The 144179-nt window shown below is 43.0% G+C and overlaps 5 protein-coding genes across 12 annotated transcripts; 2 read left to right on the forward strand and 3 right to left on the reverse strand.

The window, feature by feature from the left end:
• Nucleotides 1-350: 350 nt before the first annotated feature.
• LOC124122717 lies at nt 351-48526 on the reverse strand. 6 transcript variants are annotated; one of them, XM_046485830.2, is made up of 10 exons: nt 47843-48002; nt 46569-46735; nt 32389-32525; nt 19235-19338; nt 17311-17432; nt 12137-12450; nt 11185-11327; nt 10994-11079; nt 5562-6063; nt 351-5509 (listed from the first exon to the last, which is right to left on the reverse strand). In XM_046485830.2, exons 2-10 carry the CDS (start codon nt 46696-46698, stop codon nt 5506-5508), a joined length of 1542 nt encoding a protein of 513 aa, XP_046341786.1. In that variant the 5' UTR covers nt 46699-46735; nt 47843-48002; the 3' UTR covers nt 351-5505. The 6 variants fall into 6 exon arrangements, with proteins under 6 accessions (XP_046341786.1, XP_048240524.1, XP_048240523.1 ...); XM_048384567.1 differs by lacking the exon at nt 47843-48002 and adding an exon at nt 48507-48526 and having other exon boundaries at nt 351-6063; XM_048384566.1 differs by having other exon boundaries at nt 351-6063.
• A 2860-nt stretch (nt 48527-51386) lies between these two features.
• On the forward strand, nt 51387-70487 carry LOC124122724 (dual specificity protein phosphatase 14-like). 3 transcript variants are annotated; one of them, XM_046485836.2, is made up of 2 exons: nt 51387-51498; nt 62965-70487. In XM_046485836.2, the coding sequence occupies exon 2, from the start codon at nt 62983-62985 to the stop codon at nt 63679-63681; it is 699 nt and encodes a 232-aa protein (XP_046341792.1). In that variant the 5' UTR covers nt 51387-51498; nt 62965-62982; the 3' UTR covers nt 63682-70487. The 3 variants fall into 3 exon arrangements, with proteins under 3 accessions (XP_046341792.1, XP_046341794.1, XP_046341793.1); XM_046485838.2 differs by lacking the exon at nt 51387-51498 and adding an exon at nt 57148-57193; XM_046485837.2 differs by lacking the exon at nt 51387-51498 and adding an exon at nt 57296-57477.
• LOC124122713 (sperm acrosomal protein FSA-ACR.1-like) lies at nt 68633-69356 on the reverse strand. Its single transcript, XM_046485823.2, has 2 exons — nt 69248-69356; nt 68633-69111 (listed from the first exon to the last, which is right to left on the reverse strand). Exons 1-2 carry the CDS (start codon nt 69354-69356, stop codon nt 68633-68635), a joined length of 588 nt encoding a protein of 195 aa, XP_046341779.2.
• Nucleotides 70488-89261: 18774 nt separating the features above from the next.
• LOC124122716 lies at nt 89262-99421 on the forward strand. The gene is made up of 2 exons (XM_046485825.2): nt 89262-89327; nt 97808-99421. Exons 1-2 carry the CDS (start codon nt 89320-89322, stop codon nt 99102-99104), a joined length of 1305 nt encoding a protein of 434 aa, XP_046341781.1. The 5' UTR covers nt 89262-89319; the 3' UTR covers nt 99105-99421.
• A 2157-nt stretch (nt 99422-101578) lies between these two features.
• LOC124122715 (uncharacterized protein K02A2.6-like) lies at nt 101579-102625 on the reverse strand. Its single transcript, XM_046485824.1, has one exon. The coding sequence runs from the start codon at nt 102623-102625 to the stop codon at nt 101579-101581; it is 1047 nt and encodes a 348-aa protein (XP_046341780.1).
• Nucleotides 102626-144179: the final 41554 nt, after the last annotated feature.

A 144179-nucleotide genomic window follows, 5' to 3' on the forward strand; every position in this document is an offset into this window, starting at 1 on the left:
CAGTGGAAGTGGTCCAGAACCCCTATTACCTATACTACTACAGCAATTCCTTACTGTCCAGTCACATATCCTTGGCAATCATGGAATTGCTGCTGGTGAAAATCTGTCCTTATACACGATTGTTGCAAATGATATAGCAGTATGAACCAGTCCCCCCCCATCTATCTATGTGCAATGCTATACATTTGAATGTACAAGTATTAGAAATCCTTGTGATGATTTGGGACTGATATATCCCCCCTCATCGATTAATAGATGGGCTCAGGATAAGTCCACCCACAATGAAATTCCTTCCTACAGGCGTGACCTGCATTGTTTCCATGTACCTTGGGCAATGATTTAACACATGATCAAAAGAACCATTTTGTTTTATTCAGTTGTAGAGTGTAAATAGCCTGCATACATCATGTACATACAAAAGAATAAATAATAAAATAATCACACATTAACAATCATAAGACAATTATGCAATGTAGTCATTCCAGCAAGCATACACTATATATACACAACAGGTAGGCTCAGATTGAAGAAAAGATTCATCACTGGCTAACTAATCCACACCAAGAGCACACAGTAATTTCAGAATCAAGGGAATGTATATTTAAGTAAAAACCTCAGATCAAACACATCAATTTAATTCTCCCTCAAATGTTTAGTCAGCAACAGGCCTGAAAACTATATGCAAACCTTAATCTTGTGGAAACAAGCATCATTTGGCACTGTGTTCTGGGTGTTATTGTGAGGTCATGTGCATATTGTAGTGTCGTCTATTGAAGTGTTTGTGTTGTCGTGTATTGTAGTGTCATGTATTGTGGTGCCGTGTATTGTAGTGTCATGTATTGTGGTGTTGTGTATTGTAGTGTCATGTATTGTGGTGTTGTGTATTGTAGTGTCATGTATTGTGGTGTCGTGTATTGTAGTGTCATGTATTGTGGTGCCAAGTATTGTAGTGTCATGTATTGTGGTGCCGTGTATTGTAGTGTCATGTATTACGGTGTTGTGTATTGTAGTGTCATGTATTGTGGTGCCGTGTATTGTAGTGTCATGTATTGTGATGTCGTGTATTGTAGTGTCATGTATTGTGGTGTTGGGTGTATCATGTCATGTGCAAGTGACATCTATATGTTGGGGTGTCATGTATTGTAGTGTCATGTATTGTGGTGTCGTGTATTGTAGTGTCATGTATTGTGGTGTTGGGTGTAAGTTGTGATCAATGCTTCAAGGGGACACAAGCAATGGAACTAACTGACTACAACCTATAAGTGGGGTAATTAACTAATCTGGAATATAGTATATAAATGTTCACATACATATGTTATATTCAATAAAATTCTGTTTACTTCTTACCAAACGTGGATGACAAATGTTACCACTATCACACATTCATGTACCTCTATGAATGCAAACTTCTATTTCTTGTGTTTCCCCATAAGGCCAACTGTGATTGTCTACACTAACCACCCAGTTATACCATGTTATACTGAGGCTGATATGTAACATACAGGTGTACGTGGTAGTAACAATGACAGCAGACCAGGGCATAGGCTCCCTATGATATAACACCTTCATATGAATGTATACATTAGTCTGTGAACAGTACATCTTCCTGTCCCTCATCAAACATATAGCCTATCAACAACAATCTACACTTAAATGTCACAATACTGAAACACTGGGGGACAGTACATATAATATTACTGTGTATGAAGTGTATAAAAATCAGTTGTACCTCGATATCATACATATCAAAATATGCAGTTTACAACATAATACATGCCTCAACATTGCAACATAGTTACCGGTACTCATATTTCAAATATCAGGTCAATTCTAGAAATACTGATACTCTTGTTCAAACTTTTCATATTGATACAAGAATAGAAATCTAAATGAACCTACTGATACCCTGAAAAAAACTTAGTGTGCCACATCTCATTACACTTCCATATGCACCAAATCTTACAAATGTCTTTGAAATATCAAGTGTGACATAATAGGCTCACGAACAGGGTGTATGGATACTGGGGTGAATCGTAGCATGGCATTACGAACAGGGTGTATTGATACTGGGGTGAATTGTAGCATGGCATTACAAACAGTGTGTATTGATACTGGGGTGAATCGTAGCATGGCATTACGAACAGGGTGTATGGATACTGGGGTGAATCGTAGCATGGCATTACGAACAGTGTGTACTGATACTGGGGTGAATCGTAGCATGGCATTACGAACAGGGTGTATTGATACTAGGGTGAATCAGAGAATGGCCTTATGGATACTGGACTAAATCATAATATGGCCTCAAGTACTGGGTGTATCAATACTGGGATGAACTGTAGGATAGCCTCAAGTACTGGGTGTATGGTGATGAATTGTGACACCTAGTAAACATGTGTCAGGACACTGTTCATCCCTTCAACAAATCCAAGAAAACAGGAACAATGATGTAAGTTTGGAACTTTAACAGTATGGTCCAATATAGAAAAAACAACCAACTATACCAGAACATCTCGGTATGACCCACTTGTAAACAACGTGGCATGCACTACACTCATGTGCTCACATTCATTGTGGAAAAACAGGAAATATAAGATGCCACAGAATAACCAACCACATATGACACACATAAACAGATGCAGTAAAACACAGAAATAGAACATATCAACAATCACCTTTCCAGAAGATCACCCCGACCTAGGTACATAAAGTTGAGTGAAGAGCATAACATCACAATGACAACCTTCTCAATGATGACCCTCCTGATCAAGATACATAGAGTTGACTGAAGAGCAAGACATCACAATGACAACCTTTTCAATGATGACCGGCCTGATCCAGATACATAGAGTTGACTGAAGAGCATGACATCACAATGACAACCTTCTCAATGATGACCCTCCTGATCCAGATACATAGAGTTGACTGAAGAGCAAGACATCACAATGACAACCTTCTCAATGATGACCGGCCTGATCCAGATACATAGAGTTGACTGAAGAGCATGACATCCCAATGACAACCTTCTCAATGATGACCCTCCTGATCCAGATACATAGAGTAGACTGAAGAGCATGACATCACAATGACAACCTTCACAATGATGACCCTCCTGATCCAGATACATAGAGTAGACTGAAGAGCATGACATCACAATGACAACCTTCTCAATGATGACCGGCCTGATCCAGATACATAGAGTAGACTGAAGAGCATGACATCACAATGACAACCTTCTCAATGATGATTGGCCTGATCCAGATACATAGAGTAGACTGAAGAGCATGACATCACAATGACAACCTTCTCAATGATGACTGGCCTGATCCAGATACATAGAGTAGACTGAAGAGCATGACATCACAATGGCAAACTTCACAATGATGACCGGCCTGATCCAGATACATAGAGCTGACTGAAGAGCATGACATCACAATGACAACCTTCTCAATGATGACCGGCCTGATCCAGATACATAGAGTTGACTGAAGAGCATGACATCACAATGACAACCTTCTCAATGATGACCGGCCTGATCCAGATACATAGAGTAGACTGAAGAGCATGACATCACAATGACAACCTTCTCAATGATGATTGGCCTGATCCCGATACATAGAGCTGACTGAAGAGCATGACATCACAATGACAACCTTCTCAATGATGACCAGCCTGATCCAGATACATAGAGTAGACTGAAGAGCATGACATCCCAATGACAACCTTCTCAATGATGACTGGCCTGATCCAGATACATAGAGTAGACTGAAGAGCATGACATCACAATGACAACCTTCACAATGATGACCCTCCTGATCCAGATACATAGAGTAGACTGAAGAGCATGACATCACAATGACAACCTTCTCAATTATGACCGGCCTGATCCAGATACATAGAGTAGACTGAAGAGCATGACATCACAATGACAACCTTCTCAATGATGACCGGCCTGATCCAGATACATAGAGTTGACTGAAGAGCATGACATCACAATGACAACCTTCTCAATGATGACCCTCCTGATCCAGATACATAGTGTTGACTGAAGAGCATGGTCTACCAGTACTCAAGACCGGCAGTACAGCAGAACACAAGGCAAATCTAGCATTTAGGGTTTGGATGGGTAACTCGGTCAGGGTACTCGGTCCGGGTGGGTCCCAAGTAGGACCCGGGTACCCACAGGACTATCCTGACCCTGACCCAATATATACATTGTTTAATGACAATAACAATAAAACTTCATGGTTACAAAAAAAGTCGTTCACATTTCTTTCTTTTCCTTCTAACTTGTATATGAGTAAAGATAAAGCTTCACTCAACTTCAGTGCATGCATGAGATCGCTGTATACATGTATCAAAATAGTTTTTGACAAGACTGCAGAAAAACAATTTCCATTCAGAAATTTTGTACCCAACTGCGGAACACAAGGTTAATCTACCAGTACTCTAGATCTGCTGTACTGCAGAACACAAGGTTAATCTACCAGTACTCCAGATCTACAGTACTGCAGAACACAAGGTTAATCTTCCAGTACTCCAGATCTACAGTACTGCAGAACACAAGGTTAATCTACCAGTACTCCAGATCTGCTGTTCTGCAGAACACAACCTAATTCTCCCAGTACACCAGATCTACTGTACTGCAGAACACAAGGTTAATCTACCAGTACTCCAGATCTACTGTACTGCAGAACACAAGGTTAATCTACCAGTACTCCAGATCTACTGTACTGCAGAATACAAGGTTAATCTACCAGTACTCTAGATCTGCTGTACTGCAGAACACAAGGTTAATCTACCAGTACTCCAGATCTACAGTACTGCAGAACACAAGGTTAATCTTCCAGTACTCCAGATCTACAGTACTGCAGAACACAAGGTTAATCTACCAGTACTCCAGATCTGCTGTTCTGCAGAACACAACGTAATTCTCCCAGTACACCAGATCTACTGTACTGCAGAACACAAGGTTAATCTACCAGTACTCCAGATCTACTGTACTGCAGAACACAAGGTTAATCTACCAGTACTCCAGATCTACTGTACTGCAGAATACAAGGTTAATCTACCAGTACTCCAGATCTGCTGTTCTGCAGAACACAACGTAATTCTCCCAGTACACCAGATCTACTGTACTGAAGAACACAAGGTTAATCTACCAGTACTCCAAATCTACTGTACTGCAGAACACAAGGTTAATCTACCAGTACTCCAGATCTACTGTACTGCAGAATACAAGGTTAATCTACCAGTACTCCAGATCCACTGTACTGGCCACTGTGGAACACAAGGATCATCTACCAGTACTCCAGATCCACTGTACTGGCCACTGTGGAACACAAGGTTCATCTGCCAGTACTCCAGATCCACTGTACTGGCCACTGTGGAACACAAGGTTCATCTGCCAGTACTCCAGATCCACTGTACTGGCCACTGTGGATCACAAGGTTCATCTGCCAGTACTCCAGATCCACTGTACTGGCCACTGTGGAACACAAGGTTCATCTACCAGTACTCCAGATCCACAGTACTGGCCACTGTGGAACACAAGGTTCATCTACCAGTACTCCAGATCAGAATCCCCTTCCTCTGTATCAATGGAATCATCACTGTCGGTGTAATCTTCATCAGATAGGGCTAGGTTAGGCCTGCGTAGCTTGAACCTGGCAAAGTGTACAGCCATCTGATGCAGCAGCAGCTCCACCTCAAAGTTGAGCAATGAGTTTGTTGGCAGTCCCAACAGCTGTACCAGGCTACGCACAACCGTCCTGTTGAGGACCATAGTCACATAGTCACCATACAAGTCTAAGTTCTGCAACTCCTCGGAATCAAAGCTGTTCTGGATGGCCGCAACAGGCAGGATTCGTTGTATACATCTTGTATTAGCTAGAAGACACTGCTGGAATATGACCCTCGCTGCAGCCTGGGAAAGGGTGGAGGTCACGCCCCCAAACATCAGTGGGATGAGGCGTGCTGAGTAGGGGTACAGGTGACTGAACTGGGGGAAGTCTTCCTCTAGGTATTCCTGTAGCTCACCTGCTATCTCTGGCTTGCAGAAGTAACCTGGCAAATACACAGACATCAACTCTCATATCACTTTCAGTAACATAATTCTTCCTTAGACGTATTACTTTTATTACTTTGTTTACAATTTCACAGAAGTGGAATAAATCAGTTTCCTTCCACTAAGCCTGATAACAAATTTCAGAAACAGAAATGTGCCAAAGTTTGCTGATATACAGATTATCGTAAGGGAAATAACTTTATGTAACACTTAAACTTAATTAAAAAGCAACATGTTCATTAAAAAGCAGGGCTATTTTTATGATCAATGTTGTTTTTGCTGATGCAGAATCCAGTAATTTCCTTATCATTTACCAATGACATAAAGTGAACAAAAGCCACTAGATTTCATCCTCCTAATCATCTTTACCTGACAACATAATTTTTGTAGGACATTCTCACAAGAATCATAACAAAATCATAATAAACAGGCATACCGAATAAATCTCATTTCCTATCCATATAAAGCTACACTCCATAACTTCCCCATCCTTTCAGTCTCTTGCATCTTGAATGATATGATAGGCATTACATAGAAGTTGATGGATGACAAAGAAGAGAAACTATAGGATCTGTATTGTTTGATAGGCATTACATAGAAATTAATGGATGACAAAGAAGAGACACTATAGGATCTGTATTGTTTGATAGGCATTACATAGAAGTTGATGGATGACAAAGAAGAGACACTATAGGATCTGTATTGTTTGAAAGGCATTACATAGAAGTTGATGGGTGACAAAGTAGACACACTATAGGATCTGTATTGTTTGATAGGCATTACATAGAAATTGATGGATGACAAAGTAGAGACACTATAGGATCTGTATTGTTTGAAAGGCATTACATAGAAATTGATGGATGACAAAGAAGAGACACTATAGGATCTGTATTGTTTGATAGGCATTACATAGAAGTTGATGGATGACAAAGTAGAGAGACACTATAGGATCTGTATTGTTTGATAGGCATTAAATAGAAGTTGACAGATGACAAAGTAGAAACAATATAGGGTATGTATTGTTTGATAGGCATTACATAGAAGTTGATGGATGACAAAGTAGAGACACTATAGGATCTGTATTGTTTGATAGGCATTACATAGAAGTTGATGGATGACAAAGTAGAGACACTATAGGATCTGTATTGTTTGATAGGCATTACATAGGAGTTGATGGATGACAAAGTAGACACACTATAGGATTTGTATTGTTTGATAGGCATTACATAGAAATTGATGGATGACAAAGTAGAGACACTATAGGATCTGTATTGTTTGATAGGCATTACATAGGAGTTGATGGATGACAAAGTAGAGACACTATAGGATCTGTATTGTTTGATAGGCATTACATAGAAATTGATGGATGACAAAGAAGAGACACTATAGGATCTGTATTGTTTGATAGGCATTACATAGAAATTGATGGTTGACAAAGAAGAGACACTATAGGATCTGTATTGTTTGATAGGCATTACATAGAAGTTGATGGATGACAAAGAAGAGACACTATAGGATCTGTATTGTTTGATAGGCATTACATAGAAATTGATGGATGACAAAGTATAGACACTATAGGATCTGTATTGTTTGATAGGCATTACATAGAAGTTGTTGGATGACAAAGAAGAGACACTATAGGATCTGTATTGTTTGAAAGGCATTACATAGAAGTTGATGGATGACAAAGAAGAGACACTATAGGATCTGTATTGTTTGAAAGGCATTACATAGAAGTTGATGGATGACAAAGTAGAGAGACACTATAGGATCTGTATTGTTTGATAGGCATTAAATAGAAGTTGACAGATGACAAAGTAGAAACAATATAGGGTATGTATTGTTTGATAGGCATTACATAGAAGTTGATGGATGACAAAGAAGAGACACTACAGGATCTGTATTGTTTGAAAGGCATTACATAGAAGTTGATGGATGACAAAGTAGAGACACTATAGGATCTGTATTGTTTGATAGGCATTACATAGAAGTTGATGGATGACAAAGAAGAGACACTATAGGATCTGTATTGTTTGAAAGGCATGAAATAGAAGTTGATGGATGACAAAGTAGAGACACTATAGGATCTGTATTGTTTGAAAGGCATTACATAGAAATTGATGGATGACAAAGAAGAGACACTATAGGATCTATATTGTTTGATAGGCATTACATAGAAGTTGATGGATGACAAAGTAGAGACACTATAGGATCTGTATTGTTTGAAAGGCATTACATAGAAGTTGATGGATGACAAAGTAGACACACTATAGGATCTGTATTGTTTGATAGGCATTACATAGAAATTGATGGATGACAAAGAAGAACCACTATAGGATCTGTATTGTTTGATAGGCATTACATAGAAATTGATGGAAGACACAGAAGAGACACTATAGGATCTGTATTGTTTGATAGGCATTACATAGAAGTTGATGGATGACAAAGAAGAGACACTATAGGATCTGTATTGTTTGAAAGGCATTACATAGAAGTTGATGGATGACAAAGTAGAGAGACACTATAGGATCTGTATTGTTTGATAGGCATTAAATAGAAGTTGACAGATGACAAAGTAGAAACAATATAGGGTATGTATTGTTTGATAGGCATTACATAGAAGTTGATGGATGACAAAGTAGACACAATTTAATGATAAAAAACGTCTTCATGCAAGACTGAACGAGGAACATGGTACAGAAACTTCACGCCCCATCAACAGCAGAATCAAAGAGCACAAAATTTCATCCAACAAATCAGACAGTAAATCAGCCATCTCGGACCAAATCAGCAACTGCCCCATCCACATTTGGGAAAACGTTCAGATCCTCTCCAACAACCTCCATGACTTCATTAAAACAAAACTAACAGAAGCAGTCCACATTCGCTGCCACAAGTCGTCTATCATCCCATCCGCACACTATGAACTCATTAAGCCATATCCTGTTTAATTGGCTTCCTGTCTCATTGGCTTCCACCTTATGTGTTCTCTGTCCATCATGTTGTTACAGTATTATCCTTCTGTTATATATATATATATATATATTTATTCTGTACCTTAACAGGAGAAATGCCACTAAGTCTACGCAGGGAACAGCTAAGCTTAAATTCCTGGGCCGCGTCCCAATCAAACCCTCTCATCCAAAACTTAATAAACCAAAACATCAGCCCCAAAAACCAAGCTCTAGCTCGTAAACACCCCTTACTTACCCCAATATCCCAAAGAATAACAAACTACCTAAATGAACACCAAATTAAAAATCTTAAACAAAACTGCAAACAATCAAATATCTTCACCCCTAAACTTAAAATACCCAAAATAGACACAACACTAGCTAGCCAAATAAATAAACAAACCGACCCAAACATAGCTAAAACTACCACACTAGCATACATACACGAAAATTGGCCAAATTGGTGTCACATTTACACGGACGGATCCTCAGATCCGACCTCCAAACACACAGGTTTCGGAGTCCATACCACACAACCAACTAAAACCACACAATCCTTCCGACTCCCAAACAACCAATCAATATTCACGGCAGAACTAATGGGCATGGCCTCAGCCCTCCATAATCAAGAATCCAAAAACCACCAACAAAAATCCTAATACTTACCGACTCCCTAAGTGGACTGCAAGCCCTCCAAAACAAAAATACCAAAAACCGACCTAAATTAATAAATCAAATACTTAAAAGCTCCAACGACCTAAGGCAGGCAAACAAATAACCTTCTTGTGGATACCCGCCCACGTAGGAATATACGGTAATGAAAACGCCGATAAAGCAGCTAAACTATCCCTCAAAATCCCAGAAATAAGCTTAAACTTACCCATCTCAAAATCAGAAATTAAAAGTGTAAACAAGCAAAAAATCACCAAAAAATGGCATAACCTATATCTAAACTCAAATAGCCAAATCAAAAAAGTGCTCAGCAAACCACTAACCAAACCAAAAATTCTCCATCCATCCAAAAAAATCGACAGAGTAATCACTAAACTCCAAACAGGACACACCAACCTAAATAACCACGTAAAAAAAATTTAAAAACACACTACAGGTAACTGCCCACACTGCAAACAACAAGAAACCCCAGAACACGCATTCATCCACTGCACACACTACCTAACACATCGAAACCGCATTACAAACCACCCTCAATCTAAACAAGGCTCTAACTCTAGAAGCAATACTAAACCCACAAAATAAACTAGAAAACTTCAAGGCCTTAGGCGTATTCTTAATAAAAACGGAACTAATAAAACGCATCTAAAAACACAATAACCTACCAAATCAAAATCACATAAACAAACAAACATCCACCATACCCAGCTCCCTTAGTTCTCCTCCCCAATCCCATCGGCATCTATTCCAAATCTCAAAATTCCCAAATTCTATATAAGCAACCCCTAAAACCCCCCTCTTGGGTTGCACAGACCACTTTCGCCCCTTTCGGAAACACATTAAATGGCCTGGCCGGGCCCGTGTGCGAAATACGCATCAGTCGGAAAGCGCACGTTAAATCTCCAAAGTAAGTAAGTAAGTAAGTATTCTGTACCATGTTCCTCATTCAGATTTGCTTGACAACGGTTTAAGGATCTATACAGAAACGCCGCCTTTACAGTAATTAAAGAAGTTTGTCATCCATAAATTGTGTCTACTTTGTGAATATAGGATCTATACCGAAACGTAACCTTTACAGTAAATAAAGAAGTTGTTATCCATAACAGCTTTGTCTTGCATCTTGGTTACATCTCACATCCAACACAACCAATAAAAGTCCTCAACATGGCCAAGATGTCAAGTTCTAATCTTTAGTGTTTACCAAAAAGGAGTGAAGTGATAGCTCTGAAGTGATACCATTCTTCATCATCAATGAAGACTGTAAGCAAGATTGGTATGACGATTTACAAAGCACCAGACTGACCTTTATCCACTACATGTGCCACCTCCCGGGGCACAGCACCAGTCACCCCTGACCACAGGAAACTGGTGAACAGCGGCGAAACCAATCTGCAAATATTTTTTTTGTTAAATTGTTTCATGCTGATACACCATATTATAGTGAACAATATTTGTGTGCAGATTTCTTTAAAGGAGATACAGAGTCAGGCCTACCTCTTCTTGCGATGTGCCTCCCAGACCGTGCCTCGTATTGAGGGGTCTGCTCCCTCCGACAGCAGGGACAGACTACTTGTCATATCACCACTGGCAAAGAAGTGGAACAGTGCTGTCTGACCATGGTTATTCTGTGCATTCACCTGAAACAACACCACATCCAGATGCGAGATACATTCACCAGAAACAACACCAGGTCTGCTGTATACTGCAGAACACAAGGTTGGTCTACCAGTACTTACTGCAGAACATGAGGTAGGTCTACCAGTACTTACTGCAGAACATGAGGTAGGTCTACCAGTACTTACTGCAGAACATGAGGTAGGTCTACCAGTACTTACTGCAGAACATGAGGTAGGTCTACCAGTACTTACTGGAAGAACATGAGGTAGGTCTACCAGTACTTACTGCAGAACATGAGGTAGGTCTACCAGTACTTACTGCAGAACACAAGGTTGGTCTACCAGTACTTACTGCAGAACACAAGGTTGGTCTACCAGTACTTACTGCAGAACACAAGGTTGGTCTACCAGTACTTACTGCAGAACATGAGGTAGGTCTACCAGTACTTACTGCAGAACACAAGGTTGGTCTACCAGTACTTATTGCAGAACACAAGGTGGGTCTACCAGTACTTATTGCAGAACACAAGGTAGGTCTACCAGTACTTATTGCAGAACACAAGGTAGGTCTACCAGTACTTATTGCAGAACACAAGGTAGGTCTACCAGTACTTACTGCAGAACACAAGGTAGGTCTACCAGTACTTACTGCAGAACACAAGGTAGGTCTACCAGTACTCTAGACCTGCTGATGGTTAGCAACAAGCATGGGTAACTGGAGGTCATGTCCGAGTTGGCCTTCCCTGATGACCGGCAACATGAACTGGGGACTATAGCTGTGGTGTAGGAATCCTGTATGGGTTCAGGGAAAGAAGCCGAGATACACTGACCTGCACGTCCTCCCTGGACAAAAGATAGGTGAGGCATTCTGTCCTGTTGGGGGAGTTGCTGATGTTGCAGGTACTGGGAACATCATCCTCCTCTGTTGGGGGCAGGATGTCTTCATCAGCCGACATGTACATCTGAGACAGGCTTGTATCACACATGGCCAGAAGTGGGGTGTTGCCATGGAGATCTACAGCATTTACATTGGAGCCATTGTCACACAGAAGACGTATAAGCTGAACATCACAGGTCATGATGACTGCGCGGTGTAGAGGTGTGAGTTGGTTCTCATCCAGCAAGTTAGGGTCACCACCATTCCCTAAAACAGACAAGCTTGGATTCCCAAAGGGTGAACTTACAGCGGAATCTCGCTGTCAAAAGTGTTTGATTGGTAAAATATTTGGACCAGGATTTTCAGCTGCTGTATTTTTTTACAACAGCATAGTCTGAGCTCGAGATATTGTTGAAATACATATGATTACATCATAAAAGAGTGTTCGCCTAACACATGTACAATAACACCAGATAACATAGTAACAAATTTCTCAATGTTTTTTGTCTTTTCCATGGTCTGCCTTCCTCCTGCAGAAGTACTAGACACCCTGAATGTATCCTGGTCTGCCTTACCGGGTATGATGGAGGGGTACTAGACACCCTGAATGTACCCTGGTCTGCCTTACTGAGTATGATGGAGGTGTACTAGACACCCTGAATGTACCCTGGTCTGCCTTACCGGGTATGATGGAGGTGTACTAGACACCCTGAATGTACCCTGGTCTGCCTTCCTCCTGCAGAAGTACTAGACACCCTGAATGTACCCTGGTCTGTTTCTCTGAGTATGATGGAGGTGTCCTAGACACCCTGAATGTACCGTGATCTGCCTTACCGGGTATGATGGAGATGTACTAGACACCCTGAATGTACACTGGTCTGTTTCTCTGAGTATGATGGAGGTGTACTAGACACCCTGAATGTACCCTGGTCTGCCTTACTGAGTATGATGGAGGTGTACTAGACACCCTGAATGTACCCTGGTCTGCCTTACCGGGTATGATGGAGATGTACTAGACACCCTGAATGTACCCTGGTCTGCCTCACTGAGTATGATGGAGATGTACTAGACACCCTGAAAGTACCCTGGTCTGCCTTACCGGGTATGATGGAGATGTACTAGACACCCTGAATGTACCCTGGTCTGCCTTACTGAGTATGATGGAGATGTACTAGACACCCTGTATGTACACTGGTTTGCCTTACTGAGTATGATGGAGATGTACTAGACACCCTGAATGTACACTGGTCTGCCTTACTGAGTATGATGGAGATGTACTAGACACCCTGTATGTACACTGGTTTGCCTTACTGAGTATGATGGAGATGTACTAGACACCCTGAATGTACACTGGTCTGCCTTACTGAGTATGATGGAGGTGTACTAGACACCCTGAATGTACCCTGGTCTGCCTTACTGAGTATGATGGAGGTGAACTAGACACCCTGAATGTACCCTGGTTTGCCTTACTGAGTATGATGGAGGTGTACTAGACACCCTGAATGTACCCTGGTCTGCCTTACTGAGTATGATGGGGGTGTACTAGACACCCTGAATGTACCCTGGTCTGTCTTACTGAGTATGATGGAGGTGTACTAAACACCCTGAATGTACCCTGGTTTGCCTTACTGAGTATGATGGAGGTGTACTAAACACCCTGAATGTACACTGGTCTGTTTGTCTGAGTATGATGGAGTTGTAATGGACACACTGAATGTACACTGGTCTGCCTTACTGAGTATGATGGAGATGTACTAGACACCCTGAATGTACCCTGGTCTGCCTTACTGAGTATGATGGAGGTGTACTAGACACCCTGAATGTACCGTGGTCTGTCTTACTGAGTATGAGGGAGGTGTACTAGACACCCTGAATGTACCGTGGTCTGTTTGTCTGAGTATGATGGAGGTGTACTAGACACCCTGAATGTACACCGGTCTGTTTGTCTGAGTATGATGGAGGTGTACTCGACACCCTGAATGGACCCTGATCTGCCTTACTGAGTATGATGGAGGTGTACTAGACACCCTGAATGTACCCTGGTCTGTCTTACTGAGTATGATGGAGGTGTACTAGACACCCTGAATGTACCTTGATCTGTCTTACTGAGTATGATGGAGGTGTACTAGACACCCTGAATGTACCCTGGTCTGCCTTACTAAGCATGATGGAGATGTACTGGACACCCTGAATGTACCCTGGTCTGCCTTACTGAGTATGATGGAGGTGTACTAGACACCCTGAATGTACCCTGGTCTGCCTTACTGAGTATGATGGAGGTGTACTCGACACCCTCAATGTACCGTGGTCTGTCTTACTGAGTATGATGGAGGTGTACTAGACACCCTGAATGTACCCTGGTTTGTCTTACTGAGTATGATGGAGGTGTACTAGACACCCTGAATGTACACTGGTCTGTTTCTCTGAGTATGATGGAGGTGTACTAGACACCCTGAATGTACCCTGGTCTGCCTTACTGAGTATGATGGAGGTGTACTAGACACCCTGAATGTACCCTGGTCTGCCTTACCGGGTATGATGGAGATGTACTAGACACCCTGAATGTACCCTGGTCTGCCTCACTGAGTATGATGGAGATGTACTAGACACCCTGAATGTACCTTGATCTGTCTTACTGAGCATGATGGAGGTGTACTAAACACCCTGAATGTACCCTGGTCTGCCTTACTGAGTATGATGGAGGTGTACTAAACACCCTGAATGTACACTGGTCTGCCTTACTGAGTATGATGGAGGTGAACTAGACACCCTGAATGTACCCTGGTTTGCCTTACTGAGTATGAAGGAGGTGTACTAGACACCCTGAATGTACCCTGGTCTGCCTTACCGGGTATGATGGAGATGTACTAGACACCCTGAATGTACCCTGGTCTGCCTCACTGAGTATGATGGAGATGTACTAGACACCCTGAATGTACCTTGATCTGTCTTACTGAGCATGATGGAGGTGTACTAAACACCCTGAATGTACCCTGGTCTGCCTTACTGAGTATGATGGAGGTGTACTAAACACCCTGAATGTACACTGGTCTGCCTTACTGAGTATGATGGAGGTGAACTAGACACCCTGAATGTACCCTGGTTTGCCTTACTGAGTATGAAGGAGGTGTACTAGACACCCTGAATGTACCCTGGTCTGTCTTACTGAGCATGATGGAGGTGTACTAAACACCCTGAATGTACCCTGGTCTGCCTTACTGAGTATGATGGAGGTGTACTAAACACCCTGAATGTACACTGGTCTGTTTGTCTGAGTATGATGGAGTTGTAATGGACACACTGAATGTACACTGGTCTGCCTTACTGAGTATGATGGAGATGTACTAGACACCCTGAATGTACCCTGGTCTGCCTTACTGAGTATGATGGAGGTGTACTAGACACCCTGAATGTACCGTGGTCTGTCTTACTGAGTATGAGGGAGGTGTACTAGACACCCTGAATGTACCCTGGTCTGTTTGTCTGAGTATGATGGAGGTGTACTAGACACCTTGAATGTACACCGGTCTGTTTGTCTGAGTATGATGGAGGTGTACTCGACACCCTGAATGGACCCTGATCTGCCTTACTGAGTATGATGGAGGTGTACTAGACACCCTGAATGTACCCTGGTCTGTCTTACTGAGTATGATGGAGGTGTACTAGACACCCTGAATGTACCTTGATCTGTCTTACTGAGTATGATGGAGGTGTACTAGACACCCTGAATGTACCCTGGTCTGCCTTACTAAGCATGATGGAGATGTACTGGACACCCTGAATGTACCCTGGTCTGCCTTACTGAGTATGATGGAGGTGTACTAGACACCCTGAATGTACCCTGGTCTGCCTTACTGAGTATGATGGAGGTGTACTCGACACCCTCAATGTACCGTGGTCTGTCTTACTGAGTATGATGGAGGTGTACTAGACACCCTGAATGTACCCTGGTTTGTCTTACTGAGTATGATGGAGGTGTACTAGACACCCTGAATGTACCCTGGTCTGCCTTACTAAGTATGATGGAGGTGTACTTGACACCCTGAATGCACCGTGGTCTGTCTTACTGAGTATGATGGAGGTGTACTAGAGACCCTGAATGTACCCTGGTCTGCCTTACTGAGTATGATGGAGGTGTACTAGACACCCTGAATGTACCCTGGTCTGCCTTACTAAGTATGATGGAGGTGTACTTGACGCCCTGAATGTACCGTGGTCTGTCTTACTGAGTATGATGGAGGTGTACTAGACACCCTGAATGTACCCTGGTCTGTCTTACTGAGTATGAAGGAGGTGTACTAGACACCCTGAATGTACCCTGGTCTGTCTTACTAAGTATGATGGAGGTGTACTAGACACCCTTAATGTACCCTGGTCTGTCTTACTGAGCATGATGGAGGTGTACTAGACACCCTGAATGTACCCTGGTCTGCCTTACTGAGTATGATGGAGGTGTACTAGAGACCCTGAATGTACCCTGGTCTGCCTTACTGAGTATGATGGAGGTGTACTAGACACCCTGAATGTACCCTGGTCTGCCTTACTAAGTATGATGGAGGTGTACTTGACGCCCTGAATGTACCGTGGTCTGTCTTACTGAGTATGATGGAGGTGTACTAGACACCCTGAATGTACCCTGGTCTGTCTTACTGAGTATGAAGGAGGTGTACTAGACACCCTGAATGTACCCTGGTCTGTCTTACTAAGTATGATGGAGGTGTACTAGACACCCTTAATGTACCCTGGTCTGTCTTACTGAGCATGATGGAGGTGTACTAGACACCCTGAATGTACCCTGGTCTGCCTTACTGAGTATGATGGAGGTGTACTAAACACCCTGAATGTACCCTGGTCTGCCTTACTGAGCATGATGGAGGTGTACTAAACACCCTGAATGTACCCTGGTCTGTCTTACTGAGTATGATGGAGGTGTACTCGACACCCTGAATGTACCCTGGTCTGCCTTACTGAGTATGATGGAGATGTACTAGACACCCTGAATGTACACTGGTCTGTCTTACTGAGTATGATGGAGGTGTACTAAACACCATGAATGTACCGTGGTCTGCCTTACTGAGTATGATGGAGGTGTACTAGACACCCTGAATGTACCCTGGTCTGCCTTACTGAGTATGATGAAGATGAGATCCTGCAAGTGGTCAAGGATGTCATCAACTGTGGTCAGGTAGTGCTTCTGTAGGCCCACCACCACATCCACAGCAGGCAAACTGTGATCGTCCTCCTCTTCCCTGTAAAAGTGGACATAACAATCCAAGCTCCATATATACTCCATATTATACTGTATACTACACTCCATGCCCAGCCATCTGTACACCTATCTATATTGGTTTGCTGGCAATTTTATTTAGATGGCTTCTAGAATCACTGCCACAAATAATAGAGTTTGATAATGACAAACATTGTTAACAGGAGAGTGATCATAAAATGTACATGAAACATTATGGCCTTTAATTTTTATTGAGAAATTAATATTTTATTTGCCCTGATATTCATCATACAGTCCTTGAAACCTGAACTAAGAAGGCTTATAAATATAACTTTATGCATCAATATATATCTAAGAATACAGCCTCGTCACAGGTTTATGCATGCATATGACGACAGGGTTAAGCTTGTATATGAGGGATTACAGGGTTGTGCAGCCACAGAAGTACAGGGTTGTGTAGCTACAGGAGTACATGGCTGTGCCACTAGAAGTGTACAGGGTTGTGCAGATACAGGAGTACAGGGTTGTGCAGCTACAGGAGTACAGGGTTGTGCAGCTACAGGAGTACAGGGTTGTGCAGCTACAAGTGTACAGGGTTATGCAGATACAGGAGTACAGGGTTGTGCAGCTACAGGAGTACAGGGTTGTGCAGCTACAGGAGTACAGGGTTGTGCAGCTACAGGAGTACAGGGTTGTACAACTACAGGATCACAGGGCTGTGCAGCTACAGGAGTACAGGGTTGTACAACTACAGGAGTACAGCGCTGTGCAGCTACAGGAGTACAGGGTTGTGCAGATACAGGAGTACAGGGTTGTGCAGCTACAGGAGTACAGGGTTGTGCAGCTACAGGAGTACAGGGTTGTGCAGCTACAGGAGTACATGGCTGTGCCACTAGAAGAGTACAGGTTTATGCAGCTACAGGAGTACAGGGTTGTGCAGCTACAGGAGTACAGGCTTGTGCAGCTACAGGAGTACAGGCTTGTGCAGCTACAGGAGTACAGGGTTGTGCAGCTACAGGAGTACAGCGCTGTGCAGCTACAGGAGTACAGGGTTGTGCAGCTACAGGAGTACAGGGTTGTGCAGCTACAGGAGTACAGGGTTGTGCAGCTACAGGAGTACAGGGTTGTACAACTACAGGAGTACATGGCTGTGCCACTAGAAGAGTACAGGTTTATGCAGCTACAGGAGTACAGGGTTGTGCAGCTACAGGAGTACAGGCTTGTGCAGCTACAGGAGTACAGGCTTGTGCAGCTACAGGAGTACAGGGTTGTGCAGCTACAGGAGTACAGCGCTGTGCAGCTACAGGAGTACAGGGTTGTGCAGCTACAGGAGTACAGGGTTGTGCAGCTACAGGAGTACAGGGTTGTGCAGCTACAGGAGTACAGGGTTGTACAACTACAGGAGTACAGGGCTGTGCAGCTACAGGAGTACAGGCTTGTGCAGCTACAGGAGTACAGGCTTGTGCAGCTACAGGAGTACAGGGTTGTGCAGCTACAGGAGTACAGGGTTGTGCAGCTACAAGTGTACAGGGTTGTGCAGCTACAGGAGTACAGGGTTGTGCAGCTACAGGAGTACAGGGTTGTACAACTACAGGAGTACAGGGTTGTGCAGCTACAGGAGTAAAGGGTTGTGCAGCTACAGGAGTACAGAGTTGTGCAGCTCCAAGTGTACAGGGTTGTGCAGCTACAGGAGTACAGGGTTGTGCAGCTACAGGAGTACAGGGTTGTGCAGCTACAGGAGTACAGGTTTGTGCAGCTACAGGAGTACAGGGTTGTGCAGCTACAAGTGTACAGGGTTGTGCAGCTACAGGACTTGAGCCTCACCACATGTTCCACTGCTGCTTCTGCAGAGCCAAGTCGTTGTAATAATCAATGATGAGGTCCAGGGCAGTCTTCCCCGGGCCCATGTATTCACAACCAAAGTAAGTCTGAAATTACACAATACAGTGGTTCAACTCAATGCAGGAACCAAATAACCCCTTCTTCTTAACTGTCCATGCTCCTGAGAGGAAACCCATCACTTCCAAATATAACAGGATTTGCACAGGAATCTGAAGATTTAAAGGGAAACAACACTCCCACGTTTGAAAGCCTTGTAATATGGATGAGTACTTTCTTCGCAGATTCAAAAGTTGCTTACTATGGACTATTACTTCAACTGGTTCCAGTGTTGTATTATATGGAATTTGACCAAAAAATAAGGTTTGTTGCTGTTGAGTACATTAAATGAAATTTCTTTGTTACAAAACTAATATGTACACATATTTTCTGTATACCAAACTACAGAATTGTACATACATATTTACACACGCAGATGAATTTGCAAGGTGAAGGGTTCTGGTAAGCATCCTCAGTAGAGCATGTAACGTATACACGAGACGGGTCTCATGTACAAGTGACCACCCGAGATGGGGTCACTGGTATGCGTGACTGTCTGTCAGTGGACCATGGATATCTGCATGTTGCACAAAAATGTCTCTACAAGTGTTATTTATGAAAATAGGAAAACAAAATTAAGTAGAGTTATTGATCATTATGCCAGTTATCAAATGACATGAAAAAAATGTCATAAGGAAAATAATAAATGGTCAAATTGGAAGAAAAATGTGAATTTTTTTAGCAAAATGTTCTTTTTTTGACAGCGATTTTTCTATGTACATTTTTTTCAGAAACTTACATGTAGTATATTCTGAAAACTTATTCATCGTAGAGATACAAAATATATGTAATGTTTCACATCAGTTTGCCATCTCATTGAAACATGTTTACTTTCTTCGAAACTGCGCATACCGTCTTGAGTACAAGTGATTGGTCGACAAGCCGATAAAGGGAGGTAACAGATGCCTGTCTAAATTGTTCAGTCGGAACATCCGTCTTGTTACACAAATTGTCTGTCTGAATCAGAATGGTGCGTATAATGTACATGATATTTAGCGCGTAGTTTAGTTGTTAGAACAAGGAGGAAATGTATTTTGAATCCGTATTAGGAAAACAATTTACAATTGGGACTATACTATTAGGTGGAAGTAAAATTGTTGGAAAACACAGACTTCCGCTGATTTCCAAACGACGTGCCTCAGACCATCTACTCAAATGCGAGGATTCAAGGGGATTAACCCTCGCTGTCAACAACGTTTTCTTCTTGGCCCCTTTCTGGTCAGAAGCCCAGTTTGCTGGATCGCTGGCGCTAATTGGCTTCTGGTGATTACGCGGGCTAATTAAAATGGTGCCGGCTAGACGACTGACAGTTGTAGTGTTGTTTTCCTTTAAACAATGATAACAACTTCTTTATTATACACACAATGTTTCAGGGCAACTTTTTGCCCCATCATACAGGAACATGACATACAAACTAATGAAGTCAATTATAACTAGATATGTGTACGTGAAGCCAGCTGGGACAAGACTAGCGTTCTACAGTTAAGAGGGAGTAGATTGACATGACTGTTGTAACAGGAGAATTACTACAAGGTCATTTTATGTACAAGAGATCGAAAATGTATACAACTTATAAAACAGATTAAATGAGTTGATAGACAATGATAAGAGTTGATTATACAGTGAAAGTAAAATGATATTTATCATGCCCTGGAGCAGAAACATTAAGGGTATTTAAGTGCAAATACAGGTCAGCATTCAAACTATCATGTGTAACATATTTGTTGAGCACCACTCTAAACTACAGATATACCACATATTATTTCATTTTTTTAAATAAATATCTGAGTAATGACCTTTAACAAGTTCACCATATGGGTACAATGTTAGCCATATTGAAAATCTGATTCAAACCTTTTGGAAATATTCAGGTCCTGATTGGAGGGAACAAGCATGCCCTACAGGTTACAGACATTGCTAGTTCATGTATTGTGAGTAGTCAAAAGTCATATTGTATCGCTTCAGGTGAATGAATAAAACATAACAAACATGGTTCATGAAATATGAAATTTGTGATGAAATATCACTAGAGTAAACACACATGATTTTCCATTTCAATTGTGTTTCTTGTTATGCTAGGCATTATTTAATGTGCAGAGATTAAGATTTCTGTATGTTTTTGTCTTGTCAACTAAACCGGCAATAGCTATCAGCTGTACACATGTTCTCCCAAATCTACTGGTGATTTAGTTACAAAATACCCCAAAACATAACTTAAAAGAATTTTTATACAATGATTGGAAGAAATTATATCAGAAACTATTATTTTACCCGAAATAATACATTCAGATCTTGTTTTTTAGCAGTAATTTCAATGTTTCTGATATATATTTCTAATAATAATAATCGTACACAGTGCACTTTGTTATACATTTTCGATGGTTAAAACAATATGTTGACATATAATAGTCAACTACAAGAAATACAACATTTAACAAGTCTAAGTATGGCATTTATGCCATTCTCTGACAACTAGGTTCATTTCAAGGCATCAATAGCGGTAATCTGATTGTGGTTGCTGAAAATAACAGTTAGTGTGAACTGCCAATCTCATGGATTTCGGCAAAATCAATGTAAACGATATTGAGCATGTTGAAAGAAATTTTGAATAAATTTCATAAAATAGATTACAAGCATAAGTCCAGATGAATACATTATAGCCAGCTTGTGTAATATTTGGATTAACTGTGTGTACTTCTGTAGGTTCTACTACACCAAATCAGAACCAGTTGGGACAGTGCGGTTTTCGTAGGGAGCCCTCAGTGCAGATCGAGAGATATCTGCAGGCTGTGATTGGAGGCTATTCTGTAAGATTTTTATGTCTTTCAAATGTACATCCATCCAGTTATTAAAACTGACCATGTTTTTCTATATTTAGTACTGTCTTTTTCAACATGATAACTTATGCTGAATGTGACCACAGCTATTTTCAAGTAGGTGACATTTGGTGCGAAACTGGGGGTGGTGTGTTTAGCTTCCTGTACTCGGAAAAAGAGCTGGCTAAGCTAGTCATTTTTTTATGTTTTTATTGCTGCTCTAAGGCCAAACTGTGCACACACGTACAGGTAATAGCTGTTTAATGCTCAGTTATTTTTAAAAAAAATATAACGTTACTATAGAAGTCTATGGGAAAACATTTGGTTGTGTGTAACCTGTAGGGGAGTGCACATTTCAGTAATTCATACTTTACATGATTTCCTGTTTATATTTCACCTTGGATACACCATGGAGGCAAATTTAAAAATAATGACAGTGAAGTTGGGGACATTTTGGGTTGAATGGAGCATTTGGATGGCCTGGAAATGAATGTGGCTTTGTATTGTGGTCGAAATCAGCACGAACCCCCCAGGGTACCTCTGTCCATCAAGCCCTCCTCCTGCCTTCTGAATTTGACAACAAACTGGGATAAAGTCACCACTGCCACAACAATTTCTGCCTTGTGTCAATCGCTTGCCGGTCAAGTTACGCAATGCCATTATCTTGAGTTGGAAGCATGTACACTGCTGACAGCAGAATATGTCACAAACCCCCTTATTTATAGTCAACAATGTAGCATACCAATATATCTTTGTTAGGTGCTTTTGTGTGAATTAATGATGCTATTTTTCTATTAAGTTTCTTAAAACAGACTTATTTTTCACTCATATGACTTTCAAATTATTATTTTGTCCCCTCAAAAACTGACTCCTGGCTGTTATATCCAAACTGGTTTGCCATTTGATATTGTCTGAACACTTTTTTCAGCTTGTAGCATGCCTGATGTTGACTGGGGAGGTATATGTGTACTCATGCAGAAGAAGTAGAAGTTTTCACATCCAATTTGGCATTTGGAGAAGCTGATCTGAAGTCCGGTGTTGGCAGTGTGTGATCGACAACCCTTGTTTTGCCTCGCTGCGCTCTATTACCTTGTAGAAGTTGTGGAACTTGGACATGTAGGTACATTAAGTACATTTAAGAACCCCAGTCCACTTGAGGCCCCTCTGTTGCTCACTATCAAGTGCCATAATAAGATCACCCTCATGCACTAGAAATTTCTGACAGTGCTCCCTTAATGCCTCACTGTGCAGTTTTTCAGTTTGCAAACATGAAGTAAGGGCTATACACCAGCCCCAGAACCTGCTTAGATGAAAATAATACCCACTGGCTCTTTTGGAATGTAACATTATGGATCTGAAATCATCTGTTAAGAATGTGATAGTGTTCGACAATACTAAATTATCTCCCCTGTTTAGTAAAATGCATTGTTCTTTCATTCCCCTATAAACCCATAAATTATTTGAGAGAAACACTATTTTAAGCTGGTATTGCATGACACTGTTAATTGTGAATAAAAAGAATTACATTTATGTCAGAATAAGCTGTACATTTTCAAAATTATATGGAATTTTAACTTTGTTTCATTGAAACTGGCAAATAACTGAAATTAGCAAGTTTAGCCACCTTGAAACATTTAACAGTAAGTATGTTTGATGTCCTGTGAGTATTTTAAAGTCTTAACTAAATAAATCAATAGAGTTAAGTGTAATTTCCTTCCATGTTGTGGTTTCAAAGAGCTTTCTTCTACTTAAGGGTCCATTTCCATTTCTCGGCTTTAATAGGCGGTATGGTTCAGTAGTCAGCGTTTGAGATTGCTGGCAACAATGCACCCCTTTACTTCCTATTTTCTTGTAAAGTTCATTATCCAGCCTTACATATATGATGACTTTAAAGCTGCTTAATGTGTCCCTTGCTTATTGTTGGCCTGAATTCCATGCTCTCTGTCCAATTTTGATTTTTTTTCTGATTCCTTTCCGAGTGTACTTATGTCACCAGCCTATATCATAGGTGATTATACTTTTGATTTTTGGAGTAAATGAAAGCACAAACATTTGTGATAACCCCTCCATAGATGATTTACCAAATGCTGACAGCCATTTGAGTGTTTAATTATATAAACAATGGATGGTGTAAGTTCGAGCAATCTCAAACAATATCAATCGCATCATGTCATGAGTGTCAAAACCATATTCCATGAATGTAGCAGACTCTGCTGTGTTCTGATGATGTCAGCAAAGGAAGGCAAACAACAGACCACTACTCAATTTTAGATATGTATTGTTACTGGTTTTGAGGTTTAAAGATTTGTTCAATTTTCTTAGTTGAAAGAATATTTTAGGGTGATATGATCTATGCAGCCTTAATCATTTATAGAATTGACCCTTGACCCCCTTCTTTTATGAAATATGAATTAACTCCCATGGTCAGTGCATGAAGGTAGAAACTTCTTTATTAATACAGAAATACCTTTTGTAAAACATTGATGAAATGTACATCATTAAACTCTCACAACTCTTTCGGTGCATCAAAACTATGTATTCTGGTGCAATATAGACATGCTGGATAGGAACAAGTAGTGAAGTTTAATCCACTTTCAATTTTTTTCTGAGAAGTAACATATATATACAATACATAAATCACAGATTTGACAAGTGCAAATATATTCTGATTTGTCTACAGGTTCTACTACACCAAATCAAAACCAGTTGGGACAGTGCGGTTTTCGTAGGGAGCCCTCAGTGCAGATCGAGAGATATCTGCAGGCTATGATTGGAGGCTATTCTGTAAGATTTTTATGTCTTTCAAATGTACATCCATCCAGTTATTAAAACTGACCATGTTTTTCTATATTTAGTACTGTCTTTTTCAACATGATAACTTATGCTGAATGTGACCACAGCTATTTTCAAGTAGGTGACATTTGGTGCGAAACTGGGGGTGGTGTGTTTAGCTTCCTGTACTCGGAAAAAGAGCTGGCTAAGCTAGTCATTTTTTATGTTTTTATTGCTGCTCTAAGGCCAAACTGTGCGAACACATACAGGTAATAGCTGTTGAATGCTTAGTTATTTTAAAAAAAAATATAACGTTACTATAGAAGTCTATGGGAAAACATTTGGTTGTGTGTAACCTGTACATTTTTGTTGACATGGTATTTCTGGTGCAACATGCTCATGGTAATGTCTCTGCGCTGGGAAAAAGACATCAAAACTCATTGTAATCACGTATCATGCGCTAATACCTTGGTAAGTATACCTGTATTTTTCATTTTTTTCAAAGCGTGTACTATAGACAAGAAAATATGGTAGTTACCCCATAAATATTTAACATTTACAATTTTTCCCCCTCCATCCAACCAACATTTGTATCCGTAATATAAACATTTTTTTGTACAGTTGCATTATACCGGATACCTGTCAGTCTTATCTGTTTGCTCTTTTGTGTATTAAACAGGGGCACAGAAAAGAGCGACAATTTGAAAAATTGGGGCTTATAGCTAAAATTAATTAGGAAAATTGGCCCTGCTTGAATTTGTACTGTTTAAAATGATTAAACCACATCACTGAATATCAAAGCAATTCATAAACATAAAATATCAGTTCTCAACGTAGAAAATGAGTTGTAATGAAAACGCTCTATCCAATCAGATCGCTGTTCTTATTTCAAATTGTTTCACAATGACTACTACCATAGCAGATGACCTAGTTGATTCAAGATTTCATCCCTGACAGACAAACACAATGAGTGACTACCACAATAAAGATACTTATTACTGCTGCATTTCGCTCTTACAATAATTGAGTCCCATGGTATCACAGTCCCAAGTAACACTGCATACTGCTAACATATACGCTCAGTCATCTTCCTGAGGCAAGAGAGTTAACTGACTTTAAAAGTCAAGTTTCCTCCCTTGCCGAACTAGGCTGGAATTACTGGGCTCGATCGTAGCGCCACTGGTGGCTATTACCAGTTATGTCCCTTCTAAGCCTCTCCTAAGGACCAATCAGATTCCACCTCTCATATCACTTGCGTTTGCTTCACACAAAACGATTGCGCCCGATCAGGACGATCTGATCGATAATCAAGATCTATATTGTGATAAAACGGGTCTTACATCGCGAAATGCATCAAATCACGTGGGCACCTTGATTAAAAACATGAGAAGATTTGGAAAATATCTGTTGACAACGAGTTTATAGTGCACAGGCTTTGCAAATCGTGCAATCGACCGAAATCTGCACGACAGATTACGATCCGGATTTCAATTTCGGTGCGAGATTTTGATTGGACAATGCATAGACTCGTTAGTCCAGCCAAAACGTAACTCCATAAAACCAGCCTAGTTCGGCAAGGGTGGAAACTGGACTTTTATAGTCAGTTAACTCTCTTGCCTCGGGAAGATGACGATCAGTATGGGTTGTCTAAAAATATCACTTCATCTTAGTCACTGTGATAAGTGTTCAATCGTCTGAGTTAAAATTTAATGAGCATTGTACTCAAATATATCAAAGGCACAAAAGACTTTGAAAATATTTGACACGCGAAAATACGCCTGATAGTCAAATCCACAAGCAGTAGCGATATGGGTAGAACAGGAGGCGTCAAGAAGTTAATGACCAAGACATAACTGGCAGTGGTACCACCTTACAAATCTTTTGTCTCAAGTAAATAGACTAAGAAATCAGCTATGAATGGAGTAGAAGCCACAATAGGATCCATATTATGTTGACGACAATAAGCCGCTAAACACTTCTGGTCATACAAAGAGGCAGTAGAGGGGCTGTGTGTCTGACAAATAGCAAGAGCCACCGCCGTAGAGAAACCCCTAGTTGTCAATGCTGTCTGAAAATGGACCACACACATAGATCCTATGACTCTGGGCACAGGTGTGGTTGACAGGTGTGTGGATTTCTGAGCAGACTGGGAAATACGGGAGTTTTAAGTCTGGCTCTCTGGTGAATCGGATATGATGCGGGAACCACGTCCAACTGGGCCAAAAGAATCTGGATGTTCACTGCGGATATCAGTTTCTTGAGAACAAAGGGGAAAGAGCACCAGAGGGGGCAGAATGACTGGGGCAAGAAAGGGCGTCAGTGAGAATGTTTGAAACCCCGAAATGTGACAAGCTCTCGCGTCCAATGGGATGTCGTCTATGAGACGATAGAACCATGAACGTAAGGTCCAGGAGACTCTGTGAGTGAGTGGATCCCATCCGGTTGATGTAATGAGGGACCAAGACGTTGTCCATTGCTATCATGAGGCCATGCAAGTTCCACACAATATCATTCGCCATGTCTGACTGGCCAATATGACAGCTTGAAACTCAAGACAGTTGATGTCCCAGTGAAGAAACGGGGTGGTCCAGAACACTGAGGCCCAGAGATCTCCGAGATGGCCCCCACCCTTCTTTCGATGTGTCCACGAACACATGTGAGTGTGAACGAAGTCGGACAAAAAGACCCTGTTAGAGACTCAAGGGTCCAGGAAATGGAGGTTGGGAGAGATAAGACCTAGCTTGGCGTGTCCTGATCGAAACCACAGTTGAAGAAAAATCTGCAGAGGACGTAACTGCAGGCGTCCACAGCGGGTCAAATCTTGTGCTGATGTGAGCAAGCCATGCAGGTGTTGCCAAATTTGAATCCGGAGTACCATGGACAGGCCTGCCTGGACCAGAGCAAGTTCCAATGTGTCTGCGGAACTAGGAGGAGACCTTGACGTGTCTCATTAGTCCCCCATTAAAGTGAATGGTCTGGGAGGGATTCAACTCCGACTGCTGATGAAACAGGAGAGTCGTGAGGAGGGATGACTGGTGGCAGGGATAACCCAGTCGCCCACCTGGTTAGTCTCATCCTACGCCCCTATACCTAGCGCCCAAGGAGGAGGGCTGAGTGTGACCGCTTGTCGACCTGGCCTTAGATGACTGGGAAGACACGGCCTGTGCTAAAGGTTTAGGGTAAGGTTGAGCACGACAGAGGTGTTTAGCCTCAGGTTGATATGGCGTCCACCTGATGTACTGGATACCCAGGCGGGGAATATTCATCTGTAGTGCCTGAACAGTGGCTTCGGCCTGAGCAGTGGAGAGATTTCCTCCTGAAACCTCCTGAACCTTGTTATTGAAGAGCTTCTCGGGATGACTATTGTTGACGTAATAAGTCAAACAATAGGAATGGGCACCAACCAATCTCCTCAATATAGGCATGGCAACGCATAAGGAGGAGGGAGCCTGTGGCGAGCTAAGTCCTCCAAGACATGAAAGATTACATCCAGAAATGAGAGGAATTCTCTTAAAAAATCTGTTTTCAGCAAGCCAATTCGCTAAATGAAGCCTGGACGAAGATAGTAACAAGTGACAATGGTAGGAGGGACAAACGAATGTCAGAATCAACAGACATAAGGGATCATCTATCTTGAGGCACGGAGACGTAAAATGGCCCAAAGTTTTAGCATCATCTGCATCAAGGGGGGAAGCTGAAGTTGGAAATGAAATCCATGCAATTTGAAGCGGGACGACGTGATGGCGGGTTTGGGAAGTGAACCCTTGAGGGCTACCCGCTGCAACAGCACAGGAATACCGTCGACAAAATGATGAACCATGTAACCAGGGACCATGTAAGATGGCGTAATACTCTTGAGATCATTTCGCAGAAGGCAGTGGGATAGGCTCTTCGAGTTTAAGGACATCCATGATCAACAGGATCCAATCCTTAGAGCCGTAGAGTGGCTGCTTCTCAGCCTTAGAAGAAGCAACACTAGTCGCCGAACAATAAGGAGGAGGCCCTCGGCAAAGAACACACATGCTTGGAAACCCTGTCGGGAGACGACGAATAGGATCTGAAATGCCGAGCAGGAGAGACACAAGCACAAGCAAGGAGACGAGAATGGTTACTGTAGTACCGTACTGACATCCATGTTTGTTTGTTTGTTTGTTTTACGCTGCACTCAGCAATATTCCAGTTATATGACGGCAGTTTGTAAGTAATCGAGTCTGGACCAGACAATCCAGTGATTGACATCATGAGCGTTGATCCGTGCAATTGGGATACGATGACATGCATCAACCAAGTCAGCGAACCTGACCACACAATCCCATTAGTCGCCTCTTACGACAAGCATAGTCGCCTTTTACGGCAAGCATGGCTTGCTGAAGACCTATTCTACCCCCAGATCTTCACAGGCCTGACATCCATGTCAATACGAATATCCTGACGAGTGGTCACCAATGGTGAACCGACCCGAGGCAGAGTCTGCGATGGCTGTTCCTGAGAAGAAGTGGGAACAGGTGGCGCCTGAGGAGGCAATGGTGGTGGAAGAACTTGCGCATGCTGTGAGTATAACGGGGTAGGCCAGGTGGAGGGCACCTGGAATGGCTGTGAATAAGCAGGTGATAACCAAACATCCAAACATGACCATGTAAGAGGCGATGTAGCAATCGAGGTAGCCCCAAGGACGGATCCACCCGATGACGAGCCCGTAGGCATGACAGTCGCAGGCTTATGAGAGGATTTTGATTGTTTGGTGCTGTAGGTGAGCCATTTTCCGTAGTTTAGCTAGCTAAGTGGTTGGGGGATAAGTGGGTACATTCAGAGCATCGCGGAAGCAGGGGAGAGTCATGGCAAAGGCCGTGGGGATCATGAGCTCATTTCTTGCCATGGCAGGCCACGCACTTTCGAAAATGGCAAAGGTCATCGTCAACCCCCTACACCATCTCCGAAATGATCACAACATCCATAATATCAGTAAAAGAGAATAAAGAGGGACAATATTACAAACATTAACCCCAAATGCAGCCGTTTGCATTAAAACTAGGGAGGCATAAAAACACGGAAACCAAAACGGAGCTTTCACGTGCCGAGAGTTATAACAATGGCTGGGAAAGAAACGTGTGAGGAAAGTAAGTAGCCGTTATTTGATATACTTATTGATAAGGAACGGCTATGGACCCATAGATAACCGTACATATTCAATTCAAACTGAAATGACAAACAAATCCTATCGTAAATATGGAGTGGAAGCAAAAGCGTCCGTTCACTGCAGGGAAAATTGACGGGAAGTACAGAAACATGCTGGGAGTGAGGTGGTTGGAGGGTGTGTCCCAGAGACTGATGTTTTCACAATGGTCTACACTGTTATAAAATCGAAGCAAGAAGGAATATGTGTCACTGTGTGTCTGCCTGCCTGTCACTGTGTCTGCCTGCCTGTCACTATGTGACTGCCTGCCTGTCACTATGTGACTGCCTGCCTGTCACTATGTGTCTGCCTGCCTGTCACTGTGTGTCTGCCTGCCTGTCACTGTGTGTCTGCCTGCCTGTCAGTGTGTGCCTGTCACTGTGTGTCTGCCTGCCTGTCACTATGTGTCTGCCTGCCTGTCAAGTGTATGTCTGCCTGGTGACACTGTGTGTCTGTCTGCCTGTCAGTGTGTGTCTGCCTGCTTGTCAGTATGTGTCTGCCTGCTTGTCAGTATGTGTTTGCCTGCCTGTCAGTATGTGTCTGCCTGCCTGTCACTGTGTGTCTGCCTGCCTGTCAGTGTGTGCCTGTCACTGTGTGTCTGCCTGCCTGTCACTATGTGTCTGCCTGCCTGTCAAGTGTATGTCTGCCTGGTGACACTGTGTGTCTGTCTGCCTGTAACTGTGTGTTTGCCTGCCTGTCAGTGTGTGTCTGCCTGCCTGTCACTGTGTCTGCCTGCCTGTCACTATGTGACTGCCTGCCTGTCACTATGTGTCTGCCTGCCTGTCAGTGTGTGTCTGCCTGACTGTAACTGTGTGTCTGCCTGCCTGTCAGTGTGTGTCTGCCTGCCTGTCACTATGTGTCTGCCTGCCTGTCACTGTGTGTCTGCCTGCCTGTCACTGTGTGACTGCCTGCCTGTCAGTGTGTGCCTGTCACTGTGCGTCTGCCTGCCTGTCACTGTGTGTCTGCCTGCCTGTCACTGTGTGACTGCCTGCCTGTCAGTGTGTGCCTGTCACTGTGCGTCTGCCTGCCTGTCACTGTGTGTCTGCCTGCCTGTCACTGTGCGTCTGCCTGCCTGTCACTGTGTGACTGCCTGTCTGTCAGTGTGTGCCTGTCACTGTGTGTCTGTCTGTTTCAAACAAACTCTGAGGCCACCCCAGAATGCCAAATGGTCAGTAATCATGTTGCTAGTAACTTACTAGTATTTGAAACTAGTTACCCCAACATTTTGATCTGTTGACATCAGGGGTCCGGAAAATTTAAAATCCCAATCGGACATTTGCATTTAGGCCACGCCCCCTTCAAATAGCGTATTTTAGTACGACTTTTCACACACATTACAAGTTTACGTATTCATAATATGATGAATTATGTTTCAATTTAAATTGTTTAATTCACCGGACAATTAATAACAAATAATATCATTTTAGATTTACATGGAAAACATACGTTTGTTTCTGTTATAATAACGATCTGTTAACGTAGTGAACGGTCTAATTAATATTCATGAGTTATATTCATGAGTCTGCTCAAGTGTACGCGTTGTAACATTTGGATTGAGACTATTATCCCATATTTGGCTATCATGTGACCTCACGGGAAAAGTTTTTTTTTAAACTAAAGATTTTTTTAAAAACAATACAGATAGTTTAATCACAAATACTAAAATATCGTTGATAGCAATAGTTATTTGAATACTTTTTTCATCTGTACTTAATTATTGACCATAAAAAATTGGATATCGATCGTCCGAGAAAGCAAAATGGCGGTCAATCAAGATTCAATATACGACTAGCTACTGAAAACAATAAAATCTGCAAATCCTCATTGTATGTCAACCAAGTGAAAGTCGTTAGCCACGACTTACAAAATGATCGTCCAGACTTTGAGGGTTTTGCAGATCCGGTCGACTGGCTGTCGTCACGCTTTCGCTTCTTGTCTGAGGTTACGTATCATAGCATTGTGAGGATAATGAGGTACATCGATGATGCAAGGTATTAATGTACAGTTGTAAACACCTTTCACTCAAATCAACAAGATGTTCTCAGTAATTAATCCTCGATTAATCAGTGTCAACTCAGTTTATTGCCTATTACAGTGATTGACCGATTGGACTATCATGTAGGTACGATGTATTTACAAAGCTTGTCAGTGTAGTTAATCTTCATTGTGTTGCAACTGCAGACAGAAACTGCTCCTGGTTGACATTAATGTTATGATAAGGACCCTTGACTTTCCTATGTATTTTTTAACACTGTGGTGGTATATTATACTATACTGACAACAGGCACTCGGTAGTTGACATTGGCTCCCCGCTCAATGAGGAGTTTGGCGAGGTACAGGTTTCTGGCCATAGTGCGCTGTTCCCCTTCATCCATCCCACACAGGCAGATGAACAGAGGGATTCGCTGGTAACAACCTGCATACAAAAAAACAGACTTTTAAACATCTGGAATATAATCATTACATATTGGCTTAATTCCAACACAGCAGGTAGCACAAAATCAAACAAAAGTTATCAATGTGTACAGCTCTAAGAATACTACTTCTATTACAACATAGCCATCAATTCCAGATTTGACTACATCACACTGCATTTTTAAATTTTTAAATTAGTTATGAGGTAAACCCAGTCCTCAGGTTTAATGCAGTCACCAAGGCTGGAAAACGTCACATCTTTCCAATACTTTTCATCGAGTAGATGCAAGAAATATTGGGGAGGTGGAAGGCTACTAATTCCTGATGTAATCAAGGTAGTATTCTTAGAATTAGACACAATGATGACTATTGTTTGACAATTCCTTTGAATACCCTACCTCCATTACATCATAGCCAGAATACACCAGAGGCACTGGTGGGGTCTGGCATAGAGTAATCTCAGTAAGTTGGCAGCAGTGAAGTAGGAATATAGGACAAATGGATGCATAATGGCTTATTCCCAGATTTCTATCTCTTATTCCAAATTTGGGCATTTTTAGACGTCACTTTCCCTTCTATGACTTCAATTGTGTGCAATATTTGACATACTTCTGATGTCACTTCCAGTTGTAAGGTCGTTTGTGACAGGATGGTAAAACAGATAAGTAACTATGGAGTGACTGAAATGCTGAATGGTAGAACGTTGAACTCAAACCACAACCTGTTGACTGCGAAGCGCAGATCAGGTTGACAATCTCGGGTGAATGGGAACATGTAGATACGGGTCCTGCAAGTCAAGACTGATCAGCCAATCTCTTAGTCTGAAAGTCTTCCTTAGCTTCTTGACTGATTCCATTTGGAATGTGGGAGGATGTACTAGATAGTCCTTGTTGAGCACTTTTAGGTTGATTATCATTGGCATGTCTAATGTATTTTTCTTCGGTCCCAGGAAGACTGGGAAGGCTTTGGATTCTTTTATTGCGCTGATGGCTCCCTTGTCTGTTCCCTGTTGGCCTTGTTCACCGCTACTAGCTTGTCTCCTACCAGATGGAATTGTTGCCCTACGGGCTGGACTACAAGGGCGGTGTCTTGTTGGAAATTAAGCTTGTACCCTTTTCTTACAAGTTCCAGAAGCCACCTGTCATCCATGATTGACTTCCAATTTTCTGGCGTTGGGTAAGAAGGATCTGGAAAGACAGACTATCATCCTGCATCTTCTGATGTGATACAAGGCACTGTGGATGAATCCCACCTGATCCAACTTCATATCAATCTTAGTGTCAACAAGGTAACCAGCATAATCATCGACGGGAGGCAACACATGACGAATTTCTGCCACAAATGAATTTATATATGATCCAATGTCCATTGCCTGTTTGGTCATCATGTTTAAGTCCTTGAACTTGACCATGTCAAGCAGCATACTGGAATTAGGTTTCTTGACAAGCTGGCAATATTCCTCATTCAAAGTAGAGAATGGAGGGAATGGAGACTTGAGTGTCTTATAGACGAGCCTGTTATACGTAGGAAATGGAATCCTAGCCCTGGACACATGGAGCCTTGTAAAGATTCATGAACCATATTGATATAGACTGGGTCTGTATTTATGGTATACGATGTGGGGAATTTCTCCACTTCATCATACCCTGCTGAATGAGTTAGTGGGTACTTCCTGCCATGATGGAACTAAGTCCGGTAAAGTTCTTGAATGATCACGTAGGGGTGACCTGTTTGTAATCTGACTGAGATTGCGGGTTACATGGGAGTAATCACCAATTGCCAGTCATCCAAGCTCTCCTCATGCAATTGGCTGTAAGTGTGAACTGTAGTTGAAGGCACATGCTTCAAAGGGTATTCCTCATATTGCGTTGAGTTGTCAATCTTATCAAGTATAGTGTTGATTTCTATCCATCGTCCATGGCGTACAAGAATCCTCTTGGGACACATTACTGTAGAGCATATATCTCCTGTCATGAGAGGGGCTGAGTTGTGCCTAGGTGTAATGGCCAATGTGTCACTTGCCATTGAATATGATCAGGCCAAATTTCTATCACACGTTCTAATGCTGGAATCTTCGCATTGAGCGACAGATTCTTTGACATCCGAAATTTCATGAGTCATGCCAGCAAACAAACAAACAGCATTGTCATTGATTTTGATATTGACTGAGAAAACACCTCCATGTTAAAGAGGAAGGGGCTCAGAGGAATCCCTGGGCATCACCCTCTTATCACCTAATTGTCTGTTGCCAGAACCAAATATATTGAGAGACACTTTGTCCCACTCTGCCTTCATAGATGATTATCCAGGAGAAGGCTCTTTAATAGACCATCTCATCTTCCAAGATACCTCAGTGTTGGGGTAGTCCCACGTATGGCATCTTCCAAGATACCTCAGTGTTGGGGTAGTCCCATGCATGGCATCTTCCTAGATACCTCAGTGTTGGGGTAGTCCCATGCATGGCATCTTCCAAGATACCTCAGTCTTAGGGGTGGTCCAATGCATGACATCTTCCAAGATATCTCAGTGTTGGGGTAGTCCCATGCATGGCATCTTCCTAGATACCTCAGTGTTGGGGTAGTCCTATGCATGGCATCTTCCAAGATACCTCAGTGTTGGGGTAGTCCCATGCATGGCATCTTCCAAGATACCTACCTCAGTGTTTGGGTAGTCCCATGCATGGCATCTTACAAGACACCTCAGGGTTGGGGTAGTCCCTCACTGTTGGGGTAGTCCTATGCATGGCATCTTTCAAGATACCTCTGTGTTTTGGTAGTCCCTCAGGGTTGGGGTAGTCCCATGCATGGCATCTTTCAAGATACAGTGGTCCCTCGCTACAACGCTACCAATGGGGTCCAAATAATTGGTGGGCGTTATAGACGATGAAACGTTTAACCGAGGCCGAGGCGGGGGAGCGCGCTCGGCAAATCTCAAATCATCAATATGTGTTTATCTCACGTCACGTCAAAATAGTATATATTTTTATGGACCTAGATCTACCTGTAATATCATTCATTTATTAAATCTGTCACATTTCACAATGTCTGAAATACGTATTCCATTCTAAGTTATCATTTTTTATCAATAAATTAAAAAATTATTCACTATTTCCCGCGATGTTATTGAAAATAAAATTCTCGGACACACATTTCGACAATGGGTCCGCATCGAACATGTCAAAGAGCAAAATAAAGACTATTTTAAGCAAATCTTTAAATATATTATACAAAGTGGTAAATAAAATCAACAAAAATATATCTAAAAGTAATCAAACTTACATCTAAGTTATTATTTCCATCGTTTCGTGCGATCGCGTGTAATGTAAGTCAAATGACATCTCGGCTTTCGTCGCCTTGAATTCTCGGCTCGGACACAACGTTTAATGCAAAAATATATGTATGAAAAATCTTTGTCACAGCTCGTAACCTAGCACGATACAGTCGCGAAGTTCCATATTTTTAATATATATCGTGATTTCCTGCTTAAAACGTTCAGAATAACACGCTAACTTCTGAAATTTATCAAACACTAGCTTGGTATCACAGCTATAATTTGATTGGCTGCCTGAGGTCACGTGCTCAAAATTGACCAATCACGAAACTTGTAGCAGATTTCGGCAAGAAAGCGTCATTAGAAACAAATTTTAATCCAATGAAATCGCTTGTTATAACTACGGAAAAAAAACAGGCAATGTTACGAAAGCGCGATTACGAAATGAATGACCGCCGTGTTGTGACAGCAACTACATGTGTGTGACAGTTTAGCCTTAAATTGGATTGCCCACTAATTAAGAATATAAACTTCGCTTGTGGTTCTCTTTTATTGCATGCATGCGCTTCTAAGATCAAAGGATGTATAGTGTGAAAAGTTAACTAGTTGAACAATCGTATTTCCGGGACTTGCCGCGGATGTTTTCAAACAGATTATTAGAACTCCATTCAGCGATAAACGGTTGATTATGCAATGAGAAGCGTTATGTGCAAATGAACAACGAACAACAATACAATTATGTCTGTGTAAAACTCTCAGTAATAAAAGTGTACATAAATTTTGGGAGCCATGCGTTACCGCGCGTAGTAACCGAGGTAGCGCTTTATCGAAGAGCGCAATAGCGAGGGATCACTGTACCTCTGTGTTTGGGTAGTCCCATGCATGGCACCTTCCAAGACACCTCAGTGTTTGGGCTGTCCAATGCATGGCATCTTCCAACATACCTCAGTGTTCGTGTAGTCCCATGCATGGCATCTTCCAAGATAACTCAGTGTTGAGGTAGTCCCATGCATGGTACCTTCCAAGATACATCAGTGTTAGGGTAATCCCTCAGTGTTGGGGTAGTCCCTACATGGCATCTTACAAGATACCTCAGTGTTGAGGTAGTCCCATGCACGGCATCTTCCTAGATTCCTCAGTGTTGGGGTAGTCCCATGCATGGCATCTTACAAGATACCTCAGTGTTGGGGTAGTCCCATGCATGGCATCTTCCAAGATATCTACCTCAGTGTTGGGGGAGTCCCATGCATGGCATCTTCCTAGATTCCTTAGTGTTTGGGTAGTCCCATGCATGGCATCTTCCTAGATTCCTTAGTGTTTGGGTAGTCCCATGCATGGCATCTTCCTAGATTCCTTAGTGTTGGGGTAGTCCCATGCATGGCATCTTCCAAGATACCTCAGTGTTGGGGTAGTCCCACAGTGTTTGGGTAGTCCCATGCATGGCATCTTTCAAGACACCTCAGTGTTGGGGTAGTCCCATGCATGGCATCTTCCTAGGTACCTCAGATACCTCAGTGTTGGGGTAACACCAAGATACCTCAGTGTTGGGGTAGTCCCATGCATGGCATCTTCCAAGATACCTCAGTGTTGGGGTAGTCCCACAGTGTTGGGGTAGTCCCTCACTGTTGGGGCAGTCCCATGCATGGCATCTTCCAAGATATCTACCTTCAGTGTTGGGGGAGTCCCATGCATGGCATCTTCCTAGATTCCTTAGTGTTTGGGTAGTCCCATGCATGGCATCTTCCTAGATTCCTTTGTGTTTGGGTAGTCCCATGCATGGCATCTTCCTAGATTCCTTAGTGTTTGGGTAGTCCCATGCATGTCATCTTACAAGACACCTCAGTGTTGGGGTAGTCCCATGCATGGCATCTTACAAGACACCTCAGTGTTGAGGTAGTCCCATGCATGGCATCTTCCTAGATTCCTTAGTGTTTGGGTAGTCCCATGCATGGCATCTTCCTAGATTCCTCAGTGTTGGGGTAGTCTCATGCATGGCATCTTCCAAGATACCTCACTGTTGGGGGAGTCCCATGCATGGCATCTTCCTAGATTCCTTAGTGTTTGGGTAGTCCCATGCATGGCATTTTCCTAGATTCCTTAGTGTTTGGGTAGTCCCATGCATGGCATCTTCCTAGATTCCTTAGTGTTTGGGTAGTCCCATGCATGGCATCTTCCTAGATTCCTTAGTGTTTGGGTAGTCCCATGCATGGCATCTTCCTAGATTCCTTAGTGTTTGGGTAGTCCCATGCATGGCATCTTCCTAGATTCCTCAGTGTTGGGGTAGTCCCATGCATGGCATCTTCCAAGATACCTCAGTGTTGGGGTAGTCCCACAGTGTTGGGGTAGTCCCATGCATGGCATCTTTCAAGACACCTCAGTGTTGGGGTAGTCCCATGCATGGCATCTTCCTAGGTACCTCAGATACCTCAGTGTTGGGGTAACACCAAGATACCTCAGTGTTGGGGTAGTCCCATGCATGGCATCTTCCAAGATACCTCAGTGTTAGGGTAGTCCCACAGTGTTGGGGTAGTCCCTCACTGTTGGGGCAGTCCCATGCATGGCATCTTCCAAGATATCTACCTCAGTGTTGGGGGAGTCCCATGCATGGCATCTTCCTAGATTCCTTAGTGTTTGGGTAGTCCCATGCATGGCATCTTCCTAGATTCCTTAGTGTTTGGGTAGTCCCATGCATGGCATCTTCCTAGATTCCTTAGTGTTTGGGTAGTCCCATGCATGTCATCTTACAAGACACCTCAGTGTTGAGGTAGTCCCATGCATGGCATCTTCCAAGATACCTCAGTGTTGGGGTAGTCTCATGCATGGCATCTTCCTAGATTCCTTAGTGTTTGGGTAGTCCCATGCATGGCATCTTCCTAGATTCCTTAGTGTTTTGGTAGTCCCATGCATGGCATCTTCCTAGATTCCTTAGTGTTTGGGTAGTCCCATGCATGTCATCTTCCAAGATGCCCCAGTGTTGGGGTAGTCCCATGCATGGCATCTTACAAGACACCTCAGTGTTGGGGTAGTCCTATGCATGGCATCTTACAAGACACCTCAGTGTTGGGGTAGTCCCATGCATGGCATCTTACAAGACACCTCAGTGTTGAGGTAGTCCCATGCATGGCATCTTCCAAGACACCTCAGTGTTGAGGTAGTCCCATGCATGGCATCTTCCAAGATACCTCAGTGTTGGGGTAGTCTCATGCATGGCATCTTCCAAGATACCTCACTGTTGGGGCAGTCCCATGCATGGCATCTTACAAGATACCACAGTGTTGGGGTAGTCCCATGCATGGCATCTTCCAAGACACCTCAGTGTTGGGGTAGTCCCATGCATGGCATCTTCCAAGATACCTCAGTGTTGGGGTAGTCCCATGCATGGCATCTTCCAAGACACCTCAGTGTTGAGGTAGTCCCATGCATGGCATCTTCCAAGATACCTCAGTGTTGGGGTAATCCCATGCATGGCATCCTACAAGATACCTCAGTGTTGGGGTAGTCCCATGCATGGCATCTTCCAAGATACCTCAGTGTTTGGGTAGTCCCATGCATGGCATCTTCCAAGATACCTCAGTGTTGGGGTAGTCCCATGCATGGCATCTTCCAAGATACCTCATTATTGGGGTAGTCCCATGCATGGCATATTCCAAGATACCTCAGAGTCGAGGTAGTCCCATGCATGGCATCTTCCAAGATACCTCAGTGTTGGGGTAGTCCCTCAGTGTTGGGGTAATCCCATACATGGCATCTTCCAAGATACCTCAGTGTTGGGGTAGTCCCATGCATGGCATCTTACAAGACACCTCAGCGTTGGGGCAGTCCAATGCATGGCATCTTACAAGACACCTCAGTGTTGGGGCAGTCCAATGCATTGCATCTTACAAGACACCTCAGTGTTTGGGTAGTCCCATGTATGGCATCTTTCTAGATTCCTTAGTGTTGGGGTAGTCCCATGCATGGCATCTTCCTAGATTCCTCAGTGTTGGGGTAGTCCCTTAGTGTTTGGGTAGTCCCATGCATGGCATCTTCCTAGATACCTCAGTGTTGGGGTAGTCCCATGCATGGCATCATCCTAGATTCCTTAGCGTCTGGGTAGTCCCATGCATGGCATCTTCCTAGATTCCTTAGTGTTGGGGTAGTCCCACGTATGGCATCTTCCAAGATACCTCAGTGTTGGGGTAGTCCCATGCATGGCATCTTCCTAGATTCCTTAGTGTTGGGGTAGTCCTACGCATGGCATCTTCCAAGATACCTCAGTGTTGGGGTAGTCCCTCAGTGTTGGGGTTGTCCCATGCATGGCATCTTCCAAGAAACCTCAGTGTTGGGGTAGTCCCTCAGTGTTGGGGTTGTCCCATGCATGGCATCTTCCAAGATACCACGGTGTTGGGGTAGTCCCATGCATGGCATCTTCCAAGATATCTACCTCAGTGTTGGGGTAGTCCCATGCATGGCATCTTCCAAGATACCTCAGTGTTGGGGTAGTCCCATGCATGGCATCTTCCTAGATTCCTTAGTGTTGGGGTAGTCCCATGCATGGCATCTTCCAAGATACCTCAGTGTTGGGGTAGTCCCATGCATGGCATCTTCCAAGATACCTCAGTGTTGGGGTAGTCTCATGCATGGCATCTTCCTAGGTACCTCAGTGTTGGGGCAGTCCAATGCATGGCATCTTCCAAGATACCTCAGTGTTGGGGTAGTCCCCATGTTGGGGTAGTCCCATGCATGGCATCTTCCAAGATACCTCAGTGTTGGGGTAGTCCCATGCATGGCATCTTCCTAGGTACCTAAGATACCTCAGTGTTGGGGTAACACCAAGATACCTCAGTGTTGGGGTAGTCCCATGCATGTCATCTTACAAGATACCTCAGTGTTAGGGTAGTCCCACAGTGTTGGGGTAGTCCCTCACTGTTGGGGCAGTCCCATGCATGGCATCTTCCAAGATATCTACCTCAGTGTTGGGGGAGTCCCATGCATGGCATCTTCCTAGATTCCTTAGTGTTTGGGTAGTCCCATGCATGGCATCTTCCTAGATTCCTTAGTGTTTGGGTAGTCCCATGCATGGCATCTTCCTAGATTCCTTAGTGTTTGGGTAGTCCCATGCATGTCATCTTACAAGACACCTCAGTGTTGGGGTAGTCCCATGCATGGCATCTTACAAGACACCTCAGTGTTGAGGTAGTCCCATGCATGGCATCTTCCAAGATACCTCAGTGTTGGGGTAGTCTCATGCATGGCATCTTCCAAGATACCTCAGTGTTGGGGCAGTCCCATGCATGGCATCTTCCTAGATTCCTTAGTGTTTGGGTAGTCCCATGCATGGCATCTTCCTAGATTCCTTAGTGTTTTGGTAGTCCCATGCATGGCATCTTCCTAGATTCCTTAGTGTTTGGGTAGTCCCATGCATGTCATCTTCCAAGATGCCCCAGTGTTGGGGTAGTCCCATGCATGGCATCTTACAAGACACCTCAGTGTTGGGGTAGTCCTATGCATGGCATCTTACAAGACACCTCAGTGTTGGGGTAGTCCCATGCATGGCATCTTACAAGACACCTCAGTGTTGAGGTAGTCCCATGCATGGCATCTTCCAAGACACCTCAGTGTTGAGGTAGTCCCATGCATGGCATCTTCCAAGATACCTCAGTGTTGGGGTAGTCTCATGCATGGCATCTTCCAAGATACCTCACTGTTGGGGCAGTCCCATGCATGGCATCTTACAAGATACCACAGTGTTGGGGTAGTCCCATGCATGGCATCTTCCAAGACACCTCAGTGTTGAGGTAGTCCCATGCATGGCATCTTCCAAGATACCTCAGTGTTTGGGTAATCCCATGCATGGCATCCTACAAGATACCTCAGTGTTGGGGTAGTCCCATGCATGGCATCTTCCAAGATACCTCAGTGTTTGGGTAGTCCCATGCATGGCATCTTCCAAGATACCTCAGTGTTGGGGTAGTCCCATGAATGGCATCTTCCAAGATACCTCATTATTGGGGTAGTCCCATGCATGGCATATTCCAAGATACCTCAGAGTCGAGGTAGTCCCATGCATGGCATCTTCCAAGATACCTCAGTGTTGGGGTAGTCCCTCAGTGTTGGGGTAATCCCATACATGGCATCTTCCAAGATACCTCAGTGTTGGGGTAGTCCCATGCATGGCATCTTACAAGACACCTCAGCGTTGGGGCAGTCCAATGCATGGCATCTTACAAGACACCTCAGTGTTGGGGCAGTCCAATGCATTGCATCTTACAAGACACCTCAGTGTTTGGGTAGTCCCATGCATGGCATCTTTCTAGATTCCTTAGTGTTGGGGTAGTCCCATGCATGGCATCTTCCTAGATTCCTCAGTGTTGGGGTAGTCCCTTAGTGTTGGGGTAGTCCCATGCATGGCATCTTCCTAGATACCTCAGTGTTGGGGTAGTCCCATGCATGGCATCATCCTAGATTCCTTAGCGTCTGGGTAGTCCCATGCATGGCATCTTCCTAGATTCCTTAGTGTTGGGGTAGTCCCACGTATGGCATCTTCCAAGATACCTCAGTGTTGGGGTAGTCCCATGCATGGCATCTTCCTAGATTCCTCAGTGTTGGGGTAGTCCTACGCATGGCATCTTCCAAGATACCTCAGTGTTGGGGTAGTCCCTCAGTGTTGGGGTTGTCCCATGCATGGCATCTTCCAAGATACCACGGTGTTGGGGTAGTCCCATGCATGGCATCTTCCAAGATATCTACCTCAGTGTTGGGGTAGTCCCATGCATGGCATCTTCCAAGATACCTCAGTGTTGGGGTAGTCCCATGCATGGCATCTTCCTAGATTCCTTAGTGTTGGGGTAGTCCCATGCATGGCATCTTCCAAGATACCTCAGTGTTGGGGTAGTCCCACAGTGTTGGGGTAGTCCCATGCATGGCATCTTCCAAGATACCTCAGTGTTGGGGTAGTCCCATGCATGGCATCTTCCTAGGTACCTCAGTGTTGGGGCAGTCCAATGCATGGCATCTTCCAAGATACCTCAGTGTTGGGGTAGTCCCCATGTTGGGGTAGTCCCATGCATGGCATCTTCCAAGATACCTCAGTGTTGGGGTAGCCCCATGCATGGCATCTTACAAGACACCTCAGTGTTGGGGTAGTCCCATGCATGGCATCTTCCACGATACCTCAGTGTTGGGGTAGCCCCATGCATGGCATCTTCCACGATACCTCAGTGTTGGGGTAGTCCCATGCATGGCATCTTCCACGATACCTCAGTTTACTAATATCAGTTTACATTCTTCAATACCCTCTCGTGTTCTTGCATCTGCAAGGCAGCCTGTCTGTATCTTTATCTTTACAAGATCTTGACTTTATTGCATGAAAACGTATCCAAACTTGTGCTGAGTAGTGATCAAATATTTATTTATTTATGTTGACATCAGGACACATATGAAAAAGACCTGTTTTCACGCCTTGGGTATTGAGGATAGTCTTTACCTCACAACTAATTAGATAAGCTGGCAGTGAAGAGGACATCTGTTTAAAATCTGAAAGATTTTATTGTGTGATGACAGCCAAAACAGGAAATTATGGCTATGATGTAATAGAGGTAAGTTTTTCAAAGAAATTACAGGCTTACCATGGTTGTCATTTGTAGAAGATATATGGAACAGAGAGAGGTAAATCAGTCAGTAGTTGCTGATGACAACACTTATACAAATGTGTGAATCTAGCAAAATAATCTGACCAAGATCAAGTGACATGAAGATATATTTCTGTCAAAAGGCATTGTGATATTCAGTACTGGAGTACAAGATATCACCACTGATAATACCTTAACAGTTTGTGACTACTAATATGCAACTTGTAATACCCTATATGAACTAGAGTACCTGAGCTGCACAAGCTGACCTAATATGTAAGGTGTGAGGATGTGACAAAACTGTTATCCTAAACAAAAGACATAATACCAAATAACAGTAATCCATGTCTTTCTTATCGCTTATAAAACTGTTTTACTCACCAAATTTTAAGGTATTCTTTGATTGATACTGATAGGCCTCAATTTCATTACACATGTGGAAAAAAGACTTATGACTCCTAAATCATATTTCCACAGTCATATATCCCTGACATCTATACTCAACAACAAAAGTTCCTGTGACACCAATATTTTAGTGTATTTTTCAAACAAGTAAAGTTTGGTTTTCAATATTGAAGTACATGTATGGAGTCAAGTCACAAAAACGCAACTGCTACAGAAAAGCATACATTCCATGCAAAAGATTACTTTTATGCAAGCCCCATGCATTTCACTACCCAAGAATGGGTATAAAAACATGTGCATTAACTGGATTCCATATACATTGTTTAGCATCGTGCTGACAACAACCACTCAGAAAAAAAACTAAATTATTCAACATTACAAAATGCCATCCCTGTCCTAAAATGAGCGTCTGCGAGCCATTGGTATGCTTGAAGCAGGATCGAGTCAATGTGATGTTGCAAGACAATTAACGTCCACAGAAACACCATTTGGTGTTATGGCCACGTTGGCAACAGACAAATGCAGTCAGATAGCATCCACGGAGTGGCAGGCCACGCGTAACCAATAATAGACAAGACAACTGGATTCGAACAACACACCTACGAAATCGATTCCAGCCAGCAACAGTGACTGCAAGAAGCATCCCTGGCCTTCGACGATTATCTTACATCGTCGCCTCAGATGTGCAGGGATTGTTGCCAGAAGACCCGCCAGACGTCCCATTTTGACAGGAAACCACCGTCAAGCACGTCTACAGTGGTGCAGACAGCGTCTATGCTGGACGGACATGCAATGGGGACAAGTTCTATTCACTAACAATCTCGTTTTCACCTCAGCCACAGCGATGGACGGATTCAAGTGTACCGACTTCGAGGTATGGGGTGGACCTACAGCAAAACAGACGACCTGTTTGATAGTGGTAGAGGGAAATCTCAATTGACAGCGCTACCGCGACGAGATCATCGGCCCTGTTGTTCTACCGTTTTTGCGTCGTCATGGCCCAGGCATTACCTTTCAGCATGACAATGCCCGGCCTCATATTGCTCAATTTGTTCAGGATTCTCTTCAACATAACAATGTGAATGTCATCCCCTGGCCGGCTCACTCCCCTGATCTCTCACCAATCAAGCACATGTGGGATGAGATGGATCGGCGCCTTCGACGTCAACCACGTGTTCCACAGACAATCCAGGAACTTCAAAACCTGCTTCAGCAGATATGGACAGATATCCCACAGGACGCCTGGTCCATTCAATGAGACTAAGATGTGTTGCTTGCATCGCAACCAGAGATGGACACACACGCTATTGACTTGTAAATTGACATTTTGGCATGTTCATGTTTTTTTATGAAACCGCGCATTTTCTGAAGTCAGTATGGCAAATTAAACCATTTGAACACTTACAGGAGTCTTTTACCTGTTGATAACCGAAATTGTTTCAGATTTGGTAAAAACATAACTTTGCATTAAATCTTATTCAATGTCACAGGAACTTTTGTTGTTCAGTATATGATTACCGTATTTTCTTGAGTATAGTGCGCACCCATGTATAATGGGCACCCCCCTCTAGCGGGTTCAATATTTTGGAAAAAAAGAAATTTGATTATTATGCGCAGAAAAAAATTACACCGTACCCATTCAGCTAAGTCCGGCAAACGAACGGGTGATGAGAAACTTCGTCAGTACAAATTCGTTATTTGAGATAAAAAATCACCAGACATGATGATTTACCATTTAAATTGTATTTTTTGTTCAGCTAGGCATTGTTTTACATCCAGGGATTAAGATTACGGTGTGTATTTTCTCGTAAACTAAGCCGGACACAACAATCAGCTGTACACACGTTTTCTTGGAATCTACCGGTGATTCGGTCTAAACACACCCAATGCTATAACTTTACAGGATTTTAATGCAAGGATCGGCAAAAGTTGTATCTGAAACTATTTTTTTATCAGGAATAATATATTCCAATATCTTGTTAATTTAGATGCAGCTTTTACTAAACATATTTAAAATAATAATAACCCTAAGCGAAGCAGCTGATCGCTATTGCCAGGTATTATTTTTTACATGGATCCAGTCTGACCAGTTACCGTCAAGGCTCCCGTGCACGTGATCGTGAGAATAACGTGTTGACATAGAATCGTCCAACAAAAACAAATATGACTTTTAACGAATCAAAGTATGGCATTTATGATATATGTATCCATTCTCTGTCAACTAAAGTTCGTTTCAAGGTGTCAATAGCAGTAATCTGACCGTGGTTGCTGTTAATAACAGTGAGTTGTGCGATCTTCCGATCGCTTCACACACGATTTCGCCGAAATTAATTAAAACAATATTAAAAGGAATTTTGAATAAAATTAATGAAATAAGTCACAAACATAAGCCCAGATATACAAAGAACACTTTTTATAGCCAGAATAATTACATGAATAATTTGCGAACTTCAGTATGGATTTGTTGACATGGTATTTCCGGTGTTACGTGCTCACGGTAATGTCTTTCCATGGGGGAAAAAACATCAAAACTCATTAATTCGTGTATAATGCGCACCCCCTTCTACACAGCTGTGGTTTTTTTTTAAAAAGTGTGCACTATACTCAAGAAAATATGGTATAAAAGAATATTCTGTCCAATAATAATGACTACTATGTTATATTCTACAGTCATAACAATGTCATGGTGAGCCAAATATAAGTTGGTTTGATACAATGCCAGAAAGTTTGGACAGATCTGCCAAACAAGGCTCCCTCACCTTCATCAAGGTAGGATGGATTGACATTGTCCAAGATAAGCCTCTCAGCACTGGCGTAGTTCCCCTGTTCCAGACTTCGGGTTAGGTCGGTGTCATTGAAGCCAAACTCTACATGAAACACACCTGCCATGCTCAGGAATGTCAGACAAGGGTCTGCAGCATCAACTCTGGAAAACAATTCATATCCACATGATCAAGAACCATTGAGAAGAGAGATATCACATGAATCCAGTTATTTATCTGTATTTTTCAACTAAGTGAAAAAGTGGTTATTTGTCCAACTATGGACATGGTGGACATTGTAGGACAATGCTGTATATCCTTTATGCCAAGATATGTTAGCATTGCATCCCCTGCAATAATGTAAAACTAGTGTTTAACCTTTTTTCTCTTTATGTGTCCTGTTATCACTTATAAGTCAAAATGTCATGTTTGAGTGTGTCAATATATCAACAAACTAAATTGGGAATATTTCAATTCCCAATAAGGAATTTGTTGTAGACATGGGCCAAATATCTGAGAAAGCCTAGATCAAAGAAAATACACTCCAGAGACAAAGTCACCAAGCACTTGGACATGTCACAGGTCCTTTCTGTGTCAAGCCAAGTCAGCAAATTTATCCTTTTACACATCTATGATACACTACATGCATTATGATACAACGTATTGAGACACAATTTATTGTGGATAAACATGTACACACACCTGCAGGTGCTACCCCTGGGGTAGAACTGTTTCAGAAACACACACCTGCAGGTTCTACCCCCGGAGTAGAACTGGTAGAGAAACACGCACCTGCAGGATCTATCCCCGGGGTAGAGCTGGTAGAAAAACACACACCTGCAGGATCTATCCCCAGGGTAGAACTGGTAGAGAAACACGCACCTGCAGGATCTATCCCCAGGGTAGAACTGGTCGAGAAACACACCTGCAGGTACTACCCCTGGGGTAGAACTGGTCGAGAAACACACCTGCAGGTACTACCCCTGGGGTAGAGCTGGTAGAAAAACACATGTATATCAGGCGTACGTGGCGTAGGGGGTAATTGAAACAGGGTTGTTCTGTAACAACTGTGAAGCCGATTACAACTGCTGTTAACTGAGCATTCGTTAACGTAGTTTGACGACTGCTTTGGGTATTCGTCAACCCAAATGCTGGTGCTACTTCTATATATAGAACAGGGGAAATCCACTAAATTTGACGTTGATGGTATCCCTGCCACAATAACATGACAAATTGTCAACCATAGTGGCGTACTAGGCCGGATTGTTTACCTGTTCCACGTTACACATTATTCCTTTACGTTTGAATGACTCTTCAACTGTCAACTGACACAAAATACATCCAAAACGAATCCAGGAAATGCCACAATCTGAGACTGCAACTTTCTGTCAGTGGCATTTTGTCTGTTTCCGGTCTAAAAGGTCGCACATGCGTAGTCAGTATTCATGTTTTCATTGGGCTCTCTCTCTTATACCAATCATGGTTGTGTTTAAGCGATCTGTTTTAATCAAACGTTCTTGTGCTAGAGTTTCGCTCATGATGTTAGTGCAGAACATTAATTTTATTCTCTTTCGTTTTAACCACGAACGTCAAATTACACTTGTTTGTATTTGTTATAATTGGCAACCGGGATTGTGAAACAACAAGTCTAGTTACGTCAAGGATATTTGTTGGACGAAATATATGACAAAGACTACGTCATGCAAAATTCACAACTCCAGCATGGTGACCTGAAATGGTTAAGCCAATAAATAACTTATATAGATCTTTAGTCAGGGAAATACATAGAAGTAAAGGTTAACCGGTAGCGAGAGCTAAGATTAAAGAATTGACCTTCACTTTGTGTGAGTTCATTGGTGTATGAACCTTCATAGATGAGAGCCAAACTGTGTGAACGTCGGAGCTTCTTATAATTTTTTTATCACAATTTCTTACCTCAAAGGATGTAGGCCAAGATCTAAACACAATTTTATTTAGTACGTGCGTTTAGGTTTACACTGACAGCCAAACAACAACCAGCTATATCGCGGGGTAAAATAGTTCCTCAAAAAGAGAGGTGACATGGGCGTATGGATGCACAACTTGTTCTTCAGAAACATCTTACGCAGCACATGTGTTCAAATCATATCCTCATTAGATGAGAAAGGTATGTAAAGAACTATCTCAGTAAGTCAGTCACAATGACAGCGCGTCGTAATACATTTACATCAAGTACAAGACGTCAAAATGGCCGACACGATAAACGTGACGGGAGGATTTCCGAAGTTGTTAATGAACCTGTGGCGGTTACATGTGTTAGTCATCATTGATCAACTGGCCGATCATTGAAATGTGAATAAAGATGCTTCAAACAGACACTAAGGTAAATTCATAGATTGCTGGAGACGGTCAGTGTCAGCCTAGACACGGATCAAGTCGATACTACGATAGTTTAGATGTGCATTTCTTCGTTTGTTCACTAGGATAGGCCGCAGCGAGGATATTCGTGAACAATCATGCAGTCACGCTCTCTGACATTTCTCAACGTATACTGAAACGCTGAGACCAAGAATAAAGGTTCTAAATGGTCAGAAAGAACGTATGTATGTTTTCGTGGTAGGGAATTCCCAGGGGTTTCCCCAGGAATGTGGAAGTAGTCCGTCAGTGTTTACGTTATTCAAGAACACGGTCTCGTGAAAAACATATGGTCAAATTGTGTCGTTCATTAATGTATTACGACGCGCTGTCATTGTGACTGACTTACTGAGGTAGTTCTTACAGACCTTTCTCATCTAATGAGGATATGATTTGAACACATGTGCTGCGTAAGATGTTTCTGAAGAACAAGTTGTGCATCCATACGCCCATGTCACCTCTCTTTTTGAGGAACTATTTTACTCCGCGATGTAGCTGGTTGTTGTATGGCTGTCAGTGTAAACATGAAGTCACACGTACTAAATAAAATTGTGTTTAGATCTTGACCTACATCCTTTGAGGTAAGAAATTGTGATAAAAAATTATAAAAATTGACCTTCACTTTGTGTGAGTTCATTGGAGTATGAACCTTCATACTCCAATGAACTCACACAAAGTGAAGGTCAATTCTTAATTATTTGACCAAGGTGTAAAAAAATAAGGTGCCGGTTTCGCCAGGCAATGGTAGCCGTTTTCGCTTGAGTCGAGGTGCCGTTTTCGCCCGGTGACGTTTTGCTGAGGTGCCGTTTTCGCTATAACCCATGTGACCGACCTATCGTACAATGGAAAAGCCGTATATCGTGTAAGCTTCAAATTAAAAAATTACATGAGATTGACAAACTGACAGCGTGCCGTATTTTGATGAAAACAATATGTACAATTTACTAACAAGCTGTTTGCTTTTATGAATTTGTACAACTCCTTAACCATCACTGGCTAAAATGCTTAAAAAGATGCTTTTTCAATCACTTTGAGACAAGTTGAATTCTCATTTTTCATCCCATGTAAGAAATCAATTTCGAATGATTTACCCCTGAGCAGACGTTTCGAAACATCTAGAACGTGACAGTATTACATGGATGATCTTGACTGTTTAAGACTGCTACAGTTGTGAGAGGCTTCCACATTTATAAGACACATTTGTCTCCACATTTGTATTTTATGATGTTTTGGTATTTTTACATTGGTATTGTACTTTTGAATTTGAAAAGAGTTTGTTCAATAAAATTGAATGACATGGAGTCACGATCGGATATTGTCCTTGTTCTTGAATAGAGGGACATTAAAACTTGTTTGTATATGGGTAGATTCCCCCTCTTGTATAGAGGTACATTCAAAACAATTGTCTAAGAACCCTATACTGTAATGTAATGTGAAGATGCTCGCATTGTTTGATGTAATTAAACATGACCCATGTGGTGGCTATTTCACTTTGGCTGATTACTCGGTTTGTTTTGCTTGCATCGATTTGTAATTTGTAACCGACATGATATCAACTGAATGGTATACCTAACTAGATACTGAAAAGTGGACGCTGATTCCACGGGTAGGTGACACGAGAACATGTTACAGCGCCCATTGACGCCCCTTGTCACTTAAAAATTATTACTTTCATTTTCTTAAAGTTAAAGACAGAAAGGAAAGGTCTAATTATATATCATTCCCAGTTCGTAATTGTCTGTGGATGTTATCAGGAAACATTGCGTCTTTCCAAATTGACTTTATAGGAATATGATTTTGATAAAATTAATTATGATAATATATATATATATAATTTCTTTCATCAGTAGTTGCCACATCAGCACTCACTATGACGTAACGTACGTCGTATACTATACACACAATGGTACATTTGTACATGCAATAGTATGTGCATGACTATAGATTTATACAGATAACTTCTTTGACAGGCATTTAAGAAGTTGGAGTACTAAGTGAGGATAAGGATTGTAGATGAACTCAACAACTTCTTTATTACAATTACGAGCGACGTTTCGGTGTACGTTCTAACACCGTTATCAAGCAAGTGATATGACAGTATAAAGAAGTTGTTCATCCATAAATTCTTATCCTTACCTATATAAATAAGGCTAACAATTTAGTTCACGTTTTGAGAGGACTACAGCAATGAAACGCAGCCGAAGACAGCCGCGCCAGCAATAGACTGGTTCCCGTTCGTTCTTGCGACAGACTGGAAAGCGGAGCAGGAGCAGCGACACCAGGCGGAGGATCCGGGAACCAGTCTACCGTTAAACCCTAGTGGAAAAACGACAAGCTCCTCACAGCGATAGCCCGTTCGCGGAGCTCTCTATACCGAGAGTGTAACGAAGGTGTCACGCGCTGGGAAGGAGCTTGGAAAAACGACAATAAAGGGAGATAAGCGTCAATATTAGTTAGTCTGACAAAGTAGGACATGTCAGGATAACAACTCAACAAATGTTTTGTCGTCAAGGGAGAGGGCAAGCTTGAGCAGGTACTTTACCGAAATATTGTTTTACACCTGTCATATAGAGATATAAGAGAAATAGTGCACAATGCTTGAAACAGCGACTTGCTAGTAGGCTAGGCTGGATGAATCAAGCCGTTGGCTGACAGTGAGGCAGTCCCGCTGCTGCAGCAGAAGCTATTTTCTGCAGGCATCAAAAAGTATTTCATTACCAGTAAAATGGTGTATTAATACTGAATATATGTCCACAGAAGCAACTGTTACACGGCAGTTATATGCATGCCACTTTAAAGTGTGTACTTGAATCTTTCCATTTTGATGCTTGTAGAACACCTTTACTGTGAAGCAACACCCAAATGTAACGCAGGCACAGTAGTCCGTACCATCACGGACATATATTGTCGTGGTACAATGTTGGCAAGGTCATGGATAGACTTCTAAGTATTTAAACCCATGTATTTTGCATGCGTCATTGGTTGGGTCTGTACGATGACAATCTAGTTAGCTTCATACATATAATATAGCAAGTGTTGAGATATATCTGGGTTTCAGAGAAAGCTTGAGCCTTAGTCTGACCCAGCTGTGTATGTATATATAGATCTCCATGTTATGGGACCGCCTCCATGGTCTAGTGGTAGAGCGTCTGCCCGGAGAGTGGAAGGTCCGGGGTTCGATCCCCGACCACGTCATACCAAAAGACGTTTAAAGATGGTACTTGTTGTTACCCTGTCTGGCGCTTGGCATTTAGGGGCTAAAACAAGGACTGGTCGGCTCGGAGTCAGTATACTATGTCTGAGTTGGGTATTCATGTAAAACTGCGGCATGGTATCTCAGTGAGGTAGCACTATAAATCGGCATCAGTCTGGACTAGTACAAGCAGCCACACAAACACACACACGTGCATGCACGTCGCTATATAAGTGCAATAATCTTGGACGTGACGTTAAACCCCATTTCACCTCACCTCACCATGTTATGGGTTTTTAGACACTTAAGAAACAATCATAGTTTTCTCTCTAATCACATGAACAACTGTAAAACATCTCATTTATCTTTAAAAGACTATAGCGCGAGTAATCAAGATAAAATATCCGTCCGAAAAGCAATTGGAATACGATGACATGCTTCAACGAAGTCAGCGAGTCTAACCACCCAATCCTGATTGTCTCCTCTACCACAAGCATAGGTGCCTCTTACGTCAAGCATGGGTTGCTGAAGACCTATTCTTTCCTGGATCTTCACAGGTACCATAGTGTAGTGCTGTCTGCCCACAGAGGGGAAGGCTGGTTGTTCCATTCCCTGGCTGCATCACATCCATGTTTAACTGCGGCATGGTATCTCCGTTTGCAAGTACTATCAAAATGTCAAATAAGTCTGGACTAGTACGAGGAGACATGCACAGACACATTTCTCGCGCTGTAAGCATAATATCCTTACAAACGACTTGACCAGTAAAGGCTGATACTATCTTGAAATTTCAACTTCTGTATCTTGGAATTTCAAGATACTAAGTTGAAATTTCAAGATACTATCTTGAAATTTCAAGATAATAAGTTGAAATTTCTAGATAGTATCGAAAAAAAGAAAAAAAAAAATGGCCCTAAACATGCTAAAAGGCTTCCGTATATTCAAAAAGTTTGATTCCAATTTTCAGCAGACAGGTTGAAAAGCTAATGATGGCTAATGATGTCATTACTCCATCATTAATGTAATGAAAATGTGTATTTGTTTAGTTAATTGTGGAATTCAACACACGTTCACATATAATGCTGGGGGATATAGTCAACACCTCGTCTGTCTGTCCGTCCGTCCACCAATCCGTAATCATTTTGTTTCCGGAGCGTAACTAAAAAACAATTCAATATTTTTCAACAAAAATTGGCATACCGGGGGTATATATTAAACAGATCGGGAAGTGACGCCTTTTACTACTTACAGATGTTTGTCATTTATATTTTTCTTGATTTCCATGGAAACTATTTGGACTTAGTCTCAAAAGGGGGATGGGGGTCGTGCTGTGAAAGACTTTTCATTCAAACCTGGTACATATTTTAATTAAGAGCTGAAGGGATGCCTTTTGCTATTTAGGAATTTTTCAAAAAATTTCAGAACTTAAAACATGTTAAAAACTATTCAACATTTTTCATCCAAACTTGGTTCATGTAAATAATCAAGGGCTGAATTGGTGCCTTTTGCTACCTTTTGCAACAAGTTTGACTTTGTTCATAGTGGTGTGTTTGTCTGGACCATTTCTCTAAAACTAATGGGTACTCTTGCCTGAAACTGCACACGCAAAAACCAGCTTGTTTTACGCCGCACTCAGCAATCAGCGACTGGCGATACGTTGTGTGACAAATTGTCTTTCACATTAGGTTGTGTGGCAAATTGTCTTTCACATTAGCCTGAGGTACTTTGAAGGGGTGAATACATTTTTATAATCTGGCCTATTCTGCAGCTATACTTAACAGTGAACGCTCTAAGAGTATGCCAAGAGTACCTGTAGCATGTGAAGAGGATGATGGATGATTACCTGATGTTAAATATAGTCATAGAGTTTGTTGTCTCGATCATGTTGAACTGGTGATTACTGAAATATTGTCTAAGATTAACATTGATTAAAACTACTAGCAATGTGTTGTATGTCTTAACATACTTTTAATTGTAATTATTAAATGTTTTGGCTGTCAGAATAATAGTAAAGTTGCTTAACTCGGAAACTGCTTAATATTTTATAATTGCCTTTTGATGTTTTGGTATTTCTAAATAAATATTGTGTGTTTCCTTGGCAACAATCTGGACTTAAACTCAAATATATTTTGTTTTAGTTTCCTTGTTTTACTTAATGTATAGTGGCTGTAGTGGGGACAAGTTTTCTCAGAAACTTAAGAAATTATGCTTATCTAAGGGATACTTGTCAAGGCTAAGCTAAAAGATTAATGCCGTAAGTTTTGTTCTTATAACACTACTGTGAACAAACAAAAATTCATATTTCCCCCATGGCGGGTGATAGTGATAACACTGTTTTCTTGTTTTTTATTAAATGGTGAACAGTGTATCTGTTTTAGTATTTATGATCCATTTCCTTTCCACACTCATTTTTTTCAACATCTAATTAAATATACTTTATTTCATTTTCAGGGAAATCATGTAGTAACCAGTCGGCTATAATCAATGTTGTTGTTTTTTCATTTTTATATAGATCTTTGTTATAAACAATCACTGAAGTAATGATGTGGGGCATAGTTTCCTGAATAACCAGGAGTGCATGGTAGCAAAGGTGAAACCAGGGACTGAAACATTTCTTCACCCAATTTGTCATGCAGAGCCAGTAGATATTATTTTGTACTCGTTCTGCAATATTTTCACTTTGTCCCTATTGCATTTTATAGTTTTATGTTCTCAGTTATTATTACCTGTTTCTGTAATTAACCTTTGACAGGCTTCGAGTTGAGGACATTATTGATAGACCAGCTGATAGACAGTACAAAATTAATTCAGTCACTGCCATCTACACTTATTTCCGGCTTTCCAAAGTCACTCAGGCATGAACATTTCATTTTTGTTTTATAGTCATACTGGTTTTTTTATAAATAAATTCATATTTTGTTTGTTTGGTAATGAAATCATGTTTATTCTCGTCAACCTCACCATTCCTGATTAAAAACAGCCATTACTCTCACAAAATCAAACACTTTTGCTTTGACTTTTGAGAACCAGTATGGAGTCGCTTACCATATATGACCGCATATAAGCCGAATTTTGAGGACCAGAAAAAAGATTCTGTAGAAAGGGGTCGGCTTATCCACGGGATACACTTTCATGATAGTGTTTTTCAGATCGCGATCTGTCAGAAAAATGACGGTCCGATAGATTACAACTTCCCGAAAGTTTGGAGGTTGCCACGACTAGAGCCATTATTGTTATAAATTATCAATAAAGTTATTATTATACACCAATGTTGTCATTATTAAAAAAATGTTATGCATGTTACTACTTTCGATACGGTACAACAAAAATAAGAAATATATGGTAACTGCCTCCCCATAAAAAATAGTTTCGAGACCACACTTTTTGTTTATTTCTTCTGACAGTTGCAAAGTATGCCATCTATATAATGATATAAGCGACATGTATTTCGGTATTATTAAGTACAATGAACTTCTGAGATATGAAAACATATTTTCTGTTCGAAATTATCCTGAATATTTAATTGAAATCAATTAGAGATGAAATGATATGATTGAAATAAATGTACTTGCCCTGTAGTACGAGTGTTTTTGCTGTCATTCGGCAATATGAGCAGAGTGGATTTTTCGAGCCTTGTGAAAATATGTCAATGTTATTGCTTTTTTTTGGTTTTAATGTGAGAAAATCACAAACTACAATATTTATTAAAACATTTTAAAAATGCTTACTGTATTTACAGTAATGGGAATTTGGAAATGCTATTATTAAGACTTTTAATCTCCTTGTCTGGTATCCCTACATCTGCCAAAGTTTTAGTTTCATCAACATTTGAAGTAAGTTTGAATCCTCCTGCTTGATCTCTGACATCATTGTAATTTGTGTATGGTTCTTATTAGCACCTCTTTTGTCAATATTCAGCAAGCATAGTAATTATTATTTCAACAAGTAAGATATAAGATCAAAGTTTGCCAAAGGTAATTTTCTTACCATTCTTTCATTTGTTACCCAGATTTAATTCTGTTGTGACCATTGTCATGAGATCCTATTTTGGGGTGTAATTTCCAGTTCGTGTCATATCTGCTTGTGATGATACTAAATAAGATTATTTCTTTTATTGCTGATACATTTGTCGAGAGACAGCATGAGATGTGTGGAAATACTGCCAAGGAGGCATGCTGTAGGATTCCTCGTGCTACAACAGTTCCCTGCCTCCTCAGTTGGCTGAATGACAAACCATGCCTCAGTTGTGTGTAGTGTGCTAGGACCTGGGGAATATATTAGTGGGTATCTGTGTTAAACTATGTATGTGATGTATGATGCTGTTCATGCTCAACATTCAACATTCACTGCATATGGAATGTGTGGTAAGCCATCTATGCCATGCTGGCATTTCCCTGCAGTGCTAACTCTTCCTGTTCCTCAATGCCCCTCCCACATACTTCCTCAGCCCTACATGTTGTGCCTCTTGCACAGATTCCACTGTTTAAAATACACCTGAAGCTGGCCAGTACTAAGCTTGCATGCTTGATAGGGAAACTTGCAAAGTAAGCTATTTTGCTTGAAATTTGAGTCAGATACACTGCTATGGCAACTGGAGTTGTGTGTTAGCAGTGCTCCCATATTCCATGTCCCACATGAACTGTGCCGTGATCACTATGGCAGTGTGTGGAAGTTTCAATGTTTTCATGATTAAGTATCAGTTGCATCCTATTGATTTGCCCTGCCCAGCATCTGGTGGTGAGTTAGCAGCTGCAGTGGTGAGCTGAGCGGGAGGTGTGTACTAGGAAGCAGTACTACATAGGAGGCACTGTTTGACCTCCACAGTACAAAACTCACACAGGTGTCAGGCAGTTAGTTCATGTTGGTTATTGAGAGAGTTCAGTTACTGAGTTAGTTAGACTCGGTACATGGAGTAATTAGTGACACTGGCATGCTGCCAGTGCCCATGATCACTGGTGTTTGTACATATTGTAGTTAGTAGAGTCCAGGTCAACATTATACTCTTGCAGCAACAGGTCCTTTGTGGCCATTAACGGTAACTGTGTTGTTATTTCAATGTGTTATACAGGTACAGTGAGGGGTGACTCACTTGTGTGGCCTGTGGCATGGCTCCAATTTGCCATGCCAGTACTTGGTGTAGTCATGTTGAACAGCATTGTATAGCTGGTATCACTGCTTGTGTTGACAGATATAGGAAACCTTGTCACATAGCTATGATCACATTGAACTACCCACTGACAGACTTGTTTCTTAGAGATCAGGCTTGTGCTGTAGATGAGATACATTGGCCAGCTTGTGTCAACAGACTGTTGTAGCTAGGTGAGTGTTTCCCACTAGACAAGTGTACAGCATGCATGATGTTTGAGATTGATTGTTGTGTACTGGATATGTGTAGTAGGTTATTCAGTTCACTGAGACAGACAGCTCAGGCAGAAGGCCTTTGTTATTGTCATTAATAATTCCAGAGTGGTGCAAAGGCACTACTACAGCAGATAAACTCAGGGATTTAGCCACAGTTTTGTTTAAGGGTCTCCTTATATTTGAACACCTTTTATCATGTTATCCTCTGAACTGATTTGTAAATATGTTTGCTAGCATTATCAGCATTAATTATTCGAGCGTTTGCACAAGGAGTGGGAGGTCAGTGTTCGATCTCATGGCTGCATCATACCAAAAGATGTTAAAAGATGGTACTTGTTGTTGTCCACCCTGGCTTTCGGCATAAAGAGGCTAAAACAAGGACTGGTTGCATGTAGTTAAACTCTCTGACTAAAACACTGAGTTCAAGATTAAAGGGTCTAAATGATCTCAAACAATGCTTCTAAATTTGTTTGTAGTAGGCAATTCCCAGGAATGTGGAAACAGTCAGTCAGTGTTGATGTCTTTTCAAGAATACAGTCTCATCATGCTCATGAGAACGTCAAAATGTGGCCTCTTGTTCGATGACAAAGCTGTGTATTGTGTAAACTTCACATTATAAATTAATTTGAAATTGTAAGGAAATTCAGAAATATCAAACTGCATTTCTTTATTTTAAAAGAACCTTTTGCAGCATAGATAATTATCCCCTGCCCAAACGTAGTTGGCGGGGGATATAGAAATGGGTTCCGTCCGTGCGTGTGTGCGTTAGTGCGTGTTTGCGTCCTGAAATCGTTTCCGGAGCATAACTCAGAAACCGTTAAATATTTCTCTACGAAACTTTGCATGTCTATCAGACTCATGCTGAACTGGTGCCTTTTGCTATTTAGGAATTTTATAAATTTTTATTTTTTACATTTCCATGGCAACAAGTTGGACTTAGGTTCTATAAGGGTGCTGTTCGTTTCCGGAGCGTAACTCAAAAACCGTTAAATAATTTCTTACAAAACTTTGCATGTTTACCAGACACATACTGAACTGGTGCCTTTTGCTATTTAGGAATTTTATAAATTTTTATTTTTCACGTTTTCATGGCACCAAGTTGGACTTAGGTTCTATAAGGGTGCTGTTCGTTTCCGGAGCGTAACTAAAAAAACATTAAATACTTTCTTACAAAACTTTGCATGTCTACTAGGCACATACTGAACTGGTGCCTTTTGCCATTTAGGAGTTTTATAAATGTTTATTTTAGAATTTCCATTGCAGCTATTTTGACATGGCCTAAGACATGTAAGAGAAATGTTGGGTCAGTTACCTGGTTTGGGACCATAACGTGTTAAAATGGCGGGGGATATAGATGACTTCGTCGACTATACGCATGTTTTATGTAATGGTACACCACCTAAATATTGCATTTACACTTGCTTATGAATTCAAAAGAAAACGTTGAATGATTGCCTTTATTTTGTGAAAATGTTAAATAGGTCTAAAGGTTAAGCTGTTGAGAAATATTGACGTGTCAACTTGCCTTATGACATCACAGTAAAAAAGTCACAGTTGGTATTGCATTACTATGTTATGAAATCACAGCGGTGGACCATTTTGGCCTTGCACTCAGTCACATCCTCACTGACCGAGGAGTTTGGTATTTGGAATTACGGTTTGCTTAGATTTCCTAACCAGTTGAAAAATGTTATAATCATTTGCAGTTTTCTTGATGAAGCTATTGATGTTATTTTGCCACGGTCTGATGTATTCACTATTAAATAGTATCAAAAGACTCTGAATCTACAGTCTATCAATAACATCAATCACCGAATCTGGTGTTGCTATATCACCAACAATCTCATCACTGTTAAACAGTGGAATATAACCCAGTATTGAATATGAATTTTGATACCAGTAAGTTTACCCTTCGTCTCAAGATGGGCTGAAGGCAGGACATGAAACTTCAGGATGATGTCTAGCATCATGAGGGGATTTAGATTTGTTCATTTAGAAAACCTTTTTTTAGTCTATTTTCTTTGTAAAATGAAGAAAACATATTGTGATTGGTAAACATTTGAATAATGAAATTATTTAGAAACTGCTTTTTGGGGAAGCAAATGGTCTTGGAAGTTAAAACTTTTTGAGGATACTGTGACTTGAATTTGTCTGTGGCATGGAACTGGAAAATATTCAACATCTAAAGAAAATAATTAGGCATCATTTTTTCAGAAACTGAGAGGCTCGTGGAGCTGATAGGTTGGTTGTTTATGTTATGCTACCATGAGATTCTGATTTAATGAATTGAGGTGCAGAATTAAGCTATTTTCTAGCTCACCTGACTGAAAGTCATGTGAACTTATGTCATGACCTGTCTAATGCATCCCCTCCTCAGAAATCACTGGGTCCATGAAGCTGGAACAGTCTTGTTCTCACCAATAATGGCACCTGAATTTGTTCAAGAGGTTTGAATGTGACTATTGCAGCCATATTGAAAAACCTAATTTTCTCGAAAGTAATTCTCAGGTCTGTAAACATCTTCCCTGTGAAACTGCTGTACCAATGAGGCTAAAATTTTACATTATGCTTCTATGGATGACATATTTGATTTGGTCATTGTGACTGCTCCAGATTTGTGTTTAGAAGTCACATTTCATAAACTGTTTTAAAATCTTATTTTCAAGAACGACAGGGCATAGAGAGCTGAAACTATGTATGATAATAACCATAAGCAATACTAGGTAGATTGATGTTTGTTTAACCATCGCATCGATCTTGATTGTCTTTGTCCTCAATGTTAATGCACTAATTTTACTGAAACTGATAATTTACTATTTTCAAAAATTCAATTTTTTCAACAATATTTCTCAAAATGGTAATGGTAAGGACTAGAAGTAAAGGCATTTTATAAGTCTTGAGGTCCAAGGTCTCCAGATACAACCTGTTTTCCAAAGTGTATGGTAACATGTTCTCCTGGAAGTATTTAAGTTGTTATCACCAAACTTGATATATCATATCTTCAATGAACAGGATAAGAGCCTAAGTGAAAATATGAGTGAAAGTCAACATGGTCAAGACTAGTGAAAAGGCAGAAATGAGTCTGCTCTCAAATCCATGATAAAGACTGTAAGTGCATTTTCTAGTTTCTGAATAGTTTTCAGCGACAGCAAACTGAAATATTCTGATGCTTTATCATGTTTATGTCAATGTTATGGGGTTAGCATTTTGAATATGTTATAAGGCATGAAAATCTCATGTTTACCATTTGTAAGACAATCAGGGGGTAAAGTGTACAGAAAAAGACAATTAAATTTACAAATACACAGGAGTTTACACTTGGTTCAATGTAAACGTCACTGTTATCTATTGCAGCTATGCTATACCATATATCAATTGTTGAATTTGGGGGCAGAAAGAGTTTTGAATATATCCATGTTGACAAAATGTTTTTGAGTGTCTGTATCATCAGTGGATATTTTACATGTTGGACACAGGTACTTATCTTTTTCTGTACAAGATAATTTCTCATACATATGGGTACCATTAGGTGATTAATGTTGTTTAGTTGGTCTAATGAAGTTTGGTTTGCTCTTACAATGGTCGGAAAAAAATATATACAGTAAACTACGGTTATAACGAACTCAAAGGGACCACTAATTTTAGTTCGTTATAACCTTAGTTCGTTATAGGCATATATACAGCATAATTACAGTAAATTTTAGGGACAAAAAAGTAAGTTTGTTATATCTGTCAGTTCGTTATAAGCGTGTTCGTTATAACCGTAGTTTACTGTATATATTTCAATTTTGTGCTTTTTAAATCTTGATTTCAGTATCGTATGGCATGTAATCCTATCGTAAATGGTACCCACGAACCAAGAAGAAATATCAAGTTTGCAGATATTGCTTTATAGTGTTTTATCATGCTTTCAGCAATAATTTCAGTCACAGTTCTCAATTTACACTCAGAACAATGAATTGAAGAATGGTTCATATAATGCAATTCCTTCAACGTGTTCAATGTTTTTCAGTTTTTCTTAAGTCTGTATTTAATAACATAATGGTATAAAACTGGAGTGAAACCTGCAATATCAGGTCTTTAAACTATCGAACTAGATGACCAAACAACTGTCTGTGCCAAACACTTTTGAGGCTACTTATTAAATGTAAATCTTCATACATGGATGTATTCTTAGACACAATAATTTCATAAATGACAGCAAATAGTAAAAACGAAGAGTCAGTTATTCTTATTTTACAGCTATACCATATACAGTTTATCGTGAATGAATAGTTCTATTTTGAAAACAAAAATATTTCCAAAATACATCTATATTTGGTAAACCTCCAGAATACCCATCTGCCATGCTTGTTGATGCTGCTATTATATCAGCATGTGACAGCGCAACTACTTTTTAAATAGGGCGACAAAGCTCAAGATAAGCAGAAAGAAGGACTCCGCTTGCATTTGTTTGGTTTAATATGATTAAACCTTAAAGTTGAAAATCAAGGCATTTCATCAACATCCAAAGTTAGATATAAACATTACTCAACAATAAAAGTTCCATATTAAATGGCATGCGGCAACCGCGCTCACAAGGCACATGATGATGGCCAATTTTGCGCAAAAAACGACTACGCAACCAGATTTTCATGTGTAAACGACTGCGCAACCTGATATGTCATATTGAAGGGCTGTAACTCTAACTGGTCTACAAACTTTGGGGTAAACACTTAGTGTATTTCACAATAAAACTAATTTGTGTGATATTTCAAGATAACTTGTTTTTTATTTATTCTTATAGTATTAAAAAATATCAGAAAAGTTATTTTAATTTATTTTCATTTTGCTATTTTTCATATTGACGAATCTGTAAAAAAAATTAAAAAATTAAACGCCTTATCTAACTTTGGCCATTGTTACCAATGTTAGGTGTGTGTCACATGGAGTCAGGGGAGGTCACCCCAAAATATCACAGTCTCTAGGAGGGAGGGTAAAAAAATAATATACATATTTGGGGAGGGTCATAACAAAATGGACGTTTCATTATAAAATACATAATTTTTTGCGTTTTTTTTTAATTTTCGGGGAGTGTCATGAAAAAAATGTAAAAGGACATGGGGAGGGTTATCCAAAAATATGAGAAGCATTAGGGGAGGGTAATTATTTTCAGTACATTAGTGCATCCAAAACCTCTGAACACCCACTTGCACATTATGCAATACCATGCTATATCATGTTATATGGTAACACTCAGACTGAGGTATTGTAATGAAACCTTGCAGGATATCTTTTTGGTGCTAAGAGTGGATTGCACGCAGTTAGATTTATTAGTTCCTTTTAAACAGAATAATACCTTGTTTTTCTTGGATATTGATACATCATAGCATAAAAATTGATAAGAAAATATGACTGAGAATGTGCTTTTATGTGCAATATTTCATATTTGTGCATTTCTTTCAGACCAACCGCTAAGTGAAGATGGATCGTCACATGTTTGATCAGATAGCTAAGATCACCGACAGCTTGTTCTTGTCAAGTGCAGCAGCTGTCCGGGGTGACCGCGTTGTTGGTCTGGGAATCACTCACATCATCAACTGTACCATGGATGTTCCCAACCTGAATGTAGCCAATGTTGAGTGTATACAGATCCATGTTGACGACACACCATCAGCACGTCTCAGTCTCTACTTCGACCGATGTAGTGACAAGATAGACCAGATAGCAAGGCGGGGTGGTCGTGCCCTTGTACACTGCGTTGCGGGTGTAAGTCGCTCAGCCAGCCTTTGTATTGCATACCTCATGAAGCATCACCATATGTCACTCAGACAAGCATACTGGCATGTCCGAGCACGCCGCTCAGTGATACACCCAAACTTCGGATTCTGGCGCCAACTCATAGACTTTGAACGTAGACTGACTGGCTCAACGTCAGTAAAGATGATACACTCAGGAATCGGGTACATCCCGGATGTGTTGGAGGAAGAGACACGCAACATGATCTGGTTCGGACCCCAGTCAACAGCATACTCCCGAGCTTATGGAGGAGGAACTTTGAGGTCCGACAGAGGCAGCAGCAACAGCATTGGTAGCAGTAGCAGCAGCGGAGGTGGAGGGGCAACATATCGCTCATCATATGGTGGGGGGGGCACTTACAGGTCCAGATATGGACGATATTAACACAATCAACACAAGTAGTATTATACAGTGAGTGATGTGAAAGAGCTCTGCAGGCTTTTTCTGTCAATATACCACCCATAGCACTGGGGAATATCCTGTGTCAATGGTCAGGCCCGTAGTATACAGAGTATACACCTTTATCAGCCACTGGCTGGGTGTGAAGGAATGAACACTACTGAACACTTCCTATTTATTATAGTACGGTATAGGCACTGTTGTTACTGCATGGTTTGGTTACTATTTATTGATGTGTACATATGTATGAAGTGTTACCGGTTGTTGATACTCCCAGCATTCTGTAGTCAGGTATGATATGTTGTCAAGTAATACAGACTCTTCACTCCATATAGTCCAAGCAGTCATTTCAAAACCAATTATTTGAATTGATTTTCGAAAGTGTCCTCCATGCTGAAGTAGGGACATTTTGACTACCAATTAAGTTTCCTAATTACACTTTGTGTTTTGATACGTGAATTTTACCCGCAACAGTATTTCAGTCATATCTCCATCACAGTCAGGTTCTCTTGTATTGAAACTGATAGTCATTATTCACATCAAACCAAGTGGCAATGAAGCAGGCAAATGGTCAACTAAGGATTCTTCATTTGCAAAAAATAGTACCTATACACAGCTTCAACAAAATAACATTCTTGTTCTTCAGATATTTTATTTTTTTTAAATAAGATGACATGAGAAGGGGAAGACACTTCTTTTTTCTTTTGACAGCATGACCTCCTTAGACGAGTGAAAGATTTTATTTTTTATTCTGGGGAAATGTTAATACTTGTATCAAATGCTGAAATTCAGTAACTACCACAGACAATGGTAAAATATAAGTAGCTTGTTCCTTATCCTTACCGGCAAAGTGCTTACCAGTACTTGAAAAGGTTTCTTTTCTGAAGAGCAAGTTGTCAGTTTGTTGTGTCATCATCATTACTTGTAGGCATAGAAACACAATCTGGTCGTGCTCAACACTTGATCAGGGTTGACAGATTAACAAGCTGAAATTAAACTCTTGCAGGTCTCATTTTTTGTTTGCTATGTATTTTGGACAAAGTAATGATAAGAGGCATACTGTGTTGAGGTACATGTTTTCATTCATGTGTCTTGTGAGATACAAGTATACATCTACATTTGTCAACTAAACAATGCTCATCATCCAGTCAACGCTTCACATTTCTTGTTAGAGTATTTCCTTGAAGTACCTATAGTATACATATATACAATCAGATATGTATTTTTCGCAACAAATTATTTATTGTTTGATAAGAACAACTGTTTTTGAGCTGACTACAAAGATGGATTGTGTCGTTTGTACAGCTTGGTGCAAACGGGCTGCCAACCAAAGTTGTGTGTGTTTCCCCAAGGTCAGGATACACATGATATGTAGAGCTAGTCTGTTGTATCTTTGGGAGGGATTCCGTCCCAATACTGAGTCATACATATATCAAAGCATTATTGTATTTTCTTATTCAATTTTCTGATACATATATAATCCTTTATTTATCACTTGCTATAGTTTGAATGGATCCTCTCAATGAAAACTTGATAACATAGGGAACTGTTTGTCGATGTAGTTTGTGGGGGTGGAGATGCTGTGTGATTTGAGACGTGTACAGTGTTTCCTGCTGTTTGAGTAGAGACGTGTACAGTGTTTCCTGCTGTGTGAGTAGAGATGTGTACAGTGTTTCCTGCTGTGTGAGTAGTGACGTGTACAGTGTTTCCTGCTGTGTGAGTAGAGACGTGTACAGTTTCCTGCTGTGAGTAGAGACGTGTACAGTGTTTCCTGCTGTGAGTAGAGACGTGTACAGTGTTTCCTGCTGTTTGAGTAGAGACGTGTACAGTGTTTCCTGCTGTGTGAGTAGAGACGTGTACAGTGTTTCCTGCTGTGTGAGTAGTGACGTGTACAGTGTTTCCTGCTGTGAGTAGAGACGTGTACAGTGTTTCCTGCTGTGTGAGTAGAGACGTGTACAGTGTTTCCTGCTGTGTGAGTAGAGACGTGTACAGTGTTTCCTGCTGTATCTAAAGCGGGATGTTGGGGGCGGATTTAGAGTAAGTATTAGGATTGGCTCATGGAAATTGCTGAAAGTGTTAATGAAGAAAATCTCAAATATTTATGTATTTTCAAACTCTTGAGGGTTGGAGGTGTGATTAGAGAGAATTGTCATGATCTGATCAAAGATAAATCATGCTCCAAGAGAATGCTATACTGTTTATGTAGCATTGACAGTGCTATATGGTTGAAGCTGTCAGCTGGTGGTATATCTGGGACTCTCCAGAAAACCACATCCTTAACCAGATAGAAAACCACACGAAATATCTTGGTATTATTTTATGCTCTGTCTCATTTCCCTAACTGACTTCTCAAGGTCGCATCAACAATATCTCATCCTCATAGCAATGAGGACAAATCATCCAACATTAAAACTATTCTCAGTGCGACATGAAGGTAAATGTCACAGACAAAGTAATTGGGGGTTACTGAGCATGTGTGTCCATGTGGTAGATAAGGTTTACAGCTTGGATTAACCAGTACATGGCAGCAGGACTGACTAGTACATGTCATAAGCTTGGTAGGGACTGCTGCTCATGGTGTAATTTTTTCACTGAACTCCTTGATTTTACCAGTATATGGGTAACTAATTTCAATTTATGAATTATATTCATGATATCATTACAAAAAATCATTTTGTTAAGACTGACATATTTTTATTTTAAATCTTAGATTTTATGTCAGTGAATGTGCCTTGCCTTAAACATTGAATCAGTATTTTAGATCCTAATGTAAAACACGTTTCCTAAGATATTTTCAGGCAGCCTGTCTAGGGCATTTCCCATTGAATGTTGAAGCACAAATGATGACAAACAGCCTTTTTTCATGTCTTGTTTTACATTCTTCAGCTTATAATATGTTTTCTTAAAAACAAAACGATATATATTTTTTTAAAGTATTTTCCATCAAACAAAGCATACAGGAGGTATTAATCTTTTTTAATTATATTTTTTAGGAAACTGTTCAAAATTTAGGGTATGCTTGTCCACAAGACCAGAAAATATATGCATCTGGGCTAAATACTATCTAGCATGAACCTCAACATTATTATTATGCAAAGGCTCTTTTTTATCATTGTTGTACATGTCTCAGAATATATTGTTATTCCTCCCTTTTGACCATGTTCATATGTATAGTCAGTGATATCATCGTTTCTGCATGTGTCAATTACATAACTGACATTTCTTATCTGGTTAGCAATCAGGATCAGTGCTGTTGTATTTTTCTTGGTTTTGTTAATTATTTGTTAGAATTATTTTCATAATTGCAGACTTTGTTTTAGATTAGTGTTTTATGTTGCTAGTGTATGATCTGTATCTGTCACACACCCGACATGCAGTGGTCACATCACACAGTTACAGCTGTAGTCATTTTACTTTATTTATGATTTTGTCAAAAGAGGGGCATATTTTAGTGCTGTGTAATCCTGAGTTTGCCTGTAGCAATAAGTTACTTGTGCTCCCTGGGTCTCACATTTTCCACTTGGATGGGGCTAGCTCAACAGGGTTGACCATGCTGTGTTCGGCATGTCAATATGTTTTATTTTTATGAAAGCTTTTCCAAGGAATTTTAAATCAGGAGGAGTAGTATCATTTGAGCAGTGTATCTTCAATTTTGCAATAATTTTACATCAGTGTTTATCTGTTGTTTGTAAAGAAGTTTCAAATATTTCAATTGCTGTATTCAGTTCTTGTCATATTATGATGGTATCATATTCAAGTATATTTATTTTCTTATAAAACTTTGGAGGTGAAATGTTTCCAAGGATTATCTCCCTTGCACTGTAAGGCTGTTCTGGGGAAATGCTAAAATTAGCTGACGTTAACTTCAGCCAAATTGTGCCAGACCTTATGTTGTATTCATGCAAGTTCTCCAGACTCTTTAATCAGAGTATAGACAAGTTATTAAGGTTACATTGAGTGTCCCTACTTGCCAGTAGAGAACAGTGTTGCCGCATGTGGGCCAGCTGGTCTCACTAACAGTGCACTGTTGATCTGTTGTCATCCATTGTCTTGAAAAGAGTCATATGAAAACTGCTATTTTCAGCTGCTTTATTTAAAAGTGATACAATTTTCTATTTTTCCGAGAAGAGTATTTTGTATTGTGTTGTAAAATGTCCCTTTCATGACAAATTTTGCTGACATATTTTGTAAGAGTATTTCCAGTGATTTCTAATTAATCAAAGTGTACTTATAGCATACTTCATATTTGTGATCAAGACTTATTTGATTAGATTAAAGCAGTAATTCAAAGATATGATTGCAAGTCTGTTTCAGCAGTACATAATATACTCATTCCTTCTATTTTCATATTTCTTTTTCAACAAAAAGTCTGTTTTGTTCCTTACATTTGGAATTTCTACAGTCAACAGTAATAACATGTACCTGTACTAGTGTCCGACCACTACCCTTCTCCAGCGCTAGTGTCTGACCACTAGCCTCCTCCAGCACTAGTATCTGACCACTACCCTCCTCCAGCACTAGTGTCTGACCACTACCCTCCTCCAGCACTAGTATCTGACCACTAGCCTCCTCCATCGCTAGTATCTGACCACTACCCTCCTCCAGTGCTAGTGTCTGTCCACTACCCTCCTTCAGCGCTATTGTCTGATCACTACCCTCCTCCAGCGCTAGTGTCTGACCACTACCCTCCCTAGTGCTAGTGTCTGTCCACTACCCTCCTTCAGCGCTATTGTCTGACCACTACCCTCCTCCAGCGCTAGTGTCTGACCACTAGCCTCCTCCAGCACTAGTGTCTGACCACTACCCTCCTCCAGCGCTAGTATCTGACCACTACCCTCCTCCAGCACTATTGTCTGACCACTACCCTCCCCCAGGACTAGTGTCTTACCACTACCCTCCTCCAGCGCTAGTATCTGACCACTACCCTCCTCCAGCGCTAGTGTCTGATCACTACCCTCCCTAGTGCTAGTGTCTGACCACTAGCCTCCTCCAGCGCTAGTATCTGACCACTACCCTCCTTCAGCGCTAGTGTCTGACCACTACCCTCCTCCAGCACTAGTGTCTGACCACTACCCTCCTCCAGCGTTAGTGTCTGACCACTACCCTCCTCCAGCGCTAGTGTCTGACCACTACTCTCCTCCAGCACTAGTGTCTGACCACTAGCCTCCTCCAGCGCTAGTATCTGACCACTAGCCTCCTCCAGCACTTGTGTCTGACCACTACCCTCCTCCAGCACTTGTGTCTGACCACTAGCCTCCTCTAGCACTAGCATCTGACCACTAGCCTCCTCCATCGCTAGTATCTGACCACTACCCTCCTCCAGCACTAGTATCTGACCACTACCCTCCTCCAGTGCTAGTGTCTGTCCACTACCCTCCTTCAGCGCTATTGTCTGACCACTACCCTCCTCCAGCACTAGTGTCTGACCACTACCCTCCCTAGTGCTAGTGTCTGTCCACTACCCTCCTTCAGCGCTATTGTCTGACCACTACCCTCCTCCAGCGCTAGTGTCTGACCACTACCCTCCCTGGTGCTAGTGTCTGACCACTACCCTCCTTCAGCGCTATTGTCTGACCACTACCCTCCTCCAGCGCTAGTGTCTGACCACTACCCTCCTCCAGCGCTAGTATCTGACCACTAGCCTCCTCTAGCACTAGCATCTGTCCACTACCCTCCTCCAGCACTATTGTCTGACCACTACCCTCCTCCAGCGCTAGTGTCTGACCACTACCCTCCTCCAGCGCTAGTATCTGACCACTACCCTCCTCCAGCGCTATTGTCTGACCACTACCCTCCTCCAGCGCTAGTGTCTGACCTCTACCCTCCCTAGTGCTAGTGTCTGTCCACTACCCTCCTTCCGCGATTTTGTCTGACCACTACCCTCCTCCAGCGCTAGTGTCTGACCACTACCCTCCTCCAGCGCTAGTGTCTGACCACTACCCTCCTTCAGCGCTAGTGTCTGACCACTAGACTAGTCTCCTGTGCTGGTGTGGTAAGCCAAGTACCAGGATGACTCCAGGCTAGAATAGGCCCTGAAATGCATGCCATGTATTAGAGCCAAATGAAACAACAGAATTTTCATAGTCACAATGGGTGTGGCAAAAGGCATGGGCACTGTTCACTAGTTCTTGGTCTTGTCCAGACTCCAATCCTTACAGGCCACTCTGAATTATACCTACAGTATTAGTAGGAACCCTCTACCTGTCTGCCAAGCAGTGTACTGTGTTGTAGGGAAAATGAGTGAGTGTAGAGTTCAGGACATTGGCTTGGCACGGCTCCTTCACATTTTCATGTTTAAAAACAGTTATAGGTTTGATTAGAAGTAACTAGATTCGTAGGATAAGGTAAATCTTTTGTTTCTCATTGCTGCCAATTATAGATTCAAAGGGAAGGCTCTAAATAATACAGTTCATGGGTATTCAAGATCCATTTTACAAGTGACACTCGGTCTAGACCATGCCAACAAAAGAGAGTGAAAAAGAAAGGCAGTTTGTCGATTTTTCCAAATCTCCAAAGTGAAAAACATTATTTTTGGTAGTTTTTGCAGCTCAAAACTATGAAGTATTAATCTCCATTGTAAGGCAGGAAATACGTGTGATGGCCCATTGAGGGTGAGAAAAGCTGAGGATGCAATCAAGTGGGAGTTGCCATGTGATTGTCTTATGCCAGGAGATGCCACATGATTCCCTGGTCCAGGAATAATCTGTGATGATAGTGATTTTCAAATTTGTTGTTTGTTTTTTGTAGATCCTGTTCTCAACTTTTATTTATACTTTTAATACCATTAAAAATGTTGAAAAAAAACATTGTTCTGTTATGCTGGAAGGAAACAAAAAACCTGTTAACGACCTCAAACTACAGCCACTAGACTTGACATATACATATGGCTGGCTGTCAACCATTATTTTGGTTGTTCTGAACCTTGTTGCTGAGATTTTACCCCAAAATATGATTTTTTCCATTGTCCTGTATGCTATAACATGTAGGTACGGTATTGTAGGGCTTTTTTATTTTGGCTAGACATTGTCCAGTGTCCTAGAGTACAATATTGAGATTGTGGGCATGATATCAAGAACATGACACAATTGATTGTCCTAGGCCATGGAGGTTCCATGTCAACACTGTGTCACTAGATCATTACAGAGTGGCTATACACTCACAAAACAGACATTTAGGAACAACCTAAGACCAGGCGGAATTTGTGCAAAGAGATTTTACAATGGCATCACTCTGCCTCAATGTAACTGACGCAATATTTGTACTGGTGCCTATAGAATAAGTGATGGCTTCCCCCAAAGATGAATGATGTTTTCTTCTTCATGGATAGATGGTAGTATGTGTGTACAGGAGACAAGCGCTGCACAGAAGATACTTTCAGGAAGTAAAAATATCTGGTGGAGGTAGAAAATCCAACCTTGATCACTTCCAAGAAGCTTCTGTAGGCTTATACTAATGCGATGAGTTTACACAATTAACGTATTCCTGCGAATACCATACCTCTATTACTTCATTGCCATAATCCTGTAGTTTGGCTCTCATCACACCAAAAACCTTTAGATTTCAACAGAAGTCCTCTTCACTATCAGCTGACCTTAATTAGTAGTGTGGATAATAGTTTTTCTCCATTGTTCTGTGCATAGGCCAGGCAGGAAAACCCCCCATCCAAATAGTTGCTGTTAATTGGGCTGGGTGGTTGGGATTACACCTGATGTGATAGAGGTAGTACTCTTAGAATTATTAACAGTGATAACGATTGTTTGATAGTTGCCGCGCATACTCGAATACATCATTTCCAAGATAGTCAGGGGGACTGGTTGTTTCTGATCCTAGGTCAAATTCCATAAACAACTATAAAGCCACAATGAAGTATACTAACGGGACAAAGTAACTAGGCATCATATAAAGAGGTGTAAATGCTATGTTATTGAAAATAACTTCATAATATTTGGTCATTCGTCTGATCAATGTTTTATCATAACTAATTCATTGACAAAACCCATACCTGCATGGTAACAGGAGATGGGATGTAAAGAGGGGTGGTGTAACAACTCAATAAACAATGTCAATATCGTGTTGTGATCACCATTTGCCCTGATACAGGCGTGGCAGCGACATGCTTTGAAGAAACCAGATGATTGAAAACAGCCTGGGGGAAGATTGGCGCAACTGAGCTAGCGTAACCTACTGGCTCAGGACCTGTCGTAGGCGTCGCTGTATCGCATCCCAGATGTGTTCTATTGTGGAGAGGTATGGGTAAAAGCCCGCCTTGGCAGTTCAGCAATATTATGCCTAGAAATAATCTATTACAACACGTCCAACATGTACGTTTCTTGTCCGGTACATTAAATGCACTAAACTTTGAAGGGGTAGAATCTTAGAGCATGATAAAGTGACATGTTAAATTCATATGCTAAAGCATGTGAAACTAATAGGAGGATAAGTGTGAGCTATATCGAGTCTGGACCAGGCAAATCATCATAATCCACGTCCCACACTTTTGGTTACGGTGACACACGATGACCACCCTGTCCTCGGTTTTGCCGGGTGTCACCAGAAGAATGAGATACTGAGGACATGGTCTGATTCTGTACTGACACCATGTGTTTTCATTGAGGGTGTACTCGCTGTGTGGTATGTGACTTCCAGTGAAATAAGCAGGGTTAGAAATTGGCACTAGTCCTATAGACCTTGCCAAACTGCCCAATGGTAAAGGTATCACAAGGACTAGTAGAAAATTTCCATATTTAAGAGTTTTGCTATATGTTATCTTTATAAGGACTAGTGGGTGAAAACTGTTAGTTTCTAACGCTGAATAAGTAATACTCTTTTTGGCTTTAATTTAAACCAATTTGTCTGATGCATCACACGTGTTGTTGCGGTCAGAGTAAACAATACACAGTTTGGGGAGGAATGGTGATGTGTTCAATAGTATGTGGCGTTGAAGATGTGATCGGCAACAACTTGCTTCTATGTAGCTCAGCGTAATTAACTGGCGTCGACTTTTGCCTGATATCTGAAGATGATTAGTGCAAGTAGTTTCCAAATTGCTCTGTGCTCTTTGTTAAACCAATACACACGAGTGATGGCGTGACACGACCAGAGGCGTGATTCTAGCCTAGCACGCATAAGCCAGGTCGTCAGCAAGTGTTGATATGTTACCACGGAAACGTTACAGTCATTAGCATCAATATTCAAAGACCACAGGCCAAAAGAGATAATGTATAAATTATTACAACGTGCACATATATGGGCGGCCATTCGTTAAAAAGAAACAAAGTTGAAATAAAGGACAAAAGTACGCAATAATAGTCAAATGTTACGAATAAAGGATTAAATGTTACTAATAAAGGTCAAAATGCAAAACAAACAGACGTCGTTTAAAAAATACAAAGTTGAAATAATGGTCAAAAGTACGCAATACAACGATCAAATGTTACGAAAAGACGTCATATGAAAAGAAAGAACAATGTGTACTAAAGAACGTCAGTGCGCACGAAAGGACTGCCGGGGACAGAATGTGATGCTGATGCCTGCTAATATGTTGGAAAGAGAACAGAATGTAAAATTGATGCTTGGTAATATACTCTTCAAAAACAGAAACGCAATAAGGATCTTTATGGCCAAAGAAGCAAAATTAGGGGACCAAGGGATGCAAAATGAAGAGGTTTCATGTGTTATAGTGTCAGTGACAATGTCCCGGATCAAAATGATCTCAAGGTCATGCAAACCATTAGTGTGGAAACATGTACGATTCGAAAAAACCCGCACCCAGTGCGTTAACAGCAGGGACATGGAGCTGCATGCACTGCATGTGCAACAGCACTATGAACGATATTTAAGTGCAGGGTTTTTGATTGCCTGGCATCTGCGTCAATCGAACAGTGACAGTTCAACAACATGCCAAGATTAACAGAAGTACAAAGAAACAACGTCATAGGCCGCTTGCAGGTACGGGAATCCCGATCAGCTGTAGCCAGGGTTTTCAATGTAGCCGCCAGCACCGTCACAAGGCTATGGGATCGGTTTCAACAGCATGTGTCAACAGGTTATCGGCCAAAGTCGGGACGACCAAGAGAAACCACCTCCGATCAAGATCGCTACATCAGACTGCGCTACCTACATGAAAGGACGACCATAGCCACCTCAACCGCATCACAAATACCCGGACTGCTCAGAATCTCCGATCAGACAGTACGAAACTGTTTATGAGCAACAGGTCTACGAGCAAGACGTCCTGTTCGACACGTCATATTGAGTCGACAACATTCCAACAACAACTGCATTGGTGTCGTCAACACAGGGTGTGGCCTCAACTGCGATGGAGATTCAGCGATGAATCAAGATTTCTCCTCCGTCGAGGGGATGGAAGATCACGGATAAACATACGTCGGAGAGAACGTTACGCCGGAAACTGCGTACAGGATAGGTTTGGTGGGGGTAGCTTTATGATTTGGGCGGCTATCTCTCATCATGGCAGGACAGGTTTGGTCCATATCCAGGGCAATCTTACGGCTCAACGATACATCAACGAAATTCTACCACACATCCTCTCAATTGGAGCCAACGGCAACGGTGTATTCCAGCAGGACAACGCTAGACCGCATACAGCACGGATCACAAGAGCCTGTCTACACAATAACGTGCTTTGATGTCCTACCCTGGCCCACCAGATCCTCCGATAGAGCACCTGTGGGATGAATTGGATAGAAGGCTACGCCGACGTCAACCACAACCCCAGACGTTGCAGCAGTTGGCTTTTGCGTTGCAGGCCGAGTGGGCTACCATTCCCCAGGATGTGATTCGCATACTCGTCTCTTCCATGGGCAGGAGATGTCAGACCGCTATCGATTCCAACGTCGGACATAAGCGTTATTGATGGTAGCTGACCTTCTCCTTCTAAACAGACAGAGGCTGGTACTCCTGCAAAAAGATCCTACTATATAGACAGAAGCTGGTACTACTACAACATATCCTTCTATACAGACAGAGGCTGGTGCACCTACAACAGATCCTTCTATACAGACAGAGGCTGCTGCACTTACAACAGATCCTTCTATACAGACAGAGGCTGCTGCACCTACAATAGATCCTTCTTTACAGACAGAGGCTGCTGCACCTACAACAGATCCTTCTATACAGACAGAGGCCGGTACCTACAACAGATCTTTCTATACAGACCAAGGCTGGTACACCTTTAACAGATCCTTCTATACAGACAGAGGCTGATCCCCCTACTCTCTACAACAGATCCTTCTATACAGGCAGAGGCTGGTACTCCTGCAACAGATCCTTCCATACAGGCAGAGGCTGGTACACCTACAACAGTTCCTTCTATACAGACAGAGGCTGGTATACCTTTAACAGATCCTTCAATACAGACAGATTCTGATACTCCTGCAACAAAGCCTCTATACAGACAGAGGCTGATCCCCCTACTCCCTACAACAGATCCTTCTATACAGACCAAGGCTGGTACACCTTTAACAGATCCTTCTATACAGACAGAGGCTGATCCCCCTACTCCCTACAACAGATCCTTCTATACAGGCAGAGACTGGTACTCCTGCAACAGATCCTTCAATACAGGCAGAGGCTGGTACAACTACAACAGTTCCTTCTATACAGACAGAGGCTGGTACACCTTTAACAGATCCTTCTATACAGACAGATTCTGATACTCCTGCAACAAAGCCTCTATACAGACAGAGGCTGATCCCCCTACTCCCTACAACAGATCCTTCTATACAGACCAAGGCTGGTACACCTTTAACAGATCCTTCTATACAGACAGAGGCTGATCCCCCTACTCCCTACAACAGATCCTTCTATACAGGCAGAGACTGGTACTCCTGCAACAGATCCTTCAATACAGGCAGAGGCTGGTACAACTACAACAGTTCCTTCTATACAGACAGAGGCTGGTACACCTTTAACAGATCCTTCTATACAGACAGATTCTGATACTCCTGCAACAAAGCCTCTATACAGACAGAGGCTGATCCCCCTACTCCCTACAACAGATCCTTCTATACAGACACAGGCTGGTACATCTACAACAGATCCTTATATACAGACAGATTCTGATACTCCTGCAACAGATCCTTCTATACAGACAGAGGCTGGTACATCTACAACAGATCCTTCTATAACAACAGATTCTGATACTCCTGCAACAGAGCCTCTATACAGACAGAGGCTGGTACACCTACAACAGATCCTTCTATACAGACAGAGGCTGGTACACCTTTAACAGATCCTTCTATACAGACAGATTCTGATACTCCTGCAACAAAGCCTCTATACAGACAGAGGCTGATCCCCCTACTCCCTACAACAGATCCTTCTATACAGGCAGAGGCTGGTACACCTTTAACAGATCCTTATATACAGACAGATTCTGATACTCCTGCAACAGATCCTTCTATACAGACAGAGGCTGGTACATCTACAACAGATCCTTCTATACAGACAGAGGCTGGTACACCTTTAACAGATCCTTCTAAATAGACAGAGGCTGGCACATCTACAACAGATCCTTCTATACAGACAGAGGCTGGTTCACCTACAACAGATCCTTCTATACAGACAGAGGCAGATCCCCCTACTCCCTACAACAGATCCTTCTATACAGGCAGATTCTGATACTCCTGCAACAGAGCCTCTATACAGACAGAGGCTGCTACTCCTGCAACACATCCTTCCCTACAGACAGAGGCTGGTACACCTACAACAGATCCTTCTATACAGACAGAGGCTGGTACACCTTTAGCATATTCTTCTATACAGACATATTCTAATACTCCTGTAACAGATCCTTCTATACAGACAGAGGCTGGTACACCTACAACAGATCCTTCTATACAGGCAGAGGCTGGTGCATCTACAACAGATCCTTCTATAACAACATATTCTGATACTCCTGCAACAGAGCCTCTATACAGACAGAGGCTGGTACACCTACAACAGATCCTTCTATACAGACAGAGGCTGGTGCACCTACAACAGATCCTTCTATCCAGACCGAGGCTGGTACACCTTTAACAGATCCTTCTATACAGACAGAGGCTGATCCCCCTACTCCCTACAACAGATCCTTCTATACAGGCAGAGGATGGTACTCCTGCAACAGATCCTTCCATACAGGCAGAGGCTGGTACACCTACAACAGTTCCTTCTATACAGGCAGAGGCTGGTACACCTTTAACAGATCCTTCTATACAGACAGATTCTGATACTCCTGCAACAGAGCCTCTATACAGACAGAGGCTGACCCCCCTACTCCCTACAACAGATCCTTCTATACAGGCAGAGGCTGGTACACCTTTAACAGATCCTTCTATACAGACAGATTCTGATACTCCTGCAACAGAGCCTCTATACAGACAGAGGCTGGTACTCCTACAACAGATCCTTCTATACAGACAGATTTTGATACTCCTGCAACAGAGTCTCTATACAGACAGAGCCTGGTACTCCTGCAACAGATCCTTCAATACAGACAGAGGCTGGTACATCTACAACAGATCCTTCTATACAGGCAGAGGCTGGTGCATCTACAACAGATCCTTCTATAACAACAGATTCTGATACTCCTGCAACAGAGCCTCTATACAGACACCTCCTGCAACAGAGACTCTATACAGATAGAGGCTGGTACTCCTACAACAGATCCTTCTATACAGACAGAGGCTGGTACACCTTTAACAGATCCTTCTATATAAATTTGTATATGGGCCGATGGCCTTTGATACAATAAACGTCTTTGACTTTGACTTTGACAGAGGCTGGCACATCTACAACAGATCCTTCTATACAGACAGAGGCAGATCCCCCTACTCCCTACAACAGAGGCTGGTACTCCTGCAACAGATCCTTCAATACAGACAGAGGCTGATACTCCTACAACAGATCCATCTATACAGACAGAGGCTGGTACACCTACAACAGATCCTTCTATACAGACAGAGGCTGGTACACCTTTAGCATATCCTTCTATACAGACAGATTCTGATACTCCTGTAACAGAGCCTCTATACAGACAGAGGCTGGTACTCCTGCAACAGATCCTTCAATACAGACAGAGGCTGATACTCCTACAACAGATCCTTCTATACAGACAGAGGCTGGTACACCTACAACAGATCCTTCCATACAGACAGAGGCTGGTGCATATACAACAGATCCTTCTATACAGACAAAGGCTGGTGCATCTATTGAATGGCAATACAGAAACATTTCAGTCAAAATCTGTCAGCTTTCACATTGAAAGTGTCGGTGGTAACATCAATCTTGAAATGTTGGCGCTTACCACGACACGGGTAACAGGTGATATGCAGGTGATGGACTGGGAAAGGCATAAGGATAAGTGGAATCATTTGCAGAACATCAGTTTCCCTGTTATTGGGCGGAATCCCAAAGTAGATCTCTTGATAGGGATTGATTACCTACAGCTTCATCAGTCATATGAAGACGTCTCAGGTCAACCTAGACTAGTTAGCACTGAAAAGAGGTTAAAGAAAGACAAATGTATTGCACAGGCATATGGAAATGTAATCTCTGAATATGAGAAAAAAGGGTACATCTCCAAAGTATCATCGAATGAGTCAGATGAATCCAAGTGGTATTTACCACACTTTCCAATTCTGCGTCCTGATAAGGCAACAACAAAAGTTAGAATAGTGTTCGATGCATCGGCGAGGTATAAGGATATCTCACTGAATGACATGATTGATCCCGGCCCCAAGCTTCACAGCGAGCTTTTTGATGTTTTGTTGAGATTCCGCAGGTATCCAGTAGCACTTATCTGCGACATAGCAGAGATGTTTCTACAGATAGAACTTGCTCCAAGTGATAGGGGTTTTCATAGGTTCTTGTGGAGGTCCATGGATACAACCATTACTCCAGAGGTGTATCAGTTCAATCGAGTGGTATTTGGCAATACTTCTTCTCCCTTCTTAGCCCAATTTGTATCCCAACAGCATGCTAAAATACATCAGGAAGATCTTCCTAGAGCAGTGGAGACTGTCTTAGAGTCCACATATATGGACGACAGTATGGACTCGGTTGAGGATGAGGATGAGGGCTTGGAGCTGTACAAGCAGTTGAATGAACTCTGGTCAGGTGCTGCTATGCATGCAAGGAAATGGTTGTCAAACTCGCTTAGAATTCTGGATAACATTCCCGTGGAAGATAGAACTGCTGAGATCGACCTCAGCAAAGGGCATTTACCATCAGTTAAGACACTTGGACTGATGTGGATTGCTAAAAGTGATATGTTCACCTTTAGCACACTGATCAATCCACAGGAAGTAAAAACAAAGAGGGATTTCCTGAGTCATGTGTCTAGACTTTTCGACCCCCTTGGTCTTATAAGCCCCTTCACTATAACTGCTAAGATCATCCTTCAGGAAATATGGCTGACTGGGCAGGGTTGGGACGATTGTCTTCCGCAGCATCTAAAAAACAAAGTAAGTAAATGGTTAGAGCAGTGGTCAGAAATACAAACCCTTGAAATACCAAGATGTCTCCGTTTCCGCAATTCTGTAGAAGAGGTGTGTCTCCATTGCTTTGTTGATGCATCTCGGGAAGCATATGGCGCTGCTGTTTATGCTGTTCATACTTACCTGAACGAGAGTACTACCAGTAGGCTGGTATCTGCAAAGAGTCGAGTGGCTCCAATGAAGTCCATAAGCATACCTCGTCTTGAATTGATGGCTGCAATTGTTGGTGTCAGACTGGTTTCAGAAATCAGCAGAGTTCTAAATATAAGTATCAAAACAGTAAAGTTTTGGTCAGATAGCATGAATGTTTTGTGTTGGATCAAAAACAACAGCAGAACATTCAAACCTTTTGTGGCAAATAGAGTCGGAGAGATACATTGTGCCACAAATCCATCCCAATGGAGACATGTGTCACCATTGACAATCCTGCAGATCTCTTAACTAGAGGTGCCTCAGCTTCACAGTTAAAAAGCAATCAATTGTGGTGGTCTGGGCCTTCCTTTTTGGTAAAAGATGAAACTGAATGGCCGACAGACAAAAGTTTGGTATATGTATCTGATCTCGTTGACAGGGAAAGGAAAAAACAGATGGTTACCATGGTTGCAGTTGTGGATCCTGATCCCAACTGGAGGCTTGAACCTAAAAGATTTTCCAACTGGGAAAAAAAAAATCATTGTTCAAACTCAGCGTGATGAGTTCCAAAAGGAATATACGTCCTTAAAATCTAAGAAACCTCTTCTAGTTTCTTCAAAGATCTCACCACTCCACCCACAGTTAGATGAACATGGGGTAATGAGGTTAAGTGGTCGTTTGACAGACGCAGACTGTTTGCCTTATGCAGCATGATGTCCAATAATTCTCCCTCGACGAAGTTGGGTCACAAAACTCATTGTGAAATCGTATCACGAGGATGGCCATCATTCATATGGGACAAATCAAACTTTGGCAGCATTATCTTCAAAATATTGGATAATCTCTGCCAGAGAAGTGATCCGAGAATGGGAAAGGGAGTGCTCACGTTGTCGTATAATGAAGGCTAAACCAATTCAACAAGTTATGGCTCCTTTGCCCAAGTTAAGGCTTCAGGTGTCGCTTCGTGCCTTCAGCAAAATAGCCGTGGATTACGCAGGTCCGTTCTTTACCATCCAAGGAAGAGGAAAAACACGTAACAAACGATACCTGTGTCTCTTTACTTGTTTGTCTACACGCGCTGTTCATCTGGAAATGGCAAACAGTTTGGATACAAATGCATTTCTGAATGCATTCTTCAGGATGGTGAACAGAAGAGGGCTACCAACTGACGTCATTTCTGACAATGGCACAAACTTTGTCGGGGCTGTCAGGGAACTGAAGCAACTTTTTGAAGCATTGGATAAGACCGCCATCACTCGGTCGTTAGCCAACAAGGGAATCAAATGGCACTTTAATCCACCTTATGCGCCACACTTTGGTGGAGTGTTTGAAACCATGGTCAAGTCTGCCAAGCGTGCCATATTTGCCATTTTAAGCACCAGTGATGTTACGGATGAGGAACTTGGCACTGCTTTCACAGGTGCAGAAGCACTGATAAACTCACGTCCTCTAACGTATCAAAGTGCTCATCCTCTGGATGACAATCCCCTTACGCCGAACCATTTCATCCATGGGCAGATTGGAGGGATGTTTGCGCCGGAGTCTACAGACGAGACGGATTACCATCCCAGGAAGAGATGGAGACGGCTTCAAGAGCTGGTACGTCATTTCTGGAGGCGATGGATGCGGGAATGGCTACCCAGCCTCCACACAAGAAAGAAGTGGACCACTCTGTGCAAGGATCTACGTGTCGGTGACGTCGTGATGATGATATCTCCTGATGCTGCAAGAGGACATTGGCCCGTAGGAACTATCATCAAGATTCATCCTGGATGTGACGGACACGTCAGAGTGGTGGACGTACAAGTAGGACAGCATATTCTCACCAGACCTGTGAAAAAGTTGTGTCCATTGGAGTATTATGAAGGATAGTGTGAATTGTGAATTTTGTTTCAGGCATTTTCCACTAAAACATTCTGTGAGAAAGGGTGAATAGTGAATCTTTTGTTTCAGGTATGTACTGCAATGAAGTTTTCTATGGAGAATGTGAATTGTGAATTGTTTCAGGTGGACAGTGAAGTTTTGACAATTCAGTGTGAACAGTGACTATAATATTGAAGAACACATTGTGATCGAACTGTTTTTTGTAAATGAACTGTTTTTTGTGTGAATTTGACTGAGTCATATTGCTTGAGTTTGTATGCGATTTCGAGGACACAAAGGACAATTCTTGGAATGTTATCGATTTGAAATTGTTTGATTTTGGCACTGTTAAGTGTAATTTGAATGTTCAGTAAGAATGTTGCTTATTATTAATTTGTAGTTGTCAGTATCCTGCCAAGGAGGGGGGTATGTTCGGGAGGGTTTTAAAAACAAACGCTCCCTACTTCGCAGAAACGCACATGTCCCAGTCATTATCAGATCCCAGTATACAAAACACACCCTGCTTCGCGGAAAGCACGTGCTTTCCGTGAAGATTTTGTTAATGACTGGGACATGGGAGTTTCTGGGAGTTTTAGTTAGACAGGTGAGTTTGCCGAGTAAAGAGGTGCTGAAACAGTAGACAATAGAACAGTAGTTTGTGTTCGATTGGGTTAAATAAATGGGTTGCATTTTCATTGTTTTGGTTTTTCGTTAATCAACATCGGATATTCCTATATATCAATGGTAGCAGAGCGTGGTTTATACCTTATCCTGTTCGTTTCGTTGACAGTGTATCAGTATAAGGTAAGTGGAAATGCAACTCTTTGCCTATTAGCATTCACAGACAGTATGGCTGAAAAAACAAGTGATAGTTTGGAAGGAAGTGACAGATTTGAGGTCTCGGAACAGAAGTCTAATGTAATAGACAAAGAATGGTCTTTGATTGAGCAAATCTTGACACTCAAACAACAGAAAGCAAATGCTAAAACAGCATTTACAAAAGCTAAGAATAAGCTGTATAATTTGATAGAGGCTGAGGAATTACCTTCGCGGAGAACTGTTAGAGAAGGAATAGACAAGATAAATTCTCTTCAAGCCAAGGCAATAGCTGTCATGGTAAAGATTACAATGGCTTATGCTGGAGATAAACAGCGTGAGAAAGTAGTACAAACAGAAACTGAAATCAGTTGTATTGAAACTGAAACTGCTGATGTTATAAACACAGCACAAAGGCACCTAGATCAAAGGTCAGATGTTACATCACGGTCATTTTATACAATTGATAGGCTGTTTAATGACAGGACCAAAGAGGTCAAAAGTAATGTTTCTGTTGAATCCACCCGTGAACCTCAAACAACCAAATTGCCTAGACAACCAACTAGTGGTGAAATGCCAAGTTATGTTATGCCACAGTCGGAAAGTCAAGCAATAGGAAATGATTTGTGGAAACAGCTTAAACGGGTGTCGATTCCAGTTTTCTCTGGTGACGTCAAAATGTATGAAAGCTGGAAAGCTGCATTTGTCACATGTATCGATCGTGCCCCAGCTACTGCAGAGTATAAACTTCTGCAATTACGGCAATACTTATCAGGCAGTGCTTTGAAAGTAATTCAAGGGTTAGGGCATAGCACTGCAGCGTATGACATGGCTTTAGAGCGTTTGGAACGAAAGTTCGGAGGAAGGAGAAGACAGATTTCCTTACAGTTAGAAACACTGAGTAATTTCAAACCTATTCGCCAAGGTTGTGCAAAGGACCTCGAGAAATTTGCAGATGTGTTGGACATAGCAGTTGCTAACCTGAGAGAAGCCGATAGGTTCGAGGAATTAGGCAATGGTTTACTATACAACATTCTGCTCAAGAAAATGACTGAAACAATGATAGCGCAGTATCAAAGGTGGCTTCACGACAGTGAACGCCAAGAAAGTGTAGAATCTCTGAGAGAATGGATACTACAAGAGTCTGAGTATCAGACCATAGCGTCTGAAACTGTACATGGCATAGCACAAAAGGGCAAACCGACAGATTACAAAGGTAAAGGTCCTTGTACATTTGTCACGAACCAGTTGTATCAAAGCACTATCTTTAAAAGAAATACTTCATGTAAAGTCTGTGGAGATAATCATGATTTGTGGAGGTGTAGAGAATTCAGGAACATGAGTGTCTCTGATAGATGGGACAATGCCAAAAAGCACAATGTCTGTTTTCGGTGTCTTGGTTACTCGCATCTTGGGGCAAAGTGTAATTTCATCACGCAATGTGGTATTGGTGGATGTACAAAAACTCACAACAGACTTTTGCATGATTCAGCAAATCAAAATCAGACTCAAACAAAAAGAGTTATTTTGCCGAAGCCAGATCTAAGATCTTCAGACAGTCCTCATATTGTAGAAACAGGTACAGAATCTGAGGTGAAGCCTCAGACTAAGAATGGTAGTTGCACTGAAAGAGCCCATACTCCGTATCCAAAATCAGAGCCCAGGAAGCCGTTGATAGCTCTCCGAACAGTGCCAGTTATTCTTACAAATGGCAAAAGGAGGATTTGTGTGAATGCGTTACTGGATGACGCAAGTAGTAGGTCCTATCTGAATGATGATGTAGCTTCAGAATTAGGACTCAAGGGACCAACTCAGACAGTTTCGGTAAATGTATTGAATGGCAATACAGAAACATTTCAGTCAAAATCTGTCAGCTTTCACATTGAAAGTGTCGGTGGTAACATCAATCTTGAAATGTTGGCGCTTACCACGACACGGGTAACAGGTGATATGCAGGTGATGGACTGGGAAAGGCATAAGGATAAGTGGAATCATTTGCAGAACATCAGTTTCCCTGTTATTGGGCGGAATCCCAAAGTAGATCTCTTGATAGGGATTGATTACCTACAGCTTCATCAGTCATATGAAGACGTCTCAGGTCAACCAGGTGATCCTATTGCCAGAAGGACTCCTCTTGGGTGGACCTGTATTGGCAACATCGGTCAAATAAGCTCACAAACTAATTGCTCATATGCATATTATGCACATGGTCATGATGTTGAGTTATCTTCACTGGTGAGGAACTTTTGGGAGATTGAGGAAGTAAATAGTCATAAACAAATTCTTAGCCCAATTGAGAAACAATCGCTTGAGAAGGCTCATGAATCACTTGCATTTGAGAAGGGTCGTTACCAGGTAGGAATACCATGGAAACAAGAGGTTCCTTGTCTTCCAAATAATTATGACATGGCCCTCCGAAGACTAGTTAGCACTGAAAAGAGGTTAAAGAAAGACAAATGTATTGCACAGGCATATGGAAATGTAATCTCTGAATATGAGAAAAAAGGGTACATCTCCAAAGTATCATCGAATGAGTCAGATGAATCCAAGTGGTATTTACCACACTTTCCAATTCTGCGTCCTGATAAGGCAACAACAAAAGTTAGAATAGTGTTCGATGCATCGGCGAGGTATAAGGATATCTCACTGAATGACATGATTGATCCCGGCCCCAAGCTTCACAGCGAGCTTTTTGATGTTTTGTTGAGATTCCGCAGGTATCCAGTAGCACTTATCTGCGACATAGCAGAGATGTTTCTACAGATAGAACTTGCTCCAAGTGATAGGGGTTTTCATAGGTTCTTGTGGAGGTCCATGGATACAACCATTACTCCAGAGGTGTATCAGTTCAATCGAGTGGTATTTGGCAATACTTCTTCTCCCTTCTTAGCCCAATTTGTATCCCAACAGCATGCTAAAATACATCAGGAAGATCTTCCTAGAGCAGTGGAGACTGTCTTAGAGTCCACATATATGGACGACAGTATGGACTCGGTTGAGGATGAGGATGAGGGCTTGGAGCTGTACAAGCAGTTGAATGAACTCTGGTCAGGTGCTGCTATGCATGCAAGGAAATGGTTGTCAAACTCGCTTAGAATTCTGGATAACATTCCCGTGGAAGATAGAACTGCTGAGATCGACCTCAGCAAAGGGCATTTACCATCAGTTAAGACACTTGGACTGATGTGGATTGCTAAAAGTGATATGTTCACCTTTAGCACACTGATCAATCCACAGGAAGTAAAAACAAAGAGGGATTTCCTGAGTCATGTGTCTAGACTTTTCGACCCCCTTGGTCTTATAAGCCCCTTCACTATAACTGCTAAGATCATCCTTCAGGAAATATGGCTGACTGGGCAGGGTTGGGACGATTGTCTTCCGCAGCATCTAAAAAACAAAGTAAGTAAATGGTTAGAGCAGTGGTCAGAAATACAAACCCTTGAAATACCAAGATGTCTCCGTTTCCGCAATTCTGTAGAAGAGGTGTGTCTCCATTGCTTTGTTGATGCATCTCAGGAAGCATATGGCGCTGCTGTTTATGCTGTTCATACTTACCTGAACGAGAGTACTACCAGTAGGCTGGTATCTGCAAAGAGTCGAGTGGCTCCACTGAAGTCCATAAGCATACCTCGTCTTGAATTGATGGCTGCAATTGTTGGTGTCAGACTGGTTTCAGAAATCAGCAGAGTTCTAAATATAAGTATCAAAACAGTAAAGTTTTGGTCAGATAGCATGAATGTTTTGTGTTGGATCAAAAACAACAGCAGAACATTCAAACCTTTTGTGGCAAATAGAGTCGGAGAGATACATTGTGCCACAAATCCATCCCAATGGAGATATGTGTCATCCATTGACAATCCTGCAGATCTCTTAACTAGAGGTGCCTCAGCTTCACAGTTAAAAAGCAATCAATTGTGGTGGTCTGGGCCTTCCTTTTTGGTAAAAGATGAAACTGAATGGCCGACAGACAAAAGTTTGGTATATGTATCTGATCTCGTTGACAGGGAAAGGAAAAAACAGATGGTTACCATGGTTGCAGTTGTGGATCCTGATCCCAACTGGAGGCTTGAACCTAAAAGATTTTCCAACTGGGAAAGACTTACCCGTGTGAATGCCTGGGTTTTCAGGTTCATAACTAACTGTTGTGCGCCAGCAGATAGTCGAGTCTCGGGAGAATTATCTGTGGAAGAGCTAAACGATGCAGAAAGCAGAATCATTGTTCAAACTCAGCGTGATGAGTTCCAAAAGGAATATACGTCCTTAAAATCTAAGAAACCTCTTCTAGTTTCTTCAAAGATCTCACCACTCCACCCACAGTTAGATGAACATGGGGTAATGAGGTTAAGTGGTTGTTTGACAGACGCAGACTGTTTGCCTTATGCAGCACGATGTCCAATAATTCTCCCTCGACGAAGTTGGGTCACAAAACTCATTGTGAAATCGTATCACGAGGATGGCCATCATTCATATGGGACAAATCAAACTTTGGCAGCATTATCTTCAAAATATTGGATAATCTCTGCCAGAGAAGTGATCCGAGAATGGGAAAGGGAGTGCTCACGTTGTCGTATAATGAAGGCTAAACCAATTCTACAAGTTATGGCTCCTTTGCCCAAGTTAAGGCTTCAGGTGTCGCTTCGTGCCTTCAGCAAAATAGCCGTGGATTACGCAGGTCCGTTCTTTACCATCCAAGGAAGAGGAAAAACACGTAACAAACGATACCTGTGTCTCTTTACTTGTTTGTCTACACGCGCTGTTCATCTGGAAATGGCAAACAGTTTGGATACAAATGCATTTCTGAATGCATTCTTCAGGATGGTGAACAGAAGAGGGCTACCAACTGACGTCATTTCTGACAATGGCACAAACTTTGTCGGGGCTGTCAGGGAACTGAAGCAACTTTTTGAAGCATTGGATAAGACCGCCATCACTCGGTCGTTAGCCAACAAGGGAATCAAATGGCACTTTAATCCACCTTATGCGCCACACTTTGGTGGAGTGTTTGAAACCATGGTCAAGTCTGCCAAGCGTGCCATATTTGCCATTTTAAGCACCAGTGATGTTACGGATGAGGAACTTGGCACTGCTTTCACAGGTGCAGAAGCACTGATAAACTCACGTCCTCTAACGTATCAAAGTGCTCATCCTCTGGATGACAATCCCCTTACGCCGAACCATTTCATCCATGGGCAGATTGGAGGGATGTTTGCGCCGGAGTCTACAGACGAGACGGATTACCATCCCAGGAAGAGATGGAGACGGCTTCAAGAGCTGGTACGTCATTTCTGGAGGCGATGGATGCGGGAATGGCTACCCAGCCTCCACACAAGAAAGAAGTGGACCACTCTGTGCAAGGATCTACGTGTCGGTGACGTCGTGATGATGATATCTCCTGATGCTGCAAGAGGACATTGGCCCGTAGGAACTATCATCAAGATTCATCCTGGATGTGACGGACACGTCAGAGTGGTGGACGTACAAGTAGGACAGCATATTCTCACCAGACCTGTGAAAAAGTTGTGTCCATTGGAGTATTATGAAGGATAGTGTGAATTGTGAATTTTGTTTCAGGCATTTTCCACTAAAACATTCTGTGAGAAAGGGTGAATAGTGAATCTTTTGTTTCAGGTATGTACTGCAATGAAGTTTTCTATGGAGAATGTGAATTGTGAATTGTTTCAGGTGGACAGTGAAGTTTTGACAATTCAGTGTGAACAGTGACTATAATATTGAAGAACACATTGTGATCGAACTGTTTTTTGTAAATGAACTGTTTTTTGTGTGAATTTGACTGAGTCATATTGCTTGAGTTTGTATGCGATTTCGAGGACACAAAGGACAATTCTTGGAATGTTATCGATTTGAAATTGTTTGATTTTGGCACTGTTAAGTGTAATTTGAATGTTCAGTAAGAATGTTGCTTATTATTAATTTGTAGTTGTCAGTATCCTGCCAAGGAGGGGGGGTATGTTCGGGAGGGTTTTAAAAACAAACGCTCCCTACTTCGCAGAAACGCACATGTCCCAGTCATTATCAGATCCCAGTATACAAAACACACCCTGCTTCGCGGAAAGCACGTGCTTTCCGTGAAGATTTTGTTAATGACTGGGACATGGGAGTTTCTGGGAGTTTTAGTTAGACAGGTGAGTTTGCCGAGTAAAGAGGTGCTGAAACAGTAGACAATAGAACAGGAGTTTGTGTTCGATTGGGTTAAATAAATGGGTTGCATTTTCATTGTTTTGGTTTTTCGTTAATCAACATCGGATATTCCTATATATCATCCTTCTATACAGACAGATTCTGATACTCCTGCAACAAAGCCTCTATACAGACAGAGGCTGATCCCCCTACTCCCTACAACAGATCCTTCTATACAGGCAGAGGCTGGTACACCTTTAACAGATCCTTATATACAGACAGATTCTGATACTCCTGCAACAGATCCTTCTATACAGACAGAGGCTGGTACATCTACAACAGATCCTTCTATACAGACAGAGGCTGGTACACCTTTAACAGATCCTTCTAAATAGACAGAGGCTGGCACATCTACAACAGATCCTTCTATACAGACAGAGGCTGGTGCATCTACAACAGATCCTTCTATATAGACCGAGACTGGTACCTACAACAGATCCTTCTATTCAGACCGAGGCTGGTACATCTGCAACAGATCCTTCTATACAGACAGAGGCTGGTACACCTACAACAGATCCTTCTATACAGACAGAGACTGGTACACCTACAACAGACCCTCTATACAGACAGAGGCTGGTACATCTGCAACAGACCCTTATATACAGACAGAGGCTGATCCTCCTACAACAGATCCTTCTATACAGACAGAGCGCAGGTGTTACACATTCGGCCCCAGAGTTGTTCCAAATAGCTGTATCAGAAATACAATCATTAAACGTTGAGTTACTTATGAGAGATCAGGCTTATATCACAGCTAAACCCAAGCACCACATCTTTGTTAGATTCGGAACAAGGATCTCATGATATTACATAATATCTGCCTGTAATCGATGGAAAGGGATTAGTCCTTGTTGACACTATATATGCATGAACCACACATGGATTACATGGATGTAATTACATGAAGCGGCTGATTTTTAGTATTCCGTGATTTGATGTTCCTTGTCGGCCGCGTCATGAAAGCTCTGCGTAGCACATGGCCTAATCCAATGTATTGGCTAACGTGATTGGCGAGCTATGAGTGCTGCCGCAATAATCGATAGAGAAGATGCTGGTGACTGTGTTCTCATTACAACCGGCATCACTCTACACACTCGGACACTCGCTTGTAAACATGGCAAGGTAAGCATGGCAACTGTAGACATGTTTTTCAGACTTGCAGTTCCTCACACTAAACACTGGCGCTTGAACGACTGTGTTAATATGCGTCTTCAAGAGTTTGATAGCATAATGATCTCAAAAACAAAAGTGTCTACATGTGGATATTTCTTTAAAACGTCGAGAAATATAACAAACTAACATGTCTAATCGTACATCGACAAGAACAGAAGTGACAAGATTATGGATGCTAGCATGTACGTTCACGTGAACGAGAGGACGATCTTCCAGCCGGTCTTCCAAGCGGACTTACCGGGCGAGAAAGTAAAAAAAGACAGAGCACACCTGAAGTTAAGATTAGTATTTGACATATGTGTGGAGACAGGACCATTGATCGTTGTATATTTGCAGTAGCGATTCATGACACTGTCTATATTTGATCATGTTTATGGCCACATTGATGTCGAATAGGCGCAGCTTTAAGTTCAGTCATCCGCTGTCTGTGCAATGTGTCAATACCATATGTGGTAACGGAGCACATATGCGTTTCTTCAAAGCAGAATATGAAAATCACAAAGTGTCAGTGTGACCTATCGACATTTTGTTGCAATTACTGTGATGCTGACCATGTCACTGAAACCCGGGGAGAGTGACACGGGTATTGTCCCGTAGTGTATAGTCTGGCCGGACACACCAACTCCAGTAATGAGGAACGTTATTGCGCCGATGGCCCTCACCATATAGAAATATGGCGTAACTTAGTGCTCTCAGTCGATTACATACCGTTGTGATTTTCCCGTAATATTACAGCTTGTAACAATGTCACCATACATGACGTATCTACTCAGCATATACTGCGCATTTATACTGACCATATTACAATAACATACTGACAATGTTACACCTGTATACGGACAATATTACAATAATATACTGACTTTATTACTCTTGTATACGGACTATATTACACCAGTATACGGACAATATTACAATAATATACTGACTATATTACTCTTGTATACGGACTATATTACACCAGTATACGGACAATATTAAAATAATATACTGACTATATTACTCTTGTATACGGACTGTATTACACCAGTATACGGACAATATTAAAATAATATACTGACTATATTACTCTTGTATACGAACTATATTACACCAGTATACGGAAAATATTACAATAATATACTGACTATATTACTCTTGTATACGGACTATATTACACCAGTATACGGACAATATTACAATAATATACTGACTTTATTACTCTTGTATACGGACTATATTACACCAGTATACGGACAATATTACAATAATATACTGACTATATTACTCTTGTATACAGACTATATTACAATATACTGACTATATTACTCTTGTATACGGACTATATTACAACTGTATGCGGACAATTCTGCAATAATATACTGACTATATTACTCTTGTATACGGACTATATTACACCAGTATACGGACAATATTACAATAATATACTGACTATATCACACAGACTTGTATACGGAACATATTACACCTGTATACGGACTATATTACGATAATATACTGACTGTATTACACCCGTATACTGACTATATTACACCTGTATATAGACTATATTACAATGATATACTGACTATATTACACCTTTATACGGACTATGTAACAATAATAATCGGACTATATTTCATCTGTATACTGACTATTTATATCACACCTGCATGTATACTGACAATATTGCATGTATATTGATCACATTACACCTTTGTACTGACTAATAACAATTATATTAAACCTGTAACACTGACTACATTACATCTGTATACTGGTTATATTTGTATAAGGTGAGTATCCCTCCAGGACACCATGGCTCAGTGCTGAATGTCATTGGCTGTAAGAGTAGCATATATGAATCCTGCGTTCCCTGTTGCCAGGCAACAGGTAACCTGGTAATGCTATATCCTTAGGACAGCTTGGAGTAATAACAATTTTTTGATAAGAGTCGTATTCGTAGTACCCAGATGAATCCCTTGATATAGATCAAAATACTAGTTTCTAGTTTGCAGCCACACAGGTAATACCGTGAAGATATCAAAAATGACTATAACACTTGGTATGGTTTCCATATAACTAGACCGCCTCCGTGGTCTAGTGTTAGAGCGTCCGCCCGGTTCGACCCCCGGCCGCGTCATACCAAAAGACGCTAAAAGATGGTACTTGTTGTTACCCAGTCTGGCGCTCGGCATTAAGGGGCTAAAACAAGGACTGGTCGGCTCGGAGTCAGTATACTGTGTCTGCGGCGTGGTATCTCAGTGTGCTAGCACTATAAATCGGCATCGGTCCGGACAAGTACAAGCAGCCACGCACGCACGCACATACGTCGCTATATATGCGCAATAATCTTGGACGCGACGTTAAACCCCTTTTCACCTCACCTCCATATAACTATAACACGTGGTATGGTTTCCATGTAACTATATCACATGGTATGGTTTCCATGTAACTATATCACATGGTATGGTTTCCATATAACTGTAACACATGGTATGGTTTCCATATAATTATAACACGTGGTTTGGTTTCCATATCAATGTAACACATGGTATGGTTTCCATATAACTATAACACGTGGTATGGTTTCCATGTAACTATATCACATGGTATGGTTTCCATGTAACTATATCACATGGTATGGGTTCCATATAACTGTTACACGTGGTATGGTTTCCATATAACTATATCACATGCTATGGTTTCCATGTAACTATAACACGTGGTATGGTTTCCATGTAACTATATCAAATGGTATGGTTTCCATATAACTATAACACTTGGTATGGTTTCCATGTAACTATATCACATGGTATGGTTTCCATATAAATGTAACACATGGTATTGTTTCGATATAACTATAACACGTGGTATGGTTTCCATGTAACTATATCACATTGTATGGGTTCCATATAACTGTAACACATTTTATGGTTTCCATGTAACTATATCACTTGGTATGGTTTCGATATAACTGTAACACATGGTATGGTTTCCATATAACTATAACACGTGGTATGGTTTCCATGTAAGTATATCACATGGTATTGTTTTCATGTAACTATAACACGTGGTATGGTTTCCATGTAACTATATCACATGGTATGGTTTCCATGTAACTATATCACATGGTATGGTTTCCATATAACTGTAACACATGGTATGGTTTCCATATAATTATAACACGTGGTATGGTTTCCATATAAATGTAACACATGGTATGGTTTCCATATAACTATAACACGTGGTATGGTTTCCATGTAACTATATCACATGGTATGGTTTCCATGTAACTATATCACATGGTATGGGTTCCATATAACTGTTACACGTGGTATGGTTTCCATATAACTATATCACATGGTATGGTTTCCATGTAACTATAACACGTGGTATGGTTTCCATGTAACTATATCAAATGGTATTGTTTCGATATAACTATAACACTTGGTATGGTTTCCATGTAGCTATATCACATGGTATGGTTTCCATGTAACTATATCACATGGTATGGGTTCCATATAGCTGTAACACATTTTATGGTTTCCATGTAACTATATCACTTGGTATGGTTTCGATATAACTGTAACACATGGTATGGTTTCCATATAACTATAACACGTGGTATGGTTTCCATGTAAGTATATCACATGGTATGGTTTTCATGTAACTATAACACGTGGTATGGTTTTCCTGTAACTATATCACTTGGTATGGTTTCCATATAACTGTAACACATGGTATGGTTCCATATAACTATAACACCTGGTATTGGTTCCATGTAAGTATATCACATGGTATGGTTTTCATGTAACTATAACACGTAGTATGGTTTCCATGTAACTATATCAAATGGTATGGTTTCCATATAACTATATCACATGGTATGGTTTCCATATAACTATAACACTTGGTATGGTTTCCATATAACTATAACACGTGGTATGGTTTTCATGTAACTATAACACGTGGTATGGTTTTCATATAACTGTAACACATGGTATGGGTTCCATATAACTATAACACGTGGTATGGTTTCCATTTAAGTATATCACATGGTATGGTTTTCATGTAACTATATCACTTGGTATGGGTTCCATATAACTGTAACACATGGTGTGGTTTCCATATAACTATAACACGTGGTATGGTTTCCATGTAACTATATCACATGGTATGGTTTCCATATAACTATAGACCGCCTCCGTGGTCTAGTGGTAGAGCGTCCGCCAGGAGAGCGGAGGTTCCGGGGTTCGATCCCCGACCGCGTCAAACCAAAAGCCGTTTAAAGATGGTACTTGTTGTTACCCGGTCTGGCGCTCGGCATTAAGGGGCTAAAACTAGGACTGGTCTTCTCTTATACTGTTTCTTAGTGGGGTATTCATGTTAAACTGCGGCATGGTATCTCAGTGAGCTAGCACTATCAATCGGCATCAGTCAAGACTAGTACAATCAGCAACACAAACACACACACGTACGTGCACGTCGCTATATAAGTGCAATAATCTTGGACGCGACGTTAAACCCAATTTCACCTCACCTCACCTCACCTCCATATAACAAAAAGACATGCTATGGTTGCCATGTAACTATATCACATGGTATGGTTTCCATATAACTATAACACTTGGTATGTTTTCCATGTAACTATATCACATGGTATGGTTTCCATATAAATGTAACACATGGTATGGTTTCCATATAACTATAACACGTGGTATGGTTTCCATGTAACTATATCACATGGTATGGTTTCCATGTAACTATATCACATGGTATGGGTTCCATATAACTGTAACTCATTGTATGGTTTCCATGTAACTATATCACTTGGTATGGTTTCCATATAACTATAACACCTGGTATGGTTTCCATATAACTATAACACGTGGTATGGTTTCCATGTAACTATATCACATGGTATGGTTTCCATATAACTATAGACCGCCTCCTTGGTCTAGTGGTAGAGCGTCCGCCAGGAGAGCGGAAGTTCCGGGGTTCGATCCCCGACCGCGTCAAACCAAAAGCCGTTTAAAGATGGTACTTGTTGTTACCCGGTCTGGCGCTCGGCATTAAGAACTAAAACAAGGACTGGTCTTCTCTTATACTGTGTCTTAGTGGGGTATTCATGTTAAACTGCGGCGTGGTATCTCAGTGAGCTAGCACTATAAATCGGCATCAGTCCGGACTAGTACAATCAGCAACACAAACAACACACGTACGTGCACGTCGCTATTTAAGTGCAATAATCTTGGACGCGACGTTAAACCCAATTTCACCTCACCTCACCTCCATATAACAATAAGACATGGTATGGTTGCCATGTAACTATATCACATGGTATGGTTTCCATATAACTATAACACTTGGTATGGTTTCCATGTAACTGTAACACATGCCATGGTTTCCATATAACTGTAACACTTGGTATGGTTTCCATGTAACTATAACATTTGGTATGGTTTCCATGTAACTGTAACACGTAGTATGGTTTCCATATAACTGTAACACTTGGTATGGTTTCCATATGACTGTAACACTTGGTATGGTTTCCATATAACTGTAACACTTGGTATGGTTTCAATGTAACTATAGCACTTGGGGTATGGTTTCCATAAAACTGGAACACTTGGTACATTTTCCATATAACTGTAACACGTGGTATGGTTTCCATATTACTATTACACTTGGTACATTTTCCATATAACTGTAACACGTGGTATGGTTTCCATGTAACTATAACACTAAGTATGGTTTCCATAAAACTATAACACGTTGTATGGTTTCCATGTAACTATAACACGTTGTATGGTTTCCATGTAACTATAACACTTGGTACATTTTCCATATAACTGTAACACATGGTATGGTTTCCATGTAACTATAACACTTGGTACATTTTCCATATAACTGTAACACGTGGTATGGTTTCCATGTAACTATATCACACGGTATTGTTTCCATATAACTGTAACACGTGGTATGGTTTCCATATAACTGTAACACGTGGTATTCTTTCCTTATAACTGTTACACGTGATATTGTTTCCATGTAACTATAACACGTAGTATGGTTTCCATGTAACTATAACACTTGGTATGGTTTCCATGTCACTATAACACTTGGTATATTTTCCATATAAATGTAACACGTGGTATGGTTTCGATGTAACTATAACACGTGGTATGGTTTCTATATAACTGTAACACATGGTATGGTTTCCATGTAACTATAACACTTGGTATGGTTTCCATATTACTATAACACGTGGTATGGTTTCTATATAACTGTAACACATGTATGGTTTCCATGTAACTATATCACTTGGTATGGTTTCCATATAACTGTAACACGTGGTATGGTTTCCATGTAACTATAACACTTGGTATGGTTTCCATGTCACTATAACACTTGGTATATTTTCCATATAAATGTAACACGTGGTATGGTTTCCATGTAACTATAACACTTGGTATATTTTCCATATAACTATAACACTTGGTATTGTTTCCATATAACTGTAACACGTGGTATGGTTTCCATGTAACTATAACACTTGGTATGGTTTCAATGTAACCATAACACTTGATATGGTTTCCATATACTAGTAACTATAACACAAGGTATGGTTTCCATGTAACTATAACAGTTGATATGGTTTGCATATACTAGTAACTATAACACTTGGTATAGTTTCCATATATCTGTAGTCCCGTGAAGATCCGGGTTGGAATAGGTTCTCAGCAACCCATGCATGTCATAACAGGCGACTATGCTTGTCGAAGGAGCTGATGGGGTGGTCAGGCTCGCTGACTTGGTTGAAGCATGTCATCGTATCCTAATTGCGCCGATTGATGTTCATGTTTTCAATCACTGGATTGTCTGGTCCAGACTCGATTATTTACAGACCGCCGTCATATAGCTGGAATATTGCTGAGTGCGGTGAAACACAACAAACAAACCAAACAAACATATATCTATAAATAGTATGGTTACCAAAAGTGGTCACGTGACATGTCCCTAATGCGTTATGATCGGAAATTATGTTTGAACCGGGTTTCGGCGTGCAGAGAATATACAGATCATTTGGAAAATATCATTAGCGACCAGAACAGAAGTGATTATTTTCTGTTTATACTCTGGCCATGTAGCTAGACATACATTTATTACGTTGGTAAGTAGAAGCTGGACAATACATTGACTGCTGGGGACGAAAATAGCTATTGAGCACGTGGTTACTATATACTGTATTTTGAACGGAGACAGCAGACAGTTGAAAAATTCGAAAAATGGTAATGTGAGGTTCAAAGAGTTGGAACATAGTCTATCCAAATGTTAAGGAAGCATTGCACTCTATTCCCTGAATAGTTAAAACACTTCATTCTGTCCCATCGGAGATATTTCCCTTTGATGTAAACCCAATATATAATGTCTTATACTTAATCAAACAGCCGTTAAAATCACGTGAACTTCTATGTGAGAGCAACTGGGGAAGGGTTTGTCCCATTTCAACTTTCAACTTTTCGATCATTTTTTGAGTAGAGACTACACACAAAAAAGTAAATCGTTTTATCATGGATCTGCCTTCCCTATACCCAGAAAAGTACCGGACTAGTTCCGAGACTGCTATGGTGAACATTGTTAGGTTATTGTAGTTCAGTTCCAAAGCCAATAAAAACTCTTCAAATCGAGTCATGATAAAGTACACCGTCACAAGGGGGCGTGGAGTGTGCAATATCGCAGAAAGACATGTTCGTAATAAGAAAGAAAACATATTTATTTCTGCTCACATATCTTAACAGGACACTTTGTAAAAATGTATTATAAATCTTTTGTGGTCGGAATATCTTACTGTTAAGGTGGACCGCAACCGTGGTCTAGTTGTAGAGCGTCTGGTCGGAGAGCAGAAGATCGGGGATTCGACCCCCGAACGCGTCATACCAACAGACGTTAAAATATGGTACTTGTTGTTACGCTGCCTGACGCTCGGCATTACCGGGATAATACAACGACTATTGAAATCGGCATTAGTTCGGACTAGTACTAGCAGCCGTACCAGCAGCCACATTGGTGATGGCTTTCAAAGAATTTTTGACATTTGGGCCTCTTTGCAATGCTAACAGTAAATCGCACACAGACACGTTTGTTCCTGTACTACAAAAATCAATAATTCTTCTTATAATTGTGATTTTACACCGTTATGATTTCAATAAAGACTGTATTTGTCAAACCACGTGTTTTCTTTTCACCCGGAAATGCCATCATTAAAAGAGGATTTCGAACGCGTCGTGGAAGCAAGCAGTAAAAATCGTTTTTTTAGCGATTCAGAAAAATGATTGCCGTCGCCCTGTAGGTGGATTATCAGTTAGAGCTGTTTAGTGTCGGGAGATCTTTAAGGTATTGTCGCGACACCCTGTAGTATTGTATTAATATGTTACTTGTTGCAGGCGAGTTCACAGTGACCACATGACGATTGGGCCGGTGAGTAGGGCCAAGAAGCAGCTGGCGTGTACCGAGGCGGTGCTGCCTGGACTCGCAAACCCTTACCCGGGAGTGGACGACGTCACTAGAGGCAATGACGTCGACAAAGTCATCACCCGGCGACGCCTTTCTAGGGCGGATACTCTTGCAGGTGATGAACCCCTCTTGGAAAAAACACCAACCAAGACCTGGAAGAGGCTGCTGAGGCGTCAGCGAACAATGGGAGACATGAGTGGAGAGGTGCAGAAGAAACCCTCTAGAGGACGGCTGCATGGCCTCCTGGTCCGTTTAGACAGAGCTACGAGAGGCTCTCGACTCATTCGGAGTTCATCAATAAGTGGTTCCTACCCTGACATAAGTCATCTACACGTATCTCTATCTTCTTCTACATGGAATAAAGACCACGGCTGTAATATTCCAGCAGCGATGGAGGTTGACGAGGAACCAGGCGGTATTAACGTCGAGAGTAGGTATCAATCAATAGGAAGAAATCATCTGAGTCTTCAAAAGGGAACCAATGAAGGCTATAGCAGTAAAATTGAAAACATCATAGTGCTCGAAAAGACGCCTGGGTCAGGCATGCAACTTCGTAGTGGTAATATCATACAGTCTAGCAAGTTTGAGGCCAAAGAAAGAACTGACAATCCTTGCAAAAGTCGTCGACGTGTTACTGACACGAACAGTTTGTTGTCGGGACAAACCTATTCGCAGATTTTAGAATTTTTATATTTGGGAAGCATTGAAGCTGCCTACAACGAGCCATTATTATGCAAATTGGATGTCCAGGTACTTGTAGATTTGTCTAATGTACCAGCGTCACAAGTTCCTACTGGAAAGAAGACCAACTGCCCGTGTCCGTGCAGGAAACAGAACCACTTCCGGTCTCGCCTCAACGTAGGAGTTGATGATATTGAATGGGAAAATATCTCACAGCATTTCAGCGACATCAACAACTTTATCGAAGGCGCCAGAAAAGGCAACAAACATGTGTTAGTGTATAGTTACCACGGAAAGTCGCGTGCTGCAGCAGTGATAATCCAGTACATCATGCAGCACTTCCGGCTGTCGCTCCATGACGCCCACAGACTAGTGGCGACACGGCGTCCTGGAATAGCTGTCAACTCTGGCTTCTGGAGAGCACTTCAACGCTTCGAAAAACAGATGATTCATGAGTCGGGAATGCCCTTCAGAAACCCACACAACGAACCAGGCTTAGCCTTGGGGCCACCTAGAATTAAAGACGCCTGGACGGAAACATTCTGAGCAATTTCCATGCGCAATTAGCATTTCCTTGGAATAAAGAGCTCATTGCACCACGTACACTCTATACATTCGTACGAACCAACGGTTTTGTGGAATAATCCCTTCAAATGTTACAATATAGGCCCTAATATGGTGTGCGACTGTAGCACAGGTTGGTGACGGTCAACAGGTATTATCACCGACCTATGTCTGTGTGTACAGTACGCTCTGACACTACAATATAGCAGCATGTCTTGACCTATCGGACAATATCCATTATGCAAACTTATTATGTATGTTGGTGAGTTGTACATGCTAATAGTATAAAAAAAACTTTGTTTATAGTGCAATCACGTTTCTGAGTTGTGCATTATTGGGAGCCCAGTTTTTCTAACATGAAATCGACATGGCCTGTGTATTGACCCTATTGTTTTACTTAGTTTCAGTGAATCCAAGAGTAGGAGCAGAATTCCCATTATATTACTTGGGTTTGTTGGAAGCAACCAGGCATTATTGTTTTGTGGAAAGAACAGGGCCTTGAGTTTGACGACTCTTAAATCACGTCATATATATACTTTTACAAACCCGCATGCAAGGATACACACACAAAAAGTTTTCTTTAAAGGTATACGCCTCAACGTGAAATCTTGTATGTAGATAGATGCTTTAATATCCCATATCTTGAGCTCAAATATAACGACTCAGTTATGTGGACAGAATTTGGAGGATGAACATATTCTCAGCCAATGTGAGATCGGGCTTGTCTCCAGCTAACTAGTCCTAAATGTTGAAGTAGGCATACTGTAGATACAGATGGATACAAAGTTTATTACAGGAGCTAGAGTCACGTATATACATATACATCATTAGTTCAAACGAATATGTTTATATGACGTCAGTATATATGTAATACATAAATAGATGAGTTCTATACAAATGAAATACAGTATTACAGATATTAATTGCTATAACATTATACATCGGTTTAAGTACCTATATCTATTACATACAACAACAAAAAATAGTGTCAAGTGAATATGTATTATATTTATAATGCCTTGTTTTAGAATTAATACGGTATTCGCGTTATTGAATATCGTGTTTCCCTAGCAACAGGTCATACACTGGCTTTTAACATACCACTCACGATATGAATTTATATATACTCACAATTCATCATTCGACTACAATAATATCGCTGACGTCGAACAAACCAATACAAGCAACTAATGTTACCAAACTAATGTCCAAAAGAAACGATACCACGTGTTTGAAAGGACATTACAAAAAAACTAAACGATACAGAAATTTCAAATTGGTATATGACTTGTGAGTAATGTTTTCACAGTATGTGAACAAAAATTCATTGTAATCAATCCTTTACAATCATAAGGACAGACATGTAAAGACGCGGGGGTTCCAAAATGAAAATTTTATTTGAACACAGTTGATGTGTCAAGTGTGGAAAATGTCACAACACACGTCTCAAAGTCACGTTAGTACCGGGTATGTCCACCGTGAGCGTCAATACACGCTAGTACACGTCTACGGGCTGATGACGTCAGACGTCTGATGACGTTGGGGGGGGGGGGGGGGGGGGGGGGGATGCGTTGCCATTCATGGAGGAGGCATTGTTCCAATTCCTGGAGGTTAACTGGAGGCACAGGGCGATTCCTGACTTTGCGGCCGAGAATGTCCCACATGTGTTCGATGGGGTTCATGTCCAGTGAACATGCCGGCCATGGTAAAACGTGAATGTTGGCGTTTGCTAGGAAGTTCTGGGTCAGCCTTGCCGTGTGAGGCCTCGCATTATCGTGCTGGAAAATGATACCATTAGGCTGTTGTTGGATGAATGGCACCACAACTGGTTGTAAGATGTCATCACGATAGCTCTGCGCATTCAGGTTTCCTCAATTTAACGACGAGTCTCGTTTTGACGTCACCGCAGATTCCACCCCAAACCATTAAACCTCCGCCTCCATATGGCCTGACTTGATGGATGCAGTTCGGTGCCAAACGTTCACCTACTCTTCGGTACACGCGCTGTCGGCCGTCGTTCCTGAAGATGCAAAATCTGCTTTCGTCAGAAAACATGACACGTGCCCAGTTCAACCATTGCCACTGTTGGTATACTATTTTAATTACGTAGAACGCATCAGGGTTACATACAAAAGTAAGAATGTGTGCAGTTATGACGGAAAAGGATTACTCTCGTAACATCCCCCTTTTCTTCCAAAAGTTAAGTAATATTAAAATACTGGTATATTGTGGCAGATAGGTTGAGAATAATGTACAGATTAGTCTCTTTAAAATATTCAAACTGCTTTATAAAACTTAACATCTTAACTAAGTAAAGTCTCTGTGGAATGTCTCTGAAATTCCTTTAGACAAAATACCATACTGAGAACACAACAAAGAAATTCAAACACAATGCTCTTTTTGCGTTTGAAGTAAAAATGAAACAGTTCACAAATCGTGCTCATTCCTTGGCACAATTAGTAGGAAACAAAGTCTTTCAGTCTGGTTGGTGGTTTGACTGCTCTTGTCCTGGTGGTCTTGATGTTTTCCTTAGGAAACTCTACTGGTACTGGTGGCGATGAAGGAGGTGGTTTCACAACAGGCGATGTCTTGGTAGCAGTTGTCTTTTTTGCTGTTATGTGAGAATCTGGTTCAATCTCACTGGTAACTTCCGGCAACTGTTTTGGTGGTGTAGTTTCAGACGTTGATCTAAGAAACTTGCGATTGCGCCTGTACTCTTTACCATCAATGTCAACAATGTATGACCTTGTCGACACTTGTCTGACGCAAGTCCCATGACGCCATTTACCCATTGTGTCAGAAGGCACTGGTTGAACACGTACTGGTTGACCAACTGTGAGTTCAGGTAGCTCCTTAGCATGACTGTTGTAATAGAGTTTAGCCTTTCTGTGCTTGAGGGCTTTCTTGGCACTGACACTGTCAACAAGCTCAGGTTTCAGAAGTTGTGTAGCAACTGGGAGAGTTGTGCGTGTTCGACGCAACATAATTCTTTGTACAGGGCTACTGTCCATACCTTCAGTAGGGGTATTATGCCATTCCAGGATTGCTTTCCATGGGTCTTTGCCTTCTCTTTGTGACTTTTTGATCAGCTTCTTTGCAATCTTTACAGCTGATTCGGCCTTGCCGTTTGACTGACTGTGATAAGGCGATATTGTGACATGGCTGAATTCCCAGTCTTTGGCAAACTGAGCAAACTCTCGTGATGTGAATTGTGGACCGTTATCCGACACTACGGTATCTGGTATGCCATGTCTGCTAAACTTCATACACTCAACAATAGATGTGGAAGTTGTGTCTGTCAGCTTGTCAACTTCCCAGTAGTCTGAATGATAGTCTACTTGAACAAGATATTCCTCATTATGTAGAGTGAAAAGATCCATACCAATCTTACTCCACGGACGTTCAGGCACTTCATGTGACACTAAGGTTTCCTTTTGCTGTTTGGGCCTCATTTCTGAACTCACTGTGCATTGACCAACATGGTCTTTAATGTCTACAGTCATGTTTGGCCAACATCACGTGCCCTTCGGATGCATGCTGCGGCTCCGAGATGGCTTCCATGAAGGCACTGAAGCATTTCACTTTGCATTGCTGGCAGAATCACAATTCGTGATCCTTTGAAGAGAACACCATTCTGAACACTCAGTTCCTCTCGGAAAGTCCAGTAGTCTCTGACACACACTGGAGTGTCCTCACGTTGTTCTGGCCAGCCGGCTAAGATGGTGGACTTGAGAGTCTGGAGATTGACGTCTTGTTGAGTGAGACGCTGAATTTGATCGAGACGCTGATCTGTGACAGTGATACATTCTGCAGCGTTAATTATCTCCAGTTTGCTGATGAAGGAAGTGTCCTCCGAAACAGCAAAGATTTCATAGTCTTTCAAAGTCGGCTCTCTCTTCCTGAGTGGAGTGAGGCTCACGACAGGAAATCTGCAATGTACATCTCTGTGCCCTTCTTGTAGCGGACATCAAGGTGGTACTTTTGCAGACGTAGTATCATTCTCTGTAGCCTTCTGGGAGAAGAGAGAAGAGATTTCTTGAAGATAGTCTCAAGTGGCTTATGATCGGTTTGTACATTGATCAGCTCACGACCGTACACGTATTGGTCAAAACGTTCACAGCCTAACACCACAGCTAAGCATTCTTTTTCAATTTGTGCGTATCGCTGCTCTGTAGGAGTAAGGGATCTGGATGCGAAGCACACAGGTTGACCATTTTGAAGCAAGGTTGCACCTAGCCCTACTTCACTTGCATCTGCTTGTATGGTCACTTCTTCACGCACATCATAGTATCTGAGCACAGGAGTGTTAGTCACTAAAGTCTTGATGTGCTCAAACGCAGCCTCATGCTGTGTTTGCCAACACCACACTGCGTCCATGTCCAGGAGACGTCGCAGTGGTTCACAGGCATCTGACAAACAAGGTAAGAATTTCGCCAGATAATTGATGAAACCAATGAAGCGTTGAACAGCCCCTTGTCAGTTGGCTGGGGCATCTCTGTGATAGCCCACACTTTGTCAGGGTCAGGTTTGAGACCTTCTGCTGTAAGAAGATGACCAAGGTAAGGTATTGCTGACCTCCGAAGTCGTAGTTTTGTTTTGTTCAACTTCAGGTTGATCGATCTTGCTCTTTGCAGTAGACTGATGAGATTTTGGTCATGATCTCGTGTGGCCTCTTCAATTGTGTCTCCACAGCCAAAGACAAGAATGTCATCATGAATTACATCTACACCAGGTAAACCTTCCAGAACTTCATGCTGACGTCTCTGATATTCTTCTGGAGCTGTTGCGATGCCAAAGGGCATTCGTAGCCACCTGTATCGTCCTAGAGGAGTCCAGAAGGTAGTTAGGTAGCTACTTGTTTCATCCAGTTCTACTTGCCAAAATCCATCTTTTGCATCCAAAGTCGAGAAGACTTTGGCTGTTCCAAGACGAGGAAGCACTTTGTCAATTGTAGGAATCTGGTAGTCTGAACGTTTCAATGCCTTATTCAAGTCTTTTGGATCCAGGCATATACGAATCTTGTTTGGCTTCTTCACAACAACCATACTGCAGATCCAGTCAGTTGGTTGAGTCACTTTTGCCAACACACCTTTGTCAACAAGTTCATTGATTTTTTTCTTCACTTCACTTTTCATAGCGACGGCCATTCGACGAGGTTGATGCTGTACAGGTTTAACTGTTGGATCTACATCAAGATGGTAGGTTCCTGGCAAGCAGCCCAGTCCTTGAAACACATCATCATACTGGTTCATGACTTGTTCAAAGGTCAGAGGAGTAGCTTCACTGCTCACACTGTGAATGCTGTCATCAACTGTGAGTGTCATCAATCCTAAAGACTCACAAGTTTCAGCTGATAGCAGTGGCTTCTGTGCACACTCAAGGACTTGAAATTCCAGCACATGAACCTTGCCTTTTACCTTGCACTGAAGTCACACTTTACCAAGAGGTTTCATCGATGAACCATCATATAATTTGAGTTTCGCGTTGCTCTCTTTGATTACAGGGTTTCCATTTTGAGCAATGTAGCTCAAATCTTTGTAGCTGACAAGATTACATGTGGAACCTGAATCTAGTTGACATTCAATGTCTTGAATCAACTTGGACCCTGGATAGTGTAAGTTCAGAGAGACAAACCACTGTTTGCCCTTGGATTTCACTGAGCCAACAAAGTGTTCATTGTAGAACACTGCCTCATCAGAACTCTCTTCACTGTCCTGATACTCCGAATCATGTGTCAACGTACCGCACAGCCTCTCGTTTTCTGAACTTACACACACTGGCAAAATGGTGTAATTTCTTACAGTTAGAGCACTGTTTACCATAGGCAGGACACTTGGTTCTGTCTTTCTCGTGTTCCTTTGCACAGAATTTACACTTGATCAGGTCCATTTTCATTTTAGGCTCAGCAGACCTTGACACCTTGTGTGACTTGCTGCGTTTGTCAAACTTGCTATGTTTTCTATGATTTAAGGCATGGATCGTTTCTTCTTTATTTGTAGTATGCAATGTAGTCTGTGTGGCTTGTAACTGTCTTTTAGAAACTTCACTGGCTCTACATGTGTCTATAGCATGTTTCAAATCAAGTCCAGATTCACGAAGCATTCTGGCTCTAGCACCACTATCTTTAGTACCCAGAACTATTCTATCTCTCACAAGATCATCACGTAATTGTCCGAAATCACATGTTGATGCAAGGTGTCTTAACCTAGTCACATACTGGTCAATAGTTTCTGACTGTTCCTGATTGGCAGTGTTGAACACATAGCGTTCATAAATCACATTTCTAGCTGGCTTAAAATGTGCCTCTAAGCTGTCTAAAATGGCTTTAGCTTTCTTTCTATCTTCATCAGACATATCAAGATGTTGATAAACTTTAAAGCATTCCTTGCCCATAACTGTTGCCACTTTAATTTCATCACTTGTCTCTGTCAACTCTGTAGCGACAACGTAATTGTCCCATTGAGATCGGAAAAATGTCCAGTTTCCACATAAATCACCCTTAAAATCCATAGGAGCGGGCACAGGGAAATGACTGGCTGACATAGTGTCTCAAACGTACACTTTAAACTTTGAATTCAAGTTTAGGACTTGTTTAACGTGGAGCGTTCACAACATCAATGTTTTATAACTTTTAAACCACGTGACTCGTGAGTATGAACGACGAAGTCTAACTGTTCAACTGACGAGTGCTTCGAAGTTTTTCTTCAATGCAACTGGCCCTCAACAGGCTTATTATTGATAAATGTTACACTCACGAGTCAGTAAAGTCATTGACAATGGAGTTTCAACCCGAAATTAGCGTTTTGTTTCCGCCAAAATCGCTCCACTTCTGACACCATGTTGGTATACTATTTTAATGAGGTAGAACGCATCAGGGTTACATACAAAAGTAAGAATGTGTGCAGTTATGACGGAAAAGGATTACTCTCGTAACAGCCACCGTCGAAGTCGCCTGGCCCATATGCGTCTGTTGAGTCGGTGTTGAGGTGTCAGGAACGCTCCGCGGTAGGGGCGATGTGCTCGGATACCATGTACCCGCAGTCTCCAGTACACGGTTTGTCGACTTATCACGTGTCCCAGTGCCGTCCGTGCCGTTAACGTCGCCGTTACGAAGCGGTTCCGAAGGTGAAGTACCCGGATGTGGCGGTCTTCAATAGGCGTGGTCACCCGTGGTCTCCAGGTTCTCGGCCTGTCTGCTGTCCGACCTGTTTGACGCAACCACTGCATTAACCCAGTGACGGTTATGCGCGCGCATCCTAACCTTCTGGCGACGTCGCGGTGCGTAGCTCCCTATTGGAGCATTCCTCTCTCTCTCTCTCAATCGCTGTCAAACGTGGCATTTCTTTTGTGTGCTTTTTGTTTCTGTGATCCCAACGTGTCGGGTCAGCAGTTTTATACAGAAGATATGCACGTGCATTTCGTGTTACGGGACGGAACGTCATTTGGGCAAATTGCACGCTTTTTTCTCAATTGATCAAATGTTCCCGGTTTTATCGACCGAATACGTTTGGTTTGGAACGTAGGATACGCAAAAGTACCTTTTGAGACGAAAATTAACTCTTCATAATAAAATATTTAGAAAAATGTGTGGTATCGTTTCTTTTGGACATTAGTTTAGTAGCAATACAACGCATAAAAAAGGGTTACCTTAGCAAAGAAGTAAGATTATGTAGATATAGATTACGTACAGCAAATTGACTGTAAACAAAGGGGCATTTGGGGATAAGACAATCTGCTATGCTGACCGAGGCGTCAGCTAACACAAGGTATTGATTTGCTTAAGGGAATAAGACTGACACGAAGTGACCACTCTAGCTGCATGACGGAATTGCCCTTTGTGTTGAGTTGCCCCGAAGTATTGTTAGTTGAACAGTGGTTACTGGTTACTCAGGTAACGCTGTGAAACATTTTAAATAATAGAAAGCATAGAAAAGTTAAGCATTATCACATTTGACATTTTATCAAAGATCAAATTTTCTTTGACATAAGGAATAATAACGCAAATGGCGCACTATAACAATACAAATCAACCATGGGAAAAATCTTTCGTCGTCGAAAAGTAAGAAGTATGTGAACATTGTAAATGGTGGAGATATAAAAATTGGGTCTGTTTTGTTTGAGGTAAAATACTTGTTTCCAAGAAGTATACAGAACACTATGTGTACACCGTTAAAGTTTCTGTTGAAGAACTGGGGAACAGTACTCCATTCATATTGTGCTGGACAATTACAGATTTGCTGAAAATGGTTGAGATATGATACGCTGAATGCTGATATGTTGTCTCAAGCAGATGGGGATAATATCGCGGACATGGCTTGATTTTTTCTTCTGTTTTCTGTTGGAAACTTCGACTTATCAATGTATCCCCGAATTCTAAGGTTGCAAATACTCGATGGTGTTTGATTAGTCCATGGGATAGACACAGAGATAATGACATGATGGGGACCAGCTGGCACAGGAGCATGTAGATAGTTCCAGCAGAATGTAGAATCGGTTCATTATGACGAAGAACAATAATATGCAAACGAGTGATATCATGATGGATCACAGCGGATCACAGAAAAGTGTTTGTCTGGAGATATTGCAACCTAACATGCCAAGCATGCTACACAATTAAATACCGACATACACAGCTGGTTGGAGACAAACCTACCTTCATTAAATAGTAACGGGGAAAAGTAACTGTGTTTCATATAATGTTCAATAAAAATACACATATTTTTCAATAATGCATCTTTCAGTAAATCCCCAGGAAGACATCTCGACTTGAAGGTATTGAGTAACTATGTGGACATGGATGTTAATGTACGGCGCACTGTTAATAACGCTTCCGCAATGCCAACGCTTTCTGAAAATCAAGTTTCAAGACATTTCAATGTTCATCGAAACACAATATTATCTCTATGGAGATAGCTACGCGCCGGACGTGACGTCACGTCAACAAGGCAGCCATATTCGGTTGATTCATCTATGAAATCGATACCAAACTGCCATATTAACAGTTCGGGTAATTCCTAGGTTGAGGCCTATTAGTGGCAGAATCGTACGAAACCGGTTGAGGGAGCACAACCTCCGGCCCCGACGTCCAGCGACGTCCAAACACGCCTAGAATCTTGTTTGGGACATGTGGACTTCCCTGTGAATATTTAGATAGATATATTTAATTGACTTAACTCAAGGAATATATAAACATTAATTGTAATAAAGAAGTTGTTCATCCATAAATTCTTATCCTTACTTACTACTCCAACTTCTAAATGCCTATCAAAGAAGACAAAACAATGATCATACGAATGATCAAATATTGTGTTGTTATTTTCCATATCACTATACTATTATATACAATTTGATATGAAACACAGTTATTTTCTTCCGTTAGTATACATGAAGTTTTGGTTAGTGTGCAAAAGAAACTGTGAAAGTTAGTTGTAAACATTTTGAGGAGTGAAAAGAAGAGGTGAAAGACTGCCTTTCACTACATCCTGCACACCTAGCTTTAACTCCTCAAGCTTATGTTCAGTAGATGAAGCCTGTTTAAATTGGGGAGTTAAGACGCCGGAGACTTCATGATTCATTTGTATATCCTGAAGGGCATTGTGGAATCGATGATCCACTGTACACATTGGGGGTCATTTTCCATATTATTGGAGACTGTCCTTTCACTGACTTTAAATAGTACATTAATGTATCAAACGAGAATTTGAACATCATGGGATCAAGCTGTGCCAAAAAAACGGTCCTGGGAAGTTATGAATGTTGGACTGAGGCCGTGATAGAGTAAGCTATGAATGTTGGACTGAGGCCATGAGAGAGTACGTTATAAATGCTGGACTGAGGCTGTGATAGAATATCAGTGTTCAGTGGGGCGTTTCCGGGAAGTTATGAATGTTGGACTGAGGCTCTGAGTGATAGAGTAAGTTATAAATGTTGGACTGAGGCTGTGATAGAATATATGTTGGACTGAGGCTGTGATAGAGTATCGGTGTACGGTGGGGCGTTTCTGGGAAGTTAGGAATGTTGGACTGAGGCTATGATAGAATATCAATGTTCGGTGGGGCGTTTCCGGAAAGTTAGGAATGTTGGACTGAGGCTCTGATAGAGTATCAGTGTACGGTGGGGCGTTTCTGGGAAGTTAGGAATGTTGGACTGAGGCTGTGATAGAGTATCAGTGTACGGTGGGGCGTTTCTGGGAAATTATGAATGTTGGACTGAGGCTGTTATAGAGTATCAGTGTATGGTGGGGCGTTTCTGGGAAATTATGAATGTTGGACTGAGGCTGTGATAGAGTATCAGTGTACGGTGGGGCGTTTCTGGGAAGTTATGAATGTCGGACTGAGGCTGTGATAGAGTATCAGTGTACGGTGGGGCATTTCCGGGAAGTAAGGAATGTTGGAATGACGCTATTATAGACTGTCAGTGTTCGGTGGGGCGTTTCTGGGAAGTTAGGAATGTTGGACTGAGGCTGTGATAGAGTATCATTGTACGGCGGGGCGTTTCTGGGAAGTTATGAATGTTGGACTCAGGCTGTGAAAGAGTATCAGTGTACGGTGGGGCGTTTCCGGGAAATTAGGAATGTTGGACTCAGGCTGTGAGTGATAAAGTAAGTTATAAATGTTGGACTGAGGCTGTGATAGAATATATGTTGGACTGAGGCTATGATAGAGTATCAGTGTACGGTGGGGCGTTTCTGGGAAGTAAGGAATGTTGGACTGAGGCTATGATAGAATATCAATGTTCGGTGAGCCGTTTCCGGAAAGTTAGGAATGTTGGACTGAGGCTTTGATAGAGTATCAGTGTACGGTGAGGCGTTTCTGGGAAGTTAGGAATGTTTGACTGAGGCTGTGATAGAGTATCGTTGTACGGTGGGGCGTTTCTGGGAATTAAAGAATGTTGGACTGAGGCTTTCATAGAGTATCGGTGCACGGTAGGGCGTTTCTGGGAAGTTATGAATGTCAGACTGAGGCTGTGATAGAGCATCAGTGTACGGTGGGGCGTTTTTAGTAAGTTATCAATTTAAGACTGAGGCTGTGATAGAGTATCAGTGTACGGTGGGGAATTTCTGGGAAGTTATGAATGTTAGACTGAGGCTGTGATAGAGTATCAGTGTACGGTCGGGCGTTTCTGGGAAGTTATGAATGTTAGACTGAGGCTGTGATAGAGTATCGGTGTACAGTGGGGCGTTTCTGGGAAGTTATGAATGCTGGACTGAAGCTGTGATAGAGTATCAGTGTACGGTGGGGCGTTTTTAGTAAGTTATGAATGTAAGACTGAGGCTGTGAAAGAGTATCAGTGTACGGTGGGGAATTTCTGGGAAGTTATGAATGTTGAACTGAGGCTGTGATGGAGTATCAGTGTAAGGTGGGGCGTTTCTGGGAAGTTATGAATGTTGGACTGAGGCTGTGATAGAGTATCAATGTACGGTGGGGCGTTTCTGGGAAGTTATGAATGTTGGACTGAGGCTGTGATAGAGTATCGGTGTACGGTCGGGCGTTTCTGGGAAGTTATGAATGTTGGACTGAGGCTGTGATAGAGTATCAATGTACGGTGGGGCGTTTCCGGGAAGTAAGGAATGTTGGAATGAGGCTATGATAGACTGTCAGTGTTCGGTGGGGCGTTTCTGGGAAGTTATGAATGTTGGGCTGAGGCTGTGATAGAGTATCGGTGTACAGTGGGGCGTTTCTGGGAAGTTATGAATGTTTGACTGAGGCTGTGATAGAGTATCGGTGTACGGTCGGGCGTTTTTGGGAAGTAAGGAATGTTGGACTGAGGCTGTGATAGAGTATCAGTGTACGGTGAGGCATTTCTGGGAAGTTATGAATGTTGGACAGAGGCTGTGATAGAGTATCAGTGTACGGTGGGGCATTTCCGGGAAGTAAGGAATGTTGGACTGAGGCTTTGATAGAGTATCAGTGTACGGTGGGGCATTTCCGGGAAGTAAGGAATGTTGGACTGAGGCTGTGATAGAGTATCAATGTACGGTGGGGCGTTTCTGGGAAGTTATGAATGTTGGACTGAGGCTGTGATAGAGTATCGGTGTACGGTCGGGCGTTTCTGGGAAGTTATGAATGTTGGACTGAGGCTGTGATAGAGTATCAATGTACGGTGGGGCGTTTCCGGGAAGTAAGGAATGTTGGAATGAGGCTATGATAGACTGTCAGTGTTCGGTGGGGCGTTTCTGGGAAGTTATGAATGTTGGGCTGAGGCTGTGATAGAGTATCGGTGTACAGTGGGGCGTTTCTGGGAAGTTATGAATGTTTGACTGAGGCTGTGATAGAGTATCGGTGTACGGTCGGGCGTTTTTGGGAAGTAAGGAATGTTGGACTGAGGCTGTGATAGAGTATCAGTGTACGGTGAGGCATTTCTGGGAAGTTATGAATGTTGGACAGAGGCTGTGATAGAGTATCAGTGTACGGTGGGGCATTTCCGGGAAGTAAGGAATGTTGGATTGAGGCTTTGATAGAGTATCAGTGTACGGTGGGGAATTTCTGGGAAGTTATGAATGTTGGACTGAGGCTTTGATAGAGTATCGGTGCACGGCAGGGCGTTTCTTGGAAGTTATGAATGTTAGACTGAGGCTGTGATAGAGTATCAGTGTACGGTAGAGCATTTCCGGGAAGTAAGGAATGTTGGAATGACGCTATTATAGACTGTCAGTGTTCGGTGGGGCGTTTCTGGGAAGTTATGAATGTTGGACTGAGGCTGTGATAGAGTATCATTGTACGGCGGGGCGTTTCTGGGAAGTTATGAATGTTGGACTCAGGCTGTGATAGAGTATCGGTGTACGGTGGGGCGTTTCTGGGAAGTTAGGAATGTTGGACTGAGGCTGTGATAGAGTATCAGTGTACGGTGGGGCGTTTCGGGGAAGTTATGAATGTTGGACTGAGGCTGTTATAGAGTATCAGTGGACGGTGGGGCGTTTCTGGGAAGTTATGAATGTTGGACAGATACTGTGGTAGAGTATCAGTGTACGGTGGGGCATTTCTGGGAAGTTATGAATGTTGGACTGAGTCTGTGATAGAGTATCGGTGTACGGTGGGGCGTTTCTGGGAAGTTATGAATGTTGGACTGAGGCTGTGATGGAGTATCAATGTACGGTTGGGCGTTTCTGGGAAGTTATGATTGATGGACTGAGGCTGTGATAGAGTATCAATGTACGGTGGGGCGTTTCTGGGACGTTATGAATGTTGGACTCAGGCTGTGATAGAGTATCAGTGTACGATGGGGCGTTTCTGGGAAATTTTGAATGTTGGACTGAGGCTGTGATAGGGTATCGGTGTATGGTGGGGCGTTTCTGGGAAGTTAGGAATGTTGGACTGAGGCTGTGATAGAGTATCGGTGTACGGTGGGGCGTTTCTGGGAAGTTATGAATGTTGGACTGAGGCTGTGATAGAGTATCCGTGTACGGTGGGGCGTTTCTGGGAAATTATGAATGTTGGACTGAGGCTGTGATAGAGTATCGGTGTACGGTGGGGCGTTTCTGGGAAGTTATGAATGTTGGACTGAGGCTGTGATGGAGTATCAATATACGGTGGGGCGTTCCTGGGAAATTATGAATGTTGGACTGAGCCTGTGATAGAGTATCGGTGTATGGTGGGGCGTTTCTGGGAAGTTATGAATGTTGGACAGATACTGTGGTAGAATATCGGTATACGGTAGGGCGTTTCTGGGAAGTTATGAATGTTGGACTGAGGCTGTGATAGAGTATCGGTGTACAGTGGGGCGTTTCTGGAAAGTTATGAATGTTGGACTGAGGCTGTGATAGAGTATCGGTGTACGGTGGGGCGTTTCTGGGAAGTTATGAATGTAAGACTGAGGCTATGATAGAGTATCGGTGTACGGTTGGGCGTTTCTGGGAAGTTATGAATGGTGGACTGGGAAGTTATGAATGTTGGACTGAGGCTGTGATAGAGTATCGGTGTACGGTGGGGCGTTTCTGGGAAGTTATGAATGTTGGACTGAGGCTGTGATAGAGTATCGGTGTACGGTGAGGCGTTTCTGTGAAGTTATGAATGTTGGACTGAGGCTGTGATAGAGTATCGTTGTACGGCGGGACGTTTCTGGGATATTATGAATGTTGGACTGGAAAGTTATGAATGTTACACTGAGGCTATGATAGAGTATCGGTGTACTGTGGGGGGTTTCTGGGAAGTTATGAATGTTGGACTGGGAAGTTATGAATGTTAGACTGAGGCTGTGATAGAGTATCGGTGTACGGTTGGGCGTTTCTGGGAAGTTATGAATGTTGGACTGAGGCTGTGATAGAGTATCAGTGTACGGTGGGGCGTTTCTGGGAAGTTATGAATGTTGGACTGAGGCCGTGATAGAGTATCGGTGTACGGTTGGGCGTTTCTGGGAAGTTATGAACTTTGGACTGAGGCTGTGATAGAGTATCAGTGTACGGTGGGGCGTTTCCGGGAAGTTATGAATGTTGGACTGAGGCCGTGATAGAGTATCGGTGTACGGTTAGGCATTTGTGTGAAGTTATGAATGTTGGACTGAGGCTGTGATAGAGTATCGGTGTATGGTGGGGCGTTTCTGGGAATTTATGAATGTTGGACTGAGGCTGTGATGGAGTATCAATGTACGGTGGGGCGTTTCTGGGAAATTATGAATGTTTGACTAAGGCTGTGATAGAGTATCGGTGTAGGGTAGGGGTTTCTTGGAAGTTATGAATGTAAGACTGAGGCTGTGATAGTGTATCAGTATACGGTGGGGCGTTTCTGGGAAGTTATGAATGTAAGACTGAGGCTGTGATAGAGTATCGGTGTGAGGTGGGGCGTTTCAGGGAAGTTATGAATGTTGGACTCGGAAATTATGAATGTTAGACTGAGGCTGCGATAGAGTATCATTGTATGGTGGGGCATTTCTGGGAAGTTCCAATGTAAGACTGAGGCTGTGATAGAGTATCAGTGTAAGGTGGAGAGTTTCTGTGAAGTTATGAATGTTGGACTGGGAAGTTATGAATGTTGGACTGAGGCTGTGATAGAGTATCGGTGTACGGTGGGGCGTTTCTGGGAAGTTATGAATGTTGGACTGAGGCTGTGATAGAGTATCCGTGTACGGTGGGGCGTTTCTGGGAAGTTATGAATGTTGGACTGAGGCTGTGATAGAGTATCAGTGTACGGTGGGGCGTTTCTGGGAAGTTATGAATGTTGGACTGAGGCTGTGATGGAGTATCAATATACGGTGGGGCGTTCCTGGGAAATTATGAATGTTGGACTGAGCCTGTGATAGAGTATCGGTGTATGGTGGGGCGTTTCTGGGAAGTTATGAATGTTGGACAGATACTGTGGTAGTGTATCGGTATACGGTAGGGCGTTTCTGGGAAGTTATGAATGTTGGACTCAGGCTGTGATAGAGTATCGGTGTACGGTAGGGCGTTTCTGGGAAGTTATGAATGTTGGACTGAGGCTGTGATAGAGTATCGGTGTACGGTGGGGCGTTTCTGGGAAGTTATGAATGTTGGACTGAGGATGAGAAGGAGTATCGGTGTACTGTGGGGCGTTTCTGGGAAGTTATGAATGTAAGACTGAGGCTGTGATAGAGTATCGGTGTACGGTTGGGCGTTTCTGGGAAGTTATGAATGTTGGACTGGGAAGTTATGAATGTTGGACTGAGGCTGTGATAGAGTATCGGTGTACGGTGGGGCGTTTCTGGGAAGTTATGAATGTTGGACTGAGGCTGTGATAGAGTATCGGTGTACGGTGAGGCGTTTCTGTGAAGTTATGAATGTTGGACTGAGGCTGTGATAGAGTATCGTTGTACGGCGGGACGTTTCTGGGATATTATGAATGTTGGACTGGAAAGTTATGAATGTTACACTGAGGCTAAGATAGAGTATCGGTGTACTGTGGGGCGTTTCTGGGAAGTTATGAATGTTGGACTGAGGCTGTGATGGAGTATCAATGTACGGTGGGGCGTTTCTGGGAAGTAATGAATGTTGGACTGGGAAGTTATGAATGTTAGACTGAGGCTGTGATAGAGTATCGGTGTACGGTTAGGCGTTTCTGGGAAGTTATGAATGTTGGACTGAGGCTGTGATAGAGTATCAGTGTACGGTGGGGCGTTTGGCGTGAAGTTATGAATGTTGGACTGAGGCCGTGATAGAGTATCCGTGTACGGTGGGGCGTTTCTGGGAAGTTATGAAATTTGGACTGAGGCTGTGATAGAGTATCAGTGTACGGTGGGGCGTTTCCGGGAAGTTATGAATGTTGGACTGAGGCCGTGATAGAGTATCGGTGTACGGTTAGGCATTTCTGTGAAGTTATGAATGTTGGACTGAGGCTGTGATAGAGTATCGGTGTATGGTGGGGCGTTTCTGGGAATTTATGAATGTTGGACTGAGGCTGTGATGGAGTATCAATGTACCGTGGGGCGTTTCTGGGGAGTGATGAATGTTGGACTGAGGCTGTGATAGAGTATTGGTGTACGGTAGGGCGTTTCTTGGAAGTTATAAATGTTAGACTGAGGCTGTGATAGAGTGTCAGTTGACGGTGGGGCGTTTCTGGGAACTTATAAATGTAAGACTGAGGCTGTGATAGATTATCAGTGTACGGTGGGGCGTTTCTCGGAAGTTATGAATGTAAGACTGAGGCTGTGATAGAGTATCGGTGTACGGTTGGGCGTTTCTGGGAAGTTATGAATGGTGGACTGGGAAGTTATGAATGTTGGACTGAGGCTGTGATAGAGTATCGGTGTACGGTTGGGTGTTTCTGGGAAGTTATGAATGTTGGACTGAGGCTGTGATAGAGTATCGGTGTACGGTGAGGACTTTCTGTGAAGTTATGAATGTTGGACTGAGGCTGTGATAGAGTATCATTGTACGGTGGGGCGTTTCGGGGAAGTTATGAACTTTGGACTGAGGCTGTGATAGAGTATCGGTGTTCTGTGGGGCGTTTCCAGGAAGTTATGAATATAAGACTGAGGCTGTGATAGAGTATTGGTGTACGGTTAGGCATTTCTGTGAAGTTATGAATGTTGGACTGAGGCTGTGATAGAGTATCGGTGTACGGTGAGGCGTTTCTTGGAAGTTATGAATGTCGGACTGAGGCTGTGATAGAGTATCGGTGTATGGTGGGGCGTTTCTGGGAATTTATGAATGTTGGACTGAGGCTGTGATAGAGTATCGATGTTCTGTCGAGCGTTTCCTCGAAGTAATGAATGTTGGACTGAGGCTGTGAAAGAGTATCGGTGTACGGTGGGGCATTTTGGGGAACTTATGAATGTTGGACTGAGGCTGTGATAGAGTATCAGGGGAAGGTGGGGCGTTTCTGGGAGGCTAGGAATGTTGGACAGATGCTGTGATAGAGTATGAGTGTGAGGTGGGGCGTTTCTGGGAAGTTATGAATGTTGGACTGGGAAGTTATGAATGTTGGACTGAGGCTGTGATAGAGTATCGGTGTACGGTGGGGCGTTTCTGGGAAGTTATGAATGTTGGACTGAGGCTGTGATAGAGTATTTGTGTACAGTGGGGCGTTTCTGGGAAAGTTATGAATGTTGGACTGAGGCTGTGATAGGGTATCAGTGTACTGTGGAGCGTTTCTGGGAAGTTATGAATGTTGGACTGAGGCTGTGATAGAGTATCGGTGTACGATGGGGCGTTTCTGGGAAGTTGTGAATGTTGGACTTGGAAGTTATGAATGTTGGACTGAGGCTGTGATAGAGTATCAGTGTACGGTTGGGCGTTTCTCGGAAGTTATGAATGTTAGACTGAGGCTGTGATAGAGTATCGGTGTATGGTGAGGCGTTTCTTGGAAGTTATGAATGTCGGACTGAGGCTGTGATAGAGTATCGGTGTATGGTGGGGCGTTTCTGGGAATTTATGAATGTTGGACTGAGGCTGTGATGGAGTATCAATGTACGGTGGGGCGTTTCTGGGAAGTTATGAATAATGGACTGAGGCTGTGATAGAGTATCGGTGTACGGTGGGGCGTTTCTGGGAAGTTATGAATGTTGGACTGAGGCTGTGATAGAGTATCGGTGTACAGTGGGGCGTTTCTGGGAAAGTTATGAATGTTGGACTGAGGCTGTGATAGGGTATCAGTGTACTGTGGAGCGTTTCTGGGAAGTTATGAATGTTGGACTGAGGCTGTGATAGAGTATCGGTGTACGATGGGGCGTTTCTGGGAAGTTATGAATGTTGGACTGAGGCTGTGATAGAGTATCGGTGTACGGTGGGGCGTTTCTGGGAAGTTATGAATGTTAGACTGAGGCTGTGATAGAGTATCGGTGTACGGTGGGGCGTTTTTGGGAAGTTATGAATGTTGGACTGAGGCTGTGATAGAGTATCAGTGGAAGGTGGGGCGTTTCTGGGAGGCTAGGAATGTTGGACACATGCTGTGATAGAGTATCAGTGTGAGGTGGGGCGTTTCTGTGAAGTTATGAATGTTGGACTTGGAAGTTATGAATGTTGGACTGAGGTTGTGATTGAGTATCAGTGTACGGTTGGGCGTTTCTCGGAAGTTATGAATGTTAGACTGAGGCTGTGATAGAGTATCGGTGTACGGTGAGGCGTTTCTTGGAAGTTATGAATGTCGGACTGAGGCTGTGATAGAGTATCGGTGTATGGTGGGGCGTTTCTGGGAATTTATGAATGTTGGACTGAGGCTGTGATGGAGTATCAATGTACGGTGGGGCGTTTCTGGGAAATTATGAATGTTTGACTAAGGCTGTGATAGAGTATCGGTGTAGGGTAGGGCGTTTCTTGGAAGTTATGAATGTAAGACTGAGGCTGTGATAGTGTATCAGTTTACGGTGGGGCGTTTCTGGGAAGTTATGAATGTAAGACTGAGGCTGTGATAGGGTATCAGTGTACTGTGGAGCGTTTCTGGGAAGTTAGGAATGTTGGACTGAGGCTGTGATAGAGTATCGGTGTACAGTGGGGCGTTTCTGGGAAGTTATGAATGTTGGACTGAGGCTGTGATAGAGTATCAGTGTACGGTGGGGCGTTTCAGGGAAGTTATGAATGTTGGACTGAGGCTGTGATATAGTATCGGTGTACGGTGGGGCGTTTCTGCGAAGTTATGAATGTTGGACTGAGGCTGTGATAGAGTATCGGTGTTCTGTGGGGCGTTTCTGGGAAGTTATGAATGTTGGACGGCGGGCGTTTGTGGGAAGTTATGAATGTTGGACTGAGGCTGTGATAGAGTATCGGTGTATGGTGGGGCGTTTCTGCGAAGTTATGAATGTTGGACTGAGGCTGTGATAGAGTATTGGTGTTCTGTGGGGCGTTTCTGGGAAGTTATGAATGTTGGACTGAGGCTGTGATAGAGTATCATAACTTCCCAGTCCAACATTCAAAACTTCTCAGAAACGCCCCACCTCACACCGATACTCTATCACAGCCTCAGCCTTATATTCATAACTTCCCAGAAACGCCCCACCGTACACTGATACTCTATCACAGCCTCAGTCTTACATTGATAACTTCCCAGAAACGCCCCACCATAAACTGACACTCTATCACAGCCTCAGTCTAACATTTATAACTTCCAAGAAACGCCCTACCGTACACCGATACTCTATCACAGCCTCAGTCAAACATTCATAACTTCCCAGAAACGCCCCACCATACACCGATACTCTATCACAGCCTCAGTCAAACATTCATAACTTCCCAAAAACGCCCCACTGTACACCCATACTCTATCACAGCCTCAGTCCAACATTCATAACTTCCCAGAAACGCCCCACCATACACCGATACTCTATCACAGCATCTGTCCAACATTCATAATTTCCCAGAAACGCCCCACCGTACACCGATACTCTATCACAGCCTCAGTCCAACACTCATAACTTCCCAGAAAAGCCCCACCATACACCGATACTCTATCACAGCATCTGTCCAACAATCATAATTTCCCAGAAACGCCCCACCGTACATTGATACTCCATCACAGCCTCAGTCCAACATTCATAACTTCCCAGGAACGCTCCACCTTACACTGATACTCTATCACAGCCTCAGTTTTACATTCATAACTTCCCAGAAATGCACCACCGTACACTGATACTCTGTCACAGCCTCAGTTTTACATTCATAACTTCCCAGAAACGCCCCACCTCACACCGATACTCTATCACAGCCTCAGCCTTATATTCATAACTTCCCAGAAACGCCCCACCGTACACTGATATTTTATCACAGCCTCAGTCTAACATTTATAACTTCCAAGAAACGCCCTACGGTACACCGATACTCTATCACAGCCTCAGTCCAACATTCATAACTTCCCAGAAACGCCCAACCGTACACCGATACTCTATCACAGCCTCAGTCCAACATTCATAACTTCCCAGAAACGCCCCACCGTACACCGATACTCTATCACAGCCTCAGTCTAACATTCATAACTTCCCAGAAACGCGCCACCGTACACCGATACTCTATCACAGCCTCAGTCCAACATTCATAACTTCCCAGAAACGCCCCACCGTACACCGATACTCTATCACAGCCTCAGTCCAACATTCCTAACTTCCCAGAAACGCCCCACCATACACCGATACTCTATCACAGCCTCAGTCCAACACTCATAACTTTCCAGAAACGCCCCACCGTACACCGATACTCTATCACAGCCTCAGTCCAACATTCATAATTTCCAAGAAACGCCCCACCGTACACCGATACTCTATCACAGCCTCAGTCCAACACTCATAACTACTCAGAAAAGCCCCACCATACACCGATACTCTATCACAGCATCTGTCCAACATTCATAATTTCCCAGAAACGCCCCACCGTACATTGATACTCCATCACAGCCTCAGTCCAACATTCATAACTTCCCAGGAACGCTCCACCTTACACTGATACTCTATCACAGCCTCAGTTTTACATTCATAACTTCCCAGAAACGCCCCACCTCACACCGATACTCTATCACAGCCTCAGCCTTATATTCATAACTTCCCAGAAACGCCTCACCGTACACTGATACTCTATCACAGCCTCAGTCTTACATTTATAACTTCCCAGAAATGCCCCACCATAAACTGACACTCTATCACAGCCTCAGTCTAACATTTATAACCTCCAAGAAACGCCCTACCGTACACCGATACTCTTTCACAGGCTCAGTCCAACATTCATAACTTCCCAGAAACGCCCAACCGTACACCGATACTCTATCACAGCCTCAGTCCAACATTCATAACTTCCTAGAAACGCCCCATCGTACACCCATACTCTATCACAGCCTCAGTCCAACACTCATAACTTCCCAGAAACGCCCCACCGTACACCGATACTCTATCACAGCCTCAGTCCAACATTCATAATTTCCAAGAAACGCCCCACCGTACACCGATACTCTATCACAGCCTCAGTCCAACACTCATAACTTCACAGAAAAGCCCCACCATTCACCGATACTCTATCACAGCATCTGTCCAACATTCATAATTTCCGAGAAACGCCCCACCGTACATTGATACTCCATCACAGCCTCAGTCCGGTGGGGCGTTTCTGGGAAGTTATGAATGTTGGACTGAGGCTGTGATAGAGTATCATAACTTCCCAGTCCAACATTCAAAACTTCTCAGAAACGCCCCACCTCACACCGATACTCTATCACAGCCTCAGCCTTATATTCATAACTTCCCAGAAACGCCCCACCGTACACTGATACTCTATCACAGCCTCAGTCTTACATTAATAACTTCCCAGAAACGCCCCACCATAAACTGACACTCTATCACAGCCTCAGTCTAACATTTATAACTTCCAAGAAACGCCCTACCGTACACCGATACTCTATCACAGCCTCAGTCAAACATTCATAACTTCCCAGAAACGCCCCACCGTACACCGATACTCTATCACAGCCTCAGTCCAACATTCATAACTTCCCAAAAACGCCCCACTGTACACCCATACTCTATCACAGCCTCAGTCCAACACTCATAACTTCCCAGAAACGCCCCACCATACACCGATACTCTATCACAGCATCTGTCCAACATTCATAATTTCCCAGAAACGCCCCACCGTACACCGATACTCTATCACAGCCTCAGTCCAACACTCATAACTTCCCAGAAAAGCCCCACCATACACCGATACTCTATCACAGCATCTGTCCAACAATCATAATTTCCCAGAAACGCCCCACCGTACATTGATACTCCATCACAGCCTCAGTCCAACATTCATAACTTCCCAGGAACGCTCCACCTTACACTGATACTCTATCACAGCCTCAGTTTTACATTCATAACTTCCCAGAAATGCACCACCGTACACTGATACTCTATCACAGCCTCAGTTTTACATTCATAACTTCCCAGAAACGCCCCACCTCACACCGATACTCTATCACAGCCTCAGCCTTATATTCATAACTTCCCAGAAACGCCCCACCGTACACTGATATTTTATCACAGCCTCAGTCTAACATTTATAACTTCCAAGAAACGCCCTACGGTACACCGATACTCTATCACAGCCTCAGTCCAACATTCATAACTTCCCAGAAACGCCCAACCGTACACCGATACTCTATCACAGCCTCAGTCAAACATTCATAACTTCCCAGAAACGCCCCACCGTACACCGATACTCTATCACAGCCTCAGTCTAACATTCATAACTTCCCAGAAACGCCCCACCGTACACCGATACCCTATCACAGCCTCAGTCCAACATTCATAACTTCCCAGAAACGCCCAACCGTACACCGATACTCTATCACAGCCTCAGTCAAACATTCATAACTTCCCAGAAACGCCCCACCGTACACCCATACTCTATACCAGCCTCAGTCCAACACTCATAACTTCCCAGAAACGCCCCACCGTACACCGATACTCTATCACAGCCTCAGTCCAACATTCATAATTTCCCAGAAACGCCCCACCGTACATTGATACTCCATCACAGCCTCAGTCCAACATTCATAACTTCCCAGGAACGCTCCACCTTACACTGATACTCTATCACAGCCTCAGTTTTACATTCATAACTTCCCAGAAATGCACCACCGTACACTGATACTCTATCACAGCCTCAGTTTTACATTCATAACTTCCCAGAAACGCCCCACCTCACACCGATACTCTATCACAGCCTCAGCCTTATATTCATAACTTCCCAGAAACGCCCCACCGTACACTGATACTCTATCACAGCCTCAGTCTTACATTTATAACTTCCCAGAAATGCCCCACCATAAACTGACACTCTATCACAGCCTCAGTCTAACATTTATAACCTCAAAGAAACGCCCTACCGTACACCGATACTCTTTCACAGGCTCAGTCCAACATTCATAACTTCCCAGAAACGCCCCACCGTACACCGATACTCTATCACAGCCTCAGTCCAACATTCATAACTTCCCAGAAACGCCCCATCGTACACCCATACTCTATCACAGCCTCAGTCCAACACTCATAACTTCCCAGAAACGCCCCACCGTACACCGATACTCTATCACAGCCTCAGTCCAACATTCATAATTTCCCAGAAACGCCCCACCGTACACCGATACTCTATCACAGCCTCAGTCCAACACTCATAACTTCACAGAAAAGCCCCACCATACACCGATACTCTATCACAGCATCTGTCCAACATTCATAATTTCCCAGAAACGCCCCACCGTACATTGATACTCCATCACAGCCTCAGTCCGGTGGGGCGTTTCTGGGAAGTTATGAATGTTGGACTGAGGCTGTGATAGAGTATCATAACTTCTCAGTCCAACATTCAAAACTTCTCAGAAACGCCCCACCTCACACCGATACTCTATCACAGCCTCAGCCTTATATTCATAACTTCCCAGAAACGCCCCACCGTACACTGATACTCTATCACAGCCTCAGTCTTACATTGATAACTTCCCAGAAACGCCCCACCATAAACTGACACTCTATAACAGCCTCAGTCTAACATTTATAACTTCCAAGAAACGCCCTACCGTACACCGATACTCTATCACAGCCTCAGTCAAACATTCATAACTTCCCAGAAACGCCCCACTGTACACCGATACTCTATCACAGCCTCAGTCCAACACTCATAACTTCCCAGAAACGCCCCACCGTACACCGATACTCTATCACAGCCTCAGTCCAACATTCATAATTTCCCAGAAACGCCCCACCGTACACCGATACTCTATCACAGCCTCAGTCCAACACTCATAACTTCACAGAAAAGCCCCACCATACACCGATACTCTATCACAGCATCTGTCCAACATTCATAATTTCCCAGAAACGCCCCACCGTACATTGATACTCCATCACAGCCTCAGTCCGGTGGGGCGTTTCTGGGAAGTTATGAATGTTGGACTGAGGCTGTGATAGAGTATCATAACTTCTCAGTCCAACATTCAAAACTTCTCAGAAACGCCCCACCTCACACCGATACTCTATCACAGCCTCAGCCTTATATTCATAACTTCCCAGAAACGCCCCACCGTACACTGATACTCTATCACAGCCTCAGTCTTACATTGATAACTTCCCAGAAACGCCCCACCATAAACTGACACTCTATCACAGCCTCAGTCTAACATTTATAACTTCCAAGAAACGCCCTACCGTACACCGATACTCTATCACAGCCTCAGTCAAACATTCATAACTTCCCAGAAACGCCCCACCGTACACCGATACTCTATCACAGCCTCAGTCAAACATTCATAACTTCCCAAAAACGCCCCACTGTACACCCATACTCTATCACAGCCTCAGTCCAACACTCATAACTTCCCAGAAACGCCCCACCATACACCGATACTCTATCACAGCATCTGTCCAACATTCATAATTTCCCAGAAACGCCCCACCGTACACCGATACTCTATCACAGCCTCAGTCCAACACTCATAACTTCCCAGAAAAGCCCCACCATACACCGATACTCTATCACAGCATCTGTCCAACAATCATAATTTCCCAGAAACGCCCCACCGTACATTGATACTCCATCACAGCCTCAGTCCAACATTCATAACTTCCCAGGACCGCTCCATCTTACACTGATACTCTATCACAGCCTCAGTTTTACATTCATAACTTCCCAGAAATGCACCACCGTACACTGATACTCTGTCACAGCCTCAGTTTTACATTCATAACTTCCCAGAAACGCCCCACCTCACACCGATACTCTATCACAGCCTCAGCCTTATATTCATAACTTCCCAGAAACGCCCCACCGTACACTGATATTTTATCACAGCCTCAGTCTAACATTTATAACTTCCAAAAAACGCCCTACGGTACACCGATACTCTATCACAGCCTCAGTCCAACATTCATAACTTCCCAGAAACGCCCAACCGTACACCGATACTCTATCACAGCCTCAGTCAAACATTCATAACTTCCCAGAAACGCCCCATTGTACATCGATACTCTATCACAGCCTCAGTCTAACATTCATAACTTCCCAGAAACGCCCCACCGTACACCGATACTCTATCACAGCCTCAGTCCAACATTCATAACTTCCCAGAAACGCCCAACCGTACACGGATACTCTATCACAGCCTCAGTCAAACATTCATAACTTCCCAGAAACGCCCCACCGTACACCGATACTCTATCACAGCCTCAGTCCAACATTCACAACTTCCAGAAACGCCCAACCGTACACCGATACTCTATCACAGCCTCAGTCAAACATTCATAACTTCCCAGAAACGCCCCATCGTACACCCATACTCTATCACAGCCTCAGTCCAACACTCATAACTTCCCAGAAACGCCCCACCGTACACCGATACTCTATCACAGCCTCAGTCCAACATTCATAATTTCCCAGAAACGCCCCACCGTATACCGATACTCTATCACAGCCTCAGTCCAACACTCATATCTACTCAGAAAAGCGCCACCATACACCGATACTCTATCACAGCATCTGTCCAACATTCATAATTTCCCAGAAACGCCCCACCGTACATTGATACTCCATCACAGCCTCAGTCCAACATTCATAACTTCCCAGGAACGCTCCACCTTACACTGATACTCTATCACAGCCTCAGTTTTACATTCATAACTTCCCAGAAATGCACCACCGTACACTGATACTCTATCACAGCCTCAGTTTTACATTCATAACTTCCCAGAAACGCCCCACCTCACACCGATACTCTATCACAGCCTCAGCCTTATATTCATAACTTCCCAGAAACGCCCCACCGTACACTGATACTCTATCACAGCCTCAGTCTTACATTTATAACTTCCCAGAAATGCCCCACCATAAACTGACACTCTATCACAGCCTCAGTCTAACATTTATAACCTCCAAGAAACGCCCTACCGTACACCGATACTCTTTCACAGGCTCAGTCCAACATTCATAACTTCCCAGAAACGCCCCACCGTACACCGATACTCTATCACAGCCTCAGTCCAACATTCATAACTTCCCAGAAACGCCCCATCGTACACCCATACTCTATCACAGCCTCAGTCCAACACTCATAACTTCCCAGAAACGCCCCACCGTACACCGATACTCTATCACAGCCTCAGTCCAACATTCATAATTTCCCAGAAACGCCCCACCGTACACCGATACTCTATCACAGCCTCAGTCCAACACTCATAACTTCACAGAAAAGCCCCACCATACACCGATACTCTATCACAGCATCTGTCCAACATTCATAATTTCCCAGAAACGCCCCACCGTACATTGATACTCCATCACAGCCTCAGTCCGGTGGGGCGTTTCTGGGAAGTTATGAATGTTGGACTGAGGCTGTGATAGAGTATCATAACTTCCCAGTCCAACATTCAAAACTTCTCAGAAACGCCCCACCTCACACCGATACTCTATCACAGCCTCAGCCTTATATTCATAACTTCCCAGAAACGCCCCACCGTACACTGATACTCTATCACAGCCTCAGTCTTACATTGATAACTTCCCAGAAACGCCCCACCATAAACTGACACTCTATCACAGCCTCAGTCTAACATTTATAACTTCCAAGAAACGCCCTACCGTACACCGATACTCTATCACAGCCTCAGTCAAACATTCATAACTTCCCAGAAACGCCCCACCGTACACCGATACTCTATCACAGCCTCAGTCAAACATTCATAACTTCCCCAAAACGCCCCACTGTACACCCATACTCTATCACAGCCTCAGTCCAACACTCATAACTTCCCAGAAACGCCCCACCATACACCGATACTCTATCACAGCATCTGTCCAACATTCATAATTTCCCAGAAACGCCCCACCGTACACCGATACTCTATCACAGCCTCAGTCCAACACTCATAACTTCCCAGAAAAGCCCCACCATACACCGATACTCTATCACAGCATCTGTCCAACAATCATAATTTCCCAGAAACGCCCCACCGTACATTGATACTCCATCACAGCCTCAGTCCAACATTCATAACTTCCCAGGACCGCTCCATCTTACACTGATACTCTATCACAGCCTCAGTTTTACATTCATAACTTCCCAGAAATGCACCACCGTACACTGATACTCTGTCACAGCCTCAGTTTTACATTCATAACTTCCCAGAAACGCCCCACCTCACACCGATACTCTATCACAGCCTCAGCCTTATATTCATAACTTCCCAGAAACGCCCCACCGTACACTGATATTTTATCACAGCCTCAGTCTAACATTTATAACTTCCAAGAAACGCCCTACGGTACACCGATACTCTATCACAGCCTCAGTCCAACATTCATAACTTCCCAGAAACGCCCAACCGTACACCGATACTCTATCACAGCCTCAGTCAAACATTCATAACTTCCCAGAAACGCCCCCATCGTACACCGATACTCTATCACAGCCTCAGTCTAACATTCATAACTTCCCAGAAACGCCCCACCGTACACCGATACTCTATCACAGCCTCAGTCCAACATTCATAACTTCCCAGAAACGCCCAACCGTACACGGATACTCTATCACAGCCTCAGTCCAACATTCATAACTTCCCAGAAACGCCCCACCGTACAGCGAGGCTGTGATATAGGATCGGTGTAAGGCGGGCGCTTCTGGGAAGTTATGAATGTTGGACTGAGGCTGTGATAGAGTATCGGTGTACGGTGGGGCGTTTCTGGGAAGTTATGAATGTTGGACTGAGGCTGTAATAGAGTATCGCTGTATGGTGGGGCGTTTCTGGGAAGTTATGAATGTTGGACTGAGGCTGTGATAGAGTATCGGTGTACGGTGGGGCGTTTCTGATAAGTTATGAATGTTGGACTAAGGCTGTGATAGAGTATCAGTGTACAGTGGGGCGTTTCTGGGGAGTTATGAATGTTGGACTGAGGCTGTGATAGGGTATCAGTGTACTGTGGAGCGTTTCTGGGAAGTTAGGAATGTTGGACTGAGGCTGTGATAGAGTATCGGTGTATGATGGGGCGTTTCTGGGAATTTAGGAATGTTGGACTGAGGCTGTGATAGAGTATCGGTGTACGGTGGGGCGTTTCTGGGAAGTTATGAATGTTGGACTGAGGCTGTGATAGAGTATCAGTGTGAGGTGGGGCGTTTCTGGGAAGTTAGGAATGTTGGACTGAGGCTGTGATAGAGTATCGGTGTACGATGGGGCGTTTCTGGGAAGTTATGAATGTTGGACTGAGGCTGTGATAGAGTATCGGTGTACGGTGGGGCGTTTTGGGGAAGTTATGAATGTTGGACTGAGGCTGTGATAGAGTATCAGTGGAAGGTGGGGCGTTTCTGGGAGGCTAGGAATGTTGGACAGATGCTGTGATAGAGTATCAGTGTGAGGTGGGGCGTTTCTGGGAAGTGATGAATATTGGACTTGGAAGTTATGAATGTTAGTCTGAGGCTGTGATAGAGTATCAGTGTACGGTTGGGCATTTCTGGGAAGTTATAAATGTTAGACTGAGGCTGTGATAGAGTATCGGTGTACGGTGGGGCGTTTCTGGGAAGTTATGAATGGTGGACTGAGGCTGTGATAGAGTATCGCTGTATGGTGGGGCTTTTCTTGGAAGTTATGAATGTTGGACTGAGGCTGTGATCGAGTATCGGTGTATGGTGGGGCGTTTCTGGGAAGTTATGAATGTTGGACTGAGGCTGTGATAGAGTATCGGTGTACGGTGGGGCGTTTCTGGGAAGTTATGAATGTTGGACTGAGGCTGTGATAGGGTATCAGTGTGAGGTGGGGCGTTTCTGGGAAGTTAGGAATGTTGGACTGAGGCTGTGATAGAGTATCGGTGTCCGATGGGGCGTTTCTGGGAAGTTATGAATGTTGGACTGAGGCTGTGATAGAGTATCGGTTTACGATGGGGCGTTTCTGGGAAGTTATGAATGTTAGACTGAGGCTGTGATAGAGTATCGGTGTACGATGGGGCGTTTCTGGGAAGTTATGAATGTTGGACTGAGGCTGTGATAGGGTATCGGTGTATGGTGGGGCGTTTCTGGGAAGTTATGAATGTTGGCCTGAGGCTGTGATAGGGTATCACTGTACTGTGGAGCGTTTCTGGGAAGTTAGGAATGTTGGACTGAGGCTGTGATAGAGTATCGGTGTACGATGGGGCGTTTCTGGGAAGTTATGAATGTTGGACTGAGGCTGTGATAGAGTATCGGTGTACGGTGGGGCGTTTCTGGGAAGTTATGAATGTTAGACTGAGGCTGTGATAGAGTATCGGTGTACGGTGGGGCGTTTTTGGGAAGTTATGAATGTTGGACTGAGGCTGTGATAGAGTATGAGTGGAAGGTGGGGCGTTTCTGGGAGGCTAGGAATGTTCGACAGATACTGTGATAGAGTATCAGTGTGAGGTGGGGCGTTTCTGGGAAGTTAGGACTGTTGGACTGAGGCTGTGATAGAGTATCGGTGTACGATGGGGCGTTTCTGGGAAGTTATGAATGTTGGACTGTGGCTGTGATAGAGTATCGGTGTACGGTGGGGCGTTTTGGGGAAGTTATGAATGTTGGACTGAGGCTGTGATAGAGTATCAGTGGAAGTTGGGGCGTTTCTGGGAGGCTAGGAATGTTGGACAGATGCTGTGATAGAGTATCAGTGTGAGGTGGGGCGTTTCTGGGAAGTTATGAATATTGGACTTGGAAGTTATGAATGTTAGACTGAGGCTGTGATAGAGTATCAGTGTACGGTTGGGGATTTCTGGGAAGTTATAAATGTTAGACTGAGGCTGTGATAGGGTATCGGTGTACGGTGGGGCGTTTCTGGGAAGTTATGAATGTTGGACTGAGGCTGTAATAGAGTATCGCTGTATGGTGGGGCGTTTCTTCGAAGTTATGAATGTTGGACTGAGGCTGTGATAGAGTATCGGTGTATGGTGGGGCGTTTCTGGGAAGTTATGAATGTTGGACTGAGGCTGTGATAGAGTATCGGTGTACGGTGGGGCGTTTCTGGGAAGTTATGAATGTTGGACTGAGGCTGTGATAGGGTACCAGTGTGAGGTGGGGCGTTTCTGGGAAGTTAGGAATGTTGGACTGAGGCTGTGATAGAGTATCGGTGTACGATGGGGCGTTTCTGGGAAGTTATGAATGTTGGACTGAGGCTGTGATAGAGTATCGGTTTACGATGGGGCGTTTCTGGGAAGTTATGAATGTTAGACTGAGGCTGTGATAGAGTATCGGTGTACGGTGGGGCGTTTCTGGGAAGTTATGAATGTTGGACTGAGGCTGTGATAGGGTATCGGTGTATGGTGGGGCGTTTCTGGGAAGTTATGAATGTTGGCCTGAGGCTGTGATAGGGCATCACTGTACTGTGGAGCGTTTCTGGGAAGTTAGGAATGTTGGACTGAGGCTGTGATAGAGTATCGGTGTACGGTGGTGCATTTCTGGGAAGTTATGAATGTTAAACTGAGGCTGTGATAGAGTATCAGTGTAAGGTGGAGCGTTCCTGGGAAGTTATGAATGTTGGACTGAAGCTGTGATAGAGTATCGGTGTACGATGGGGCGTTTCTGGGAAGTTATGAATGTTGGACTGAGGCTGTGATAGAGTATCGGTGTACGGTGGGGCGTTTCTGGGAAGTTATGAATGTTAGACTGAGGCTGTGATAGAGTATCGGTGTACGGTGGGGCGTTTTTGGGAAGTTATGAATGTTGGACTGAGGCTGTGATAGAGTATGAGTGGAAGGTGGGGCGTTTCTGGGAGGCTAGGAATGTTCGACAGATACTGTGATAGAGTATCAGTGTGAGGTGGGGCGTTTCTGGGAAGTTAGGAATGTTGGACTGAGGCTGTGATAGAGTATCGGTGTACGATGGGGCGTTTCTGGGAAGTTATGAATGTTGGACTGTGGCTGTGATAGAGTATCGGTGTACGGTGGGGCGTTTTGGGGAAGTTATGAATGTTGGACTGAGGCTGTGATAGAGTATCAGTGGAAGGTGGGGCGTTTCTGGGAGGCTAGGAATGTTGGACAGATGCTGTGATAGAGTATCAGTGTGAGGTGGGGCGTTTCTGGGAAGTTATGAATATTGGACTTGGAAGTTATGAATGTTAGACTGAGGCTGTGATAGAGTATCAGTGTACGGTTGGGCGTTTCTGGGAAGTTATAAATGTTAGACTGAGGCTGTGATAGAGTATCGGTGTACGGTGGGGCCTTTCTGGGAAGTTATGAATGTTGGACTGAGGCTGTAATAGAGTATCGCTGTATGGTGGGGCGTTTCTTCGAAGTTATGAATGTTGGACTGAGGCTGTGATCGAGTATTGGTGTATGGTGGGGCGTTTTTGGGAAGTTATGAATGTTGGACTGAGGCTGTGATAGAGTATCGGTGTACGGTGGGGCGTTTCTGGGAAGTTATGAATGTTGGACTGAGGCTGTGATAGAGTATCAGTGTGAGGTGGGGCGTTTCTGGGAAGTTAGGAATGTTGGACTGAGGCTGTGATAGAGTATCGGTGTACGATGGGGCGTTTCTGGGAAGTTATGAATGTTAGACTGAGGCTGTGATAGAGTATCGGTGTACGGTGGGGCGTTTCTGGGAAGTTATGAATGTTGGACTGAGGCTATGATAGGGTATCAGTGTACGGTGGGGCGTTTCTGGGAAGTTAGAAATGTTGGACTGAGGCTGTGATAGAGTATCATTGTACGGTGGGGCGTTTCTGGGAAGTTATGAATGTTGGACTCAGGCTGTGATAGGGTATCGGTGTACGGTGGGGCGTTTCTGGGAAGTTAGGAATATTGGACTGAGGCTGTGATAGGGTATCACTGTACTGTGGAGCGTTTCTGGGAAGTTAGCAATGTTGGACTGAGGCTGTGATAGAGTATCGGTGTATGATGGGGCGTTTCTGGGAAGTTATGAATGTTGGACTGAGGCTGTGATAGGGTATCGGTGTATGGTGGGGCGTTTCTGGGAAGTTATGAATGTTGGCCTGAGGCTGTGATAGGGCATCACTGTACTGTGGAGCGTTTCTGGGAAGTTAGGAATGTTGGACTGAGGCTGTGATAGAGTATCGGTGTACGATGGGGCGTTTCTGGGAAGTTATGAATGTTGGACTGAGGCTGTGATAGAGTATCGGTGTACGGTGGGGCGTTTCTGGGAAGTTATGAATGTTAGACTGAGGCTGTGATAGAGTATCGGTGTACGGTGGGGCGTTTTTGGGAAGTTATGAATGTTGGACTGAGGCTGTGATAGAGTATGAGTGGAAGGTGGGGCGTTTCTGGGAGGCTAGGAATGTTCGACAGATACTGTGATAGAGTATCAGTGTGAGGTGGGGCGTTTCTGGGAAGTTAGGAATGTTGGACTGAGGCTGTGATAGAGTATCGGTGTACGATGGGGCGTTTCTGGGAAGTTATGAATGTTGGACTGTGGCTGTGATAGAGTATCGGTGTACGGTGGGGCGTTTTGGGGAAGTTATGAATGTTGGACTGAGGCTGTGATAGAGTATCAGTGGAAGGTGGGGCGTTTCTGGGAGGCTAGGAATGTTGGACAGATGCTGTGATAGAGTATCAGTGTGAGGTGGGGCGTTTCTGGGAAGTTATGAATATTGGACTTGGAAGTTATGAATGTTAGACTGAGGCTGTGATAGAGTATCAGTGTACGGTTGGGCGTTTCTGGGAAGTTATAAATGTTAGACTGAGGCTGTGATAGAGTATCGGTGTACGGTGGGGCCTTTCTGGGAAGTTATGAATGTTGGACTGAGGCTGTAATAGAGTATCGCTGTATGGTGGGGCGTTTCTTCGAAGTTATGAATGTTGCACTGAGGCTGTGATCGAGTATCGGTGTATGGTGGGGCGTTTTTGGGAAGTTATGAATGTTGGACTGAGGCTGTGATAGAGTATCGGTGTACGGTGGGGCGTTTCTGGGAAGTTATGAATGTTGGACTGAGGCTGTGATAGAGTATCAGTGTGAGGTGGGGCGTTTCTGGGAAGTTAGGAATGTTGGACTGAGGCTGTGATAGAGTATCGGTGTACGATGGGGCATTTCTGGGAAGTTATGAATGTTAGACTGAGGCTGTGATAGAGTATCGGTGTACGGTGGGGCGTTTCTGGGAAGTTATGAATGTTGGACTGAGGCTATGATAGGGTATCAGTGTACGGTGGGGCGTTTCTGGGAAGTTATGAATGTTGGACTGAGGCTGTGATAGAGTATCAGTGTACGGTGGGGCGTTTCTGGGAAGTTATGAATGTTGGACTGAGGCTGTGATAGGGTATCGGTGTACGGTGGGGCGTTTCTGGGAAGTTAGGAATATTGGACTGAGGCTGTGATAGGGTATCACTGTACTGTGGAGCGTTTCTGGGAAGTTAGCAATGTTGGACTGAGGCTGTGATAGAGTATCGGTGTATGATGGGGCGTTTCTGGGAAGTTATGAATGTTGGACTGAGGCTGTGATAGAGTATCGGTGTACGGTGGGGCGTTTCTGGGAAGTTATGAATGTTAGACTGAGGCTGAGATAGAGTATCGGTGTACGGTGGGGCGTTTTTGGGAAGTTATGAATGTTGCACTGAGGCTGTGATAGAGTATCAGTGTGAGGTGGGGCGTTTCTGGGAAGTTAGGAATGTTGGACTGAGGCTGTGATAGAGTATCGGTGTACGATGGGGCGTTTCTGGGAAGTTATGAATGTTAGACTGAGGCTGTAATAGAGTATCGCTGTATGGTGGGGCGTTTCTTCGAAGTTATGAATGTTGGACTGAGGCTGTGATCGAGTATCGATGTATGGTGGGGCGTTTCTGGGAAGTTATGAATGTTAGACTGAGGCTGTAATAGAGTATCGCTGTATGGTGGGGCGTTTCTTCGAAGTTATGAATGTTGGACTGAGGCTGTGATAGAGTATCGGTGTACGGTGGGGCGTTTCTGGGAAGTTATGAATGTTGGACTGAGGCTGTGATAGAGTATCAGTGTGAGGTGGGGCGTTTCTGGGAAGTTAGGAATGTTGGACTGAGGCTGTGATAGAATATCGGTGTACGATGGGGCGTTTCTGGGAAGTTATGAATGTTGGACTGAGGCTGTGATAGCGTATCGGTGTACGGTGGGGCGTTTTGGGGAAGTTATGAATGTTGGACTGAGGCTGTGATAGAGTATCAGTGGAAGGTGGGGCGTTTCTGGGAGGCTAGGAATGTTGGACAGATGCTGTGATAGAGTATCAGTGTGAGGTGGGGCGTTAATGGGAAGTTATGAATATTGGACTTGGAAGTTATGAATGTTAGACTGAGGCTGTGATAGAGTATCAGTGTACGGTTGGGCATTTCTGGGAAGTTATAAATGTTAGACTGAGGCTGTGATAGAGTATCGGTGTATGGTGGGGCGTTTCTGGGAAGTTAGGAATGTTGGACTGAGGCTGTGATAGAGTATCGCTGTATGGTGGGGCTTTTCTTGGAAGTTATGAATGTTGGACTGAGGCTGTGATCGAGTATCGGTGTATGGTGGGGCGTTTCTGGGAAGTTATGAATGTTGGACTGAGGCTGTGATAGAGTATCGGTGTACGGTGGGGCGTTTCTGGGAAGTTATGAATGTTGGACTGAGGCTGTGATAGGGTATCAGTGTGAGGTGGGGCGTTTCTGGGAAGTTAGGAATGTTGGACTGAGGCTGTGATAGAGTATCGGTGTACGATGGGGCGTTTCTGGGAAGTTATGAATGTTGGACTGAGGCTGTGATCGAGTATCGGTGTACGGTGGGGCGTTTTTGGGAAGTTATGAATGTTGGACTGAGGCTGTGATAGAGTATGAGTGGAAGGTGGGGCGTTTCTGGGAGGCTAGGAATGTTCGACAGATACTGTGATAGAGTATCAGTGTGAGGTGGGGCGTTTCTGGGAAGTTAGGAATGTTGGACTGAGGCTGTGATAGAGTATCGGTGTACGATGGGGCGTTTCTGGGAAGTTATGAATGTTGGACTGTGGCTGTGATAGAGTATCGGTGTACGGTGGGGCGTTTCTGGGAAGTTATGAATGTTGGACTGAGGCTGTGATAGAGTATCAGTGTATGGTGGGGCGTTTCTGGGAAGTTAGGAATGTTGGACTGAGGCTGTGATAGAGTATCGCTGTATGGTGGGGCTTTTCTTGGAAGTTATGAATGTTGGACTGAGGCTGTGATAGAGTATCGGTGTACGATGGGGCGTTTCTGGGAAGTTATGAATGTTGGACTGTGGCTGTGATAGAGTATCGGTGTACGGTGGGGCGTTTCTGGGAAGTTATGAATGTTGGACTGAGGCTGTGATAGAGTATCAGTGTATGGTGGGGCGTTTCTGGGAAGTTAGGAATGTTGGACTGAGGCTGTGATAGAGTATCGCTGTATGGTGGGGCTTTTCTTGGAAGTTATGAATGTTGGACTGAGGCTGTGATCGAGTATCGGTGTATGGTGGGGCGTTTCTGGGAAGTTATGAATGTTGGACTGAGGCTGTGATAGAGTATCGGTGTACGGTGGGGCGTTTCTGGGAAGTTATGAATGTTGGACTGAGGCTGTGATAGGGTATCAGTGTGAGGTGGGGCGTTTCTGGGAAGTTAGGAATGTTGGACTGAGGCTGTGATAGAGTATCGGTGTACGATGGGGCGTTTCTGGGAAGTTATGAATGTTGGACTGAGGCTGTGATCGAGTATCGGTGTACGGTGGGGCGTTTTTGGGAAGTTATGAATGTTGGACTGAGGCTGTGATAGAGTATGAGTGGAAGGTGGGGCGTTTCTGGGAGGCTAGGAATGTTCGACAGATACTGTGATAGAGTATCAGTGTGAGGTGGGGCGTTTCTGGGAAGTTAGGAATGTTGGACTGAGGCTGTGATAGAGTATCGGTGTACGATGGGGCGTTTCTGGGAAGTTATGAATGTTGGACTGTGGCTGTGATAGAGTATCGGTGTACGGTGGGGCGTTTCTGGGAAGTTATGAATGTTGGACTGAGGCTGTGATAGAGTATCAGTGGAAGGTGGGGCGTTTCTGGGAGGCTAGGAATGTTGGACAGATGCTGTGATAGAGTATCGGTGTACGGTGGGGCGTTTCTGGGAAGTTATGAATGTTGTACTGGGAAGTTATGAATGTTAGACCGAGGCTATGATAGTGTATCCGTGTACGGTGGGGCGTTTCTTCGAAGTTATGAATGTTGGACTGAGGCTGTGATATAGCATCGGTGTACGGCGGGCGTTTCTGGGAAGTTATGAATGTTGGACTGAGGCTGTGATAGAGTATCGGTGTACGGTGGGGCGTTTCTGGGAAGTTATGAATGTTGGACTGAGGCTGTGATAGAGTATCGGTGTACGGTGGTGCATTTCTGGGAAGTTATGAATGTTGGACTTGGAAGTCATGAATGTTGGACTGAGGCTGTTATAGAGTATCAGTGTACGGTGGGGCGTTTCTGGGAAGTTATGAATGTTAGACTGAGGCTGTGATAGGGTATCAGTGTACGGTGGGGCGTTTCTGGGAAGTTATGAATGTTGGACTGAGGCTGTGATAGAGTATCAGTGTACGGTGGGGCGTTTCTGGGAAGTTATGAATGTTGCACTGAGGCTGTAATAGAGTATCGGTGTACGGTGGGGCGTTTCTGGGAAGTTAAGAATGTTGGACTGAGGCTGTGATAGAGTATCGGTGTACGGTGGGGCGTTTCTGGGAAGTTATGAATGTTGGACTGAGGCTGTGATAGAGTATCGGTGTACGGTTGTGCATTTCTGGGAAGTTATGAATGTTAAACTGAGGCTGTGATAGAGTATCAGTGTAAGGTGGAGCGTTCCTGGGTAGTTATGAATGTTGGACTGAAGCTGTGATAGAGTATCGGTGTACGGTGGGGCGTTTCTGGGAAGTTATGAATGTTGTACTGGGAAGTTATGAATGTTAGACTGAGGCTATGATAGTGTATCCGTGTACGGTGGGGTGTTTCTGGGAAGTTATGAATGTTGGACTGAGGCTGTGATATAGGATCGGTGTACGGCGGGCGTTTCTGGGAAGTTATGAATGTTGGACTGAGGCTTTGATAGAGTATCGGTGTACGGTGGGGCGTTTCTGGGAAGTTATGAATGTTGGACTGAGGCTGTGAGAGAGTATCGATGTTCTGTGGGGCGTTTCCAGGAAGTTATGAATATTGGACTGAGGCTGTGATGGAGTATCAATGTACGGTGGGGCGTTTCTGGGAAATTATGAAAGTTGGACAGATGTTGTGATAGAGTATCAGTGTACGGTGGGACGTTTCTGGGAAGTTATGAATGTTGGACTGAGGCTGTGATAGAGTATCGGTGTACGGTGGGGCGTTTCTGGGAAGTTATGAATGTTGGACAGAGGCTGTGATAGAGTATCGGTGTACGGCGGGCGTTTCTGGGAAGTTATGAATGTTGGACAGAGGCTGTGATAGAGTATCGATGTTCTGTCGAGCGTTTCCGCGAAGTTATGAATGTTGGACTGAGGCTGTGATAGAGTATCAATGTACGGTGGGGCGTTTTTGGGAAATTATGAATGTTGGACTGAGGCGGTGATAGAGTATCAGTGGAAGGTGGGGCGTTTCTGGGAGGCTAGGAATGTTGGACAGATGCTGTGATAGAGTATCAGTGTGAGGTGGGGCCTTTCTGGGAAGTTATGAATGTTGGACTTGGAAGTTATGAATGTTGGACTGAGGCTGTTATAGAGTATCAGTGTACGGTTGGGCGTTTCTGGGAAGTTATGAATGTTAGACTGAGGCTGTGATAGAGTATCGGTGTACGGTGGGGCGTTTCTGGGAAGTTATGAATGTTGGACTGAGGCTGTAATAGAGTATCACTGTACGGTGGGGCGTTTCTGGGAAGTTATGAATGTTGGACTGAGGCTGTGATAGAGTATCGGTATACGGTGGGGCGTTTCTGGGAAGTTATGAATGTTAGACTGAGGCTGTGATAGAGTGTCGGTGTACGGTTGGGCGTTTCTGGGAAGTTATGAATGTTGGACTGAGGCTGTGATAGAGTATCAGTGGAAGGTGGGGCGTTTCTGGGAGGCTAGGAATGTTGGACAGATGCTGTGATAGAGTATCAGTGTGAGGTGGGGCGTTTCTGGGAAGTTATGAATGTTGGACTGAGGCTGTGATAGAGTATCGGTGTACGGTGGGGCGTTTCTGGGAAGTTATGAATGTTGGACTGAGGCCGTGATAGAGTATCAGTGTACAGTGGGGCGTTTCTGGGAAGTTATGAATGTTGGACTGAGGCTGTGATAGGGTATCAGTGTCAGGTGGGGCGTTTCTGGGAAGTTAGGAATGTTGGACTGAGGCTGTGATAGAGTATCGGTGTACGGTGGGGCGTTTCTGGGAAGTTATGAATGTTAAACTGAGGCTGTGATAGAGTATCGGTGTACGGTGGGGCGTTTCTGGGAAGTCATGAATGTTGGACTGAGGCTGTGATAGGGTATCAGTGTATGGTGGGGCGTTTCTGGGAAGTTATGAATGTTGGACTGAGGCTGTGATAGAGTATCGGTGTATGGTGGGGCGTTTCTGGGAAGTTAGGAATGTTGGACTGAGGCTGTGATAGAGTATCGGTGTACGGTGGGGCGTTTCTGGGAAGTTATGAATGTTGGACTGAGGCTGTGATAGGGTATCACTGTACTGTGGAGCGTTTCTGGGAAGTTAGGAATGTTGGACTGAGGCTGTGATAGAGTATCGGTGTACGATGGGGCGTTTCTGGGAAGTTATGAATGTTGGACTGAGGCTGTGATAGAGTATGGGTGTACGGTGGGGCGTTTCTGGGAAGTTATGAATGTTAGACTGAGGCTGTGATAGAGTATCGGTGTACGGTGGGGCGTTTTGGGGAAGTTATGAATGTTGGACTGAGGCTGTGATAGAGTATGAGTGAAAGGTGGGGCGTTTCTGGGAGGCTAGGAATGTTGGACAGATCCTGTAACAGAGTATCAGTGTGAGGTGGGGCGTTTCTGGGAAGTTATGAATGTTGGACTGAGGCTGTAACAGAGTATCGCTGTACGGTGAGGCGTTTCTGGGAAGTTAGGAATGTTGGACTGAGGCTGTGATCGAGTATCGGTGTACGGTGGGGCGTTTCTGGGAAGTTATGAATGTTGGACTGAGGCTGTAACAGAGTATCGCTGTACGGTGAGGCGTTTCTGGGAAGTTAGGAATGTTGGACTGAGGCTGTGATAGAGTATCGGTGTACGATGGGGCGTTTCTGGGAAGTTATGAATGTTGGACTGAGGCTGTGATAGAGTATCGGTGTACGGTGGGGCGTTTCTGGGAAGTCATGAATGTTGGACTGAGGCTGTGATAGAGTATCGGTGTACGGTGGTGCATTTCTGGGAAGTTAGGAATATTGTACTGGGAAGTTATGAATGTTAGACTGAGGCTATGATAGTGTATCCGTGTACGGTGGGGCGTTTCTGGGAAGTTATGAATGTTGGACTGAGGCTGTGATATAGGATCGGTGTACGGCGGGCGTTTCTGGGAAGTTATGAATGTTGGACTGAGGCTGTGATAGAGTATGGGTGTACGGTGGGGCGTTTCTGGGAAGTTATGAATGTTGGACTGAGGCTGTGAGAGAGTATCGGTGTTCTGTGGGGCGTTTCTGGGAAGTCATGAATGTTGCACTGAGGCTGTGATGGAGTATCGGTGTACGGTGGGGCGTTTCTGGGAAGTTATGAATGTTGGACTGAGGCTGTGATAGAGTATCGGTGTACAGTGGGGCGTTTCTGGGAAGTTATGAATGTTGGACTGAGGCTGTGATAGGGTATCAGTGTACGGTGGGGCGTTTCTGGGAAGTTATGAATGTTGGACTGAGGCTGTGATAGAGTATCGGTGTACGATGGGGCGTTTCTGGGAAGTTATGAATGTTGGACTGAGGATGTGATAGAGTATCGGTGTACGATGGGGCGTTTCTGGGAAGTTATGAATGTTAGACTGAGGCTGTGATAGAGTATCGGTGTACGGTGGGGCGTTTCTGGGAAGTTATGAATGTTGGACTGAGGCTTTGATAGAGTATCGGTGTACGGTGGGGCGTTTCTGGGAAGTTATGAATGTTGGACTGAGGCTGTAATAGAGTATCGGTGTACGGTGGGGCGTTTCTGGGAAGTTATGAATAATGGACTGAGGCTGTGATAGAGTATCGGTGTACGGTGGGGCGTTTCTGGGAAGTTATGAATGTTGGACTGAGGCTGTGATAGGGTATCAGTGTATGGTGGGGCGTTTCTGGGAAGTTATGAATGTTGGACTGAGGCTGTGATAGAGTATCAGTGTACGGTGGGGCGTTTCTGGGAAGTTATGAATGTTGGACTGAGGCTGTGATAGAGTATCGGTGTACAGTGGGGCGTTTCTGGGAAGTTATGAATGTTGGACTGAGGCTGTGATAGGGTATCAGTGTACGGTGGGGCGTTTCTGGGAAGTTATGAATGTTGGACTGAGGCTGTGATAGAGTATCGGTGTACGATGGGGCGTTTCTGGGAAGTTATGAATGTTGGACTGAGGATGTGATAGAGTATCGGTGTACGATGGGGCGTTTCTGGGAAGTTATGAATGTTAGACTGAGGCTGTGATAGAGTATCGGTGTACGGTGGGGCGTTTCTGGGAAGTTATGAATGTTGGACTGAGGCTTTGATAGAGTATCGGTGTACGGTGGGGCGTTTCTGGGAAGTTATGAATGTTGGACTGAGGCTGTAATAGAGTATCGGTGTACGGTGGGGCGTTTCTGGGAAGTTATGAATAATGGACTGAGGCTGTGATAGAGTATCGGTGTACGGTGGGGCGTTTCTGGGAAGTTATGAATGTTGGACTGAGGCTGTGATAGGGTATCAGTGTATGGTGGGGCGTTTCTGGGAAGTTATGAATGTTGGACTGAGGCTGTGATAGAGTATCAGTGTACGGTGGGGCGTTTCTGGGAAGTTATGAATGTTGGACTGAGGCTGTGATAGAGTATCGGTGTACGGTGGGGCGTTTCTGGGAAGTTATGAATGTTGGACTGAGGCTGTGATAGGGTATCACTGTACTGTGGAGCGTTTCTGGGAAGTTATGAATGTTGGACTGAGGCTGTGATAGAGTATCGGTGTACGATGGGGCGTTTCTGGGAAGTCATGAATGTTGGACTGAGGCTGTGATAGAATATCGGTGTACGGTGGGGCGTTTCTGGGAAGTTATGAATGTTAGACTGAGGCTGTGATAGAGTATCGGTGTACGGTGGGGCGTTTTTGGGAAGTTATGAATGTTGGACTGAAGCTGTGATAGAGTATCGGTGTACGGTTTGGGGCGTTTCTGGGAAGTTAGGAATGTTGTACTGGGAAGTTATGAATGTTAGACTGAGGCTATGATAGTGTATCCGTGTACGGTGGGGCGTTTCTGGGAAGTTATGAATGTTGGACTGAGGCTGTGATATAGGATCGGTGTACGGCGGGCGTTTCTGGGAAGTTATGAATGTTGGACTGAGGCTGTGATAGAGTATTGGTGTACGTTGGGGCGTTTCTGGGTAGTTATGAATGTTGGACTGAGGCTGTGAGAGAGTATCGGTGTTCTGTGGGGCGTTTCTGGGAAGTCATGAATGTTGGACTGAGGCTGTGATAGAGTATCGGTGTACGGTGGTGCATTTCTGGGAAGTTATGAATGTTGGACTTGGAAGTTATGAATGTTGGACTGAGGCTGTGATAGATTATCAGTGAACGGTGGGGCGTTTCTGGGAAGTTATGAATGTTGGACTGAGGCTGTGATAGGGTATCAGTGTACGGTGGGGCGTTTCTGGGAAGTTATGAATGTTGGACTGAGGCTGTGATAGAGTATCAGAGTACGGTGGGGGGTTTCTGGGAAGTTATGAATGTTGCACTGAGGCTGTGATAGAGTATCGGTGTACGGTGGGGCGTTTCTGGGAAGTTAAGAATGTTGGACTGAGGCTGTGATAGAGTATCGGTGTACGGTGGGGCGTTTCTGGGAAGTCATGAATGTTGGACTGAGGCTGTGATAGAGTATTGGTGTACGGTGGTGCATTTCTGGGAAGTTATGAATGTTGGACTGAGGCTGTGATAGCGTATCAGTGTAAGGTGGAGCGTTCCTGGGAAGTGATGAATGTTTGACTGAAGCTGTGATAGAGTATCGGTGTACGGTGGGGCATTTCTGGGAAGTTATGAATGTTGTACTGGGAAGTTATGAATGTTAGACTGAGGCTATGATAGTGTATCCGTGTACGGTGGGGCGTTTCTGGGAAGTTATGAATGTTGGACTGAGGCTGTGATATAGGATCGGTGTACGGCGGGCGTTTCTGGGAAGTTATGAATGTTGGACTGAGGCTGTGATAGAGTATTGGTGTACGGTGGGGCGTTTCTGGGAAGTTATGAATGTTTGACTGAGGCTGTGAGAGAGTATCGGTGTTCTGTGGGGCGTTTCCAGGAAGTTATGAATATTGGACTGAGGCTGTGATGGAGTATCAATGTACGGTGGGGCGTTTCTGGGAAATTATGAATGTTGGACAGATTTTTGTGATAGAGTATCAGTGTACGGTGGGGCGTTTCTGGGAAGTTATGAATGTTGGACTGAGGCTGTGATAGAGTATGGGTGTACGGTGGGGCGTTTCTGGGAAGTTATGAATGTTGGACTGAGGCTGTGATAGAGTATCGGTGTACGGCGGGCGTTTCTGGGAAGTTATGAATGTTGGACTGAGGCTGTGATAGAGTATCTGTGTACGGTGGGGCATTTCTGGGAAGTTATGAATGTTGGACTGAGGCTGTGATAGAGTATCGATGTTCTGTCGAGCGTTTCCGCGAAGTTATGAATGTTGGACTGAGGCTGTGATAGAGTATCGGTGTACGGTGGGGCGTTTTGGGGAAGTTATGAATGTTGGACTGAGGCTGTGATAGAGTATCAGTGGAAGGTGGGGCGTTTCTGGGAGGCTAGGAATGTTGGACAGATGCTGTGATAGAGTATCAGTGTGAGGTGGGGCGTTTCTGGGAAGTTATGAATGTTGGACTTGGAAGTTATGAATGTTGGACTGAGGCTGTTATAGAGTATCAGTGTACGGTTGGGCGTTTTGGGAAGTTATGAATGTTAGACTGAGGCTGTGATAGAGTATCTGTGTACGGTGGGGCGTTTCTGGGAAGTTATGAATGTTGGACTGAGGCTGTGATAGAGTATCCGTGTACGGTGGGGCGTTTCTCGGAAGTTATGAATGTTGGACTGAGGCTGTGATAGAGTATCAGTGTACGATGGGGCGTTTCTGGGTAGTTATGAATGTTGGACTGAGGCTGTGATAGAGTATCAGTGTACGATGGGGCGTTTCTGGGTAGTTATGAATGTTGGACTGAGGCTGTGATAGAGTATCAGTGTACGGTGGGGCGTTTCTGGGAAGTTATGAATGTTGGACTGAGGCTGTGATAGAGTATCAGTATACGATGGGGCGTTTCTGGGTAGTTATGAATGTTGGACTGAGGCTGTGATAGAGTATCAGTGTACGGTGGGGCGTTTCTGTGAAGTTAGGAATGTTGGACTGAGGCTGTGATAGAGTATCGGTGTACGGTTGGGCATTTCTGGAAATTCCAACATCCATAACTTCCCAGAAACGCCCCACCTTAAACTGATACTCCATCACAGCCTATCAGGGACGTTTCTGGGAAGTTATGAATGTTGGACTGAAGTTGTGAATGTGTGGCTTGGTATGTTTCCTTGCTATCTCCACGTTTCTTCTGCGTACTATTTATGGACGTTATGGACCAGTCGTTAGTCAGTGATATGAAAAGGAGCTCGTTATTAGTTGCATTATTTGCTTCAACAACCAGGGGTTATTTCAACCTGCGTCGTTATGATTCCCTGTGTAGTATATTTATTGCCTGGTAGCCCTTACAAGACAGATGGAAATAGAAGGCCAGCCCGCAGGTAATAGGAAATGGCGACTACTAATACACATTAACGCCCAGAATACTCATTATGTAAATCGATACACACATGTAACTCGTTTGATGCCCAGGTGCGGGTCTGGTGAACCATGCAGCATATACACGTCCCTCATTTTAGGTTTGTTTGTTGTCTAACGCCGCACTCAGAAATATTCCAGTCATAAGACGGCAGCCTGTTATTACTGTAATAGCATCTGCACCAAAGACGGGTGTACTGAGCCATTTTTCATGCAGTCGGTACGATAACAGGCAATAAACCAAGTCACTCAGCATGCTGGGTGCATCACTCACAACAGTCAGCACATAGTATGAGTTCACTTCTGATTGCAGGCTTTCCACAATTTTAAAAAGAATTTAAAATTATGAGGTAACATGACAGTTGGACTGCAAAAGTTTGAGTAAGTCAATCTTTAACTGAATCTTTGTAAAGTCTGTTGCCAAAAACAAAAGTCAAATTCCAAACCTATCAGCAAAAAGGAATCACTTAGTTTCTTGATATATGTGAAAGGTTTGTGCTTTCAAGTTCTGATCAACTAAAGAACCTCACCATTACTTAGGTCTCTTGAGAAAAGACCCCCAAATTTAAACCTCCTTAAACAGTGAGTGAGTTTATGCTTTACGTCACATCGGCACTATTTCATCCATATCGTGACGACCTTAAACAGTAAAAGGAAGGTAGGTTTATCACATTATTATGTGACCCGATTCGATTACGTTGCCACAACTATCCTGTCAATAATTCATGTTTATTAATGAAGCAGGTCTGGTCATTGCACTGTTCTAGGCATAAAATGCCATTCCAGTGTGATAACATTACTTCCGGTCTGGGAAAACACAGTCATGCCCAAAGCAGTTAACCTACAGAACCATTTT

Source organism: Haliotis rufescens, unplaced genomic scaffold, assembly GCF_023055435.1.
Source record: "Haliotis rufescens isolate VD_foot unplaced genomic scaffold, xgHalRufe1.0.p SCAF_5, whole genome shotgun sequence".
Taxonomy (NCBI): Eukaryota; Metazoa; Mollusca; class Gastropoda; order Lepetellida; family Haliotidae; genus Haliotis; species Haliotis rufescens.

Bases quoted from the DNA above. Each gene is read 5' to 3' on its own strand.
- LOC124122724 (XM_046485836.2), top strand. From the start codon at position 62,983: ATGGATCGTCACATGTTTGATCAGATAGCTAAGATCACCGACAGCTTG.
- LOC124122717 (XM_048384567.1), bottom strand. From the start codon at position 46,698: ATGGCAGGTGTGTTTCATGTAGAGTTTGGCTTCAATGACACCGACCTA. The intron at 12,451-17,310 runs GTAAGGCAGACC...TGTCTGTTTTAG, and splicing joins TCTCATCTTCATCATACTCA to GGAATGGTGGTGACCCTAAC. The intron at 6,064-10,993 runs GTCAGTCTGGTG...TGTATTTGCCAG, and splicing joins GGCACATGTAGTGGATAAAG to GTTACTTCTGCAAGCCAGAG.
- LOC124122713 (XM_046485823.2), bottom strand. From the start codon at position 69,356: ATGCTAGTGCTAGAGGAGGCTAGTGGTCAGATACTAGCGCTGGAGGAG. The intron at 69,112-69,247 runs GTAGTGGTCAGA...GTCAGACACTAG, and splicing joins GACAATAGCGCTGAAGGAGG to TGCTGGAGGAGGGTAGTGGT.
- LOC124122715 (XM_046485824.1), bottom strand. From the start codon at position 102,625: ATGACTGTAGACATTAAAGACCATGTTGGTCAATGCACAGTGAGTTCA.